Genomic DNA, 144179 nt, shown 5'->3' with positions numbered 1-144179 from the left:
TTGTGATTTGGTCTGAGACAGATTAGCTGTGAAATGGACCAGCACGAATGGTAAGGAAATCTGTCTGCTTCCACATGCAAAAGCAGAAGTAAGAAGGAGGAGCTTTTGTTTTCAGCAAAGAAGCTATATTTTCAAGAAACATAGGGTGTGATTCTCCCAAGAATGTTGAATTGATGGGGAAACTGGTCTAGATCACAACAGTTTTGTCAGTACAACTTCAGACCCGAATCTCCACACTCTGTGCAATGCAGAGGTCACAATTGTGAAAATCATTAAAAACCTGGGGTGGGATGGGGCCTATTCGCACCAAAGAGCCTGACATCAGCAGGATGAGCCTGAACTCATGCATTCGCACATCACTGGAAAATTTCTGAAAAGACCTCCCAGCATCCAGATCACAGGCATCCAAACCCTATACACATTACTGGCCTCACTGCTGGCCCCCGCAACACCCCCCTTTCCCACACAGACATCGCTAGCCTTATCGCTGGCCACCACACCCCCCCCCACAGAAATCACTGCCCCCGCCTCCCCCATACAGATATCATTGGCCTCCCTCCCCCATACAGACATTGTTACCGCCCCCCCATACTGACATCACTCGCCCCCTCCCCTACATAGACATCACTGGCCTCTCCCCTAATCAGACATTGCTGGCGCCCCCCCCACCTCAATACAGATATCGTTGTCCCCCCCACCCCCCCCGTCACTCCCTCACACACTGACATGGCTGCCCTCTCACCCCATGCCCCCATGGATCTGGATAATGCGAGTACCCAATCCCTCCATCTTTTGAATATACTGTCATCATCATTGGAGACTACAGGATCTGGGAACGTCCGAAATGTGGAGTTTTTTCAAGGAGCAGCTACTGCGAGTCCTTGATATGTATGTCCCTGTCAGGCAAGGAGGTAATGGTCGAGCTAGGGAACCGTGGTGCACTAAAAAAGTTGATTCGCTGGTTAAAAGGAAAAAGGAGGCTTATGTCAGGATGAGACTTGAGGGCTCAGGTAGTGCACTGGAAAGCTTTAGATTGGCTAGGAGGGAGTTAAAGAGTGAGTTAAGAAGGGCTAAAAGAGGACATGAGAAGATTTTGGCTGATAGGATTAAGGAGAATCCTAAGGCGTTCTATAGATATGTTAAGAACAAAAGATTGGTTAGGGCAAGATTAGGGCCAGTTAGAGACAGCAGTGGGAAGTTATGTGTGGAACTGGAAGAGATTGGAGAGGCATTGAACCAATATTTCTCTTCGGTATTCACACAGGGAGACATAAATGTAGCTGTGGAGAACACTGGGTTACAGGGTTGTAAACTGGATAGTATTGCAGTTGATAAGGAGGATGTGCTAGATATTCTTGAGGGTTTGAAAATAGATAAGTCCCCTGGGCCGGACGGGATTTACCCTAGGATTCTCTGGGAGGCAAGAGAGGCGATTGCAGAGCCTCTGGCTCTGATCTTCAGGTCGTCGTTGGTCACAGGTATAGTGCCAGAAGATTGGGGGACAGCGAATGTTGTCCCATTGTTTAAGAAGGGAAACAGAGACTTTCCTGGGAATTATAGACCGGTGAGTCTTACTTCTGTTGTGGGCAAGGTTTTAGAAAAAATTATTAGGGATAGGATTTATAGTTATTTAGAGAGTAATGTATTGATTGGAGATAGCCAGCATGGTTTTATGGAGGGTAGGTCGTGCCTTACTAACCTTATTGAGTTTTTCGAGAAAGTGACCAAAGAGGTGGATGGGGGTAAGGCAGTTGACGTGGTATATATGGATTTTAGTAAGGCGTTTGATAAGGTTCACCATGGAAGGCTTCTGCAGAAAATGCAGATGTATGGTATTGAGGGTGATTTAGCTAATTGGATCAGGAATTGGCTAGCAGATAGGAGACAGAGGGTGGTGGTTGATGGTAAGTATTCGTCATGGAGTTCGGTTACAAGTGTTGTGCCTCAGGGATCTGTTTTGGGGCCACTGCTGTTTGTAATTTTTATAAATGATCTGGATGAGGGTATAGTTGGGTGGATTAGTAAATTTGCTGGTGACACCAAAGTCAGAGGAGTGGTAGATAGTGAGGAGGGGTGTCATAGTTTACAGAGAGACTTGGACAAGTTGCAGAGCTGGGCCGAGAGGTGGCGGATGGAGTTTAATGCGGAAAAGTGTGAGGTAATTCACTTTGGCAGGAATAACAGATGTGTAGAGTATAGGGCTAACGGTAGGACTCTGAATAGTGTTGATGAACAGAGGGATCTAGGTGTATGTGTGCATAGATCCCTGAAAGTTGGGAATCAAGTAGATAAGGTAGTTAGGAAGGCATACGGTGTCTTGGCGTTTATTGGTAGGGGGATTGAATTTAGGAGCCGCAGCATCATGTTGCAACTGTACAGAACTCTGGTGCGGCCGCACTTGGAGTATTGTGTGCAGTTCTGGTCCCCACATTATAGGAAGGATGTGGAGGCTTTGGAGAGGGTGCAGAGGAGGTTTACCAGGATGTTGCCTGGTATGGAGGGGAGGTCCTATGAGGAGAGACTGAGGGATTTGAGGTTGTTTTCGTTAGAAAGAAGGCGGCTAAGAGGGGACCTTATTGAAACATATAAGATGATTAGAGGTTTAGATAGGGTGGACAGTGATAGCCTTTATCCTCGGATGGAGAAAGCTAGCACGAGGGGGCATAGCTTTAAATTAAGGGGTGGTAGTTATAGGACGGATGTCAGAGGTAGGTTCTTTACCCAGAGGGTAGTGAGGGATTGGAATGCCCTGCCTGCTGCAGTTGTAAATGCGCCTAGTTTGGGGGCGTTTAAGAGATCCGTGGATAGGTTTATGGATGGAAAGGGATTGGTTTAGGTTAGAGGGTCATTGCTTTTTAATTGGTCGGCGCAACATCGTGGGCCGAAGGGCCTGTTCTGCGCTGTAATGTTCTATGTTCTATGTTCTATCAACGTTGCCCTACAAAGAACTTGTGTGGTGCTGACATGCACAACTCCAGCTTATGATCATTCCCTCTCTTGAATGGGAGCCTTGAGTATTGCACCCCCTCCTCTGGACTCAGCAGCCTATTGAATGGCAGCCAATCAGCACCCTGTGGGATGTATGACACTCAACTGAATGCAGCCTTCAAAATCTCTCACAAGTATTTGTTGCCAACAGGCCCTTGACTGGCCACACTCACTGCACTGCACTCCTGATGCAGCTGGCCCACTGGGAGCACTCTGTATGTTCTGGTATTTTCCATTTGGAAAAATGCAGCTTAATCTGAGATAGTCAGCATGGATTCGTGAAGGGTAAGTCTTGCCTCACAAATTTGATTGCATTCTTTGAGGAGATAACTAAGTGTGTGGATGAAGGCAGAGCCATTGATGTTGTATACATGGATTTTAGTAAGGTGTTTGATAAGGCTCCCCATGGTAGGCTCATGAAGAAAGTAAGGAGGTGTGGAATAGAGGGAAATTTGGCCAATTGGATAAGTAACTGGCTACCTCATAGAAGACAGCGGGTGGTGGTGGATAGAAAACTTTCAGACTGGAGACCAGTTACCAGCAGTGTACCACAGGGATCTGTGCTGGGTCCTCTGCTTTTTATGATTTTTATCAATGACTTGGAGGAGGGAACTGAAGGATGGGTCAGTAAATTTGCTGATGACACCAAGATTGGTGGAGTAGTGGATGAGATGGAGGGCTATTGTAGGTTACAAAAGGCATTGATAGGATGCAGAGCTGGGCCGAAAAGTGGCAGATGGAGTTTAACCCTGATAAGTGTGAGGTGATTCATTTTGGTAGGACAAACTTGAATGTGGATTACAGGGTCAACGGCAGGGTTCTGAGGAATGGGGAGGAACAGAGAAATCTTGGGGTTCATATCCACAGATCTCTGAAGGCTGCCACTCAAGTGGATAGAGTGGTGAGGAAGGCCTATAGTGTGTTAGCGTTGATTAACAGGGGGTTTGAGTTTAAGAGCCATGGGGTTAAGCTGCAACTATACAGGACCTTGGTGAGACCACATTTGGGATATTGTGTGCAGTTCTGGTCACCTCACTATAAAAAGGATGTAGAAGCATTAGAGAGAGTGCAGAGGAGATTTACCAGGATGCTGCCTGGTTTGGAGGGTAGGTCTTATGAGGAAAGGTTGAGGGAGCTGGGGCTTTTCTTTTTAGAGCAGAGGAGGATGAGAGGTGACTTAATAGAGGTTTATAAGATGATGAGAGGCCTAGATAAGAGTGGACGTGCAGAGATTATTTCCTTGGGTGAATTTAGCTGTTCTTAGGTGGCATAACTATTAGGTTCATGGTGGGAGATATAGGAGGGATGTCTGAGGCAGGTTCTTTACTCAGGGAGTGGTTGGGATGTGGAATGCACTGTCTGCTGTGATGGTGGAGTCAGACACTTTAGGAACTTTCAAACGATTATTGTGTAGGCATATGGAGCACACCAGAATTATAAGGAGTGGGATAGCTTGATCTTGGTTTTGGACAAAGCTCAGCACAACATTGAGGGCTAAAGGGCCTGTACTGTTCTATGTTCTACAGTAAGATCTGGTGGGAGTTTGCTAGCACTCTGTATGCAGTTCCATTAGGGTCATCACTTTAGGGAAAAGGACTGCTGTGTCTTTCCAACAAGTAAGCAGGGTGTTGGTGCTAGGTGCTGTTGCTGCTGTTGCTGAAGCCTGAAGCCTGAAGCCTGGAGTCTGAAGTCTGGGGTCATGTTTCCAGCCCTGTCTCCATTGCTTTTTCTGCCTGCAGTGGTCCATAAAGCAGAGTTCAAGCCACCCCTAGGCCTCAGTAAAACCCCTCTCCTGAGCCTTCCTTTGATTTCTGTTTGAGGGACAAACTGTTTTCCATTTGCCTTTTTTTTGGGACTTTTGCCCCAGCTGGGACTTGTTGAAGCGATGTTCCAGCTGAGACACATGTGCTCTGAAAGGCATGGCCCAGGAAGGTGCAACCCTGGAAGACCCAAGAAAGGAGTGTCAAAATTCACAGGAAGAAGTGCATTGGAAACTTAGTTCAGGAAGGTTCAGCCCCAGAAGGTGTAACCCCAGATTGTGCAGTCCCAGCAGGTGCAACTTTGGAAGATCTGGCCCAGAGGAGTAGACCTTGGAAGAATGTCATTGAACTTTGTAAACTTCGGAAGATGTAACATTGACAGTGAAGCTCTGGAAGGTGAAGCCTCTAGAATGTCTGAAGATTTTATGGTTGTTAATGGACTGTCTGTTACTGTATCATGTGGTTTTTCATATTGTATTAATTGTTTGGTTATTCCATCCCCCTCCTTTTTTCCCTTGCATTATTTGTGGCCTGGGGGGCAACCCCCTTGGAAAGAGTAACTTTCAGGGGATGTAACATCCAGTTAGGGAGAGTTCTGAGTGGTGAAATCCTGGACATAGTAACAGCAGAGGGTCCCCATTCTCTGGGAGAAAAGCCGGAAGTGCAGCCTGGACTGCATACCCCCACTGCCCCGGTTGAAAATCTAGAAGGGAGGGTCTGGACAGAGTAGATCTGGGGTAACCTCCCCTCTTTCCCCCACCTCCAGCTGAACATCCGTAAGGTGTAACCCCTGGACATTAGTACCTCTGCAGGGTTGCACCCCCTAGCAGGAGAAAAAGCCCAGGAGGCAGCGTTCTGGAAGGCAACGGATATGCTTCAATGTTTACTTTTGTTGTATACAGTTTGCTGTGTTGTGGTAATGTTTGTAGATTTATAAATTGAGGTGTATTTAGAGGGCAATGTCCTGGTAAACTATAATCAAAAATGAACCCTTCCTAAATAGAAGGTAGTAATTGTAGGCTATTGATAAATTAGCCATTTAGTAATGTATCTTTCTTATTCATTCTTTGAATACTTGTAATTGTTTTGTAATAACGTATTTGCAATAAACAAAAGAAATCCCCTATAAGCCAGAGCTGTATATAAGCTGCGGAATGGACACACAGCCAGTCATGCCACAAAGATGTCTGTGTGCAAACCTGCACCCAGATTCACAGGGGCTGACCAGAAGCTCCTGCTAGATGCTGTGGAGGAGAAGCGTGAGCGGATCTTCCCTGGCCAGGGCCCTCATCCAAGGGGTGCATCCACCACAGCACTGTGGGAGGAGGTGGCAGAAGTGGTGAATGCCAGGATCCTGGCACCCAGAGGCGTAGCCAGGTTCCAAAGTTAGGGGGCGTGAGCACATAAAAAAGGCGCTGCAATGCCCACGCCACGACACAGATCAAATAATTTTAAATTCATTATACATTTTTATTTTGTATTGAAAATCAAAACATTAAATATTATAATTTTAAACATAAAATGAAGCAATATGGAAAAGGTATGAAGCAACTACAACAGCCTCTTTCGTCTAGGCTTCATTCTAGCAAAGTTATCTATTAGTTTATTATAATCTACCTCAGTAACCCACTGTCTTTCAATGGTGGTCAAAGCTAACCCAGACAATCTATCTTTGCCTATTGTAGAACGAAGGTAGGACTTTATGTGTTTGAGCCGGCTAAAGGATTGTTCTGCAACTGCGCTACTTATTGGTAAGGTCAGAAAAATCTGGTACAGTGTGGACAGATTAGGAAAAATGGAACACATGTCATTGGCGATCATGAATTTTAGTACATTGTTAATGGTCAGTTTCTCGACATCTGAATTTGCCTTACTGCTAGTGCTCATTATCTCTTTGAATGAAAGAAGCTCTTGTACGATTTCAGTTTGACTGTCGATGACGTCTGAGTATGTGTCTGCTAAAATTTCTAATTTGTTCACATTATCTGAGCTGTCAAAATGTTTTGGATCTAAACCATTAAATTTGAAAGCCACATTTTTAAAATGCTCAAATCATTTACTTATGCTATTTTTAACAGAATCTAAGGGCACTAAGTAGGATTCAACTGTGAAGTTCTTTCAGGCATCAAATAATCCTTCATCCTCTGCAATTTTTTAATGGAATCTCTTTCTTTTACGTTTTCTGTGCTACTTGGATTCTGTATTAATATCACATTTTCGAGCCAACTCGGCTGCTTCATTCTAAATCTGTTTGAATTGAGATTCATACTCAATTTGCATGTTTTTCATATATTTTTTAAAAAGCTGGATCAGATGAAGCCATTACCAGATCTAGACTACTTTTCTGTAAATGTGTGGATAAATTGAAAGCCTTGTCTAGCACTTTACTCCAGAACGTAAGAAAAACTAAGAATTTGTAAGTACTGAGTGTTTCCAGTTTACCGTTTGCCTCAGTGAGCTGTTTCGGAGTACAATTTTTTACTTCACCATCCAGAATTCTTTGCAGGGAAACTACTAGTGCTGGTAAATTCTGCGAGACTATCTCTACTGCTATCTTTCTGGATGCCCACCTAGTATCACAAAGTTTCTTTAGAGTCAGTGCAAAAGATTTGATATGATTGTGTTGTTCTTCTTTTAGTATTGAAAGACGAGGTAAGCTGCCAGGAAAAAAGGTATAGACACTTTATAGAGTACCAAAAAACAACTTGGATTGCATATTGCAGCTTACTGCATCAATTAGAACCAAATTTAAATTATGTGCACAGCAGTGCATGAAGAGTGCATTTGGGGCAACTTCCCTAATCTTTGTTTGGAGACTAGATATTTCACCGGACATGGTGCTTGCTCCATTGTAAGACTGACCGTAACACATAGTCATTGACAGCCCTAAGTTTTTGATTGTTGGAAAAAGAACTTTGAAAAAACCCTCAGCCCTTGCTCCAGGTAATTCGTTGAATTGTATAAATCATTCCACTTCATCACTGCTTACTGTTACATATCACAAGGATAAAGAAAATCGATCAGTTCTGCCAATATCAGTAGTAGAGTCAACAATTATTGCAAAGTACTTCGCCACCTTGATTTCAGCTATTATCTTTGATAGACTCTGGACTGATGAGGACTGCATCATTCATTTTGTATGTCAGGGCTGAGATATGTTGCATTTCGATCACTCAGTAATAAATGTTTCTCCAGTAACATATCATTTTTGGCAAACACCCTAATAAGTTCCAAAAAATGCCTTCATTTGTACTTGGGGAACCTAAACCTTGATACTCGCAATGACCACAGAATGCCAATCCCTGTTTTCCTTGTACCTGCTGAGCATGCATAGCAGGGCATGTGCACATGTACTCTCCAGAAACTGGAAATCATGGCAATAATGGCAATCATGTTGCTTCCGTAAACTCATTAATTCATTGGCTATGCTCGAGACACAGCTAACTCAAAATAACCAGTGCTTAAAATGGACAAATCAATCAAATGTTCATGCAAATGGAGAGATACAAGGTGCCAGTTTCAAGTTCAGCTTTGGAGTAGTTAATTCTAATGATACACAGCCGTGTAATTTATAGTTTTAGTCACCATTATTCAATACAAATATTTTCATTAAATCATTCCTAAATATTTTCACTAAACCGCTCACTAAACCATTCAGTAATTTGATTAATTAAACAAACTGAATCTTTGCAACGTATTTAAAGTTTAATGTACTCACCCAATCTCGGCTGGTGTTGTCTGTCGACGAGGGATGCTTGGTGTCGACTGCATCGTGGTGGTTGCTTTTCTCCTTCGTGCCTCTACAGGGGCCTGTAAGGAACGCCCTGTTAAAAAGGCGCCACTTCAGCAAAATGCACTCAGGGAGAACAGCCGCTCCCCCTGCACCCCCCCAGCTATGTTACTGCTGACACCACGCTCTGGCTGGCAATGCCACAACGTACGACCTTTGAGCAGCAAGAGTGAGTGAGCATCCCACTTGGAACACAGCACATGTTTGTCACGGATCTCAAACCCTGCTTAAACACCTGAAGGCCATGCAAGGGCATCCCCCAGGAAAAGAATCTAACCTCTTCCCCTCACCCCTCAACAAGCACCCTTCAGTGGTGACTGCTTTCCCGAAAACTGTCAACACAACGCCCGAAACACAGACACGCATAGCGCACCATGGACTGCAATATATTAATGCTTGCTATCCACCTTATGTTCCCACAGGAAAAGAAAATCCACAATGCACGGGAAAGGATACAAACTGATGGTGGTGTGCCTGACCTGTGGCAGCTGAGTAGCATGGAGGAGCGTGCCATGGAGCTGGCAGGGGGTGATGGGCCACACTGAATGGTCACCGACAGCCATGTCAGCAACCAGCATGCAAGTGAGCAGAAGTGCACCCTCAACCTAAGTCCTGCTCGAAGTAAGTGCGATGTTGCATAGAATATTTTCCCTCCCTTCCCTTAATGTGTTTTCTTTATTGCAGCTCTAGACCCAGGAGAACCTGGTTCTTTGGGTGTTGCAGCTACCCTGCTGCTGTGGGGCAAATGGCCATGACCACCTGATGACATCTCAGAGGGAGGCACTGAGGAATTCTCTGAGGGCAGCACCACATGTGCCACACAACCCACCAACACAGAGAAGATCACCACGGTGGGTACCTTTAGTGTTGAGGTTTCTGGGTCATGAACTAGTGAGCACATCACAGATATTAATGCACATTGAGTGGAGGCGGGCACATCCGAGGACTCGGGCACACAGAGACCTACCGGTGGCCAGGATCCAGCTGTCTCCAAGCCAGCTGCTGGGCCTCTGGTGTCAGGATCATTTTACAGAGACCCTTACATACTTGATGCAAGAGCAAGACACTGATCTGTGTAAAAAAAACTCAGTCCTTTATTTTCAAGCAAGTACAAGCTTTCTTGGAGAATCGCTTTACTAACTCAGAACAGTGTTCTGAGCTTAGCCGAGCGATACTACCTTGAATGGGGGGAATTCTCCCCCTTTATACTCTTTTTACAGTAATTAGTCACAGACACACAGTATAACTTCACCCAGATTACGTGCTTAGCAATAGCAAAAGTAAGTACAAATACTTGGATGTTTCAAGAGTAGCCTCGTGCTTCATGTCGTTAGTATACGATTAAACTGGACCAGCTGATGGGCAACACGACAGCTCAGTGACTATCACTGTTTGCTGTGCAGACACATGGATTTGGGCCAGTGTCTGTGGGAGTCTGTGCATTCTCCCCGTGCTTGCGTGGCTTTTCTCTGGGTGCTCCGGTTTCCTCCCACACCCCAAAGATGTGCTCTTAGGCTGATTGGTTCTAACAAATTGTCCCTAAATTAGTCTCCCCTCAATCTGGTTTCCAATCTGGAGTGCCATAAGCATAGACAAGGGTCATGGGTGGAAGAGGGAACTCACAATGTTAAAATGGCAGCGTGGGCTCATTGGGCCGAAGGGCCTGTTTCCCATGCTGTGTTGTTCTTTGTTCTTTGTACAGTACTTGAGTAAAAATATGTCAAAAACCCACACCCCAGTTGCCATCGAAACTGCACGTCCACCATTGCTCCAGTGTGAGATAGCAACCATTCTCATATATCTTGGGACGTTACTTTGCCCATAAAGTGAATGTTATTTCCTTCAAACAAGGACAGCATTTAGCCAAGTCCAGTCTAGACTGATTTAATAAAGCAAAAGTTTTGTTATATTTTGTTATTTACAAGACCAGGGTGACAATTCAGAATAGGGAGTATCAGCACAAGTTGTTTCAAACAAGATGCAGTTAATCACAGCTTTTAAGCTAATGGAAACTTTTCACTTTACCTTAAAGCAACCAGCTGTGTTTGCAATTTTGCAGGATCTCAGCTTGCAAAACCTTTTTACAAATGGCCATGATCATAGGAGATTCATGGGATGTTAACCCCCTAACATCTCACTGGGTTTGTTTCTCCCAACTCTGGTGGAGATGCATCAAGAAACCTGGGGTGCTGTGGATGGGCTGTCAGCAACCATGCTGTGACTGCAAGGCTGTTTAGTAGAGTCAAACAGATGCTGTTGCAGGACGTGGTGCGGACACAGCGTGCAAACCAGGCCAACACTGCAAGGGTGATGACTGCAGTGGAAAGTCTGGCTCAGGGGTCTGTCCTCATGGGTGACAGGGTCCAGGCCATCCTGAAGACCACAACGGTTCACAGGTGAGTGTGTTTCCAGCATACAAAGACACAGCATTCGATGGCCATGGGTACTGGGGGATGTGGGAGACACTGCTGGCCATGGCTGGGACTCTCGTTGGCATTCTGGAGACACAGCAGGCTGTGGCTGTGAGCCTCAACAACTTAGTCCAGGCTCAGAAGGCTCGGGCTAAGTGGCACCAGAGACTGGTTTGTTCACAGAATGCTGTGGTTCAGGGGCTCCAGAGTTTTGCCCAGTCTCAGAGGGCCAGGGCTGAGGGATCACAGATCAGGGGACAGACTCATCTAGGCCTCCAGGACTGAGCAGAGCCAGGTGACGCTGGAGTTTCTGGAGCTCAGTCCAGCTATCCTGCTGTCCCATGGAGTGTCCCTGGGGCCTGTGGGCACCCCCGGTGAGGAGGAAGGGCTTAAACCCATGCTGAGGATTTCCACCCAGGAGATCCCAGACATACCAAAAAATTCCGATTCCTCCCTTCCTCATGCCACAGCATCTCAGGGCCAACAATATGCTTAGGGTGGCACCGAAACAGTGCCATCAACAAGTCAGCCGAGGCCCTCCTGGTCCCGGCTACCCAGGGGACACCCACCAAGGGCATCACAGGCAGCACTGGATATCTCACCTCTGATGTGCATCCTGGGGTAGCACATAGAAGAAGCAGTAAACTGCACAAAGTGAGAAAGTTGTAGTTCACTCAGAGGGCACAGGTGAAGGTCACTAGTAGTCCAGGTTTATTAATCAATGATGTCAAGAACACAATGTTAACTCACAGCTATGACTAATGTGCCTCTGATCCCACCCCCCACAGAGCTGAGTGCTCCCCATTCCCATGCATTGAGGTGCTGTCTGTTGAGTCTTGCAGACTCAGCCACATGTTACAGAGTGCCTGTCCTGCCTTCCCCAACATCCATCAGACACTTGGTGCAAGTGCCTCTACCCGTTATTGGCCAAAAAACATGTGTCCCCAACCCTTACAGCTGGGTGGGCCAGGATAGCAGCATGCATTTGGATTACAGGTAGGAGTCAGACTTGATTGGCACCGTGGGCAGGATCCCAGTGCTCACAACAGCCAGCTTTCAACCATTGCTAGCCCAGGCACATTAATACAGTCGGATGTTTCTGGGGGAAAGGTTGTTGGGATGAGAGAGGCTGGGGAAAGGTGATGTGGTGATTTGAGGGGCCAGGTAGGTTTGGAGACAGAATAACAGCTGCATTTGCCCCTAGGATGTGGTGGTTGAGGCCCCCTCACTGCACAGCGCCAGCTGGGTGAAGCGGGCTGCAGTCAAGGCTTTCCTCACTGCCCTTCCTTGCTGGACATCTGCCATTGCCACTTGCCATCTTTCCGCCGGCTCTTTATATAGATTGGCACAATATTGAGGGCCGAAGGGCCTGTACTGTGCTGTACTGTTCTATGTTCTATGTTGTGGAACGTCCACCTCACTCCTTTGCTGCTACTCCTCCACCTCCTTTTCTTGTTCCAGCTGGTCTCCCCACTGCTGCAACGTTGCAGAGCGCAGCAAATGATGATGAAGCGTGAATCGCACACTGGGACATACTGGAGGGCCCCCACCTCCCCCCCCACCCCCCGAAACAGTCCAAGCAGGGGTTCCATATCTTCAGCAGGCTGCATGGGTCTCGGTGTAGCAGGTCTCCACCTCGGTCTCAGGCTTCTGCACAGGCATCATCAGCCATGATCTTAGCGGTTAACCCTTGTCACCCAGTAGCCATTCCAGGAGCCGAGGCTGGTCTTCAAAGACCCCAGAGATGTCCAACTGCTAGATCACATGGACACTCCCTGGATGGCGTGCATCAACCTGCATAATCTTCAGCTGATGGTTGCAGACAATTTGGATGTTCAGGGAGTGGAACCCTTTCCTGTTCACAAATTGCTGCGGTCCTACATGTGGGGCCTGCAAGGCGATATGTACACCATCCAGTGCTCCCTTGACATTGGGAATCCTAGCAATGGAAGCAAAGCAGAGCCTCCTGCTGTACATGGCCCACATCGAAATTAATGAACTCCCTGCCCGGACATGCAGGGCATCTGTGATCGGCCGCACACATCTCAACTAGACTGCCATGGGCGCCTGAAATGAGCCAGAAGCATAAAAATTCAGGGCAGCCATAACTTTCACGTCAACAGGGAGTGGGTAGCTGCTCTCCCTGAGGTGTCAGGTGTGCAACTGCCTCACAAAGGAGACACACCGTCGTCTTGGAGAGCCGCAGTCGACAATGGCGCATCTCCTCCGAGGGGGCCTTGATTGAATTACGGGGCCTGTACCTCCTTGGCCTCGGCACCCTCTGTCTTGTGTGTACCCTCTCGGGAGCCTGCTCACCTACCTCCTGGCTCTCAGTGGCAGCCCTCCTTCCTGAGGGCCTGATGGTAGTTGCTCTTGTGTAGTCTCTCCATGCCTCTCACCTCTTCCTCTTCCACCTCTGCCCCTGCTGCCACTACATGGCCTTCACAACACATGACAATGCAGAGTCACTGAGCAGAGACTGAGAGCCAAGTTTCGCTCACATGAAAACGGCCTCAACTGGGATCTTAGGTTCATGTCATACAATCTCTAACCCCCATGACTTGCCTGGGCTTGCAAAATCTCACTAACTGTCCTGGATGGAGACAATGCACATCTCTTTAACCTGTGCTTAACCCTCTCTCCACTCACATTGTCTGTACCTTTAAGACTTGATTATCTGTAAAGACTCACATCCCAACCATCATTTTGTGAATTGAGTTTGTGTCTTCATATGCCCTGTTTGTGAACAGAACTCCAACTTACCTGATGAAGGAGTAGCGCTCCGAAAGCTAGTGGCTTTTGCTACTAAATAAACCTGTTGGACTTTAACCTGGTGTTGTGAGACTTCTTACTGTGGCCACCTACATGGCCAGTTCCAGACCAAGCAAACCGAGATCCATCGGTTTGCTTGATCTGGCAGTGCAGATCCATCAGAGCAGTAGGGTTTGGAAAGAGATAGAATGATGGATTATTAGCATTGGCTACATTGACCCAGCACCAACCCAAACCCTCACTTGGGCCAGTGCTCCCACTTGTGGGCACTGGCGACCCCACAGTGCCATGCGTGCCCCGATTAGGGCTGTGTGAGATTCCCATCATGACAAATGCTGGCACAGATTATGCAGGTCGGTGTGCAGACGTGGGTAATGCACACCCTTGAGCCATTGCAATGTGTGCAACTCCATCACTCGTTGCAGGCATGTGTTGCTGGTCCATGCCACAGGGCAGGGACAGACTGCAAACCAGCATCAGATATGTGCCCAGTGACAGCAGATTCCATGCAGTCCATTCTGAACCTCTGCACCCCGGCCTGGAGCAGCAGCTGCTTCTTCTGGTTAGACTTCAGTCAGCACATGGTACAGTCCTCCCCCACCCTGGAACGAAACACTTAGTAGAATCCCTGACCACACCCGCCCCGGCAAGACAATGCCACTGTAAAGTGCCTAGGAGGGGAAGGGTGAGCAGGACTGCTTGACAGACTGAGTGCTGTGATATCACTGGTCCATGGGCCAGCACCTGAGAACAGCTGGAAGAAGCCCAGTAGGCATCTCCAGGGCCTGCCTGCAACATCCCCTGCACTCTGCTAGCAGCAGTTACCTCCCCATGCCAGTTCAAGGCTGCCACGCCAAGCTGAGACTTTTATATACCTATTCTGATTACTGGCAAAGTGACATCATGCCAAAGAGGTGGGAGATGAAAATGTGGGCAAGAGATTGCCATGTCGATTCCGATAATGGCATGCCAAGGTATGGAATGGAATGGCATGGAAAATAATGCAAATCATGCCGGCTTTCTGTGCAGTCCTGGCAACGCCATCTTTTTCTTGTTGGGAGGTGCATGCGCGTCATAACACTCACAGGGAACCCACAAAATGGCTGACACGTGCATCTCCCAGCTCCACCTGCCAGAAAATTTGCAGGTTGTGTTGCGAGAATCACCCCCAGAGTTTGAAGATAGGCTATTTCTGTTATTTGATTTATTATTGTCACATGTATTAACATACAGTGAAAAGTATCGTTTCTTGTGTTATACAAACAAAACATATTGTTCTTAGAGGAGGAAACGAGAGAGTACAGAATGTAGTAAGAACATAAGAAATAGGAGCAGGAGTAGGCCATCTAGCCCTTCGAGCCTGCCCCGCCATTCAATAAGATCATGGCTGATCTGTCGTGGCTCAGTTCCACATTCCCGTCCTCTCCCCATAACCCTTAATCCCCTCTCTTATCAAAAACCCATCAACCTGCGTCTTAAAAATATTTAGTGAGGCAGCCTCCACCACTTCAACGGGCAGAGAATTCCAGAGATTCACCACCCTTCGAGTGAAGAAGTTCCTCCTCAACTCCGTTCTAAACCGCCCCCCCTTTATCTTGAGGCTGTGCCCCCTAGTCCTACTATCCTTTCTGAGCGGGAAGAGTCTCTCCACCTCTATCCTATCCAGCAAGGAAGAAGCTGTTCTTGAGTCAGTTGGTATGTGACCTCAGATTTTTGTATCTTTTTCCTGATGGAATAAGGTGGAAGAGAGAATGTCCAGGGTACATGGGGTCCTTAATTATGCTGGCTGTTTTGCCTAGGCAGCGGGGAGTGTAGACAGAGCCAATGGATGGGAGGCTGGTTTGCATGATGGATTGGGCTACATTCATGACCTTTTGCAGTTCTCTGCAGTTTTGAGCAGAGTAGGAGCCATACCAAGCTGTGATATAACCAGAAAGAATGCTTTCTATGGTGCATCTGTAAAAGTTGGTGAGGATTGCAGCTGACGTGCCAAATTTCCTTAGTCTTCTGAGTAAGTAGAGGCGATGGTGGGCTTTATTAACTATAGTGTCAGCATGGGGGACCAGGACAGATTGTTGGTGATCTGGACACCTAAAAATTTGAAGCTCTCGACCCTTTCTACTTCATCTCAGTTGATATAGACAGGGGCATGTCCTCCTATATGCTTCCTGAAGTCAATGATGACATTGAGGGAGAAATTATTGTTACCGTACCAGTTCACCAGGTTCTCTATCTCATTTCTGTACTGTGACTCATCATTGTTTGAGATTTGACCCACTATGGTGGTGTCGTCAGCAAACTTGAAAATCAAATTAAAGGGGAATTTGGTGACAAAATCACAGGTGTATAAGGAGAATAGTAGGGGGTTGAGAACACAGTCTTGTGGGGCACTGGTGTTGAGGATGATTGTGGAGGAGGTGTTGTTGCCTATCCTTACTGATTGTGGTGTGGGTTAGGAAGTTCAGGATCCAGCCACACAAGGAGGTGCCGATGCCCAGACCACAGAGTTTGGTGATGAGTTTCATGGAAATAATAGTGTTGAAGGCTGAGCTGTGGTCAATAAAAGGGAGTCTTACATAGGTGCCCTTGTTATCTAGGTGTTCCAGGGTTGAGTGCACGGCCAGAGTGATGGCGTCGGCTGTGGACCTGTTGCAGCGATAGACAAACTGTAGTGAATCCAGGTAGTCTGGGAGGCTGAAATTGATTCGTGACATGACCAGCCTTTCGAAGCCCTTCATAATGATGGATGTCAGAGCCACTGGCCAATAGTCATTAAGGCACGCTGCTTGGTTTTTCTTAGGTACCTGAATGATGGTCGTCTTCTTGAAGCAGATAAGGACTTCAGATTATTGCTTCTAAGTTACACTTCCTGTGAACATGGCTTTGTGGTCAAACAATTGTGAAATCATATGTTCCCAAGAGGTTAAGTGCAATCTGATTAGCATTGTTCTCCTGTTGTAACATTTCACAACAGCAAACAGGATCCACTTCCTGGCCCACCCTGGTCAGAAAGCTGACTGAATGCCAAGCCATTTGTTTTTTATGAATTGACCAAAATGTAAAGAGTGCATTTCAATACCATTAATCATAATTTACTATAGTGGATGTCATGGCTACCAGATCAATAGTGATGAGTACTGATTTGTACTGGACACACTTGCAATAATGTTCCAGATTCAACTCACGCAACATTCCGTGTAAGATTGGCTTAGTCAAGGTAAACTATCAGTATCAGTAAGGTATTATGAGTTTAATTGCAAGAAGTGCAGCTTTTTCTTTGACTTAAGACAGCAGTAATGTTGCTGACCTGCACATTTGCAAAGTTGCAAGCGGCAGTTAAGTAACACAAATCAGTCATTGGAATAAAAAACAACTTTTCAGACCCATTAGTTGAAGAGTAAGTTGTATAAGTATTTTTGAATGAAACAATCCAAAAACAGATCTTTCATTGTTAATATAATCCTTAAAATTGTCACTACGAAGTTCAGCTCTGTAGCACTCCTTGTTTCAGTACTATGGAGTGTAGAGGTGAAGGAATGATGGGAGTCTGCTTCCAGCATCATCAAATATGTGTGTGAATTAATGTTAGGAAGGATATGTGGTAGGGGTGATGAAGCATGCTGAGTGAGCAGATCATTAGTCGGCCTGTTACACTGATCTGATGCCCGAACTGCTCTCTTGGAACCCAAAGGTCTTGGTAAGTACACACAGCTAAATGTGCTTCCAGCTGCACAAGGAACTCCCAAACTCGTGTTATTTCAGGCAATTTGCAAGATGCACTGTGGAAACTCACCAAGGCTCCTTTAACAGCATCTTCCAAACCAGCAGCTTCTACTACCTAGAAAGACAAGGGCAACAAATGCAAGGGAATACCAGCATCTGCAAATTCCTCTCCAAGCCACACACCATCCTGACTTGAAAATATATCACCGTTCTGTCACTTGTTGGGTGAAAATCCTGGAATACTCTTCCAAAGATATGGACTGTAAACAGTTCAAGAAGGTAGCTCACCACCACCTTCTCATGGGAAATTAGGATAAGGCAATAAATGCTGGTCTAGCCAGCAATGACCACTTCCTGTGAAATAATTGAATAAACGTTCAGGTCAGGTACATTCTGGATTCGATTCCCAGCTTGGGTCACTGTCTGTACGGAGTTTGCATGTTTTCCCTGTGCCTGCATGGGTTTCTGTTAGTTGCTCCAGTTTCTTCCCACAGTCTGAAAGACATGTTGGTTAGATGCATTGACCGTGCTAAATTCTCCCTTCGTGTATCTGAACAGGTGCCTGAGTGTGGCGATTAGGGGATTTTCACAGTAACTTCGTTGCTGTGTTAATGCAAGCTGACTTGTGACTAATAGATAAACTTATTTATTTGACATTCTTTTGTTGCTGCAGAGTTAATGGGAGTCTGGTGCTATGAGAGAAACTCACACAAATTTTTTTGAGTTGGAAGGGAGCGATGCTGGACCTTTGTAAATCTTATTTATGAGTCACAAGTAGGCTTACATGTAAGTAGTGTAAGCCTACTTGTAAGCCACTGCAATTAAGTTACTGTGAAATTCCCCTAGTCACCATATTCCAGCACCTCTGGAATGGATGTTAAAGGAATTTAAGCAGGAAATTTGCTCTTAGTTATGACGATTATAGTTGGTGCAGCATGATGGGGAGAGACGACTGAAGTAGCAGAGGGCAGTTGTATAAGAGACAGAGGAGGAAAAGGGACCTCAATAACATAGGGTATTCAGAGGTCATGTCTAACTCCATCTCCGCTGAAAGCAGTGTCTGAGATGACTATTCATCATTACAAGGTGACTCAACTGTACCACCTCCAGAAGCTGGATCTACAGCCTGATAGCAGGGAAAGGATGGCACTGCCAATGGCCATCAATGTCTGTTCTGAATGCTTTCAGGCTGGAGCCAAGAACATGGCCACGATGGACAACATCTCTCAGTTTGCCATACATCACTGCATTGGCAGAGGCAATAAGGTCCTGACCTTTGTTGTTACCTAAGGAGGCACTTGTTTTTTCCACCAGGGTAACTGGATTTCTAACAGTGCAGAGACTCATCAACAGCTCACATATGGCTCCGTTGGTGTCATGTATCAATGGAGAAATGAAATTCTAAGGAATTCCACTCCCTGACCAGCAGTTGGTGAAGACTATCAGAGCCCACCTTGTTGGTGAATATTCACTTTCCTAAAAACAATCACAATGCTTTTATCATTTGCCAGAAAGCCATTTCCACTATCTCCAAGTTATTATGCCTAAACGGGCAGCTGCTTGGCAACAGAGGCTATCCACTCCATGGAGCTGACGATGACCCTCTTTCACCCGATGACACAGCTCACTGCACCTGGACTGGGAGCTGTGGTGTGATGGGTGATGTCATGGAGCAGATTGTCAGGATCCTGAAACAACGATTCTGCTGCCTGGATCACTTGGAATTATGGATGGCACTTGGAGTTGGGGATGGATTGTGCAGATGAGCAGTGTGGTGGCTGCCAATACTCCAGATTCACAGTCAACTACTGCATCCTCCATAAACCAAGAAGGCATTGTCCTTGTCATCAGGGCTAAACAACAATCTCAGAAGGAGGATGAAATAGAGGAAAAAATTAAATGCCTGGGACATTACTGCTTTTGGGAACTGTCCACGAGTGATTCATTCCCCTGAAAAATCCCTTTTTCAAATTGCTCCACTACTTGCTTCATCTGTAATGGATTATTACAGAATAAAGCCAGGCATGTGACTTAACAACTATCGTGCACCATCGTTGTGGGTCGGATCTCAAACAGGAAAGAGATAGAGAATCTGGTAAACTGGTGTGACAACAATAACCTCTCCTCCAATGTCAACAAAACAAAGGAGATAGTCATCAATTTCAGGAAGCAACGTGGAGACATGCTGTTGTCTACGTCAAAGGGGACAAAGTAGAAATGGTTGAGAACTTCAAGTTTTTAGGTGTCCAGATCACCAACAATCTGTCCTAGTTCCTCCATGCCAACACAAAAGTTAAGAAAGCCCATCAACACCTCTACTTTCTCAAAGACTAAGGAAATTTGGCATGTATGTTACAACTGTCAATAACTTTTACAGATTTGCCTTAGAAAGCATTCTTTCTGGCTGTACGGTTTCTGCTCTGTCCAAGATCATAAAAAACTACAAAAGGTCATGAACGAAGCCCAGTCCATCACTCAAACCAGCCTCTCATTCATTGACACTATCTACACTTCCTTGGAAAAGCAGTCAGCATATTCAAGGACCCCACGTACTCCGGACATACTCTCTACCACCTTCTTCCATCAGGAAAAAGATACAAAAGTCTGAGGACACTGACCAACCGACTCAAGAATAGCTTCTTACCTGCTGCCATCAGACTTTTGAATGCATTAAGTTGATCTTTCTCTACACCCTAGCTATGACTGTAATGCTACATTCTGCACTACTCCTTTCCTTCCCTATGTATGGTGTGCTTTGTCTGCATAGTATGCAATAAACAACACTTTTCACTGTATCCCAACACATGTGACAATAATAAATCAAATCAAAAATCATACTCTTGGCCAAAATCCTGAAATAAAGACACAACAAAAATACCATTCCATAACAACTTTATTCAACAGCACATCAGATAATTGGGGATAGTGTTGGCAGACAGGAAACAAAAAGTAGGAATAAACGGCTCTTTTTCCACGTGTCAGGCAGTGACAGCTGGGGTATCGCAGGGATCAGTGCTAGGATCCCACTTTATATATATTAATAACTTAGACAAAGGAACTAAATTCTAATTGCTGAATGAGTGAGAAAATGGGAAAGAATCATGCTAAATCTTTGGACAAGCTCCCTGCCGCACTTGTTTGGTACTTAGTTATAAAAAGCCCAGATGTGATTCTTGCCAGTATGGGGGATGTGGCCTAATCCCAGCGGCAAAACCAGTTGCCTACCCCATATGGGTGCCATTGCATAAGTGCCTGTCACGCTGACTGCCTCCCCCAACCCCCCGCCTCCCCCCCCACCCCCACCACCCCCAGACATCAGGACCAGTCGCCCCCTGTGCCAGTCTCCTCCCTAACCCCTGGACATTGCTCCAACTCCCACCAATCAAACCCTGCCCTACAGACTTCCCCCTTCCCAGTCCTCCGCAGGGCACCCAGCCACCTCCCCCATCATGGCTCCAGCCCCTTCACACCCTGCCAGTGTGCCCAATGGGCAGTGCCAAGGTACCCACTGGGCACTGCAAGGCTGGCCCTGCCCAAGGGGCACTGCCTGATGCATCCACCTGGTGGGTTTCAATGGCCTCAGGTCCCACTGGAGAGGCTATCACGTCTGTTCTCCGCTGTAAGTACAAGTGAGCCTTGATGATAGCATCGGGACTCACTAATGACATGCATTTTTGGTGTGAAGCCAATTTCACCAGCCAATCAGTGCCAGTAAGATTGTGAGAGGCGAGAAGCATGGTTCTTATTTTTTGCCTCTTTTGATGTCTTACTGGCTTATCCCACCAGCGGGACAATCCAAGAAGATTCTGCCCTCTATGTTTTGAAGAAGTTACATGTAGCAAATGGAGTGAAAGGGAACAAAGGATATGGGGGAGAGGGAATCAGGCTGTTGAATTTGATGATTAGTCAAGAGCAAAATGAATGGCGGTGCAGGCCTGAAGGGCCAAATGGCCTCCTCCTGCTCCTATTTTGTATACTTCTGTAATTCAAAATTCAATTATTCTCCCTTGTGCTTTCACTTAGTTCCTGCCTTCAAAGTGCCTTTGCCTGTTGCCAAACTTCTTGCATTGAGCTCTGTAGTTATCTGCTCTCTTCAACTTCTCCATTTCTTACTCCATCCATGATTTGCCTTCCAAAAAGGTTGCAAACCTTCCTCTTTGCGACTGCTGAGAGCCCTCAGACTTGTCATTTTTCCATCTGTAGTAGCCCTTTGGAGCTACTTTTGTGTCTCTTCTGCAAAGAACACATCTTTAGATATGTTATTGATTCATTTCCAATAGGCAGGATTTTATGGTCCTGATTGTGTCTGTGTCATGCTGAGTGGAAGGGGAAATTCGGCTTCCTGACAATGTGAAAATAATTTGAAATTTTCCGCTCCTGACTTTCACGGTGGGTCAGGGGACCCAATGTGCCATGTCAGTAAACACATTTGCATGCATTTGAGTATCATGAATATCCATTAAAAACCCAGCACAACCCAACACTTCATTCAGGACCTTGAGGTTTGTTCATGTGGGGCTGGCTGACATCTCACTGTATTCTCATCGCTGTGCTGACTCCTTGTCAAGACTAATCCAGCAAGACTAGTGCGAAGGCAAGAGGGTTGGCTGGAGGGCAAAGGCTTGACTGGGGTGGGGTGAGACAAGATAGAGGCAAGGGAAGGAGCTGGAAGACTATGGGATCCCCTTGGGGATGATGAGGTAGTAAGTTGTGTGTGAAATGAAAAATCAGAAATCCACCCGTTTGCATGCCAGTTATCATCTTACCAGGTACTTTTTCCTATGTGAACAGCTTCAAGCCCGAAACAGGCGAAAAGTCAATTTGCATTTAGCTGACTGTGTTTGCATGTATTTCAATATCATTAACGAAGGCAGCATGCAATTGTCACTTACATCAACCACCTTGTCCATCAGATGTCACACTGGCGAGAATTTCAGCTGCTCGAAACAAGTGAGGTTTAGACACAGCAGTGGCGAGTGTGAGTGAGGAGGTGAGCAACACTGAGCACCAACTGTGAGACTGTGGGGGTGAAAGGGGGGGTCTCAGCCATGGCCATGATGTGGGGTGGGGTGAAGGATTTGCAGTAGTTTGTGGGGGCTTGTGCTGGTCTGGGGATCCAGTGGTAAGGCGTCACTGCTAGTTTGGACCCGGAGTTGCGTGCATTCCCCTGGCTGCGGAGTAAACCCCCGAGGTGTTGCATATGAGGTCGATCCTCGCGACCCCACTGATGTTGCCACGGTTACCCTGCCATCTGTCTGCTGCACAGGCTCTGTGGCTCACTGCTGACATTCCATCCCAGGCCCCAGTAACAGAAACACGCAGCAGCTGCTGCTCCAATCAAGGCAGCTCGGCAGGTGTTAACACGGATCGTCACACTGCGTGGACTCTGCAGTGCTGCCCTCGATAGGAACCCATCTCACGGTCATCGCGAGGATGCTCCATCACCATCTGCCTGAGCTATTCCTGAAAACCACTGCACCAGATGTCCAGGTGGGTGCACCCATGCCATTGCCTCAAGGGTTCCCAATGGGAATCCCCACACACCCACCCGCATGCTCTCCATGCCAAGGCGTATGGTCCCCGTGGCGAGAGTACAGTGACGCTCACCATCCTGTTAAAGTGGCGCATGGTACCAGAGATAGTTTCGGGATGCCAACTTCCAGACTCATGGGGACACAGGCTGCTGGGAGAATGGATAACCTCTTTCTGATTTCTGCTTTCCCCCCAAGAGAAATAATGAATTTCGGCATGAAGCCAATAGACCTAGCGGACATCCTTGTGGCTGCTGCAGAGGAGGAGGATGAAGAGGGAGACATCTGCCTGCTGCAAAGCCAGTCCAGGCCAGAGAACAGGGGGCAGCTGGTTGGGGTCAGGAGGCAGATGCTCATGGGCCGGAGTGGGGGCCAGGGCACAGAAAAGATGGTGACCTCGACAGTTCAGGACGCGTCTGTTCTTCAATGAGCTGACAGATATGATGTGATGCCGCCATAGGCTCTGGCTCAATAAGGAGATGGTGTGGCACCTGTGTCAGGTCCTTGTGGAGCTGGCACCTTGAGGGACAGGGGGGGCACCCACTCCCAGTGATTAAGGTCATGATGGCCCTAAATGTTTATGCCACCAGGTCCTTCCAGGCCGTCAGCGAGAACCTCTGTGGGATCTCCCAGTTCTCTGGCAACAAGTGTATCTAAGAGGTGACGGATGCCCTGTTTGCCCAGGATGGCCACTGCATCAACTTCATCTTGGGCCAGGCGTAGCAGGAATCCTGAGCTTGTAGGCTTTGCCACCATTACTGGGTTGCCAAATGTGGGGAGGGAAACCGATTGTATGCATGTCATCCTGCGGTTCCCAAAATGTTAGGCACCATGCTTTGTGAACAGGAAAGGACTCCACACCCTGGATTTTCAGATGCCTGTGACAAGAGAATGCACGTATGTGCATGACACCCAGGCAACATGCACTATAGCTACATCCTCAGGAGCTCTGACATCCCCGGGGTCTTCAAAGACCTCACCAGACTACAGGGATGATCCCTGGAGGACACTTTCCAACACATCAACGTCCTTCTGGTAGTGTGACAGCCACAATTGTACACAATACTTCAAATGCGGCCTAACCAAAGTCTTATATAGCTGCAAAAGGATTCTCCAATTCCTATACTCAACACCCTGACTGATGAAGGCCAACATGCCATATGCCTTCTTAACCACCTTGTCCTCCTGAGTTGCCAACTTCAAGAAACATAGGATCTGCATACCTAGATCCCCTAGTATTTTAATATCTCTAAGGGCTCTACCATTTACTGCATACTTTCTTCTGCAGTAGACATATCAAATCACGTCACCTTACATTTGTCCAGGTTAAATTCCATCTGCCATCTTTCGGCCCAGGTCTCCAGCCGATTTACAACCTGCTGTATCCTCTGACAATCCTCCCCATCATCAGCTACTCCCCCACTTTTTGTATCATCCACAAATTTACTAATCAGATGACCTACATTTTCCTCCAAATCGTTTTTATATATATTACAAATAACAGAGGCCCAATCCTTGTGGAACACAGCTTGTTATGGATCTCCAGTGAGGAAAGTACCCTGTGTCAATCAACAGGTCCTAAACTCAGAAGTTTCCCTGAGGACCTTTCTCCAAGGCTTCCTTCAAGTTGTCATGAGGCATCTCAGCGGCAGCAGCGGAGGTGTGTGGGGCAGGTGGGGGATGGGATGGGGAAGGGGCGAGGGGTTACATGTGGTGATGCCAGCTGGGCCAAGTGCATTGGGGTTGTTTCCTGCAACAAAGGGCAAAGGTTTAGAACAAGGGAGGGACAAGTATCTGGGCAGCATGTCATTTACTTGAGAGATGTCATATTAATCAATTATTGGCAGAAGCTTACTTCCTGGTTGCACGCTGATGTGGCTGTCACTCATGGTCCTATCCTCACCCACTTCTGGACCCAGGGCTGTCTCTTCAAAGGGAATGAGGATTCACTGCTTGGGTACCCTGACCGGGAGTGGGGGGGTGGGGTGGGAATTAAAAGCCTGTTGGCTGGAAGGTCACGGGATGCCAGCATGTCGAGAATGGAGCCAGTTGGTTGGGGGTCAGTCGGGGATGTGCCTCAGCAGGCAGGTGTTATCATGTGGGTAGGGGGTGTTGCCAGAAGGTTTGGAGGTTGGTGCGGCGGGGGGGGCATGTCAGATGCTGGAAGACTGCAGGGTATCAGGGAATGGATCGACATTGCAGATGTGACATATGGGGGAAGGGTACACAGTGTGCCAAGGACCAGATCAAAAGCTCCAAGCTATTTTATGAAGTTAGCCTCGATTCTAACACTTTCTTTTGACTTTGGCATTAGGGTGAGCATAAAAAATCTCACTCCAGGTATGATTCAATTCACCCACTTGGAAGCTTTTATCAAAACAGACTTTATTTGAGAACCCAATTAGAATGTAACAAAAATATTTAGCATAGCTTTTACCAATTAAACTATTTAAACATGACAAGGTATAATTCTGAACAACAAGCAATCTCTATTGTTCCAATATAGGCCGCAGGCCCCATAGACATTAGTCCCTTTTTCAGAAACAGTTGGCACCAAAACTGAAATGCTCATGCAGATACTCGATTTCCAGCCTTTTAACGCCACTGGACAGATATCCAGACAGACATCGATCTTCTAATTCTCATATAGCAACTTCCAGGGAAAGAATCATCCCCAAACAGCAGGATGTCAAAGAAATAAACTTATTTCCTGGTAGATTCCAGTCTCTAAATCCAGAGAGAGAAAGAGAGTCAGAGAAAGAGACATCTCTCGAAAGATCACAAACAGCAGGCCTGCCAGATACAGATTCAGGGGCTTCGGTTAGAACAGACTGTTTGATCAGAAATATGATCGAAGTACATTTCTTAAAGGCACAGCATCATCACATGGAGACAAATGACAAGAAGATAGAGGATAATTGGGGAAAGATGCATAGGGAGATATGACTCGGAGGTGGAGTGATTGGGGAAAGATGCACTGAGGGACTTGACTGGGGGAAAGGTTCACATAAGATATGACTGGGGGGGATGTGGGATAATTGGGGAATGGTGCACTGAGGGACATAACTGGGGAAGGGTTCACAGAGGGATATAGAACCATAGAACCATAGAAAATTACAGCTCAGAAACAGGCCTTTCGGCCCTTCTTGTCTGTGCCGAACCATTTTTTGCCCAGTCTCACTGACCTGCACTTGGACCATATCCCTCCACACCCCTCTCATCCATGAACCCACTCAAGTTTTTCTTAAATGTTAAAAGTGACTCCGCATTTACCACTTTATCCGGCAGCTCATTCCACACTCCCACCACTCTCTGTGTGAAGAAGTCCCCCCTAATAGCCGTGGGTAACTAGGGATATTGAGGACCTGGTCAGGAGGAAGAGGGAGGCGTACATTAGATCTAGGCATTTGAGGACAGAGATAGCGTTAGAAGAATACAGAGAATGTAGGAGAGAACTTAAAAGGGGCATCAGAAAGGCAAAAAGGGGCCACGAAATGGCTTTGGCGGGTAGGATTAAAGAAAATCCTAAGGCATTTTACTCCTGTGTTAGAAATAAAAGGATGGTTAGAGGGAAGATTGGTCCTCTCAGGGACAGAGGAGGGGAACTATGCTTGGAGCCTGGGGGAATGGGGGAGATCCTGAATGAATACTTTGCGTCAGTATTCACGCAGGAGAGGGGCCTGATGTCTGGTGCTGTGCTTGAGGAGTTTGAGGATCCGTTGAGGGATATAGTCATCACGAGGGAAGAGGTGTTGGGACTTTTAGACAGTATAAAGACGGATAAATCTCCGGGGCCTGATGGCATCTATCCCAGGCTGTTAAGGGAGGTGAGGGATGAAATTGCTGGGCCTCTGACGCAAATCTTTGTCTCTTCTTTGGACACAGGTGAGGTCCCAGAGGATTGGCGGATTGCAAATGTAGTACTGTTGTTTAAGAAGGGTCAGAGGGATAGCCCAGGGAATTATAGGCCGGTGAGCTTGACTTCAGTTATAGGCAAGCTAATGGAGAGGATCCTCAAGGATAGGATGTATGAACATCTGGAGCGCTGCAATCTGATCAGGGATACGCAGCATGGCTTCGTTACAGGGAGGTCGTGCCTTACGAATCTAGTGGAATTTTTTGAAGAGGTGACAAAAACGGTTGACGAAGGACAAGCCGTTGATGTCGTCTATATGGATTTCAGTAAGGCGTTTGACAAGGTCCCTCATGGTAGGCTGATAGAAAAGGTGAAGGCTCATGGGATACAAGGCCAGGTATGTAGATGGGTGGAGAACTGGCTTGGGAGGAGGAGACAGCGAGTAGTAGTGGAAGGCTCCTTTTCCAATTGGAGGCCTGTCACCAGTGGTGTGCCGCAGGGCTCGTTACTAGGACCTCTTCTGTTTGTGGTATATATTAATGACTTGGAAGAGGGGGTAGGTGGTGTGATCAGCAAATTTGCTGATGACACTAAGATGGTTGGATTGGCGGGTACTGAGGAGTAGTGCCTGGCAATGCAACAGGACATAGACAGGCTGGTAGATTGGACAGATAGATGGCAAATGGAATTTAATCCGGAGAAATGCGAGGTGATGCACTTTGGCTGGAATAATGTGGAAGGGAGTTATACGATAAAAGGTAGAACTATCCGGAGTATAGATACGCAGAGAGACCTGGGGGTGCAAGTGCACAAGTCCCTGAAGGTGTCGGTGCAGGTGCAGAATGTGATGAGGAAAGCGTATGGTATGTTAGCCTTCATAGGAAGAGGTATAGAATATAAGAGTAGGAGTCTGATGTTGCAGTTGTATAGAACGTTGGTTAGGCCTCACTTGGAGTACTGCGTCCAGTTCTGGTCGCCGTACTACCGGAAGGATGTAGAGATCCTGGAGAGAGTGCAGAGGAGATTTACCAGAATGTTGCCTGGTATGGAAGGGCTGTCTTACAAGGAAAGATTGAATGAACTTGGGCTGTTTTCCCTTGAGAGACGTCGGCTGAGGGGGGATCTAATAGAGGTTTATAAGATTATGAAGGGGATAGATAGAGTAAATGGTGGTAAGCTTTTTCAGCTATTAGAAATGGATAGAACAAGGGGTCACGGGCTTAGGGTGAGGGGGGCTAGGTATAAGACAAATATTAGAGGGCAGTTTTTCACGCAAAGGGTAGTGGGGGTGTGGAATGCACTGCCGAGTAAGGTGGTGGAAGCAGGCACGCTAGGGTTGTTTAAGAGTCACTTAGACAGCCACATGAGCGGGCTACATATAGGGGGATATAGTAGGCCTTACTAAACATTGTAGGCTTGGGAATACGTTTTGCCTCAGGGATGTTAGTCTTTGCCTGTTTAATAATGAATTTTTTTGTCTCCACAGGCATTTAAGTCCAGCAAGGGGCATGCATGCGGCAGGTTGTAGTGGGCTGCTCTTGGACGTTGCTTCGGGAGTTGCCTATTGCTTCGTGTCGTTAGTGTGCTTAAACTGGACCATCTCGAGGGCAACATGACAGCTCAGAGACTATCTCTGTTACTGTGCGGACACATGGATTTGGGCCTGTGTCTGTGGGAGTTTGCACGTTCTCCCCGTGGTTGCGTGGGTTTCCTCCGGGTGCTCCGGTTTCCTCCCACATCCCCAAAGATGTGCTTTTAGGCTGATTGATTGGGTACTAAATTGTCCCTAAATTGGACCTCCCTGATCCTCGCACATTAGGCGTAGACTAAAATCATGAATAGGTCACTGAGACAGTGGGATGGCGGCGCAGGCTCGTTGGGCCGAAGGGCCTGTTTCCCATGCTGTGTTGTTCTTTGTTCTTTGTTCTTTGTTCTTTGTTCTAATATTCCCTTTAAACTTATCTCCTTGGCGGTTGGTGACTAGTGGAGTGCCCCAGGGGTCGGTGCTGGGGCCTCAGCTATTTACTATTTATATAGATGATCTGGAGGAGGGAACCGAGTGTATGGTGTCGAAATTTGCTGATGACACCAAGATTGGTGGAACGGCAAATTGTGCGGAGGGTGTGGAAAGTCTGCAGAAGGATCTAGATAGGCTGGGCGAATGGGCCAGGAACTGGCAAATGGAATTTAATGTTGGCAAGTGCGAGGTGGTCCACTTTGGTAGGAATAATGGTAGGAAGGATTATTACTTACGTGGAGAAAAACTGCAGCATGCAACGGTGCAGAGGGATCTCGGGGTCCTTGTGCATGAGTCGCAAAAACCCAGCCTGCAGGTGCAGCAGGTGGTCAGGAAGGCGAATGGGATGCTGGCCTTCATAGCGAGGGGGATTGAATATAAAAGTAGGGAGGTCTTGCTGCAGCTGTATAGGGCACTGGTGAGGCCGCAGCTGGAGTACTGTGTGCAGTTTTGGTCACCGCACTTACGCAAGGATATTTTGGCCTTGGAGGGAGTGCAGAGGAGGTTTACTAGGCTGATACCGGAGTTGAGGGGGTTGAACTATGAGGAGAGGCTGAATAAACTAGGCTTGTACTCATTAGAGTTTAGAAGAATGAGGGGAGATCTCATTGAGACTTATAAGATGATGAATGGGATGGATAGGATAGAGGTGGAGAGGCTGTTCCCGCTCAGAAAGGACAGTAGGACTAGAGGGCACAGCCTCAAGATAAAGGGGGGACGGTTTAGAACGGAGTTGAGGCGGAACTTCTTCACTCAAAGGGTGGTGAATCTCTGGAATTCTCTGCCCGTTGAAGTGGTGGAGGCTGCCTCGCTAAATATCTTTAAGATGCGGGTTGATAGGTTTTTGATAGGCAAGGGGATTAAGGGTTCTAGGGAGAGGGCGGGAATGTGGAACTGAGACACGACAGATCAGCCATGATCTTATTGAATGGTGGGGCAGGCTCGAGGGGCTAGATGGCCTACTCCTGCTCCTATTTCTTATGTTCTTATGCTCACCCTTAACCCATGTCCTCTGGTTTTTTTCTCCCCTCGCCTCAGTGGAAAAAGCCTGCTTGCATTCACTCTATCTATACCCATCAAAACCTTATACACCTCTATCAGATCTCCCCTCATTCTTCTATGCTCCAGAGAATAAAGTCCTAACTTATTCAACCTCTCTCTGTAACTCAGCTTCTCAAGTCCCGGAAACATCCTTATGAACCTTCTCTGCACTCTTTCAACCTTATTTACATCCTTCTTGTAACTAGGTGACCAAAACTGTACACAATACTCTAAATTTGGCCGCACCAATGCCTTATATAACTGTACCATATCACTCCAACTTTTATACTCGATACTCCGATTTATAAAGGCCGATGTACCAAAAGCACTCTTTACGACCCTATCCACCTGTGACGTCACTTTTAGGGAATTATGTACCTGTATTCCCAGATCCCTCTGTTCAACTGCACTCTTCAGAGTCCTACCATTTAGCCTGTACGTTTTACTTTGGTTTGTCCTTCCAAAGTGCAATACCTCACACTTGTCTGTGGTAAATTCCATCTGCCATTTTTCAGCCCATTTTTCTAGTTGGTCCAAATCCCTCTGCAAGCTTTGAAAACCTTCCTCACTGTCCACTACATCTCCAATCTTTGTATCATCAGCAAATTTGCTGATCCAATTTACCACATTATCATCCAGATCATAGATATAGATATGACTGGGGGGATGGGGGATAATTGGGGAAAGATGCACAGGGAGACATGACTGGGGGGTGGAATGATTGGGGAAAGGTGCACTGAGGGACTTGACTGGGGGAAAGGTTCACATAAAACATGACTGGGGGATGGGGGACAATTGGGGAATGGTGCACAGAGGGACATGACTGGGGAAAGGTTCACAGAGGGATATGACTGAGAGGATGGGGGATAATTGGGGAAAGGTGCACAGAGGGACATGACTGGGAAAGTGTGCACAGAGGGACATGACTGGAAGGGGTGGGTTGCGAGATAAATGGGGAAAGGTGCACAGAGAAACATGACAGGGAAGTGTGCACAGAGGGACGTGACTGGGGGTGTTGGGGGATAACTGGGGAAAAGCGCACAGAGAAATATGACCGGGGAAGTGTACACAGAGCGACATGACTGGAGAGGATGGGGGATAATTGGGGAAAAGTGCACAGAGAAACATGACTGGGGAAGTGTGCACAGAGGGACATGACTGGGGTGTGAAGACCTGCAGTCAAAGTAGATGTGGGAGTTGGTGGGCTTGTAATAGATGCTAGTGGACAGTCTATCACCAGAAATGGAGGCAGAGAAGTCAAGAAAGGGAAGTGAAGTGTCAAAGATGGACCATGTGAAGGTGATAGAGGAGTGAAAATTGGAAGAAAAATTGATAAATTTTTCCAGGTCTGGACAAGGGTATGAAGTGGTACCAAAATAGTCATTGATGTACCGATAAAGGAGTTGTGGGAGGGGGCCAGAGTAGGACTGGAGCAGGGAAACATAACCCAGAAAGAGATAGGCATAGTTGGGACCCATGCGGGTCATAGTTGGACCGGGGTAAACACAGTAAGAAGTCTCACTGATCAGAACTCCCACCCACCTGACGAAGGAACAGCCAGTTCCGAAAGCTAGTGCTGTTTGCTACAAATAAACCTGACGGACTTTAACTTGTTGTTGTGAGGCTTTTTACTGTGCTTACCCATGCAGGTGCCCATTGCCACACCTTTTATTTAGACGAAGTGAGACGAGTTAAAGGAGAAATTGTTGAATGAGAGAACCAGTTCAACCAGATGGAGGAGAGTGGTGGTGGATGGGGATTGTTCAGACCTCTTTTCGAGGATGAAACAAAAAGCTCTCAGGACATTCTTGGGGGGAATGGTCCAAAGGGAGCTAGGAGGAGGAGTTTGAGGGTTGGCACTCAGCCTCTGTGAAGTAGAATTCCGTACACCAGAGAATGAGAGCACCACCCTTGTTGGCAGATTTGATGACAAAGTCAGAGTTGGAAATGGCAATAAACAGGATATTAGGGATGCATACAATAAAGGAACATGTGTAATTATAGGCTACTTTAATCTGAATACATGACTGGGCAAATCAAATTAGTCACAATACCATAGAGGAGGAATTCCTGGAATATATATGGACTGGTTTGTTTTCGGGACCAATACATTGAGGAACCAATTAGAGAGCAAGCCATTGTAGATGGATATTGTGTAATGAAAATAATGGGGAAAAAAATGGAAAAGGTGGCCTTACAAGAGAAATAAGAGCTAGTATTAGATTCTAGAAAAAAACAAACCTGAGGATTGGAAACAATTTAGAATTCAGCAAAGGCAGACAATGGGATTGATTAAGAGGGGGAAAATAAAGTACAAGGGGAACATAAAAGCTGACTACAAAAGTTTCTATAGGTATGTGAAAAGAAAAAGATTGGTGAAGATAGGTCCCTTATGGTCAGAAACAGGAAAATTTATAATGAGGAACAAATAAATGGCTGAATGACTAAATACATACTATGGTTCTGTCTTCACAAAGGAGGACACAAGTAATGTACCAGAGATATTGGGGGACAGAAGGTTTAATCAGAGGGAGAAACTGAAGGAAATCAGCAGTAGTAGGGAAATGTAGTTTGGCAAATTGATGGTATTGAAGCCAGATAAATCCCTAGGGACTAATAATCTACTTCTGAGAGTACTTAAGGAAGTGGACCAGCAAATATTAGATGCATTGGTGGACATTTTCCAAAATTTGATAGACGCTGGAATGGTGCCTACAGTTTGGAGGATAATTAATGCAGTCCTACTATTTAAAAATAGAGGGAGAGAGAAAACAATGAATTATAGACTAGCCAGCCCAACATCATTCATGGGGAAAATTCTAGAGTTCATTGTCAAATATTTTATAGCAGAACATTTGAAAAAATGGTGGCAGGATTGGACAGAGTCAGCGTGGATTTATGAAAGGGAAATCATGCCTGACAAATCTATGAGCATTCTTCAAAGATGCAACTAATAAAGTTGATGAGGCGGACCCAGTGGACATTGTTTATTTGGGTTTTGAGAGGGCTTTTGATAAAGTCCCAAGTAAGGGATTAATGTGTAAAATGAAAGCACATGGGATTAGGGGTAGTGTACTGAGATGGATAGAAAACTGGTTAGTAGGCAAGAAACAAAGAGTAGGAATAAACAGGTCATTTTCCAAGTGGCAGGTTGTGACTAGTGGGGTAGTGCAGGGATTAATGGTATGTTGGCCTTCATAGCAATAGGATTGAGTACAGGAGCAGGGATGGCTTGCTGCAGTTAAGCAGGGCCTTAGTGAGGCCACACCTGGAATATTGTGCGCAGATTTGCTTCAAAAACCATCAACCTTGTCTGAGACGGGGATTCTCTGGTGTCACCTCAATAAATGGAGCTCTGGCTGAGTGCCAAGTTCTCTATTGTCACTGGCAGAGGAGCAGGATGAACAAGATCGGAGAATCCCACCCTTGGTCTACTTATCTAAGGAAGGATGTTCTTGCTGTAGAGGGAGCCAACAAAGTTTTATCAGATTCCTGGGATGGTGGGACTGATGTCTGAAGAAAGATTGAATGGGTTAGGATTGTATTTGCTGGGGTTCAGAAGAATGAGGGAGGATCTCGTAGAAATCTATAAAATTCTTACAGGAGTAGACAGACAGAAAATCAGGAAGAATGTTTCCAATGGTTGGGTGTCACCTGGGATCACAGTTGAGGATATGGGGAAACCTATTTAGGATTGAGATACCAAGAAATTTCTTAACCCAGAAGTGTTCGGCCGATGGAATTTTCTACCACAGAAAGCAGTTGAATCAAAGAACTCTTCAATCTCTAACCATTTAGATAATATGCTTCTTTTCCACTCTTCCTGCCAAAATAATCTACTTTACATTTGGCCACATTATACACCATTTGCCAAATCTTTGCCCACTCACTGAATGTATGGTCATTTCTGTAGCCTCCTTAAGCCCTCTTCATAAATTACTTTCCCGTCTACTTCTTTGTCATCAGCAAACTTACCAATCACATCTTCTGTTCCTTCATTCAAGTCATGACAAAAAGCTAGCCTGTTTACAACTTGGTATCACATTTGATCCTGAGATGAGCTTCTGACCCCATATTCACGTTGTATCTAAAACTACCTTCATCCATCTCTTTAACATCATTCAACTTTATCCCTGCCTTAGCTGATCAGCTGCTGAAATTCTCATCCATGATTTTGTCACCACTCAACTTGACAATTCCAATGCACTTCTGGGTGATCTTCCACATTCTACCATCTGTAACCTTGGCATCATCAAAAACTTTCCTGTTTATGTCTTAACTTGCAACAAGATATGATTCCCTAACAGCGCTGTGCTCGCTGACCTCCAGTGCCTTCCAGGCAAACAATGTCTTGATTTTAAAATTCTTATCCTTGTTTTTCAAGTTCTCCATAAGCTTGACCCTTCCCATCTCTATAATGGTCTTAAGCCCCTCAGAGATATCTGCTTTTCTCTTAATTCTGACATCTTGTGTATTACCAATTATAATTACTCATCTATTGGTGATCATGTCTCAGTTGCCCAGGCTCTGGAATTTCCTCCCTAAGCTTTTCCACCCTTACACCTCACTTTTCTCCTTTAAGAATCTTCTTGAACCCAACTTTTGACAAAGCTTTCGTTGTCTGACCTAAAGGCCAGAATTTTCCCGTAACGCCTGCCACAGGAATTGGAGTAGGTGAGGGGCAGTTGTGGAAAGATCTGTTGACCTTGGGTGAGATTTTACAGTTTTGGGAAGAGCATGGCCATAAAATCCCACCCGGTATCTCCATGTGGCTTGGCATCATACTTTGTCTTATAACATTGTTATGAAGTGCTTTGGGACATCAATGGTGTCAAAGGAACTATACAAATATAAGTACTTGCATTGAAATATTGAAATAGGATGGTAGAATTCCCAAAATTATAAGAAAATTGAATAGATCTCTTTTTTTTGGAAACCTAATGGGTGATAACAGAAGGAGAATTATATTGGACTCTAAGCATTAATTCTGTTTCTCTCTCAAAGATGCTGCTAGACCTGCTGGGCTTTTCAAGCATTTCCTGTTTCTTTTTCACTTCCATATTAACATAGATTTCATACACGGTAATCTATATGCTGTCTAAATTCAGAGAAGGATCTTTATTAAACCATTATGGCATATCTATTTTATACACCATGCATCTTGTGCCATAGCTGAACTGCATTCTTCACTCAACTGTTTATTTGTGACTAATTCTGATCAGGTTGTGTTGTGGAATTAGATTGAAGGTTGCCCAAGCTCAAATCAGTTGTGACCTTTTGAGTAGCAGAAGCAGATTTTTCAACTATTGGACTTTGTAAGATATAAATTCAGACTCCTTCACAACTAAAGTACATCTCATTGGTAAAGTCAATATATTAATATATTTACTGAGTATAGATTCTGAGTGTGTTTCTCAGACTGCTTTATAAGGAGCTTCAAGTTAGGAAAAGCCTGTCAGTCAGATTCTGATTCTTGTGACCTTTATTTGTTGCTTGTTGAATAACACTTTTTAATTACTTGATGAATCAATTGTACTAGCTTACAAAGGGACTAATAGCATTTTTGTTCATCATAAAATTACGTACTTACTTTCATAAAAATTGAACAGATTTGAGAATATTCAAAATTTAAGTATGATGCTTTTTGCTGCCCCTACAGAAATCATAGTCAAATATGGAAATTGGACCCAAATTGCCTTCTACTGCATTTATCTCATTTAATATGCCTATGAAATTTAAAATCCACTTGCCATTGCATCCAGATTTTTCTTTTGTAAGCTTGTACATGATTTTTTTCTTACACAGTAAATAAGCCACAAAGATTGAACTCCCATTCAGCAAACAATCTCTGCTACATGTTCCATAAGCCAGATCTCAATGTTGTTTTGTGGTTTACACTTGAATAAAAGAAATGTTATCTCTCTGAGTTCCACCCAATAGACATTTGTAACCTGGAGACTGTGCCAATTTTTCTGATATAAAACACTGAGCTACAGGTGATCGATACCTAACACCAGGGACCTCAGCAGCTCATACGGAGCTGTAAGATGGAGATAAGAAGGGATGTATCAGTATGGATCCGAATACTGATAATTGCAATTTCCTATGGTTCTGTCACATCAGGATGTAAGAATGTTCTACTTTTAATTTTTTAGTCACTTTAATTTTTGTAAATAAGTTACATGTTTTTACAAGTATTGAACTAATACTGTGTGTAATGGTTGGGCACAGAGTAAAGAGGATTCATTCTAATACTGTGTGCAATGGTTGGATATAGAAAAAATGGAATGTATGTGATTAGTGTGTTGCTGAGATTAATGCTTGAAATGCATCAAAATGGCAATCTGAATATGTGCTTCTTCTTGGAAGTCTATTAGATGTGAATGCCATTGTAGATATGTCAGTCCAATTTGGGAGGAATATCTTCAGTGTGCATCAAACCCATGTTCAGTTAAAAATTGGTTGCTGAGTATTGTATAAAATGGTTAACTTGTGTGTTTTCAATGAGTGTCTAATTCAGTTTTAACTGCATTGATAATTGTTAATGTTCACATATTTGTTTTACAATTAGTATTATCTTGCAGGATACCTGAGAATTTTCACTGTTTACATATCTAGTTAAAAATAACAATATTCTTTGTCACTCAACATTTTTACTAAATCTGGTCCAGGTATGTTGATTTTTATATTTAGAAAAATACGTGACTATAAACATCCCCCCACCCCCCTCGCTCCCGCCACCACCCCCCACCCCAAACAAACTATAGCAAGCCGTGAACATCTGTGTGGACTGAGAAACAGAGTTGATATTTCAGGTTAACATCCATCTCACAGCTGCAAGATGTAAGAACTGAAACGTTCTAAGCAAATAATGAAAAGAAAATGCTGGAAATACTCAGCAAGTCTAATGTTGTTGAGAGAGAGGAAAGAGTCAATGTTGTAGGTCTGTGGCCTTTGATCAGGACTGGGAGAAGCCAGAAATGGAATAGGTTTTGAACAAGTGGAAAAGGGTGGGAGAGCAAAAGGAACACTGTGTCATGGAGCGGAGGGCAGAAAAGGTTAAGTTTGTAGAATGTGTGGTGCAAAGCAAAGGGAGTGGTAATGAGAGAAGTGAAAAAAAACTAGAGAAGGTGTGAATAACATGATCATTAATAGCTGCTTTCCAGAAACAAAGGGAAAAGAGCAAGAAGCAAGAGAGAAAAATACAAACCCACAAACAAACAGCCAACAAATTGGGAGTAGAGGTTACTATCTAACATTTTGGATTCAGTGTAAGGCTATAAAGTGCTAAATTATAAAAATTAGCTTGTGTTGAACTTTACTCGAATGCTGCAGGAGTTTTTCATCACATGCAGAGTGAAGGGATAGGCCAGGGGCGAGGGAAAAGCGGAGGTCTGTAATGGAGTATGACAGCAATGAATAAATGATAGAAATCCAGCAGTGTTGAAGAGCAGAAGGGCCTTGGGGTCCGAGTCCATAGGACTCTTAAATCGACCTCGCAGGTGGAGGATGTGGTCAAGAAGGCGTATGGTGTGCTAGCCTTCATTAGTCGAGGGATTGAGTTTAGGAGTAGGGAAGTAATGCTACAACTTTATAAGACCCTTGTCAGACCCCACCTGGAGTACTGTGTGCAGTTCTGGTCGCCTCACTACAGGAAGGATGTGGAAGCTATTGAGACAGTGCAGAGGAGATTTACAAGGATGTTGCCTGGATTGGGAGGCATGCCTTATGAAGATAGGTTGAGGGAGCTAGGTATCTTCTCCCTGGAGAGACGAAGGATGAGAGGCGGCCTGATAGAGGTTTATAAAATGTTGAGGGGTATAGATAGGGTGGATTCTCGGAGGCTATTTCCCAGGGCTGAAATGGTCGCTACGAGAGGACACAGATTTAAAGTGCTGGGGAGCAGGTACAGAGGAGATGTGAGGGGTAAGTTTTTCACTCAGAGGGTGGTGAGTGAGTGGAATCGGCTGCCGTCGGTGATGGTAGAGGCGAACTCGCTGGGGTCTTTTAAAAGACTTCTGGATGAGTACATGGGATTTAATGGGATTGGGAGTTACAGATAGTTCTATGGCCTGGTAGGTACGGATATGATTGGCACAACTTGTGGGCCGAAGGGCCTGTTTGTGCTGTAGTGTTCTATGTTCTAAATCATGATGGCTTAAAGCAAAAGAAAGTAATAAGACACATGAGAAACTAAACTAAAAGTAAAATACTGTGGATGCTGGAAATCCAAAATAAAACAAGAGAAAGCTGGATAAATTCAGCAGGTCTGGCAGCATCTGTGAAGAGAGAAACAGAGTTAATGTTTCCGATCTGAATGATCTAAAAAAGAATTCTGTCAAAGAATCATTTATCATTAACTTTGTTTTTCTGCACTGATGCTGCCAGACCTGCTGAGCTTATCCAGCAACTTCAGTTCTTATTTAAAAACTAAAGATGGGTCCAAAGAAGGCTTATTTGCATCATTTTTTATAAATAATGGTGAAAGTAGAATGTATGAGGAAAACATGGAATTATTGATAGGAACAACTATAAAAGTTGTTTATATATAGCTATAAACATCTCTGACAAAGGGTCTTCTCGACTTGAAACATTGGCTCTATTCTTTCTCCAAAGATGCTGTCAGACCTGCCGAGATTTTCCAGCATTTTCTGATTTTGTTTCAGATTCCAGCATCCGCGGTATTTTGCTTTTAACTGTAAGAGTGATTGGTTCAAAAGTCACTCCACCATTCCCTCATCATTTAAATCCTCCTTAAATCATAGTTCATTGATTCTAAGCCAGTCTCTCTTTGGGCAGTTAAAATCACTTATACCATTACCCTGTTATTCTTACATATTTCTCTGAACTCATGTATCTCATTGTACATACTGCACACCAGGAGTTGTATTATTTCTCTTTCAATGCTTTGCATTTTAATACAATGCTTACAAACAAAAGAAAATGTATAATGCATAATGGAGAATGCCTGGAAGATATCACCAGTATCAATGTACCAGGGCACAGAAAGACAGAAAATACCAACAACAGTACACAAGCAAGCCAGAAACTTCCACTGTCAGTGTGTGGCAGATCTGTTAGCAAGATAAAGAAGATCCAGGGCTGGATTTAATGTTCCCGACAGGAAAGCCAGCCAATTGTTGGAGAATTGGTGTGAAACCCATTTCTATGGGGGAAACGTAACCAAATCGAAGTGCCAGACAAGCATTTAACTGGTGATTTAGGACCTCAGCGACAGAATTCTACCTGCTGAGCGCTGATGGCCAGCTCTCTTTTCCACAGTGCCCTTTGGAGTTTTGGCCACTGCCCGGTATTACTGCAACAATAGGATCATCCTTGGATCCTGAGGTTCAGGTGACTGGACATTGCAGGAGGGGATCAGAGGAGAGGAGGCATGGACTGGGGAGCTAGCTTTCAGCAGTCCCCTGCCTGACAATGAGGGACTTCCCAATCCCCTTCCCATCACCTTAAAATTTGCTGGACAAGCTTTGGGAGACACGGCAAAGTCCTGCCACATTTAATCCTTGAGCCACCACTATATTCTGGTAGGTGTGTGGTTAATTAGTATCAATAGGCTTATGAATAAGTCTAATTAACATCCCACTATGCGCAGACAAGTTTCACGCATTGGCCCTTTCCTGCCTCCAACTTAACCGCGGGAGGTTTTTCAGCTTGTGGGAGAGTGACTAGCCCATGATTAAGTGGACTCAGTGCCAAATTTCCCACCACAACAGGCTGGATTAAATTCTGCCAGAGGAAAATAGAAACTAATAACAATGCGAAATGGCAGAAACATACCTGTCACTGTTGGGCCCTTTTCTTATCGCTGGCAAATTTCACCGGGGCAACAGGAGGATGAGAAACTGTCCGATTCACAAAGAGTGCTATTTGAGTTGGAAAGATAAAATTGAGTTGATGTACCACCAAAGCCAGAGCCAACTGGACCTGTGGGAGAATGAGTGATGCGGGATTCTCCTGGCAGATTGCCACAGAGATTTGTGCCCTCATGATGGAAGTCCTCACACTTCATCGCGTTGCTCTTCATGGCTGTTAATAGATGTAAAATTCACTCCCTAGGGGCCTTGAACCTCTTGGCTTCTGGCTCCTTCCGAGGAATGGTAATGAATCAGTAGCATCACACAAACAGTTACATTTCATAAGTCACTCATGTTTTTGTGACAGTTGGACAGGATGGGATTTTCCTGAGAGATGGGGCTAATGCAAAAGGAAGTAGATTTTGCCTGCTGGTTCTGGGCTTCATTGATTGCATCCAAATGGCCAAGACACTAAGTGACTGTCTAGTGAGACTTGTCAAAGGAAAGGCTTCCACTTCCTCAATGTTCAATGCTATGTGTGTTAAACAAGAGCTTCCTGCATATGTGCATTCACTTCCATGCCAATTGGCATAACTCTCTCATCCTCCATTGGTCCAGGTTTTTTGCAGCTCTTCATTTCACCGTCCTCCAAATTTTGTGGTTGGATTCAAAGAGGCAGTGGTTACCTCTTGAAGAGATGAATACTCACTCTTGTAGGTTATCCTAAAATGGAACTGAAGCTATCTGTTCACAAATGACCACCACAGGAGGTGCAGTTTCAGTGCCTAAATTGCTTGAGTGGTACATTGTTGCAAGGACCTTGTGCATTGTGGTGTTACTCCTGAGAAGAGGACCATGCGGAGTGAAGTGCTAGATCAACACAGCTCACCAGATGAAGAGGACAAACAGGGGTGACACAGCAGCACAGTGGTTATCACTGCTGCCTCACAGCTCCATGCACCTAGGTTTGATTCCCAGCATAGGTCACTGTCTGTGTGGAGTTTGCACATTCTCCCCATGTCTGTGTGAGTTTCCTTCGGGTGCTCCAGTTTCCTCCCACAGTCTAAAAATGTGTGGGTTAGGTGCATTTACCATGCTAAATTGCCCTTTAGTGTCCTGGGATGTGTAGGTTAGAGGGAAATGTGGCGTTACTGGGATAAGCCCTAGGTGGGATTGTTGTTGGTGTGGATCCAATGAACCAAATGGCCTCCTTCTGCACTGTATGGTGTCTATGATTTCTATGAGGGAAGGTGCAGGAGGAAGATGTAGAACATAGAGGTGCTCTGCTACACAGGGAGGTGGCTAAGTCCAGCTCAGGACTTGAACCTCTCATCAGAATGTAGTCAATATTAGGGATTAGCTGATCTTGATACATTTAAGCAGATCCCTTCTAACCCAGGAACACCTCACAGTTTAGAACATCCTTTGAGCTGCTTGTGAGAACATTGTCACTGAAGACACAGCCTGTGAATAGATCCAGTACTACCACCATTAAAAGATGCCCAGAGGTTTCATTATCCCATTTCAAGAATCTTCCACTTTCTTCACCACTTTATCCCTCTTTTTTTGTCTCACAATTAAAAAAGGAGGCTGACATATCTAGAATCATGGGTCAACACTTATGTGACATTGAAATATAGCAGAAATATTAATTTATCAGTTAAACAAGCCCTTGTAATCTAGTCAATGCTTTACCTCCGATCTTAGCCACTTCAATATGACAACCTCTTACCCTTGTGACCATAGTCGAAGTGTTGACAGTCTGTTCATTGTCTCTGCTTGTGACTGAGATACACAGTGTGGTTGCCCTCATAAAGGTGTCCATGGAGGCATCTCCAGAGGCTGTTGTACCAGTATCATTATAGGGAGCAATTTCTGTTATAGGACCTTGCTGTACATGTGGTTCCTCAGTCAGAGGGGTCATAGAGACTGATGATGGAGATGACCCCATGAGGGGTAGTGCCATTATCCTTCTCGATGACTGGCTCAACCCTTGACTGGCATCACTGATGGTTGGGACTACCAGTTGGGGTGCATCAGACATCCCTTCCAAATAACTCTGTGCCACCAGCACCACAGACCAGTCCATTCCTCAGAGTGTGGCATTCATTCTGTGAATGTCAGTGTTCCTGCATGCACTCGAGTGATGCTTCATATGGCTTTCCATCAAGATGCTCACTCTCTGGAGTAGCTCATGCTTTGAAAGCCCTGAGCCATGGTAATGGACTCTTCCATTCTCAGCCCATGACCATGCACTTCCTCAGTGACCTCTGACATGCAGGAGAACTTCTCTTTCTGCTGGTATGTGTACAGACTGCATTTTCTGTGAGTCCTGAGGCCCTACATCTGTTCCCATCTGTGATAAAGGAGCAGCACTCTGAAAGCTCACGTTACCAAATAAACCTGTTAGACATTAATCTGGTGTTGTGAGACTTCTTACTGTACCCAGCTGAGCAGGATTGTGTTTGTCCTCTATTGTTTGATGGGAATTTCCATAGGCGCTTCTGTCTTTCCCATCTCTTCCTGCTCACTTGTGACATGTTGATTTTCCAGTACCACTCTCACTGTGCAGTTACAGGTTCAGCTTTTAAGATGTGATGGTGATTTCTCTGAGCTCTCTGCTGACAGCACTTATCCTGGTACAGGCACAGGAATCCATCCTTCCTATCGACATCTGGACCTGGGGGAAACACAAGAAGAGGGAATGAGAACTAGTCTTGGAAAGGCTGCAATTGAAGGACTAAAATGGCAGCTGTAATATAAATCAGGCGCACATTTTCTCAGCTCCACTTTCATTTCTGTGGCCGTTAACTGGCCCCCTAACCTACTCTCAAGTCAGAAAAAAATAGTATCTGTGACTGCTACCCCCCAGAGCGGAATCAGAAACTCTAGAAAGTGCTGTGATCCTTTTGCCAACCCTTAAAGGGAAATTAGGCTCTATAACTTAGAATTAAGGTTAAAGATAATTAAGTGCAAAGGTGTAAAGCATTCTTTTGGCATTGGTCTACCTATTATTCTGATGGAGCATTGCCAGTTTAAAATAAAATTCTATGTTAAATTAGTAGAAAGACAAATGTCCTAGATAAACAATTGCTCTGATCATAGAACATTAATTTTCAGAATTTAAACAGAACTTTAATAGAGTCCTGTATTATTTATTGGATGCATACACATACATTATTGGTAAGAAGACAGCAAATAACAAAATTTAATTGCATTTAGCCTTTGCTTAATCGACGACTGTTCTAACGGTATAATATGGTGGCATGGTGGCACTGTTGCCTCACAGCGCCAGGGACCCAGGTTAGATTCCCAGCTTGAGCCACTGTCATTGCAGAGTCTACATGTTTTCCCCATGTCTCAGTGGGTTTCCTCCAAGTGTTCCAGTTTCCTCCCACAGCCTGAAAGACGTGCTGGTTAGATGCATTGGCCATGTTAAATTCTCCCTCAATATACCCAATCAGGCACTGAATTGTGGCAACTAGGAGATTTTTACAATAAATTTCTTGTAATGTTGATGTAACCCGACTTGTAACGCTAATAAAATTAATTTAATTTCATGTATAAGCATCTAGTTAGTGCATCGTAATGTTAAATATTCATACTACTATACTGTTCAATAGTTATTTGATCATTCTATAGTAATATGGCGGTGTTTTTTTTTAGATGAATCGAGAAAACCTGCTTTGTCTCACAAGACAGTGGTGCTGTTTCCAGAACTACCATCTGCTCAAGTTTTTACAAGTAATTAAACAATAAAATAAGTACATTTACCTTTTAATTGTAAAACTTCATTCCTTTTTAAAATTGAGAAGCCTAATTAATGGGCTAATGCCCATAGTCAGGACACTGTCAAGTTTCTGAAGTATAGAATGGCTGGCAGGATAACTCCAGTAATACAACAGCAAAGTGCATCAGATGCTGAGAATTTGAAATTAGAAACAGGAAATGTTGGAATTATGCTGCAGGTCAGGCAGCATCTGTGGAGAGAGAAACAAAACTGATGTTTCATTTAGCGCTAAGATGAGGAATAATTTCTTCACTCAAACGGTTCTGAATCTTCAGAATTGTTTAACCCAGAGGGTGTGGATTCTCCATCATTGGATATATATATATATATATAGGCCAGGATTGATTTCTCATGGAATCAATGGGGAACAGATGGAAGAATGGAGTTGAGATGGCAGATTAATAATGATCATATTGACTGCCAGATCAGGCACGAGGGACCATGTGGTTTACTCCTGTTCCTGTTTCTTACGTTCCAATAACTCTTTGTCTTCCAGAGTGCTTAGAGATGTAGCATTGTTTCAGTCCAATGAAAATGTGAAGGGCAAAAAGAATAAATATGAAGTTCTGTGATAAATTGGAAGGCAGAAGAGATTGATGACAAAAGGGATGACGTGGAAGCAAACAGTGATAGCAATGAGCCAATTAAAGAAACAAAAGCTATGACCAGATGAGATTTTAATGGGAAAGCAGAATCACCACCAACAACTTGCTATCTAAAAAAAGGAGGCAGAGGTGATGTCTTGAAATTGATCAGTTGAAAAAGCTATTAAGCTTGAAAGTCTGTAAGGTCCTTCATTAGAAAATGAGCTTCTGTTCCACAAGTTCAGCTGTGCTTTATTGAAACAGCTCGGGAACATAAGAACATAAGAAATAGGAGCAGGAGTAGGCCATCTAGCCCTTCGAGCCTGCCCCGCCATTCAATAAGATCATGGCTGATCTGTCGTGGCTCAGTTCCACCTTCCCGCCCTCTCCCCATAACCCTTAATCCCCTCTCTTATCAAAAACCCATCAACCCGCGTCTTAAAAATATTTAGCGAGGCAGCCTCCACCACTTCAACGGGCAGAGAATTCCAGAGATTCACCACCCTTTGAGTGAAGAAGTTCCTCCTCAACTCCGTTCTAAACCGCCCCCCCTTTATCTTGAGGTTGTGCCCCCTAGTCCTACTGTCTTTTTTGAGCGGGAGAGTCTCTCCACCTCTATCCTATCCATCCCATTCATCATCTTATACGTCTCAATGAGATCTCCCCTCATTCTTCTAAACTCCAACGAGTACAAGCCTAGTTTATTCAGCCTCTCCTCATAGCTCAACCCCCTCAACTCCGGCATCAGCCTAGTAAACCTCCTCTGCACTCCCTCCAAGGCCAAAATATCTTTGCGCAGGTGCGGCGCCCAAAACTGCACACAGTACTCCAGCTGTGGCCTCACCAATGCCCTATACAGCTGCAGCAAGACCTCCCTACTTTTATATTCAATCCCCCTCGCTATGAAGGCCAGCATCCCATTCGCCTTCCTGACCACCTGCTGCACCTGCAAGCTGGGTTTTTGCGACTCATGCACAAGGACCCCGAGGTCCCTCTGCACCGTCGCCTGCTGCAGTTTTTCTCCACGTAAGTAATAGTCCTTCCTACCATTATTCCTACCAAAGTGGACCACCTCACACTTGCCAACATTAAATTCCATTTGCCATTTCCTGGCCCATTCGCCCAGCCTATCTAGATCCTTCTGCAGACTCTCCACACCCTCCGCACAATTTGCCGTTCCCCCAATCTTGGTGCCATCAGCAAATTTCGACACCCTACACTCGGTTCCCTCCTCCAGATCATCTATATAAATGGTAAAAAGCTGAGGCCCCAGCACCGACCCCTGGGGCACTCCACTAGTTACCATCCGCCAATCCGAATAGCACCCGTTGACCCCCACTCTCTGCCTCCTATTTGACAACCAATCCTCTATCCACGCTAACACCCTACCCCCAACTCCATGTCCCCTGACCTTCTGCAATAACCTCTTGTGAGGTACCTTGTCAAACGCCTTCTGAAAATCCAGAAAGACCACATCCACCGGCTCTCCTCTATCCACCGCCCTAGACACATCCTCATAGAACTCCAGTAAATTTGTCAGACACGACTTCCCTTTAATGAATCCATGCTGCGTCCGCTCTATCAAGCAATTGCCTTCAAGATGCCTCGCAATTTCCTCTTTAATGACGGATTCTAACATTTTACCTACCACAGACGTTAAACTAACCGGCCTATAATTCCCCGCCTTTTGCCTGGCACCCTTCTTAAACAACGGCGTAACATTAGCTGTTTTCCAATCTTCCGGCACTTCCCCGGAATCCAGCGACGTCTGGAAAATAACCACCAAGGCATCCACTATCACCTCCGCCATTTCTTTCAGAACCCTCGGATGCATTCCATCCGGTCCTGGGGACTTGTCCACAATCAGCCCCTCCAGTCTGTCGAGCACCGCCTCTCTAGTAACAGTAATGTCATTAAGACCCTCCAGTCCTACCACCTTTCCATCACTAACACCCGGCAAATTATTCACGTCCTCCTCCGTGAAGACAGAAACAAAAAAGTTATTCAATACCTGAGCCATATCCCCATCCCCTACCACTAGGTCCCCTTTCTCATCCTCTAAAGGACCAACGTTCACCCTAGCCAGCCTCTTCCTTTTTATATATTTATAAAAACTCTTGCTATCCTTTTTTATATTAAGCGCTAGCCCAGCTTCATAGTTTCTCCTACCCTTCTTTATCAACTTCTTTGTCAATCTTTGTTGACATTTAAACCTCTCCCAATCCTCTTCTCGCCCACTACTCTTAGCTACTCTAAATTCCTCCGCTTTTAATTTAACACTTTCCTTCACCTCCTTCGTTATCCACGGCTTATTACCTCTCCTCCTACTGTCCTTTTTGACCATCAGAATAAATTTCCGCTGAGCACCAAGAAAGATCTCCTTAAAGATCCTCCACTGCTCCTCAGCAGACCCTCCCTCCAATGCGCTCCCCCAGTCCACATTCGCCAATTCTTGTCTCATCCTACCGTACTCCCCTCTATTCAAACAAAGTACACGTGTCCGGGAACCCACTTTCTCCTCCTCCATCTGCACCAGAAACTCCACCATACAATGATCACTCTCCCCAAGAGGATCCTTCACCACAAGGTCCCTAATTCTACCCACCTCATTACATAACACCAGATCCAAGATAGCTCGCTCCCTCGTCGGCTCCAACACACACTGTTCCAGGAAACTATCCCGGCAGCATTCCAAGAACTCCTCCTCGAGCCCACCGCGTCCAACATAGGTCGACCAATCAATATGCAGATTGAAATCCCCCATAACTACGGCCGTCCCATTCCTGCACGCCACACTTATTTGCGCGTTAACAGCCCGCCCCACCTCCAGATCATTATTCGGGGGCCTATAGACGACACCCACCAGCGTCTTCCTCCCTTTGCTGTTCCTAATCTCCACCCACAACGGTTCCACTTTCTGCTCCTTGGCTCCAATATCATCCCTTGCTACCACCTTGATGCTATCCTTAATCAGCAGAGCTACGCCCCCCCCTTTTCCCTCCTGCCTATCCTTCCTAAACACTTGATAGCCCTGTACATTCATCTCCCAGTCCCTGTCACCTTGCAGCCACGTCTCTGTAATGGCCACCAGATCGTATCCATTTGTGTCAATCAGCGCCACCAGCTCATCCACTTTATTCCGAATGCTTTGTGCATTCAGATAAAGCGCTTTCATCCCAGCCTTCACCTGGACCCTATTTGCCGTAACGCCACCAACCATACTCACGCCCCCTACTCCCTCTATTATTGGGACATCCTCGGCCTCTTCCCTTACCTGTACCCTATCCTTAACTTTAGACCTCGTAACATCACCTACCCTCGCACCTTTCCCCCCCCAATTAGTTTAAAGCCCTGTCTACAGTCCTCTTTACTCGATTCGCCAGCACTCTGGTCCCAGCACGGTTCAGACCAACCCCATCCTGCCCGAACAGGTCCCACCTACCCCAATACTGGTGCCAATGCCCCATAAATTCAAACCCATTCCTCCCACACCAATCCCTGAGCCACCCATTCACTTCCTTAATCCTGTCCACCCTACGCCCGTCTGCACTCGGTTCAGGCAGTAGCCCAGAGATAACCACCTTGTCGGTTCTACTTTTTAATTCCATTCCCAGCTTTTCATACTCCCTCCCCAGATCCTCAGTCTGCATTTTGCCTACGTCGCCGGCACCCACATGAACCACAACGACCGGATTCTCACCCTCCCACTCCAGGTTCCTCTGCAGCCCAGCTGCAACATCCCGGACCCGAGCACCAGGCAGACAACACACCCTTCTGTGGACTTTGTCATTGCGACAAAGGACAGTGTCAATACCCTTCACCCCACTATCCCCAATCACTACTACGTTCCTTTTCCCCTTCTCTTTGCCTATGTCCTGCTGCATCACTGTACCATGTGCAGTTTGCTCACCAACCTCTCCTGCCTCGTCCTCTTCCAGACTGGAAGCAAGAACCTCAAACCTGTTATGCAGATTAAGAGGCTGAGGCCTCCGCTCCCCACCCTCCTTCCTCCTCTCCCCACTCTCCTTCCTCCGCTCCTCACCCCCCTTCCTCCTCCCAGCAGCCCCCTCTTGTTCCTGACCCTTAGAGTTAGCCAGTCTAGGGGGGGGGTGGATGTCACTTGCACCCCATTGACAATGGCACCCTCTCTCCCCCTGATGAGCCTCAGTGTCTGTAGCTCAGAGGCCAGCTCATCTACCTTGAGCTGGAGCTCCTCCAGCAACCTGCACTTACTGCAGACATGGTCACTGGGAAGGACCCTGGAGTCCACCAGTTCCCACATCATACAGAAACCACACATCACATGCCCGTCCATTATTCACTGTAGTAGTTTTGAAAAAAAAATTCTTTTTTCCTTGTTTTTTCAAACGAACTCACCTGGCCTTTTTTCCTTCAAGCCCTTTTTGATATTAAGCCCTATTAGCTCACTCTGCTTCCCTCTCACTCCACTGCCCGCTCCGATGCTGCCCGCTGTCTACACCAGGCCTCCTTTTAAACCTGGCGCTGATTTAAAGCTGATGTCCCACAACTGCCTGCTAACCACTCCCTCAGAATTCTTAAAGCAGTAAATACAATAAATAAATGCTTTAAACAGTTCTACAAAGAACAAAGTGCTTTAAACTTATTTTAAACAGGTTTTTAACAGGTAAAATCTTAGCTCTCTCTCTGCTCCTTCACTCGTCTGCTCCAGCAAACAATAAATCCGAGGAAGAAAATGTCAGAGTGGGAATGGAGCAGAAAATTACAATGGCAGGAGACGATAAGCTCAAGGATATACTTGCAGACTGAACAGAAATGTTTTGGAAAGAGGTCGCCCGTCCTTCATTTGCCCTGACATGGTCTATCTCTGACTCTTTGCTTCTTTTCCTTGACTTATCTGTCTCAGTGGCTGGCTGTAGGCTATCAACAAATGTTCACTTTAAAACCATTAATTCTCAAATGTTTTGACTGTATTTCCTCATGCCTAATTTATTGGATGACTCTGTTCCATTCTCTGTTCCCATTGCATTGGTTCTGATGATGCAACCTTCCACACCATTTTCAGGTTTGTTTTTGTTCTTCCTGAACAGAGAGTAACCTCCCCGCCCTCTCCACTGCCACTTTGATTGTCCTTGACAGTGTCCACTCCACTGCCTGAACTTCTGCTCTCATCTGTTTCTACCACTCTCAGAACCATGTCACTTTGTGTCTCTCCATTGTGCATTCAATAGATCATTCTCTGCCATTTTTATTGTCCTCAGCTGATGCCACCATCAAACATATCTTCCTCCCTCTTTTCCTTTCAGAATTTCATAAGGTTTATTTCATCTTTGATACCCTGGTCCACTTCTCAGTCACCCCAATACACTCTCTTTATACATATGCTGGAGATCCAGCACCTTCCCTGCTATCTTCTCTCTTTCTGCTGTCCAAAGTAGTAAAACTCCTGATCAGATATTGATTGGGTGATTACTTTGTGAAAGACCTCCATTAACCTGTAAGCATGACCTTAAGTTTCTTGTTACCTGTCATTTTAATTCCCGTCTCCTTTTCCATTCTGACTTCTGTGTTCTTAGTCTCTCACAGTGTTCTAATAAAGCTCAACATAATTTCTCAACTAGACAATTTGCAGCCTTCCAGACCCAATATTAAATTCAACAATTTCAGATTATAACTCTGCCCCTTTTTAATTGGATGGCAGCTGTTACAAGTGATGCTATTCTCCCTTTTACATTTCTCAAGACACATCTTTTGTTACTTTAACTGGCCTATTATCGACTCTTTCTGCCTTGCATCCGCATCTCTTGTGTCATTGAATCTCCTCTGCCTTCTACCCTATCACCTCCTGTTTGTTCTTTCTTTCCTTTTTCTTCTTTCCAACTCTAGTTTAAAATCTGTTACATCTCTGAGCATCCCAGTTCTAACGCTGCATTACTGACCTGAAGGTTTGGGCTGGATTTCCATGCTTTAGGCAGGTAGCAGGGTTTGGAAAAATCCTGGCTTGTCCTGTCTGTCTCAGGAGAAAGGGCTAGGAGATATAGGATTATAGGGCAGCACAGTGGTTAGCACTGCTGCCGCACAGCACCATTCAATTCCAGCCTCGGGTAACCATGTGGAGTTTGCATGTTCACCCTGGTTTTCTCTGGGTTCTCCAGCTTCCTCCCACAGCCCAAAGATCATTTTTTTTATTCAACCATGGGATGTAGCATCACTGGCTGGGCCAGCATTTATTGCCTATCCCTAACTGCCCTCCATGTCAGAGGGCATTTGAGGGTTAGCTACATTGCTGTACGTCAGGAGTCACCTGTAAGCTAGACTGGTAAGGATGATAGATTACCTTCCCTAAAGGAAATTAGTGAACGAGATGGGTGATTATGACAATCAACAACAGTTTCATGGTCATCATTAGACTTTTAATTCCAGATTTTTATTGAATTCAAATTTCACCATCTGCTGTGATGGGATTTGAACCTGGATCCCTAGAGCTTTACCCTGGGTCTCTGGATTACTTTTTAGTGACAATACCACTACACCTCTGCAATGTGCTTGTTAGGTGGATTGGCCATGCTAAATTGCCCCATAGTATCCCAAGATGTGTAAATTAAGTAGATCAGTCATGGTAAATGCACAGGGTTATGGCCAAAGGGCACTGACGCTGGGCCTGGATGGGATGCTCTTTTGGAGAGTCAGTATAGACACAATGCAGCAAATGGCCTCCTCCTGCACTGCAGGGTTTCTATGGTTCTATGATTTTAATCCTGGAGCAGTAGAGGTCAGAGGGATGGAGGTGAACTGCAATCAGGCTACTGACTTGGGAAAGGGTTTGGAACAGCCACAGGGGCTACCAGATGCCAAGGTGGACCATTTTAAAAGCTTGCTTCAGTGCTGTGGGCTTTTGTATCAGTTTCAATAAAAATAGAAAGGCCCTCTAACTCCCACTCCTCACAGCCCCTCATCCTTGCCATATCACTTATCCTCATCACCCTTCACACACCCTCCCATGCCAAGGTATGCCCCCTAACTGCAAAGGTCCTTCATATCCCTCATGCCAAGGTATGTTCATCACTCCTCCCCTTATGGCCATTCATGGCCCCCATGTTAAGCTATTCCATACTCATTCACCCAGTATATACAGTGTAGAACCAATGAACACTATGATGACAAGAAAGTATAATAAAAATGGTTTAAAAAGTCATTCATTGGTAACCTTATACTATCTTGAAACAAATCTCCTGTTAACTGCAAGCCTATAAACGTGTCAATTGTCCAGACACTTCAAAGTATCAAAAGCAGAAATTGCAAGCACCTCTTTATTTTGTGTAAACAAATATTGTGCAATTGACAGAAGAGGACAGAAAGTCAGAACTATCAATGAAGCAACATTTCACTGAGTCTCAGCTGTTTCAACACTCTAATGGATTACTGGGCTCTCAACCAAACCTTATTATATATTCCTGCCAGAGCTGAGAGTTCAGAAATCGATTAGTGTATGGAAACATGATACCTTTGAGATGCTGTGAACCATGGCTCTTTGTCATGCTGGCCCAACTCCATGAAACCTGTGGAAGGCTAGGACATACTTATCCCAACAATGGATCTATCTATTTGCGAGGGAGCTCATGACCTGAATCAGCCTGCACCTTACAAGGCTCTGATAAAAAACAGAAATCGCAGAATGGGGTTGAGAAACCCAGAATCAGGTCCGGATTACCACTTTCACTTCTTCACAGGGATTCTCCCACTTCACGAAAATCTAGCCTACTGCATCATTTTAAACTCCACAAATGATACCCAATTAGTTGAAAAAACCTTTTCTTGTTCCTCCTCATTTTGAGTGTGGGAGAAAGGAGCAGCACGTTTCCAAAATAGTGAATGGAATATGCTTTATGGAGAATAAAAGCTATTGAGATGAAGAACAGTATTTGTTAGAAAAGAGAAATCAGTTTCCTGGAGATAGTATCGCAATGGGAGTTCAGTGTGAGATCATAAGAAATAGTGATCCATTTATAGGAGGAGCTGGTAGCTGCTCTTTGGATTTAGGAACTTGAAAAATGATCAAACTAGGAAACACATTCTTATTGATCAGCCTGTGTCAACTTTATCTTATGAAGTGAGCAGTATTCTCTATGCCTCACAAAACAATTTGGCAGGTTAGTAAACAGAAGAATGACTAGAAGAATGTGATTGGGGCAATAACTTAATTTCTTTGCTGATTACATTTTGTTTATTGTCTATTCTCAATTTATAGGTCACAATCCAGACCACAATTTCCGTGTTTGCAGTACATGGGGAAATCACCACTTTAAAACCTTTGATGGTGATTTTTATTATTTCCCTGGAACCTGCAATTATGTCTTCGCTTCCCAATGTTTGAGTGCTTATGAGGAATTCAACATCCAGATGAGACGTTCCACTGTTAATGGTCTTCCAAGGATCACTCATATTGTCTTGAAAATTGATGGATCAGTTATTGAAATACTGAATTCAATTATTTCAGTCGATGATAAAGTGTAAGTGTTTCATAACTTAAAGCTTTCATTTTGCTGTTTTCAGTTTATAAGGATGAATTAGCAGACTGTAGTGTAGTGAGAAAAGAGGCAAGCTATCAAAGAATAAGGCTGGGATTCCAACACCTGGATGAATTCTGTGGCTCAACTGTGTCACTCACCTGACACCATTTTAAACACCCTAATTGGGAAGGAGGTGCACTGGGTGCACAATTATTGAAGTGAAACGGTGAGGTGAGACCATGCAAAACGTACCGTGCTTTCAGGCACAGGGTGCTTGAGGGCCCGATGGTTTTAAACATAAAACCAAAACCTTTCCTCGCTGTGGATCCAACTAACTTGCACCAGACAGTAAAGGTTCGCTGAAATAACCACTAACAATTTCAGTGCTCATCTCATAAAGGAGCTCAATGAGCTATTAACTGGAGATGAGTGAGTTCCCATTTCCTAATGGGAACTCACCACCTCCACCACCATCCCTTTGAAAAAGCCTCTGGGGCATCAGAACCTAGAGAAAACTTTCAGAGAAAGCAATTGTTTACTGCACCCTCACTAGGATCTGACCCCTGAAACATTTGAAAACTTGCCTGTGGAATGTTCCGGCTCAAAAATGGCATGTAGCATATCAAATATACAGCAATCTTTTACTCCCAATGAATCACCAACCAATCATCCTGCTCATTCTACCTACTCTTTAATATTTCTCTTTTGCAAACATCAAAGGATAAAATTATTTATGGAATCTACATCAACAATGTTCTAATCATGCTCATGTAATGATTTTTTTCCTCTATCTTATCTCAGAATTCCTTTTGCGATTATCTTAAATACGTGCTCTCCAATTGCCATCCTAGTGATCAATAGAATTGTGAATCAACCATCATGACCTTGAATATTGCAATTAGATCATCTGATAACCATCTCATTATCAGTGAACAAAGCTCAAACTTTTCAAGTCTCACTTTCTAACCATAGATCTTCATTATTGGAACGATCCTAGTGAGTCTAGTTTCCTTTAGATTCCGAGAATGGGTTCTCAAAGTGTGCAACTCACTTGAACTTTATCTGAATGTGATTTCCTCCTTCTTTCGTATAGATCTCCAGCGAAAAATAAAAGGCTTAGAATTTTATGACCCCCCCCCCCCACCCATCCAACCCACCACCCCAGGAATATGGTGGTAGTGGGTTGGGGTGATGATAGGTGGAAGTATGCAAAATTGGGTGCCATGTAGAGATATGCCCCTTACCTGTCTGTATGCTCCCTGTCCTGCATGTATTTTATGCATGACATTGGGTAATGTCAGACACCCACTTGCCTGTGAACCAATTACGGTCTTTAAAGAGGGTACTTCCCACCATCGTTGAGATTTTTCCCATGGTGTGAGAGACCCACATTAGGTTTCCAAGCTATCCATAAAGAGCTGTCGTCCAGGTGGATGAGCATATAGGGGGAGGGGCTGCCTCCTTGTGGGCACCCCTATGTATTTCAGAAGTCCTTTCTTCTCCCTTCCATGCTCCTTCCTTTTCACCTGTCACCCCCTGTTCTCTACCTCTCGCTCCTCCTCATTGGACTTGCCAATCTGGCCTCAGCAAGGCACTGGACTCAGCTCAGTGCTGATTGCCTTTCTTGGGCACTAAAATTGGCAACAATATTGGCACAAAATGATAAGGAGCAGCGGTGGAAAACATTTAAAATGCTGTTCAACAGAGCCTGGAAAAATATATTCTGCTTAAAAAAAACAACCAATAAATCATCACTATTGAAGAATAAATGCATGAAGGAAAAATAAAGAATAAGAAAACAAGCATACACTAAATAGAACACAGGAGAGAATATAACAATGATGATTGCAACATGCTTGTGAGAGATCTCAGAGAAAAAAGAACAATCAGGAAGGCAAAGAAAAACTATGAAATTAAATTACCAAGGACAACACAATAAAACAGGAACATTAAACAGTTAAGGAAACTTGATGGGCAAATAGAGCCACTAAGGGGTAATAAGATAATGTCACAGAAGCTATAGCCAAATGGCAGAATATTACATAATTACCTTGCTTCAGTGTTTAATAGGCAGACAGATCAGACGGGCATGGTAGCAAAAGATGAGAATATAAATGATTTAATCACATTTAAAATAAAAAAGAGGAGAAATATTAAGTAACTTAATCAAATGCAAAGAGGATAAAAGAGGATAGATTGCATCTGTAAATTTTGTAATGATTTAGAGAAGGGATAGCCGGAGCATTATTATGTTATTACAATATTATTATATTTAATAATTCATTAGAATAAAGGTGTAGTGCCAGAGGACTGATGAATAATAATTTGATGAACAATGGGAACTTTCCTGTACCATCTGCCATGGGAATCGCCACAGGCGGGGGGCAGACCTGTTGACCTCGGGCAGGATTTTCCGACTCTGGGGCGATTGGAAAGTCCCACCCTATGTTTAAGAAGGGAGATAGAACAGATCTATGGAAATTATAGCCTGGTTAACTCAACAACTGTGGTAAGAGAAGAATGGAAAAATAGAAAAGTATTCAGGAAGGAGAAAAAGTGATAATGAATAGTCTGTGTGGATTTGAAAGAGAAGTATTGCATTACCAACCTCATTGTCTTCTTTGAAGAAGTAGCAGAGAGAATAAATAACAGTAATGTGGTTGATGAAATTCATCTGCATTTTCAGAAGATTTTCAAGAAGGTGTCACATAATAGAATAATGAATAAAGTCAGGAGATAATGCAAAATGGATATCTATCTGACTGCAAGATAAAAGCAGAAAGAAAGGGTCAAAGGCAGCAATTCATTCTGGCTGAAGGTGGAAAGTGGAATCCCATAAGGATCAGGGCTGAGACTATTATTGTTGACAATTTATAGTAACAATTAGACTTTGGAATCTAAAACACAATTCCTATGTTTGTGGATGATGCCAAGTTTAGGGAGGGAGAAAACAGACAATATTGATCAGGACTGCAAAAAAATTCAGGAAGACATCTTTACAGAATAGACATAGAATTATCAAATGAATTTCAACACAGATCAGCATGATGTGTTACATTTTGGTAAAAAAAAGGCCTGAGATTTTTTAGGCCCATCTGCCGTGACTGAGGCCTCTTAACGTCCGTTTATGGGGACACCCTTTAAAGATGGCATCTGATATCTGTGGAGCTGGCTTGTCAGCTCTGACAGGCCCCGGCCCACCACCGTGATGGTCCACCCACTGATTATCTATTGCTCTCAGAGGCATAAAATCTGGAGAGAAAATTCGGTTGTGCAGCTGGAGAGGTACACACTGATTCTAAGTCAGTGAATCATAGAATCCTATGGCAGCATTTTTCAAACAGTCAATCTCTACCATCTTGTAGAACAAGGGCAGCAAATGCAAGAGAACATCACCACATGGAAATTGCTCTCTAACTCCCTCACCATCCTGACTTGGAATTAAATCAACTTTCTTTCACTGTCATTAAGTCAAAATCCTGGAATTCCCTCCGTAGCCATATCATTACAGCAGTTCAAGAAGCTAGCTCACCATTATTTTCTCATGGGCATATTAAAAATAGCTCTGTAAGAGGAAGTGCAGAGTTGGTTTGCAAAATGTGGGATAATGGGTGAGGAGGATAGAATATAAGTTAAGAGTTTTGGAAAAGTTGAACTTTACTGGAGTAGGGTGCAGCCAAGTGTATTGAACAGAATTGTAAATGGATTTAGAAAGAAACAATCTGTTTTGTAAATGCTCACAATATTATGCAGTGATCAAATTATCAAATTAAAAAACATGCTGAAAATTGGAATAACTGTTTGCTTATTTTATTATAGGGTGACACTACCTCACACCCATTCTGGGATCATGATTGAGAAAGTCAGCAATTACACCCGTATCACAGCAAAGATTGGTCTGACTCTTAACTGGAATGGAGATGATGCCCTCACGGTATGAGAATCATAGCATTCCCAACTACTTGAACAGTGTACTAAACATGCTTTATCATTATATTTTATCAAAGCTATTGGTTTGTTTCAAAATCTTTTCCATATGTACATGGTTGATGTTGTGTCTTTTTTTCTCCTCTTCCATTGTGTTATTTCCTTCCTCATCAGTTCTATAATAACCTTATTGGGGCCAATATTTCGTCACCAATCATCCTTGATTCACAGTGAGTTCTGAATGCCATTCAGTAGCTACAAAGTACAGATCAGTCCCAAGACTATTGACTGCTGGTCTGAATGGAGCTAGCTGGTTTTAAACCCCCCAACTACCCTTTCTCTAGTGCACCCCCACTCCCCTAATAGGGAGTTCATTGTCAACGAAGTCCATGGGAAGATCTATTGACAATCCTCCATGTGGCCAACATAAGAAGTTATTTTCTGAGAAACATTTTTTTTCCCTTAACTAAGAGACTAGGGAGGTGATGTTGAAACTGTTTGACTCTTCTGTTCATTTTCATTTGATCTTTTTTCTATTACAAACTGATTGATCAAACCCCTTCCAAAATACCAAACATAACGGGTCTGTGGATATCTTTGTGATTGAGATTGAAGCAACATTATATCCGTTCCTTACCTTCATACACAGCCTGCTGCAGATTTCCACCAACTATTGTTTGAACCCCAACTTCAAAGTATTTTCTCTCCCATCTCTGTTCTTGCCATCTCCAAATTCATATTGTAAGAAGTCTCACAACATCAGGTTAAAGTCCAACAGGTTTATTTGGTAGCACAAGTTTTTGGAGCACTGCTCCTTCATCAGGTGCAATGCTCCAAAAGTTTGTGCTACTAAATAAACCTGTTGGACTTTAACCTGGGCTGTGAGACTTCTTACTGTGCCCACCCAGTACAACACCGGCAAATTTGAATTGGCTATGAGGCCCACCTCCATCCCTTTAAATCCCCTATCCATTCAATCTCAGACCCATCCAACAACTTTCTAATCCCTCCAGGCCAGTTTACATTCAATTATTTCAGCACTCTCCTTATCTTCAAATGTGCTCTTACCCCACCCCTATCAGTTAAAAAAACTTTTCCATCCTCACCAATCTTTACCCTTTTTCTAAAGTCTCTTTCCTCTTAGCACAACAAATATTTCATCACTTCCCAACCCAGTGCCCATCTTTCTCCTAGCTATCCATCGAAATCCCTTCCAATCCAGTTTCTGACTACCAAACTGCACTATAGCATAACCAAAGTCATGAGCAACATCCTCTGTGACTGTGAGCAGGCTGCATTTTACATTCTACACTTGAGATTTCTCTGGAGGTTTGACATGATGTCAATGAATTTCTGAATTTATAAGGCTTATTTTACACATTCTACTGTCACTATCGGGTCCATTTGTTCTACACTGTGTACAGTGGGTGAACAAACATGGAAATGTAGCTTGACATGGAGTAATGAAGTGTCATAGAGAGTGGGTGACGGGCAGGGTTGGGGCAAGATAAGTGCATGGACTTCTCTTAATTATTTTTTCATGAGGTGTGCATGTCACTGGCTGAACCACAATTTATTGAACATCCCTCTTTGCCCTTAAGAAAGTAATGGTGAGCTGCCTGCTTGAACCAGTGCAGTCCACATTGTGTAGGTAACCACACTGGTGGGGGTAGGTTAGCTCAGTTGGCTGGACAGCTGGTGAGTGATGGCAACAGCATGGGTTCAATTCTCATACTGGCTGAGGTTATTCATGAAGATCTATCTTCTCACCCTTGCCTGAGGTGTAAAATCACCACCAGTCAGCCTATGGCCACTGTTTAGGCACACCTACAGTGCTGTTAGGAAAGGAGCTCCAGGAGTTTGACCCAGCAACAGTGAAGGAGTTACGGCTGAGAGATTGTGAGGGTGAGGGCTGGAGGATGTTCAATTTTTATTTTAACTGGGAAGAAATCCCAGAATACCGAGGTGCCCACCTCCACATCCAACTGCCTCTTTAGCTATCTGTAAATGTTCTAGTTAGTCTGACTGCAGCCTCCACCTGACCGTCCTTATTGAAAACCCTGTCCTTGTGGGCACATTTTCCTGATGATGGCACACTGAGCTGAAAATTTCCCCAACTTCTGCTACCTGCCTCGGGAAAAAATCCAGCTCAAACTCTTAACTAGAGTGTTGAGTTTGAAAAATCTGGGAGAGTCAATTTAGTGTTACATGCTGAGTGATGTCTTCATCTGCCTGCTCTGCATTGTACTGCCACATGCTTCAGGTGCTGCACTACCTAGCTACTCATGACAACATTGGGGACACTCCATGCAACAGTGTGGAGGCCATTATGAACACAAAGTGGTTCCTGGAGCTGGACCTTGTAGCCTCAGTTTCCTTAAAAGGTTCTCATTCGCAGCAAAAAGTGTATATTTTTCACAAGTTATTTGAACTATATCTCAAAATATTGTAATTATTGATTTTCTCTTTCTTTTGCATTAGCTTGAACTGGGCCAGCAGTTTGTCAATACAACATGCGGGCTGTGTGGTGATTTCAATGGCATTCGTGATAATGAATTTTTCTCAAATGGTATGTGTAATGGGCACTAGCCGTCACATTTGATTGCATTGGTGCAATATTCGACCTACTTAGTTTATTTATTGCTTATCATTGATCACAGGATATCACCTGACTCCTATCCAGCATGGAAACTTACAGAAACTAAATGGTCCCGAGGAACATTGCAAAGATGTACCTTCGTTTGATAATGACAAAAATTGTTCAAGATTTGTAAGTGAATGTTTCTCATTAATTTAACCTCCTCCCAGTTGAAGCAGCTTTAGCTCACAGTTTTTTTGACTTTAGCTTTTAATGTATCTGTTGACTTTCACAGATAATTAAGCACAACTACAGTGAATGGGTAAACTCTGATTAACATAATCAATACTTTTCTTCATCAGATGTTTATCTATATCCCCCTCTGTTTTGAAAATATTTGTTAATGGAATATGGACATCACCAGAAAGGCCAACATTTGTTATGCATCGCCCCTGGGAGTAGTTAAAAGTCAACTACATTGCTGTAGGTCTGGAGTCACATGTAGACCTGATATGGACACCAGATTTCCTTCCCTAAAGGGTACTAAAGAACTAAATGGGTTTTTACGACAATTGATGATAGTTTTATGGTTGCCATTGCTGAGCCTAGCATCCAATTCCACTTTATCTTAATTGAATTCCACCAACTGCCATGGAATTTGAACCCATGACCCCAGAGCATTAGTCTGGCCTTTGACTTATCTCCGCATTCAACTATTCCTTCTAGTAATACTCCAAAAAGAAATTTCTCTTGAATCCCTGTTTAGCCTATTAATAATTATCTTGATTTCCCTCAGTAAGTGGAAACATCTTCTCTGTATCTACCCAATCAGATTCTTTCATAATCTAAAAACTTTGATCATGGGATAGCTCTATCCTCTCTTTTGTAGAAATGGGAGACCCACCTTACATCCTCTTTCTTAATATATATAGCCTGTAATAGATAGTCCAGACTACTGAAGGGTTAAAGCCCCTTATCTGCAGGATAACACTGATAAAAGTCGACAACACTGAGAGAAACTCAGCACAAATTGGCAGTAAATTGATGTTCATACTAAGAAAAGCATTATGTGTATATTTAAATTGAAACAAATGAGCCAATTCAACTCCTTGAGACTGCTCCTTGCAATAAGATAATGGATGATTTGTCTGTGGCCTTAACTCTGAATTCTGCCTACCCCTAATAACCTTTGACCTCTTGTCAATCAAGAATCTTCCACCTCTGCCTTAAAAATATTTATTGAGCTTCCCTCACCACCCTCAGGGGAAGAGAGCTCCAAAGAGAAATAATTTCTTCTTGTCCTCACTTTGAATAGCAGATCCCTTATTTTCAGACTGTGTCCCCTAGTCTTGGTCTCTCCCAGAAGGGGAAATATCCTTTCAGCAGACCAATGGAGATACTCACAAACAACTCCATAATGCTTAGTTCAAATGGCATGTAGCTCACATAGCCTTACCCTATATTTGGGTATGCCTCCATCGTGTCTAGCTTGGTCCAAACAATCCTTATTTGATCAGTACAGGAAGTGTCAGGTTACAGCTCACGGGCCAGGTTGCAGCAACTTTATGACCTGCAACTGTTTTTGATTATAACTTAACCAAAAACCCCAGCATGCTTGACTGTCATTGCCACGTTTGCTCTTACAGATAATATTGTTGTTATTTCTGCTACAATCATTGTTGTAGTTGGCCCTCTGACCACAACACTTTCCACATTACTCTATTTGCAAATATTTGTGCATTCACTTATCATACCTATGTTGCTTTGCAGACCTCTTTATGTCCTCTTCACAACTTACTTTCCTACCTTTCTAGAAACGATACGTTTTGCCCCTTCATCTAGGTCATTGATATTAATTGCGAATAGCTGATGCCCCAAAGCTGACTCCTAAGGCACTCCATCTTGCTAAACCAAAAACACCCAGTCTCTGCATGCTGTAACCCATCCTCTATCCATGCTAATATGTTATCCCCCAGATCATGAACTCTTATTTTGTGTAGTAACCTTGGTGTGCCTTCTGGTTCCCTTTTATCTATGATGCATGTTACTTCCTCAAAGAACTCCAATAAATTGGTCAAACAAGGTTTCCCTTTCACAAAACCATATTGACTCTGCCTGTCAATTTTCTAAATGGCTAGCTATGATTTCCTTAATAGATTCCAGTAGTTTTCCTATGACAGACATTAATTTAACTGACCTGTAGTTTGCTTTCTGTCTCCCTCATGTCTTGAACACAGGAGCCACATTTGCTATTTTCCAATCTGATGGGATATTTCCCGAATCAAGAAAATTTTGGAAAATTAAAACAAATGCATCCATTATCTCAGTTATTTTTTTTTTCACATGCATGGATGAAATCCATCAGGCCCTGAGGACTTGTCAGCTTTAAATTCTAATAATACTTTTAGTTTCCTTTCTCTAGTGATTGTAATTGTTTTAAGTTTCTCCCTCCCTCTCAACTCCTGATTCACAATTATTTCTGGGATTGTTATATATTTAAATGGTTGTATGATTGCTTTAAGAGCTGATCACATGATTTGATGGTGATGAAAGTAGGATGTTGTACAGGCTGCTATTTTGGTTTAATTTGTACTCTGTATAGGCAAGAGCACCTGGAATAAACCGGTTATTGTTAATTTGAATCTAGACTTGCAAACCACACCTTTGCTTTATGTTTAAAACTCACAAACCCTAACATAGTGAGGACATTACAAAAAGAAAATTGGCATCAGTTAATGCAAGAATTGTAGCAAAATGGGTCACATTGCAAAAGCTTGTTGGGCTTGATCAGCTTCCCCCGAGAACAATATTCAGAGGAAGGATCTGGGTATCTTCAAGAAAAAGAGTAAGTCATATTCTACAAAAAGAATTTACAACATGGAAATAAAGAACTATGAATATGAAGACGAGAATGTTCAGAAATGTGATGAAGAGCTCCAACTGAACATCTTATCCATATACATGAAGTATATGAAGCATGATGAAGCATATACATTCTGGGTGATTCTGAAGTCAGGTGGACCAACCTCTTAGGATGGGGGTTAAGACTGGTGCTGCTTGTATCTTTACTTCCTGAGACTACATACCAACAAAAGGTGAAGCATCTTCCTTTAAAACCAGCTGATATGATTTTAAGGATATACATAGAAGAGATTAAGCAATGTCAGAATATACCTACAGCATCTTCTGGATAAATACAAGAGTGTATTCAAAAAGACACTTGGCTCAATGAAGGGAGTTCAAGTGAAACTCAAGAGAAAGCATAACAGTCAAACAAACAGTCTCAAAGCAAGAGTGGTGTCATTTGCAATTCATCCCAAAGTCGAAGAAGAATTATTATGACTTGTTAAAGCTGATGTATTAGAGCTGGATAAAATGAGTGTGGGCTATCCGTATCTTACCTGTCATGAAACCAAGTTTCCCAGTGTTTGTGTGGGTTTTCTCTGGGTGCTCCGATTTTCTCCCACTCTCTAAAGATTTGAAGGTTGAGTGGATTGGCCATGCTAAATTGCTCCTTAGTGCCCCAAAATAAATAAGTTAGCAGGATTAGTGGGGTAAAATATGTGTGGTTATAGGAATGGGTTATGGGGATAGGGCCTGGGTAAAAGTCAATGCAGACTTGATGGGCCGATTGACCTCCTTCTACACTATAGGGGTTCTATGACTATTGATGTCACCAGCTAATTGTGGTAATTATTCATTATTTTTTGCAAGTAAATCATTTGCCTGTTATGGCTTCTCAAGTTCAGCAACATACTTAAAAATGATCCTGTGATGAGGAAGGTGTTGGATATGGTATTGAAATGAACAATAGCCAAAATGCGTCATCCGCATCCTGATTTGAAACCACGTGTGTTAAGAAAGTTTGAGTTGGACACCCAAGATGGGTGTATATTGTGGGGAATTGGAATGATCATCCCTCCTAGTCTGCCCGGTGAGCTCTTGAACAACTACATGAAGGACATCCTGGTGTAGTCCGGATGAAGGAATTAGCACGTAGGTCTTTTTGGTGGCTGGGTCTGGATGCTCAGAGTGAAGAAAAAGTGTGCACAAATAAGAAATACACCACCATTGTCTCCTTTATATTTTTAAGAATGGCCTAACATGCTGGTCTGTTTGAAGGTTACATGTTCTTAATCATTATTGATGCACAGTCAATGTGGCCAGAAGTTATTAGGAGATCTACTACAACTGAACAAACCATTGAAAAACTTGACGAAAATTTTGCAAGATTTGGTAAACTGGAATAGATTGCTAGCAATAACAATTCACAGTTTACTTCACAAGAGTTTGAGGATTATCTCAAAGTAGATGGTATTCAGCATATAAATTCCACACCTTTTCATCTACCTACCAATGGATTAGCTAAAAAAATTGTCTAATCCTTAAAAACAATCTGTGAAAACTTCAAAAGAACAAGGTTCATTATCACATTGTGTGAATAGCTTTCTTGGCATCTCATGAAACACTAGAAAACTACTCATGGGACTACCCAAAATTCTCTTCATTACTATTCTTAAAGAGAAAGTTGAGAACGACGATAAAAGTAAATTATTGCAGGTGCTGGAATCTGACACAAAAGCAGAAAATGCTGGAAAATCTCAGCACATCTCATCTGTGGAGAGAGAACAGACCTAACATTTCAAGTCTGGGCTATCCAGCACTGAGTTGAACATTTTGTCATTATGTGTGCCATGGTGTATTTGAGTCACCACAGTCACACAGGAAAGTTTTTAATTCTCCATTTGTGCGTCTGGTATCCAAATCTGCCATAGTTTGTACTGCTGTGGTTTTTGGATGCCCATGAGCTCCATGGAGGTCAAAACTAGTCACCTCTGTGTCAGATCTTTTACAAGGTGCTCGTGATTTCTTGTAATGACCATTAATTTGTTCAAACTTCTTCAGGGTTAAAATTGCGTTGCTTCAGGTCGTATGCATGGTTCCAAAAGGGCTTAGGTGACTGCAAGCAGAGGTGAAGGACATTAGAGAGGTCCTGGTGAATGGGGAAACACTTTTTTCTTGATTTGTTGATCTTTATGGAGAGTCAGATTGCTGGGGAGTGGGGACTGTGTGCCAGCATTGATAGCCAGGATGTTCGAGTCAACTTGGGGGAACTATTGATGCATCTTATTGCAGTGTTCAGCTGAAAATCAACCAGCCCAGTGTAGCTACTTCTGCTCTATACTGATGCACAATACTGGTTACTGTGTGTTTACTGTTAAGGGCCCTATCAACCATTCCCACAAGTGACTTCTCTTTACCATATCTCATCTTTACCTAAACTGATTCTACATTTTGAATTCCAGATCAAAATCCATCTGTTTTGTTTGACAGAAGGTATTAATTAATTCTTAACTAACAGAACTATTGCTCCATTTTTTTTGATCTTCATAGCCTTCCAAAATGCCCTGCATTTTTGAATATTCAGGACCCAGCCTTTGTCATGCTCCAGCCATGTCTCTATAATGGTTATTAGATCATACATTTCTTTCTATTTGTGCTTTGAATTCATCTGTTTTGTTCTGAATGTGCATTCAGATGCAGAGCTTTTACTTCTGTCTTTTTAGGTTTTTGTAACCTCTTGTCTTATCTGCTGCTGCACTCTTGGGTTTGTCCCTTCCTGTCACACTCTGCTCATCATTTTCTTTCTTCCTACCTTGCTCTTTTGCCTTGTCTTCTCTATTCAATTTATCCCATCTTCCAAAACGTGATCCCTTGTTCCCCCCTCCCCCACCGTACCATCACCGCCCCCCCCCCCCCCCCCCCCCCCCCGCCCCCCACCTCCAACACCGCTATTTAATTTAAAGCCCTCTTTACTGCCTTAGTTATACAACTCACCAGAAAACTTATCCCGGCATGCGAGCACAGGGATGTGCATTCACAAATCATATTAATAACATATTAATAAGGTCATTTTAAAAGTAGCAAACTATGCACTGGTGTTTAGCGCTAGATAAGTAGAAGTGAAAAGCAGAGAAGTTCTGTTAAATATGTATCTTATATTTTATTTTGTCCTTTCCCTGAGAGTTTAAAAATGTGGAACTGACTACTACAAAGAGTATTTGAGGTAAATAGCATAGATGCATTTAGTCAGCAGCTAAATATGCATATGGAGGAGATCAGAAAAAAATGCTCTCCTACTAATGTTAGGTGAAGAGTGAAAGGATTTGTGTGGATATTGCACATAGCTAGGCCATAGGTTATCTGGTGAACTGAATGCTGATTTATGAGCTGCAGGTTCAATGGAACTCAATGTAAATGATAATTTTGTCATTTAAAACTTCCTGATATTCAGAATAGCTGGTGTTTAGAATTATAAATATATACCATACATGTGCTTTGCTGAGGTCATGATAGAGAGATCCTTCTTTAACTCAACATAGTTGGGAATACTTAATTCAGACACTGATAGCAAAGGTACAAGTACTTTCTGCACTGACAATCCATACCTTTGTGGCGGAAAATATTTCTATATGCATTGAACGCTAATGTACAAATAAATGTATTTGTCATTCACTAAGTAACTGCTTTTTCTCCTCAGGAATCCATGTGTGAAAGGATACTCACAGAACCAGGCTTTTCCAACTGCTATGATATCTTAGATTTAGCACCTTTTATCAAGAGCTGCATACTGGACATGTGCTTGTGTAAGGATTCAGAAAAGCCATCATCGTGTATCTGTAATACCTTATCAGAATTTTCTAGACAGTGTGCTCATGCTGGAGGTAAACCCAGCAACTGGAGGAGCAAAGAAATGTGCGGCAAGTAACTTTAAAACTGATCACCCACAGTCACAAATACATTTTTTTCTTATGGAAATGACAGATATTAAATGTTAACACTGTATATCTATTACAGAAGAGACATGCCAGTTTAATATGACCTATGAAGAGTGTGGTATTCCATGCGCAGATACATGCTCAAACCCTGATAGGAGTCAGATGTGTGAAGACCACTGCATTGATGGCTGCTTCTGTCCCCCTAGTAAGATACAATATTTAAGAAAATATAATTCAATTAAATAATAAGCGTGTATCTGCTTACTGTGTGTTGTCTGATGAGGTGAGGAGGATTTTTCATGTGTCTATAAATATATTTGGTTAAACGTGAAGTAAAAATATGTCTTAGCACATATGTCACAATCTAAGGGCAAATACCATTATCAGAGTCCAAAATCTTAATCTCTCTTTAGTCTTGACCAAAACCAGCTGATTATTACTAGTATTTGCTGTTCTTGTTTCAGATTTTCATCTTCTGTAATATTTCTCTTTTTACCTTAAAGTTTACCTGTGTTGCTGTGTCCGCTTATGTATGATGTGTTGGCCATTTTGGCTGTACCCCTAATTTTATCACTGAGACAGGAGCTCAATTATGGTTACATTTTAATAAAGCAACTGTTACACTTCTGAAATCAATTCTTTCTGATTTACCTCATCTGAAATAAAGCTATGGTTAAGGTTAAGGAAACTATAATTTTTAATTAGAACATAAGAACATAAGAAATAGGAGCAGGAGTCGGCCATCAAGCCCTCCAAGCCTGCCCCGCCATTCAATAAGATCATGGCTGATCTGAAGTGGCTCAGTTCCACTTTCCCGCTTTCTCCCCATAACCCTTAATTCCCCTGTCTGTCAAAAACCTATCTAACCGTGACTTAAATATATTCAATGAGGTAGCCTCCACCACTTCAATGGGCAGAGAATTCCAGAGATTCACCACCCTTTGAGTGTAGAAGTACCTCCTCAACTCTGTTCTAAACTGCTCCCCACCCCCCCTTATTTTGAGGCTGTGCCCTCTAGTCCTGTTATCCTTTCTAAATGGGAAGAATCTCTCTACCTCTACCCTACCTAGCCCCTTTATTATCTTGAAAGTCTCTATAAGATCCCCCCTCAGCCTTCTAAGATCTAACGAATACAGACCCAGTCTATTCAATCTCTCCTCATAAGTTAACCCCCTCATCTCCGGTAGCAGCCTAGTGAACCTTCTCTGTACTCCCTCCAGTATATCCTTTCGCAAATACGGGGACCAAAACTGCACACAGTACTCCAGCTGTGGCCTCACCAGTGCCCTGTGCAGTTGCAGCAAGACCTCCCTGCTTTTATATTCTATCCCCCTCGCTATAAAGGCCAACATCCCATTCGCTTTCTTGATAACCTGCTGCACCTGCAGACTGGGTTTTTGCGATTCGTGCACAAGGACCCCCAGGTCCCTACGCACTGTAGCATGCTGCAGCTTTTCACCCTTTAAATAATAATCCCTCCTACTATTATTTCTACCAAAGTGGATAACCTCACATTTGCTAACATTATACTCCATCTGCCAGGTCCTCGCCCACTCACTCAGCCTATCCAAATCTCTCTGCAGACTTTCTGCGCCTTCCACGCAATTTGCTTTTCCACTCATCTTCGTGTCATCAGCAAATTTTGTTACGCTACACTCAGCCCCCCTCCTCCAGATCGTCTATGTAAATAGTAAACAGTTGAGGCCCCAGTACCGATCCCTGCGGCACTCCACTAATCACCAACTGCCAAATAGAAAAGCATCCATTGGTTCCAACTCTCTGCTTCCTGTTAGATAACCAATCCTCAATCCACACTAACACCTTACCCCCAACTCCGTGCACCCTAACCTTCTGCAGCAACCTTTTGTGAGGCACCTTATCGAACGCCTTCTGGAAATCTAAAACCATCACATCCACTGGTTCCCCTCTAATTAGAGGAAGTGATACATCAGAAGGATTATAACACAGGGAATGGTGTATAAGCCCTGTGCCTGAAAAACAGTCATGATGTGGAGATGCCAGTGTTGGACTGGGGTAAACACAGTAAGAAGTCTCACAACACCAGGTTAAAGTCCAACAGGTTTGTTTGGTAGCAAATGCCACTAGCTTTTGGGTCTTTGCCCCTTCATCAGGTGAGTGGGGGGTTCCAATCACAAACAGGGCATATTTCAGTTTACAGAATACTGATGTAAAGACTCACATTCTAATCAGTATTCTATAAACTGAGGGTGGGCCTTTTTGTGGTTAGAACTCCCCACTCACCTGACAAAGGGTCAAAGCCCCAAAAGCTAGTGGCATTTGCTACCAAATAAACCTGTTGGACTTTAGCCTGGTGTTGTGAGACTTCTTACTGAAAAACAGTAGTCAGACATTGTAAAGCATGGGTGATAGGGAGATGCTTCTGTCACCTCACTGATGATAGAGGGCCACCTGAAATTATATTCAAGCAGACAGGGCTTGTCAATGTCCATTCATGCTTGCCCATCTAAAAGCGTTTAAGATTGCTTTACTATGCAGATCAAAACCAAATGCTGATGCTAGTACCCTAAAGAAAAGAATCAGGTACAAATAGGAAAAGCTTGTGCCACGTTAGCTCTACCAAGTTGTGCCAAATCTTGAGCAACCTAACAGTAATCTTGAAATGGAAGCCACTCAATAAATAACAATATTTTTTGTCAGTCTTATTTCTGTAGTCAGATGGAGGAGCTCCTCAGAATTGTTGTGTCAGATTTAGCTGCCACCCTTGCCCAAATTTGCCTCCCCCACCTCACTTCCCCTCACAAGAACATGTCTGCATATCTGTTCAGCATTGCAGTCAGTGGGCATTCATTGGACTTGGACAATCAAACGGTATTAGAATACCTATTTAGCACCTACAATTCTCCAATTCCATTTATAGTCACACTGAACAATCACCCCCTCTGATCTCTGAGCCGTTTTGGTCATGGCTTGTGTCTCTCCCCAGAATATTACACAAGTATTTTATAATGTGTGTTATATTACTTAATAACAGGTGGGACATGATGTTAATTTCATTAGAGATGTTATATTTCATTAGTCATTTTTGTGTTTTATTACTTTTCTAGATTGACAATAATTTTATAGAGAACTGCATGTGCCCTACTAGTATCATGGAGCTGTATGTGTTATATTACTGTAATCAAGTGGATTTGATAGTAATATTGTGGGGTAATATTATGGAGGGGTATTATGCTAAGGATATTGAATGTTCCATTACTATAGTGTTAAAGAATGTAAATGTTCTATTAGTGGTATGAAGGGGGTATTATATTCCTGTTACAGAGACAGCGATTTAGAGTGAGGTTTGTGCTATAATAAATAATTAAAGACAAAACAATTGTAGCATAGGGCTGCCATGTTATGTGAGAGTGTAATGAAGTGAGGTTACAACATCAAAGAATTATCCTGAGGTAGCCTGGCTACAACATTTGCATTATAATTAACTGAAACATAAGTCAACTGAGGAAAATCTGCAAAGTTAGGAATTTGTGTATACCTAACTTATATTTTTTCAATTGTAGATACTGTTCTTGATGACATTTCCCACTCTGGATGCATTCCAAAAGAACAGTGTCCCTGTACCTACAATGGGATATCTTATGCATCTGGGGAGTCCTATTCGACCAAATGCAGTAAATGGTAATTCGTATGATTCTGAGAAATTAGCTGTTTTCTTTTAATAGAGATCATCATTTGTTATTTATTGTTTCTTAATCTTCAACTAAGAAAATAGCTGATATCAAATTTTTTTTAATCTGGCAGCATTTGTAATGGAGGGCAGTGGTCTTGCACTGATCTTTCCTGCCCTGGGATCTGTTCCATTGAAGGAGGATCTCACATCAATACATTTGATCAAAGCTATTACACATTCCATGGAAGGTGTCATTATGTTCTTACTAAGGTAAGGATCACCTGAGTTTTAGGAAACTGGAAATTATTCACACCAACAAGTTTAATTTGCTCATAATTTTCCTGTGTTTTTGGCAGGAAACTGGTCTTGGTCTGTTTGCATCACATTTCTATCTTCAATGCAGTTTAGAAATTTTTCCAGAACATTTCAAAGACTAAAACATTTCAAAGACTAATAGAAGACTGAAAATAAGAATCACTTATGCATGAAATTCATTGCATACATTTCTATAAATGAAACAAAAAAATTGTTTTTTGCTGGGAATACTGGAGAACGTGTTGTTGCATTGATGCACATTGGCACAGAGTGAAAAAAGATAGGTTTGTTCTCTTGATTAAATCCCTGATTTCACCAGTTCTATGGATGCCCATCTTCATGGGTGAAAGAAGGGCGAGTGTCTTCCTACTGTCCAGCTTATTAATGAGAGCCTGTGAATTGTTGTCTAGCCCGTCCTTCATACTGTATAATGTGTGTGAAACTTATGAACATATGTCGATGCATTACATAAGAAAAAACTAAAAATACCTCAAATTTCTGTGGAAAGCAATTAGTTAGAAGTGGCATAAAAGTTAAGTATTTTTGGCTTCTTTCCCATTGACCAGGTTGCTATTTGGTCTAATTCTCCTCATCCTTTACTCTAGGACTGCAAAAATACTTTTTTCACTGTCCTAGGGGAACTGCAGCAATGTGGCATTACTGATTCCGAAACATGCTTAAAGTCAGTATCACTGACTATCTATGGATCTCGTACTGTAAGTTATTCTCAATTAGCTTTCTGATGGCTTAAACAATTTTGATATATATAGAGGGAAAAGAAAGTTTAATAATGATTGTATTTTCTAAGTATTGGCGCTGTTTTTTACAGGTCATCACAATTAACCCCAGTGGCAGCATCTCTGTTAATGGAATCTTTACGCAGTTGCCTGTAACCATCTGTAAGTTTATTTATTTTTTCACAGTCTAGAATCATTCATTTTTTTCTGTAATAAACACAACATTTACCCAACTCCTTGACCTTGAGAAAAATCTCAAGATTGTAGATTCCTGACTGGACACAGCATGAGCAAAAATGCAGTGCAGAGGACCTTAAATCTGGGATGGATTTCTGATAACCAACCTTCGTTAAGTCCCTGGGTCAGCTGAGTTGTATAACATTGAACAAGCTAGGAGTGCAGCTCCCATACTCACATGTTTGGTTACACCAAGGGAGGAGGGCAAAAGTCTAGCAGAAGCAGACCATTTAAAGAACCAACTTCAATCAAGGGCAATAATTTGACTGGAATGCTTCCAAAAAATCAACACGGTTGAGCTTAGGGTCATCAACAATGCAGGAAAGGACAATTAGATGTGATTGGTGGCAGAATGTGCATTAAAGTGGCATGATTGCCACAACTTCCAATCTCCAGGTACTTGGAGTTTTATCCTAAGCTGCACATGGAGACCTGTTGTAAGTCCCAGCGAACTGACTATATGGGAATTGCCCAGGAAGTCTGGACTTCCAATGGGAAATTCCCAGGTATCTGGAACTTCTCCAAACTTTGCCTTACCGTACGAGACTTTGGGTGGTTCTGGATTACTTTTAAGAACTGTTACCCAGGAAATGTTAGTCATAACTCCTGCGTAACCACACTACTGATCCTTGACTCCCCACTGGACCTCTTCTGACTAACCTTCCCAGGACCTCTTCGACCCAAACTCCCCCAACTACTTCTCCACCATGACCACTCTCACCCTTCCATCAACAACGCCCCCCCCACCAACCCTCCCAAGCTCCTGACTCTCCCAATCCTCCAGCCAACCACCAAAATACCCACTGATCCTTTGACTACTATCCACCTACCCTCCCCAACACGACTATTCCCCTGATCACCTGACTACCCCCTCCCCAGAGCCTCAACTACCACTCTGATCCCAGGCTAACCCCGCCACCCCCCCCCAACCTGACTTCCCTCCCAGCCTCCTGACTATCCCCAACCACCCGACCTACCCTACCTCTTGCACACTGCCCTGCTGCTCCTCAGCACGTTTGGCCCAATAGGTTTTCCATTCATAGTGATTTTAACATAGGTGTGAGACTTCCCCGGGATTCTTTGCTGATTATAGTATTTAGAATATACATATATTACATGTTAAAGGCCAGCTAATGTTATTCCTATTGTCAAAAATGGAAATAGAACAAATCAAGAGAATTATATTGTAATATTAATGACAGAAAAAATACTGAATTCATTACTTAAAAATGTAACAGAAGAACATCTGAAGCTGGAATTCCATTTTGAAGTGGGAATCCTGAGTTGGGTCATTTCCCATTGTTTGATTTTACACCTGCCCAGCAGGGGAGGTAGCAGGATGGTGTTAATGTCACTGAATTAGTAATCTGGACACCAAGGGTATGCTCTGGGAGCAATGATCAAATTGTACCGTGGCAGATGGTGGAGTTTGAATTCAGTGAAATAAATCTGGATGACAATGAAACCATCGTCGATTGCTTCTGATTCACTAATGTCCTTTAGGGAAGAAATTCTGCCATTCTTATGTGTGACTCCAGACACAGTAATGCAGTTGACTCTCAAATGCCCTCTGAAATGGCTTAACAAGCCTTTCAGTTCCAAGATAATTAGAGGTGGGCAGTAAATGCTGGCCCAGCCAGCAATGCCCACGTCTTCTAAATGTATACAAATAAGAAGTTGCCCACACTATCTTCCTTCATGATGGTGTGGCAGGGATCGGGTGGGATGGGGCCAGGGCCACCACCTCCAGAAGCAGTCCTAAGGTGGAGACGGAGGTGGATGGATGTTAAAAGACCCAGCATTGTTCACTAGGACATTTGTCCATTTCATTAGCTGAATGTGATGTCCTTTAAGTTTCATCCCTCAACTGCTCCATGCTCCCATATACCCCTTCATATCCTCACCATGCTCAATCTCCAGTATTTGTCAGGTATAGAATTTATAAGCCCTAAAATAACATTGGGATTCTTTTGAGATGCTCTTAAAACTGTCAAAATAAACAAACAAGTCATTCAAAAACCATTTAAAAAAACAATTATACTATAAAGAAACCCTAAAGCTCTCAAAATAATTTATGAACTGGGATGAAAGGTCCAGAATCAATGCGAATTGATGATGTGACTGAACCAATTTAGCAATTTCACTGGTCATCAGTTTAACTACTGCAGTGTAATTTTTCTTTCTGAACAATGTGACTGAGTCACCCATAGTGTCAATAGCTTTATTATGGTCAAAGGGGGTGAAGGCTTGAGAACTGAATGTAATTGCAAGAGTTCTAGAAACATCTACATTCACACTGGGTGAATGAGTATGATTGGGATCACTAGGACAGAAAATGGGTATTCCTTATGTTAGTATAGGAGTCACTAAACTGGCCCAAGCTAGGTAAGAAACATCAAGGGACAATGAAATGCTGCACAAACAGATACTTGTGCATTGAGTCACAAATATGTTAAAAGTCTATAATCCATTCCAGTTTGGAAAATGGGTAATGGAAAAAGATGTAGAGAAAAGAAATCAAATTGAATGCCCAAAAATGAAGAAAGGACCAGTTAACAGGTTAGTGGTTACCAGAACATACAAATAACTAGAAAGGGTGCGGAGGAAATTCACCAGGATGTTGCCTGGGATGGAATGTTTCAGCTATGGGAGAGACTGGATAGGCTGAGTTTGATTTCCCTGGAACAGAGGAGACTCAGAGATCTGATAGAGGTATACAAAATTATGAGAGGCACAGATAGGATAGATCATAAGAATCTTTTTCCCATGGCAGAGGTGCCTAAGAGCAGAGGGCACAACTTTAAGACGAGGAGTAAGTTGTTTAAAGGGGATCTGAGAAAACATTTTTTTCACCCAGAGGGTTGTGGAAATATGGAACCTGCTGCCTGAGAGTGTGATAGAGGCAGCTATTCTTTAAGAAGCATCTGGATGAGCACTTTAATTGCCAAGACATAGTAGGTTATGGTCCAAGTGCTAGTAAATAGGATTAGCATAGATTGACATTTTATGGTTGACATAGACATGATGGGCTGAATGGTCTGTTTACGTGCTGAATGACTCCATGACTCTAACTGTCCCATACCATAGCTTATGAAATGGTGCCTATCCTCTCACAATTCCAAGGCATTCCAGAAAACCCTTATTCCAAATAACATCAGGAAGTTTAGGATCAGCTCATAATGAAGATGATACAAAACTTCCCTGAAGAAGAATTCAGGCTTGGAAGAATTACTTTAGAAGAAGAAGATAATGAGAGGAGAGAGAAGTGAATTAGGGAACTTAGAAGTGAGAAAACCCACTGGTGACGAATTATTGTCAATGCATATGAAAACCCTGGTTAATAATTATTTCCACCGCCTTTGTGTTTGTACAAATTATAACCAAAATTGTCGTCCTTTTCATTCTTTGTTAGTAGAGAGCCTTCATTTGGAGGCTGCAAATTTGTGCTTCTGATTTGGGTTGTGGGTTAATTCTGATGCCCAATAGAAACCATGAGATACATTGATTAGTGACGGATTAAATATATTGACACTATGGGTAAAGTTTTACCATAATGTGTCAAATAATTCAGGCTCTAACTGAAAACCGCAGTGTATCACTCCAGCTGCATAGCTGCGTTTTCTTTACGGATTTTCTGGCACTCTGAGCACAGAGCATCTGGGAGTGAGATTTGCTCCGGCGGGGCAGTGTCTGATGGTTGGCTTCACAGATATCGAAATATCATCTTTAAAGAGCACCTTGATCTATGCTGGAATGAAACTCTACCCTCGTCCTCCACAACGTTGAAGACCTGCGCTACAGCATTGGGGTGAATTCCACCCCCACCACTATGGAAATATGATGCTCTCCTCCCGGGGGCTATACTTATCTTGGTGCCTCTTAACTGATTTCCGCTTTGATATAGCCCCCATTGAAAATCTTGCCGACGTGACGAGTTATGAATATTCAATGAGGGGGAAATCATGTGGCTGGAAAACCCTTTAAGAATATTCAAATATATTGAGATAAATTGAAATGAGCTTTGAATCTCGTTACATCAGTGGTGCGGGGTAGGGAATAATCTCGCCAACGAGAATCTTTCTCACAACTCTCATGGGATTTTTGGCCGTGTCCCACTTATGCTGAAAGTGAACAAGGCCAAAAATTGTCCCCTATACATTTCACCCTCAACATGGGGACTATTGGTAATTTCAAAATCAATAGTTTTACTGTAACCCAACCGTTTTCAGGTTAATTCAAGTTATATTTATTGTAATGAAAAGTTAAAACACCATTTGTGTTAACACTGAGATTAGAAGCCATTTTGAACTAATCTAGAGAACATTTTAAAAGAAAAACAGTTACTGCATTGGAAACCAGCCAGATTAGTCAAAAAAGAGCCAAATAAAGAATAAACAATTAATCAATAGAAGATTGGTAATTTAACCTATAACACAAAGTTGTAATGTTTTATAACTACACATAATTAAGACTTGATTTTAAGTACACTAGTCACAAATCATGGGAGCTGTAAAATAGTGTCTTTCCAGCAGTCTGGAACTCTCGAAGCTTTAATGTCTTTGACCAATTACAGTCAATTGGGGAATTAATGGGTTTTATTTACACTGTCTCAATTAGAAACTGGCAGACAGTTAACCAATTACTGATCAACACTTAGGCAAATTCAAGAAAAGTGGCATAGTTTGAAAGAAAGCATTATTTTAAGATTAAGACAATTTGAGCAATTAGCTAAATCCAATGGAGTTAGCTTTTATCTCATTATTGACAAACTATAGACCAACTAGCTATTAGCTAAAGGTGAGTTTACAACATCTTTTCAGTATAAAATCAGGATTTTGAGAAGCTATTTTATTAACGTGTTTTCCACATTTTAGGATTATCACTTCTCCTTGTTGGTCTGATCAACTGAGGGAGTTATAAATATTCTGTTCAATTGTTAGGTTTAGCTTGCTCCTTGTGCCGTTAATCATTGCTAATTACTATTAATTGCCACTTTGCTTTGTATCTTCCTCAGTTGTCACCTTTCTACATTTTAATGGTTAATAAACATTTTGAATGCACCACTTAAAGTGTTCATCCTTGCTAGATGGTTAACTCTTGTAAACCATGATTTGATTTATCACTGGCAACTTATTAGCGGATTTTCTCAGTGACTTCATTGCAGTGTTAATTTAAGCCTACTTGTGACATTAATAAATAAACTTAAACTGAAGCAAACAACCTACAACCCATGAAGTGACTCAGAAGTTTCTCCACTTGCCTGGCTGAGTGTGATTCCAATAATACTCAAGATGCTTGGCAGCTTCCAGGACAAAATAGCCCTCTTGATTGGCATCCCATTCCACAACTTTAAACATTCACTCCTCCACTGGCCCAGCAGTACCTACCATCTGTAAGATGCACTGCAACAACTCACCAATGCTCCTTTCACAGCATCATCCTAACTACAAATCTACCACCTGGAAGGACCAGAACAGCAGACATGTGGGAACACCACCACCAACAAGTTCCCCTCCAAGCCATTCATCATCATGACTGAAATATATTGTTGTTCCTTCATTGTCGCTGGGTCAAAATCATGGAACTCCCTCCCTAAAAGCACATAAAGTGTCCCTGCAACAGCTGGACTGCAGTGGTTCAGGAAGATGATTCACCACCACCTTCTCAAAGTCAACAATTAAGGACGGGCAACAATTGCTTGTCTTGCTAACTATGTCCACATCCCATGAAAAATATTTTAAAATAATTAAAAATAATGAATGTGTAAAGACACAAGAATTCAATGGTTAAACATAAGCATGCCTTTTCAAAATATATAACTTAGAGAGTTTTTATGTTTAATCTTTAGTTTAGACATTCAAAATTTCAATTAATAAGAACCAAATTTCTGCCCAAATTTCTAAAAGCAAATTACAACTTTATTTCACCATCATGTGATGACAGTAAATTGACATGTTGAGATATCATTATAAATGTCACCATGGCTATTGTTCTTCTTCTCAATATTTATGTATTAGTCTTAATTCAAAACTGAGAGACTACATGAGCTTTATTCACTTAATGTATGCATTATACAAAAGAATTTTAAAAACTCATGGACAAATATACATTAACGGCAGAATATGTTCCTTTCATTATTCTTTTCAGTGAGTTTTAAAGCAAATATGGAAAATTTCAAAATGATTAACATTTACTTCTGACACCAAATTTATCAGTCTGATGAGATCCCTGGTATATGTTCTTAAATGTCCAATTTTCCTATTTTCACAGCGAATGTCACTATATTCAAGCCCTCAGATTTCCATGTTATCTTCCACACTACTTTTGGGCTGCAGCTCCAGGTACAGTTAGTGCCCTTAATGCAACTCTACATAACACTGGATTCTGCCTTCAAAAGCCTGATGTGCGGTGAGTTACAACATAGTTGTTCCTTTACCATCAGCCACAACTGCTTTATTGTTATCAGTGTTGTTATTACATGCTGCACAATTTGCTTGTGTTTATTTAGGTCTGTGTGGAAACTTCAACAATGTACTTAATGATGAATTCAAAATAGTCAGTGGTCTGGTGGAAGGAACGCCTGCTGCCTTTGCAAATACCTGGAAGACCAAAGCTAGATGCCCAGATAGGAAAGATATTCATGAAAATCCTTGCTCCCTCAGTGTTGAAAATGGTTAGTCTATAACGTACTGTTTTTCATTGATGAGCCTAAAGGTTGAAATTGTAACTTAATGAGGTTGAGGAAGTATTACATGATGATTTAATAGAATTTTATCAGATTCAGTAATGCATAGCATTTTATAATGTAATACATGAATGACTTTCTTCAATATCATATTTTTATTTTCCTAAAGCCCCATGCCTATTAACTAGATGTAATGGAGAATTATGGAGGGAAACTTGGGGTGGAATTCTCTGAATTTGAGAGCGATGCCGGGAACCTCTAACCACGTCCATTGCTGGGATTCTCTGGGAAATCCCATTGACTTCAGTGGGACCAGAAGATCCTGCTGCTGGCCAATGGTGGGCCGTATCTCACCGTGACAAGCAACCCACAGCTGGGACAGAAAATCTCGTCTGTTGCCTTTGCAGCAAATTAATCACTTGGAAATGTTTTATTTTTAATTTCTTTATTTTTCTAGAAAAGTATGCAAAGCATTGGTGCGGCCTACTAATAGCTGACAACTCTACATTTGCTCAATGCCATTCGCATATCAATCCCAATCAATACTATGAGGTAGATAAAGTTATTATGTCATTGTATGTAATAATTATCACTATAAAAACTGTTATAGTGCTCAAAGCAATATAAAGGTCACTTCTTTTATTTAGTTTATTAATTTCTCAACATGGTATTGATGCATAAAAATGATTAACAACTGAAGGAATTTGTGACTTAAAAGCTTTGGTTTGAAGAATATGTTCTGTGTTGAGTGTTTCTATTCATTTAAGAATATTAATTTATTATACCTTCACTTAAATCATTTTGCCTTGTGTGAGATAACACAAAAGCTTTATTTTGCAGCAATGTAAATATGACAGCTGTAATTGTGAAAAGAGTGAGGACTGCATGTGTGCTGCCCTCTCATCGTATGTTCAAGCTTGTGCATTCAAAGGCATCATCATTTCAAACTGGAGAGCTAATGTATGCTGTAAGTATGACAATAAAAGAACACAAGAAATAGGAGAAGGAGAAGACCATTAAGCTCTTCGAGCCAACTTCACCACTCAATGTTATCATAGCTGATCTTCAATCTCAACATCATTGTCCTACACTATCCCCTTATCTCTCAATGTTTCTCACGTGTAACATCAGAACTCTACTACCCCGCCTGCCATGGAAACGAATGGGTGAGGGGCAGACAACAGAAATGTTCATTGACCTCGGGCAGGAATTTCCAGTCTTGCTTAAGCGAGGCCATAAAATCCCACCCAGAAGTCTATCGATTTTTGCCTTGAACATGCTCAGTGGTGGAATGTCAACGTCCGTCCCATGGAGGGGTTTCTGGGCCAACAAATGGGCTTATTTTCCAGCCATGCCCCTGCCGGATTATAAAATTCCTCCAGCAACTGAGTCTTGACAGCCCTCTGGGAAAATTCCAAAGATTCATCACCCTCATCTCAGCCCTAAATGGTCAACCCCCTTATTCTGAGACTTTTGGCTAGACGTCTTCCCACCACTTTTGTTCTAGACCCCTCCCTAGCACCGCCCAGCGAAGGGAAACTTTCTTCCTGTATTTACCCTGTCAGGCCCTGTTAGAATTTGTATGTTTGAGTGAGTTCACCTCTCATCCTTCTAAACTTCAGAGAATAAAGACCTAGTTCATTTATCATTTCATCATTGGAAAATCCCATTTAGTGAACCTTCGTTTGCACTCCCTTCAGTTCATCTCTTGGATGAGTTTTCGAAGAACAAAGAACGGTACAGCACAGGAACAGACCCTTTAGCCCTCCAAGCCTGTGCCGATCATGTTGTCCCATCAAGACCAACAGCTTGTATCACTCTATTCTCCGTTTGTTCATACGTCTATCCAGATAAGTCTTAAATGTTGCTAAAGTGTCTACCTCAACCACTTCACTTGGCAGTGCGTTCCAAGCCCTCACCACTCTCTGTGTTAAAAAACTTCGCCTGCACACCTTCGTCTTTCAACCAAGGCCCCTTCTGTTCTCTCAGGTGGATGTACCACAAACTGACCAGATTATCTGGTCATTTTCACGTTAGTGTTTGTGGGAGCTTGTTGTGCACAAATTGGGTGCTGCACTTACAGCAGTGTCTACATTTCAAAAGTATTTAATTGGCTTTAAAGGGTTTGATGCTCACAGGAAACTTGAAAGGTGCTATAGAAGTGCAAGTCTACATTATCTTTCTTTATCTCTGAACATACAAAGATCAGGAGTAAGCCATTCAGCCCCTCAAACCTGCTCCACCATTTAATAAAATCACATCTGATCTGATAGCAAACTTAAATCTGCATCCCGTTCACCCCAATAACCTATCACCTCTTGCTTGCCCAGAATCAATCAGTTTCTGCCTTGAAATATTCAAAGACTCTCTTTCCATCACCTTCTCCAGAAGACAATTCCAAAGACTCATGAACCTCTGAAAGAAAGAATTTCGTCTCATCTCTGTTTAAAATGCATCAAACTCAACTCTCAAATTCAAACTCAAGATTTGTAGCAATAACTGTGAAACATTTGCCCATACCCATTTACTTCAGTCTCATATCATATACTGGGAAAAATCCACCATGGGCAAGACTAACATAACGTAATGAGCATTGCATTGATACTCCCTATCGAACTGCTGTCTGAGCTTAAATCAAACTGTCCTCAACCTTGTCATCCTGTCAACCCTGAGCAGAAGTTCCTATCTTATCAATAAGCAAAATACATTCTTCCGACTCTAAAAACTGTCCATTGCCACCTGCCTTAGTCCCTTATTCCTTCAGGTACCTTGAATGTTCTTCTGATGGGCCTACCAGCCTCCACTCCATGAACTCATCTTTGACCAAAATGAATTTTCACATCATGTCCTACTTGCTCACCTTGATCCTTCGTCCCTGACTAACATTGGCACTCCATCTCCAAAAATATTACTTTCAAATTTTGATCCTTATTTGTAAACCCCTCCATAGTTTTGCTCCACCTTATCGTATCTGTGCAACTAGGAATATTAAGGCCATAATCAGATCTTATCAAATAGCAGGGCAGATTTGAGGGCTGATTGTCCTACTCCTGCTTATATGAGTGTAAAAATTTGGTCATATATATGTATCTGTCCAAATTTTTACACTCTTCCTAAACTTACAATATCTGCATTGTCTTTCTCTTGTATGAAGATAAAAGTATTTATTTAGAACCATGCCCATGTCTATCTTTCCACCACACAAATAACCTTTTGGCCTCTAATCAACCCTACTCTTTCCTTCATTATCTTCTTGCTCTTTATTATTTATAAAATATCTTTGGGTTTTCCTTGATTTTCCATGCCAACATTTTCTCATGCCCTCTCTTTGCTTTACTATTTTTTTGTTACACCCTGCACTTTCTACATTCCGTTAGGCATTCTTCAATATGAAGCTATCACATCTGATATAAGCGTACTTTTTTATCTTAGTGTACTCCATATGGTGTTGGAATTACAGGGGGCCTGGATTTACAGGTCCCACTCTTTTCCTTTGTAGAAACATGTTTGATCTGAACTTTCATTATTTCTTCCCAGAAAGTTTCCTCATGCTCTGACACAGATTTACCTTCAAGTAGCCGTTTCCAGTTCACTTTTGTTAAAATTACATTTTAAATTATTAATATTAGCCTTTCCTCAATTTAAAACTTTTACTCTTGGTCTATGTCCTTTTCCATAACTACATTGTATCTAACTGCTTTCCCACTGATACCCCTTCCATCTTCCCAGCTTCATTTTCCAAAACTAAGACTAGAATTGCCTTTCCCCACTCTTGTTGAACTTGCTTGTTGCAGTTTTCCCACGTGCATTTTAAGAATTCTCCTCCTATATCCTTTACACTGATTTTAACCCAATTAATATTAACACAGTTGAAATTGCCCCCTATTACTACTTTATTGTTTCTGCAATTTTTTTGACATCTTTGCTCTTCTGTCCCCCTCTATTTTGGGGCCCATCGTATATCTTTAGCAATGTAATTGTTTTTTTTTGTTTTCCAATTCAATCCTCACTTGATGATCCTTACAGCATATTATTCCCTTTCACAGCTGTGATTGTTTTTTTAACCAATATTGCACCCCATACTTTTTTATTCCATCCTTTGTTCCATGGCAGTGCTGTGATCAGGGATGTTGAGCTGCTGTTCCTGCCTTTCTTCAATTCATATTTCAGCCATAACTGTGATATCATATGTTAGGGAACTTTACAATCCCATTCTTCACTCCCCACCCCACCCACCTCACCGAGACAAGTGGTGAAGATTTTCAAAGTTTAAATCAGCCTTTGTTCAAGCTATAGTCGGGAATCCTGTTCCCACACACTTGGTGTATAGACTCCCCGATCAAATGAATGCAACGGCAATTATACCTTATGTTCACTTACAAGTGTTTGTTACGTGTACCAGTCGAATTGTACACCTATTCAAGGTAATCAATATCTAATCACAACTAATATTCCTGATTAATTCATTTATTTCCCACACTAATATTGAACCAGTTATATCAATTTGCTTATCTGTTACAATATCCAATCATCAATGAGGCATGTTCACTTAACTATGCTATCAACAAACACTTGTCCATCATCCTTGACTGTCTGACATCCTGAACTGTGACTTATGGTTTTATTAAAACATATTTGCAATCCAAGGCTGTTATCTGGAAAACAGGGATGTTTGTAGATACAATCATCTTGTGGTCTATCAAAGCTCCCCCTTGTCTATTATTTTTGCAGCTGTACCTTGCAGCCCTAGCATCTCCCAGGAACTCTACTGCACTCAATGATTTTTAACCTTTTCATCATATGAACAAGTGTCTATCGGTGCCCTTAACTCTTATATGCTAGACTCCTTGCATTGAAGTATATACCAGTAATTGGTGAACAGCTCTTTGCTGTTTATTTTCTAGCCTTTGTTTTCTCAGCCTGCCATACTTACCTGTCAGTGACTGACACATTGTGATAAAAGCTGCTATTCTGAAACAATAGTTTCCAAAAGGTATTGGCTAGAATTCTGAGACCTTGTCTGTGACAGGGATTCTCCCATCCCACTGCAGTGAATTAGATTTTGGCTGAGTGCTAAATTCTCCATTCTCACTGGCAGTAGTGGTGGGGCTTACAAGATCAGAGAATTCAAGCCATTACCTTTCTTTATTTTAGATTAGTTTGAAATGAAGTTTGGAAATTTCTCAAGTTGCTTGTATTTATTAATTTCAGCCAAATACCTAAATTGCTCCGAGACTCTGGTCTACGGCTACAACATGACAAGCTGCCAGCGTACTTGCCAGTCCCTAGGAGCACCAGATAAAATATGTGAGATTGACATTGTGCCAGTGGACGGATGTGGTTGTGCCGATGGAACCTACATGGCGGACACTGGTAAATGTGTACCAGCCTCCAATTGTCCATGCTACTATAGGGGGTTGGCAGTGCCAGCAGGAGAGGTCTTTGTTGAGGAAGATGCCTTGTGGTGAGCTTGTGAAGCTAATTAATGATTTAATTCTGGAGAGAATATCTGAATTCAGTGATTGATGATACCCTGTCTTTTTTCTTTGTAGCACCTGCAATCAAGGGAAGTTAGATTGTATTGGAAAAGAGTCAATTTTTCAAGGTAATATATTGATAAAATGTAATTGTTCAGATCAGAAAGTATTTCTTTTGTGTGTCTAAATCTATTTTTGGTGTTGCTTTTCAGCCTGTGATGCTCCCATGGTTTACATTGACTGCAGTAATGTGTCTGCTGACAATTTTGGTATAGAATGTCAGAAGAGCTGCCAAACTCTTGACATGGAATGTGTAAGTGCCGCTAACAAGTGAGACTATTTGTGCAAATCTGTAAAAGCCAGATAAACTTGTGTGATTCTTAGATATTTTTATTCTTGACTTAGAGATTCCGTGTTTTGTGTGCTCAGAGCTACATCTTTCCTTGCCCTGCCAGTTTCCCTACTAAAAGTAGCATGTTTAGCAAAGGCATTGTAGTAGCGCATGGATCTTAGGGACATAAGGAGGGGCGATCCTCCCAAAAATGTTGAATTGGTGGGAAAACTGTTCTAAATTTGGACTGTTCTGACAGATTGGCTTCTCACCTGAATCTCGGCACTCTGTGCTCTGCAGAGGTCCCAGTCAGGAATCTCAGTAAAAACCCAGGGGGGAGGAGACTATTTACACCGGAGTTTGACAGATCTGGAGCATGCACAGTGGCCTCAAACTGTCAAACTTCCATTTCCTGAACAGCCCGATCACTGGTCAGCCCAGGATCCCTTCAGTGCTGCTCCTCCAGCCCTCCCCCCAGCCCGATCACAGCCCCTACAGCAATTCCTGGGCAAGCCCCGACTGCACCCCCCCCTCCACATCCCAGATCACCCTGATGCCCAACCCAACCCCCAGCAGTGGTGATCCCCCCATCCACCTCACCTCGGCAAACCCCGCACCCCCCCCACCACTGACACCCTACCCAGGGTCACACCTTCTCAAAGTCAGCCCCCCCAGCCCACTCTAATCGCTGTCCTCCCTCCATCCCAGACCAATCCAATGCAGAGTGGCAGCGGGACCCCTCACCCCCATCAATAGCACCTAAGCCCTGTCCACAATAGGCCCCGCCTCCTTGGCACTTCCCGATGCCCAATGGGCAGTGCCAAAGTGCCCCCGGGCCTGGGCACTTTGTCCTTTGGGTAGTGTGGGGGGCACAGGTTGGCACTGCCTGGGTGCCAATGCCTAGGGGGCACCATCCCCTCACTGTGTGGCCCCCTAGGAGGCCTGAATTGCTCCCCCCTTTCATTCCGGCAGGATCTCCTGGTAGCTCCCCACATGGGGAGCTACCAGGAAATGTGGGGAGCCAGCCTGAACCCTGCTGGACTGAAGCACTCCTTTAAGGGTGGGAGATTTGATTGGGACCTGAAAGGTCCTGATAATTAACAAAAATACATATTTAAAACAGATTAAAAACAGGTTTAAATTACTTACCTGCTTTCTGCCGGTTTCCAGTGTGGTCTGGCCAGCGAGTGTTCGCCGGCTCTGGGAGATGTACATGTGTTCCTGATGCACACGCAAGTCCCCATTCAAGGCCGCAAATGCATGTCTCCTGGCTGGACCTACCAAAAAAGTAACAGGCTGCAATAGAAGAATTTTGGCCAAGAAGTAAGCCATTCAGTGTCCTGAGCCCACTCTACCATCATTTGGAATGATTATACCTTAACTCCATCTGCTTGCCTTGTTTCCACATCTCTTACTACCCTTCCTAACTAAACTCAATCGATCTCAGCTTTGTAATTTTTAATTGGCCTAATTTAAACAGCTTTGTGGGGAGAAAGCTCCAGATTTTCACAGCCTTTCATGTGAAGTAATGCTTCCTGACATCATTCATGAATGACTTAGTTTTTTAAGGCTATGCCTCCTTATTCTATCTCCCTACCATAAAAATGTTCTTCGCTCCAACATAAAGTCAGAAGTGAGGATGTTCACTGATCATTGCAAAGTGTTCAGTACTATCCGCGACTTTTCAGATACTAAAACAATCCATGCCACGTGCAGCAAGGCCTGGACGACATTCAGGTTGAACTGATGAGTGACAAGTGCCAGGCAAAGAACAAAGCACGTTACAGCTCAGGAATAGGCCCTTGATGGTGTCACCATCACTGAATCCTCCACTACCAACAACCTAGGGGGTGGGGGAGGAGGGTGGGAGGGGCTACATTGAACTAGACTAGCCATATAACTATTGTGGCTAAAAGAGCAGGTCAGAGTCTAGGAACCCTGCAGTGAGTAACTTACCTCCTGACTCCCCAAAGCCTGTCCACCATCTACAAGGCACAAGTCAGGAGTGCGATGGAATATTCCCCACTTGCAGCTCCAACAACACTCAAGAAACTCAACATCATCCAAGACAAAGCAGCGGCTTGATTGATACTCCATCCACCATTCACTCTCTCCATCACAAAAGGTATACAATGGCAAGTGTATTCCATTACAAGATGCACTACCACAAGTCACCAAGGCTCATTCAACAGCATCTTCTAAAGCCTCAACCTCTATCACCCAACAGGACAAAGGCAACAGATACCTTGGGACACCACCACCTGCAAGTTCCCTCCAAATCACTCTAACGTGAGTTGGAAATATATCACTGCTCCTTCATTGTCACTGGGTCAAAATTCTGGAATTCCTTCCTAATAGCACTGTGGAGGTACCTACACCACCGGGACTGCGGAAGTTCGAGAAAGGAGCTCAACGCCATCTTCTGAAGGGCAATTAGGATTGAAAATAAATAATGGCCTTTGACAGCAATGCTCACATCCTAAGAATGAACAAAAAATCTTTAGCTGGGATATTATGACCCTGTCATGATAGGAAAAGTGGCATGACAACCGAAGGCCGATTGACTTTCAGCAAGAATGGACAATCCCAGCAGTGCACAGAACAGGAAAATCCTGCCCTTTTTCTCTTTCTACTCAGTCACATCCTGTAATCAATGTAAACATTTCAATTGGAACACACTTCATCTTTTGTGCAGGCCTACTCTCTGAATCTGTCCCCATTATTTAATCCTTTTAGTCTCATTCTTGGTGAATCTGCAGTGCATCCCTTCCAAGTCCAATATATTCTTCCTGATTGCAGTACCTGGAAGTGATCTAACATTTGTATTCCTGTCCTATTTTCCATTGTACTTAATTTTTGTACCTGCCCACCAGTTTTCAATGATATCTGTACATTGAACCCCACAAACCTCTCTGCTCCTCCACAGTTCCATAAATCTTTCCATTATTTTTCTCTGCAGTATGCCACAGGTTGTACTTCTGGATGTGTGTGCCCTGAAGGTTTAGTTTCTGATGAAAACGGTGGCTGTATCCCCATAAGTCAGTGCCCATGTACACACAATGGCATCCAATATCACTCTGGGGACATTGTACAGGTGGACTGTAACACATGGTACGTAGCAAACATTCACTCTTTTTTCTATTAAGCTGAACTGCAAGATGCAACTGTTGTATTTCACTACTAATTTAATCTGCTCAATATACATCTTATTTGACTTTTTAAAGTGAATGCAAGAACAGATTGTGGACCTGCACAGAACAACAGTGCCATGGAACATGTATGATCTATGGAGATGGGAATTACATCACCTTTGATGGGAAACGTTATAATTTTAATGGAGACTGTGAATATATTATTGCCCAGGTATTGTGGGACAAATATGCCTTTTCGTTGTTAATCACAATTATTATCTTATTTTAAAATGGCTCAAAAAGAATAACAATAAACAATAAAATCTGATTCTTAAATCAGTGATAAAAGTTAATGATGTAATGATGCTAAATCAATCAGTTTACAATTGCTTCTACATTTCAAACGTTAAACCTTTTACAGTAAGTTTATTTTGTGTATCTTTGACTTAAAATATCTGTTGTGTGAAACTGTTAGTCTTGAATTCTGTCTTCAATTGTTTCAGGATTATTGTGGAAATAACACTTCCAATGGCACCTTCAGAATAATCACTGAAAATATTCCTTGCGGGACCACGGGTACAACCTGCTCTAAATCAATCAAAATCTTCTTGGGAGTAAGTGAACTAATCATTCTGTATTCTCCTGGACTATCCAAGAATTTGGCTTTCTGTCCTGCATCCTGGGTTTGAAATGCCCAGAACGCCATTAGTCTTGGATTTTCATGTGTCTTCACGCTCAGGCATGCTGTGCTGCTGTACGTGAACAGGCCCGAGCCTGCACAGCCACAGGGGGATAGAGGGGGTGAGATGGTAGCACAGTGGTTAGCACTACTGCCTCACACTGCCAGAGACCCAGGATTGATTCCCGGCTTAGGTCACTGTCTGTACGGAGTTTGCAAATTCTTCCTGTGTCTGCATGGGTTTCCTCCAGGTGCTCTGATTTCCTCCCAAGGTCTTAAAGATGTGCTGGTTAGGTACATTGACCTAAACAGGCGCTGGTATGTAGTGACTAAGGGAATTTCACAATAACTTAATTGCAGTGTTAATGTAAGCCTTACTTGTGACTAATAATAAATAAACTTTAACTTTACTTCAGGGAACACTGACCGCCACTCTTCCCAAGAATTGTTCAGTTGAAAATAGGTAAATAGGTATTATAGGTTAGGGGCCAAAATATAATAATTGTAGATATAGAGAAATTATTTCTGCAGGTTGGGGAGTCCAGGGCTAGGGAACATAACTTGAACATTAGTACCAGATCCTTTAGGAGTGAAGTTAGGAAATACTTCCACATGGAAAAGATGCAAAGTGCTTGGAACAAACAGCAATTGATAAGAGATGAATTAATAATTTGAAATAAGAGATTGAAGTATTTTTGTCAACTAAGAACTTTAAAGAATATGTAACAAAGATGGGCTTACAGAGTTAGGCCACATATCAGTCATGATCTCGTTGAATGGAGGAAAGGCATGGAGAACTGAATAACCAATTCCTGTTCCTATATATGAACATTTTGCATTCTGTGGATCTCTTGCACTGGGAATTAATGTGTGGAATTTAATGCTCCCCTTGAAGTAGATATGGGGACAGTATAATGAGGTAGGAAGGTACAGTATGGAGACCACTTTCATTTTGACTTCCCATCCAATTTCGCTGGAGAAGGAAAGCTTAGGATGGATTTTCTCCCACGAGGCCAATTGAGGCCTGAAAGGGACCTATGTCATGTGGGTAAATTGCCAGGTAACCCCAAAATGTATGCCTGGGGTATTCTTGTGTATCAAGTGCTCAACAGAGGTACCTGCTGGTAGCAACAGAGGAACTTTTAGGAAGACATGCCCTACCCTTCACAACAGTCCCACTACACTCCCTGACCCACCCCTCCACTGGCACCTCCCTGATGGGTCTGGCAATTCTGCCCACATACTGAGGATTCCTGTGATGATTTTCATTCTTTGGGTATCCTGCAGTAGAGGCAATGGCAACAGCTTACGGTGGCGCTTTGCAGTAGTAAAGAACAGCCGGCTCTACAGCTGGTGAATAGGCCCACCGCCATGACCATTATATTTTGCCCAATTTTTTTGTTAGATATTTGCCAGTTTTTAAAAAATAGTTGCATTTCAATTTTGTAAGTAATGTGGCAGTAGAATGATCATACAAATGTATTCTGTAAAGCCCTTGGCTCACTGTCTGCTGATGCTTCACCCTGAACCATTTTTGTTGTAGTTTTTGTCAGTGGTTGTTAACCATTGCCTTCCACTCTTGCGGCAGGGTGAGGAGACAGTTCCAAATCTGTCTCAGTCAGTACAGGAAGCTGACCCACACTGTTGGTGTTATTCTGAACCACATGCTAGCCATCTAGCCAATTGAGCTAACCAGCCACCTATTGGAAAGGTATCAGCAGTCAAATTTCAGCAAAGAGCATACTCTTTGAGCTGGATCTTATTCAAGCCAAGCATCTCATGGTGTGCCCTATCAGTTAGATATTTTTCTGCACCCTTCAGTTAAAAACCTTTTTGCACCGTAACATGTTGTCTGTGCAAGCTGGCAGAGAAAGTGGAAAAGGAAGTTTGGATTAAGAGACTGGATAGAGGCAAAAGTAAGAACAAAAACAAAAATATATGAAACTTGCATTATTAACTATCTAAAGTAGAGAGACGCCACAATTGTTGATTAGCATTGACAATTCACAATAATTAAAAAGGTATGAACGCTGTTACTATTAGACTGAATTTTCTGTGATGAACTTAATAAGCAATGCATTAAGCTCATCACTTAATGATGAAATGTCTGAAACATTATACTGAGAGGGTGCAATGTCTTTTGTACAAAGCTAGCAATGAAACAGCAAAAGTTGATCAGCAAATTCTGGAGATTAGCAAGTCATCTCTTCATCCCCTTAACTTGCTGAATAATATGTACATTAATATTTCCATGTGTTCTTATAATGCACTCTATAATTTTTCCAGTAAGGCCCAGCTCAGTAAATACAAATACATTCTGGTGCAATTTATATGTGACTGCTTTATGTGATATTTATCTAACATCATTATTTAAAACTTTTCAGAACTTTGAAATAAAGCTCACTGATGGAAAGTATGATGTGGTGAAGTTCGGTAGCAGTAAACATATTCCTTATACTGTGCGTTATCTTGGGATTTACCTTGTAATAGAAGCCAAAAGTGGACTGGTACTGATCTGGGACAAAAAAACAAGCTTGACTATTAAACTCAGTCATTACTTTAAGGTAAATGCTTATTCTTGTGCTATGATGATATTAGAAAAGATGCTTTTGACATTAACAGCAATTTTAAATCTTTTGAACAAGTAAATTTTACATTGAAAACACCCCTTATTATTGTTCATAGTATGAGTATCCCGATCCCTTTCATTTGTATCTAATTACTCTGAGGTGGAGTGACAGTTGATGGTTGGATAATACACTCTGCCACTTTGTGTTAGCATGTGGTTTATCATTACAATTCTCATTGCCTGAGCTTAACTATCACAGTTTACCATCCAGGGAGGCACTTTGGGACCTTCTCTAACTGAAGCTAAAAAAAACTCTACATGAAACACACGTTGAAACAAACCTAATTGTGGTCAAAATATACCAGTAGTAAGTACTGCAGGAAATAACCTACCTGTCAATTTGACACCTTAAATTAAAATGCACTGGAAATAAATAACCAACTAAATTTGAAATTCATATCTTTGAATGATATAATTTTGATCTAATCATCACGACTGAGCATTATTAATCAACTGTACTAAATTTGACGTCTTATTTCATGAGATTTAAAGTAGCGAGTATGATCACAAGAGTGATTATTATTGATTCTCTGTTCACTAAACCATCATTGCAGCAATTCATTTGAATTGCAACAATTTTGAGGCTTATTTTTAATATAATTTCCAATTTATAACTCCTCATGTGCACCTATCTTTGATGGGTAGGAAATTCTGCTCCTGTTTTTGGGGGGCATTGGTGCTGGACTGGGAAATCATGAGGGAATCTCAACATGTGTTTTACATTGGTGGGATTTCCCATACTGATTGTTGCCTCCCCCTACCAATGATGTAACAGGAATCCCAATGTTGAATGTTAATCAGAGCCCATCCTACCAGTATGACATTGTGGGATCCACCCTTCATTTTTTCTGGCTATCTGCCAAACAGTATGGTGGGGAAGGCCTCCTTTGGGGTTGGCAGCTTCCTTACTGTTTTCCCCACCTGCTGCACCACTCTGCCTATTTTTTGAAAATTCCACCCTTTGTCTTTTCTTGGTCATTAGCCACTTTGGGTTTATAGTGGCAAGTAACATCTGTATAACACAAATACCAAATAATGACCTATCCAATAAGAGGAAGCCAGACCATCTCCCATTCAATGCAATACCTTTACTGGGTTTCTTATCATTAACATCCTCAGGGTTACCATTACCCAGACAAAAGCAGTAAGCGGATGAAAGGACCATCACTTTCAAGTTCTCCTCAAAGTCATACTCTACCATGACTTGATGATATTGTATATTTCCTTCCTGGGTTAAACTCGGGTAACTCCTTACCTAACAGCATTGTAGGAGTACTTTTATTACAAAAATTTCAACACCAACTTTCTGAATTCACCTTGTGATGGGCAATAATTGCTGGCTTTAGCAGCAACATTCATATCCTGACATTGAATACATTTGAAAAACTTAAAACAAATATAGCAGTTGCTAAAACGAATACAGAGATTAAAAGACTAATCACTGGTCAAACAATGCAATAGTTTATTACTGAAAAATCTTTAGCAGTACCAAAGTGTAACAATGTAATGGTCTGCTAAAGAGGCAGGAAAGTTTTTTAAAATCTGTTTGCAAATGAATACTGTCTGACATAAACCACAATGATGTCTTTGAAATGATACGGTATGTTGTCCTATTCTCTCCCACCGCCAAGTATAATGTTTTTAAAATCACCTCTTAAATGAAACATCAGAAAAAGAGGAAAAAAGCAAGTCTAATCATTATCACCTTTATTGGGCATTACAGCATACTACCTGTGGATTGTGTGGAAATTATGATGGCAACGTACACAATGACTTCACCACTAGAAACCAGTTGGTGGTTGTAAACATGGAGGAGTTTGGAAACAGCTGGAAGGTGTCACCTGCCTGCATGAATGTAAAGAAAAACAAAGACCCTTGTTCAGTTAATGTCCATCGAGATGCATGGGCTCAGAAACAGTGCAGTATCCTCAAGGATAAACCTTTCAAAGCTTGTAATTCTCAGGTACAGCATTTCTTCACCACCTTATATGATTAATCTTCAATAACCTTTAATATTCAAACTTAATAATCAAAGGCACAGTGGCACAGTGGTTAGTACTGCTGCCTCACAGCACCCAGATTCAATTCCAGCCTCAAGTCTGTATGGAGTTTGCATGTTCTGCCTGTGTCTGCATCGTTTTCTCTGGGTGCTCTGGTTTCCTTCCACAGTCAGCATACACAGGTTAGGTGGATTGACCATGCTAAGTTCCCCCTTAGTGTCCAAAGATGTAGATTAAGTGGATTAGCTATGGTAAATGTGCAGGGTTACGGCGACAGGGTGGGGTGGTGGGCTTGGGTAAGGTGCTCTTTCAGAGAGTCAGTGCAAACCTGATGGGCTGAATGACCTCTTTCTGCACTCTAGGGATTCTATGGTTCTGGTACAGTAAATTTTCCTTCAGAAATTTAATTTATCCATAATTAGAATATATAAGCCTGACAGTGGAGGATACAACTCAAGTCTTCATACACTTACAAGCCTTTATTTATTGAGATATACATTGCACATCATGCATAAGCATAGAAATAGAGAGAGAGAGAGAATCGATTACATAGCTAGGTGGACATAGCTCTGGGTTGGCAGCTTCCTACCTGGGGGCAGGTAAGGAGGTAGATTCCAAGTTTACTCAACCAGAATGGGAAATGAACCCTTACAATTGGTGCTATCTTGGCAACAGTCATGACACATACATTCTGAGGCAGTCAATTGTTGATTCTGTCCCTGGAGCCTCACAAAGAATCAGAGGATAGATGTTCTGGGACAAAATGTTGATATCCAGTTTGTGACCTGACCATATGAGTATAACACATGTACATTGAGGGCATTAGAACCACCAGGAACACCATAGGCCAAATAATGGTGCTCACACAACAGCTACCATGCCTGGATTGCTGGGGAATACCCTGTGGTACATAGCAGACACACACTTGTGTCCATGTTTGCAGTGGTCTTCTGTATGCTCCATAATATAGCCATTATAAGTTGGTTCCAGGAACCGTTAGCCACATTGGCAGGAGGAGGAAGAAGAGGAAAAGGAAAGAGAGAATGCATCTTGGACCTTTATACTATGGGCAGGCTGTCAGAGAGTAACTGTATAGATTTAATTTCAATGAAACTACTTGCCTTGATAACCATGGATCCATCATTCCTTACAGTTACATGTGTGCTATATGCTCTATCACAGCATCCATCTGGCTACTAATCAACAATAAAAGCCAACCACAAAAGCTATCTTATTAACATCTTTATCCAAAAATACATCAAATTACTCCCAAATACAGCATTACCCCCAAGTGACTGCTGAATTTCACTGGGGGAGTCTGCAAATGGCATCACAGAGCACTGTTGTGCAGCGTTGAGCATTGAGGGGCCGGGTTCACACTACGTACCTCAGCAGGAATGATAGCAAATTATCTGATAGTCACCAGCAAGTGCTCTGGTGGGAGCAGGAATGCTATCATCCCTGAGAGAGGACAGCAGGTTCCTGCTTTACAATGCCACTGGAACTTAAATGGAGTAGCAATCCTAGTAATTGAAAACTGCTGGATTGCAACAAGAGCTTGCATATCCCTTTGAGCTCTGAAACCTGCAACCATGATAGCAGTCTGAGTCTGCATGGCAGCAAGTATGGATTCCATGACACCTGAATAAAATTTCACTGCAGCATTGAGATACTGGTGGTCTCCACTTGTGCTGCAATGGAAGTTGCATTAAAGATTTAAAATAGAGGAACATAAAGGATCAGAGGGAATTGGGTTGCAGGAGAGATGCAGGCACTGGGGGCTAAATGGCCTTGTGCTATAATTTTCATACAAATCTATGAAAATGCTCCTTTGAGTCTGAGCCCCGGAAGTAATCAAAATGTTGAGCTGAGTTTGGGATTTGTTCTGTGAAAAGTTGCCCAAACAGTGAACCCACTGCTTTTAATGCAACCTGTCAGCTTGTTTGGAGCTGTAACAATTTCATTCCTTCTGTTCAAAGCTACTATTGTATGCTATGTGGGTGCATCTATATGAATATGTACCACGGTAAATAAAAATTATGATAGCCATCTATGTACTTTTTTTCACGAATGTAAAACTTCCTTGTTTATTTTCAGATCAATCCAACTCCATATTATGAAGCTTGTGTACGTGATGCATGCGCTTGTGACACTGGTGGAGATTGTGAATGTTTGTGTACAGCTATAGCTGCTTACTCATTGGCCTGCAGTATGGCAGGCATATGCATTTCCTGGAGAACCCCTGAGTTCTGCCGTGAGTAATATTCTGCTTACATTCAATTTTGGGCTTGGAAGGATATCTAATGCCATTTCTTTCTATTTCTACAGACAGAAGAGGGGGTTAATTTAAACAATATTAATTTCTCCTCTCACCATCTGTCCATAAACAGAAAAGTGTTTTTGATTTGTTTCCCTTTTTATAAGTAGTGGCCTATTTCCCAATCCCTTTATTTTGGTATGGTCCAATTTCCCATAAATAACCCCACAGCAAACTTGGGAAGTGATGAACTCAAAAATACACACTCAAAATACAAAGAGAGTTTACAACGTCTCCCTCACCTTCAGATAGCAAAGTGAGGGATAGTGAAAAGATAAAAACTTACAGAATACAGAGACCACAGAGGAAGGAAATCATATTTAATGTGTGTTCTTAAGTCCAGAATCAAAGTCCAATGTTGGTGGGTTGAAAACTGATGCTGCATAATTCAATTTTCTAGTGGTGTTAACTTCACAAGGTGAGAAAGGCATGCAGAGATGAATCAGTGTTGTAGACGATGGTACAGAATTTCCAGCAGAAGCAGTGTTGATAGGGCCAGGTGTTCAACCTGGGCAGAGCTCATTTTCTGTGAGGCTGCCAGTTAGTCAACAGCAGACTTAGCTTTACAGTTCAGCAAGACAATATTATTGGTACCATTGAGACCAATATCACATGTCTCTCACCCCTCCTCACTGTCTTTGACAAAGGATGTGTATCCCTGATCTGGACCCCCGTTATTGTTAAATGTCTCAATCATTAAGAATTGAACAGAAAGTTGTGGAGGCCTTTGTCTTGACAGACAAGCAAACTCCTGCTGGTCAGACTGGGTTATGAAATGCAGGTGGCCTTTGCGTAGTTCTCTTTGCCTTAAGGGTCATTAGTGGCTCGCCAGAAACAACGCTGTGTGAGTTTCTCCACTACTGCCAGGCAGCTCTGCTTGTTTGGAGGTCACAGCCAGATATAGGCCACAATTCCCCAGTCCTGCATGCCCCACCACAGTTGTCAGTGAGAACAGAGAATTTGGCACTCAGCCAAACCTCCATTCACTGCAACGGGACCAGAGAACTTCAGTTGTGGGCGAGGTTGGAGAATCTGGTCCATAGATTCAGCCAGTTCAAGGATCTTTGTTCAGTTTTTAAAATTTTAGAAAAAGCCGTGGCAATATTGATATATATGATACAAAAATATGCAGTTTGAGATCTTAATCCATTACACTATCAAGCACCCAATCACCCATAACTGAGAGGCCAGTCATCTCAAGATTCTACAGTCCATAAATAATGTAAACCCTGAGTCAGAGAGGGTGTGCAAAAGGATGGCATCTCCCTGAGTTTTCCATCCATTTTCTTGGGAAAATAACAAACCAGTCTGTGGCTTCCTGACAAGAACCTGAGATTGAGAACATTGCAATGATTTGAACTTGTAGCCTGCCATGTCCTCCATTGGCTTGCACATGTTGGTGCTCTTAATACCTTGTGTGGTACCATCTATTTGTTCACATTCATTATTTTTTATCGCTTAATATTAATCTTAACAACACACTTTGAAAAGTATAGTATCATTAAACAAGTCAAGATGGTTTTACAAAAGGAAAACTCGGTTTGACAAATATATAGAGTTTTTTAATGATATAATTAGTAAGGTAGATACATGGGAACCAGTGGCTGTAGTATACTTTCATTTTCAAATAGCATTTGATAAGGTGCCTCAAGAAAAGTTAATAAGCATATTAAGGGCTCAAAGAGTTGTGGCAATATATACAGCATGGATAGAGAATTAATTAACTGACAGGAAACAGAGAATGCGCATAAATATGGCTTGTGGTCACAGCAGCGGGCATTTTCAAAGCAACTAAGTGTTTTTTAGTTCTTCTTTTGTGTAAACATTGCAGTTAGGTACAAAGGGGATACTTGAGATGCATTCAAGTGTGAAGAGAAAGGTGAATATATACAACCAACTGAATGCTGAGTAAAAATGTTAAGTTGTCGATCAAAGGAGACTTAAAACGACTGGACTGAAATTAATTGGAAACAAAGGTTTTCAAGAGTTTGAAAGTATTTCAAAGGCTCTTAGCTTTCTATGAAAGCTCAGAGATTTGAAATAAATGCTGAGTTAAAAGAATGGGGCTGAGTGAACAACTGTGAAGGGAATTCTGCTCCTCCCATCACCCTCCTGTGAAAGTGACTGAGTTATTTCAGTCAAAGGACTTGAAAGGGATCTTCTCAAACCTGCAATTTCCTCTTGCTGAATGGAATGCTGCAATAATTTTAAAATCTCCCAGCTGTCCAGTGGTCATGATGATGAAAGTGACCAGAGAACATGGGCGGCATGGTGACACAGTGGTTAGCACTGCTGCCTCATAGCACCAGGGACTCAGGTTCAATTCTGCCTCAGGTTATTGTCTGTGTGGAGTCTGCATATTCTCCCTGTGTCTGTGTGGGTTTCCTCCAGCTGCTCTGGTTTCTTCCCACAGTCCATGGAGAGCCCCCCTCCCAGATGAGAGTGCCGAGGTCATTCCTTGCTCTCAGCCTGAGCCCATTCAATCCGCAGGACCTTTGTGGGACTCTCCTTCTGCAAGCAGCAAGCGGCACATGGGCACTGGACACGTTTCTTGATTTTCAGAAGGCGTTTGATAAGGTGCCCCACAAGAGGTTATTACAGAAGGTCAGGGGGCATGGAGTTGGGGGTAGGGTGTTAGCGTGGATAGGGGATTGGCTGTCAAATAGGAGGCAGAGAGTGGGGGTCAATGGGTGCTATTCGGATTGGTGGTTGGTGACTAGTGGAGTGCCCCAGGGGTCGGTGCTGGGGCCTCAGCTATTTACCATTTATATAGATGATCTGGAGGAGGGAACCGAGTGTATGGTGTCAAAATTTGCTGATGACACCAAGATTGCTGGAACGGCAAATTGCGCGGAGGGTGTGGAAAGTCTGCAGAAGGATCTAGATAGGCTGGGCGAATGGGCCAGGAACTGGCAAATGGAATTTAATGTTGGCAAGTGTGAGGTGGTCCACTTTGGTAGGAATAATGGTAGGAAGGACTATTACTTACATGGCGAAAAACTGCAGCATGCGACGGTGCAGAGGGACCTCGGGGTCCTTGTGCATGAGTCGCAAAAACCCAGCCTGCAGATGCAGCAGGTGGTCAGGAAGGCGAATGGGATGCTGGCCTTCATAGCGAGGGGGATTGAATATAAAAGTAGGGAGGTCTTGCTGCAAGTGTACAGGGCACTGGTGAGGCCGCAGCTGGAGTACTGTGTGCAGTTTTGGTCACCGCACTTACGCAAGGATATTTTGGCCTTGGAGGGAGTGCAGAGGAGGTTTACTAGGCTGATACCGGAGTTGAGGGGGTTGAACTAAGAGGAGAGGCTGAATAAACTAGGCTTGTACTCGTTAGAGTTTAGAAGAATGAGGGGAGATCTCATTGAGACATATAAGATGATGAATGGGATGGATAGGATAGAGGTGGAGAGGCTCTTCCCGCTCAGAAAGGACAGTAGGACAAGAGGGCACAGCCTCAAGATAAAGGGGGGGCGGTTTAGAACAGAGTTGAGGAGGAACTTCTTCACTCAAAGGGTGGTGAATCTCTGGAATTCTCTGCCCGTTGAAGTGGTGGAGGCTGCCTCGCTAAATATATTTAAGATGCGGGTTGATAGGTTTTTGATAGGCAAGAGGATCAAGGGTTATGGGGAGAGGGCGGGAATGTGGAACTGGGACACGACAGATCAGCCATGATCTTATTGAATGGCGGGGCAGGCTCGAAGGGCTAGATGGCCTACTCCTGCTCCTATTTCTTATGTTCTTATGTAGATCTCATTGATACCATTGGGATCCAACATGCCAGGTCCATGCTGGTTATGACCAGCACCAAAGCCTACCTGGTGTAATTCTCGCTGGGAAGGTGGGTGGATAGCAGGAATGGGTCATCTAGCCCACGAATGATATATAATCAATAGGTTTTACATCACCTGCTCTGGGCTAGCAGAGCAGGCCAGGTAAATTCCAAATATGTTCACACCTGGTGAAAATCCCATCTTAGGTTCCATTCAGCGGACAATCAAAATTCCCACCAGCAGTCGGGACTGGTCGAAAATCCAATAGTATAGTCTCAGGATAAGGGGACAATCATTTAGAGCTGAGATGAGGAGCAATTTCTTCACTGAAAGTGTTGTGAACCTGTGGAATTCTCTGCCCCAGAGGGTTGTGGATGCTTCATCCTTGAATATACTTAAGGCTGGAGTGGATAGATTGTTGGTCTCTCAGAGCAGCAAGGGATATGGGGAATGGGCAGGAAGGTGTAGTTGGAGCCCGAGCTCATCCATGATTATATTGAATGGTGGCACAGACTTGATGGCCAAATGATCTTCTCCTATTTCTTGCTCTCCGCTTTAAGTAAGGTTCAGCACAGTGTTCAACAGCAATGCTTTTATAAACATAAAAATAAAATTAAATAATATTTCAGAACATTATTATACTTTTTAATTTTGAATCCCCTTCCCAGAATTACTTACTTTTCAATTTTGCTGGAAGTTTCCAATGAAATAACTGAACTCCTGTGGGCTTCACAACAATGTAACTCCATCCATGATACTAGCAGACATTTATGGGTGGATTTTGAATAAAATTAAAATTAGGCATGATTGATAAAGAGCAGGCAAACAACTCAGATTATCATTTGATTGCGAGAGAGAATTGACCCCATAATGTTTGAATAATAGGAGGCAAATAATCAATAGATACATTCTGTCTTTCCAGCTCTGTTTTGTGATTACTACAACCCTAATGATGAGTGTGAATGGCACTATGCTCCATGTGGGATCCCCTGTTTGAAAACATGTCAAAATCCTGGTGGAGCATGCTCCAAGGTTATCCCCAAACTGGAAGGTATTTTTTCTTTCATAAATATGCTAATGTAATTTTATAAATGTTCGTTTACAAGCAAAAATTACAAAGCTCTAGTCAAACAAAATCTACTTTACAAAGAAGCTTTCTTATTCTCATTAAAATATTGTTAAACCAACTGTTAACAGAAACTACACAACAGGTTAAACAGGGTGGCACAGTGGTTAGCACTGCTGCCTTACAATGCTGGGGACCTGGATTCAATTCCTGGCTTGGGTCACTATCAATGTGGGAGTTTGCTCATTCTCCCTGTGTCTTCATGGGTTTCCTCTGGGTGCTCCGGTTTCCTCCCACAGTCCAAAATTGTACAGGTTAGGTTGATTGACCGTGATAGGTATTAATTACATGGCAGGTTAAACCGACTGTTAACAAAAACTACACACCATGGCCTCTTCTGCACTGTAGGGATTCTGTGATTCTTTAAACCGAGTATGAACAAAAGTCATACAGCAGATTAAACCTGCCATTAATGTAAATTACACAGCAGGTTACATTAACCAATAATGAAAACTACACAGCAGATTACACAACTAAAAATGTAAACAACACAGCTGGTTACACTGATTATTAACAAGATAAATGTACAGAATCCACTGAAACGTAAGCTGCAGCTGAATAAGTGAATAAATCTGTTGGGAGAAAATGAATTTTAGCTGTTCACTGCTTAGGATTTCACTGAGGTGGACTGACTGCTGTTAGTGGATGAGCAATAATATAATACTATGTCACTTCACATAGGTTGCTATCCAGATTGTCCTGATGATAAACCTATTTTGGATGAAGAAAAAATGAAATGTGTTAAATCAGATGAATGCCCTTGTTATATTAATGGGAATCATTATGAGCCAGGCCATGTTGTGCCAAGCACTCAGAACTGTGAATCATGGTAAGTTTTACCTTAAACATTTCTATATTTATTATTAAGATGACGTTTATTGTAGTAATAAGCATTCTTTTCATCTTTTAAGGAGCTGAGGAATGAGTTTATTTTGCTCCAAACTTGTTTTGTTCCAGCATCTGTTGTGTAAGAAATCTGGATAATCAGGGAGTTCTGCTTGTGTGAAGTGAGCAAGGAAAAGGAAGGGTGGGAGAGAGCATAAAGCAGAAATAGTTGGAAATTTGACTGGGTGGAGAAAACGCACTACAGTTACATCAATATATATAACTGTAACACTGGCATCACTGAGATTTCCTTCATAACCAAGAGTAATGCAATAACTTATTGATTATAACTGATTTGTAGTACACAAGTTAGGGTTACATTCCCAAGAATTTTGAAGATTTAGTAATGATTTGATTGAAGTTTTAAGACTTTAAGGGAAACAGATGAGGGAGATAGAGAAACGATTTCCATTGAATGGGGAGTATAAGAGCAGGGGCATAGTCAACAAATAGGAACTTGAACTTTTAGGAATTAAATTAGGAAACGGTTCTGCACATAAAAGATGGTGGAAGTTTGGAACTCTCTTTTACAGGTCAATTGTTAATTTTACATCTGAAATTGATATTCTTCTTAACCAGAATTATTATATGATGTCAGTTTGTTCCCAGTTTGATCTTATTGAATAGTAGAACAGATTTGCTGAGTGAAATGGTGTACTCATATTCCTATGTAACTGGAAGTAGCAGGTGTGATGGCTCTGCATTTAACCTATAACTAATAACATTCATATCAACCATTAATGGTGATAATATTATAGTTCACTCAAGAAGTCCAAGTTATTGTGGAAACATGCATGCTGGAGCTGTGGATAGTGATGGCAGAGTTCTTTCATCACATGACTGATCAGGAATCTCTCCCTCTCTTACTGCCTGTCATTATGATGTGTTGGAAAAGTTCACAGGTTGATACTCAGCCAATTGGGTTACATTATTCCAGGGCCATTAAGTTCTGGGGCCTTACTTGATCCTGGAACATCTGGCTTAGAGGCAGGGATGTTACCAACTGCACCACAAGACTTCCTAAAGCATTGATAGTCACCCCGAAACTACGGCTTGTGTGCTCAATCAAGCTTCTTTTATTGGCCTGTTACCACTTTATCATTTTGGATGTTGGTTAGTACCTAGGTTCACCACATTGCTGCTGCCGCTAGAAGTTCGGCAGAAAATGGTGAACTCCAAACCTTCTATATTCACCAATCTCTCTCCCACTGGCGTTTTGAATCATGTTCCTCCCCAGTCTACAGTGTGGGAGGTCTACTCCAACCTCCCCATCTCCTAAACCCCATTTTGCAATCTCCATCTCTCCCTGATGTTCCCTGCTCTCCTCCCCTCTAGCATGTCCAAACACAATCTGCCAGTTTCTCCCTTTCTTGGGAGCCCCTATCCAGGACTTCCATTCTCCAGTTCCTGCTTTCTCCTGACCTTTCACCATATATCCTCTCTCCTGGTCCCCAACTCTAATCCAAATTCTAAACCCCATTTCTTCTTTTCCCAGAACTACTATCCTTATTCTACCTCCCAACTGCTACTCCTTGTTTATTTCTGAGTCTTCCTCTTTTTTCTTGGGTCTTCTCCTCTTGTTCCTGACAGTGTGCACAATCCCCCTTTTTCTCCTGAGCCCCCAGTCAGCAGTTTCTTCCTCTTTTGACTTTTTCTCTCCCATGACTGTCAACTGTTAATTTTCCCTGATGCATAATCGAATCTTCATTCTTTGCGGTATTGGGACATGGATTCAGAAGCTTTTCGGCTGTGAAAGTAACAGTATGGAGCAATGGGATATTACTATTGTAGTGGGAAATTTAAATACAAAGTTTAATCCATGCACCCGTTCTAGGAGAATTGCAAACCTACTGTATTCTGAAGAGTAATGATTATTACGTTTTGTAAGGGGTGGAGGATTACACTAACATCTGTGGCCAAATCCTCAGATATCAGAAAAAGTCTGATATAGAACATTCCAATAAAAAGAAATGGATTCAGAATTTTAATGGTTACTATATATCATATGGTAATCTTACAGCCCATTGCAAAATCGCAGACATCTCCACTTGGCTGTACTGTTTCTTTAGCACCATATGTCACATATTAGCCAAACCACCAAAAAGGCCCCAGAATTTTACCTATAAATCTAGTTTCTGCCATCCTTTGTGCTAGTTTTTGAAGACATAATTACTGGAAACTGGTCCCACCCACAAACCTGGCCCCTCTCACATCAAATAAATCAAAATTATATTTTTTGTCTTATTGTGCGGATTTGGAGCTTTCAAAGAGGCTCTTAGCATTAAGCTGGTTCCTTTTTGCATAAGATTTCTACTCTACAGATTATAAAAACATCTGAGTATTATTTTAAATTTACCAAGAAACTTACTACTGTCCATCAGTATAACTTGCAAATGGTTCGAGATAACATTTCTAAGTCAGTTAGAGTAACATGAAGTTACTCACAGCTGCTGAAATGGACATTTGAATAAAATGTTCTTTTTGGGATAGACATATTTTTAGCTGTATTAAACAAGTTACCACTCTTAAATATATCAAGGAATATTTTATAAAGCAACATTTTTAAAAATGTTCAAAAATGCTTCACAATCGTGGCTGGTTTGTGGCAGATTTTACATTTGTGGTATTTTACATTTATTGCATATAGGTGAGCTCACAGAACTAGCAGAGAATAGTTCAAAATAGTACCTGGATCACCAATTGTGTTCAAAGCCAGTAAAAGATGAATTAATGGGCTTAGTAAAAGGGGAAATAAGTCTAATGTTTCTGCATGAGAGTAAAAACGCATGGTAATCAAATGCTCTACCTCAAGGTCTTAATATCAGCAGAACTTGCCAGCAACGTTGTTTACTTGTTAAAAAAACAAACAGTTCCTATTTAGATTACAGACAAGCTTTGAGTGAATGTTTAGTAATAAACCTACATAGGCGAGATCAGAATTGTAAAAAATGCTCTGTGTACGGAATAAGCAGTCTGCATCTATGAATTGGAGCTGAGAGTTGTATTAGAATACTCTCCTTGTGATTGCTTTGTTACAGCTGTGAGAACTGTATCAGAAGAGATTTCTCTAGGGTAGTTCCATCCATGCTTGAAGCATGAATAAATTATTGTAACCTGTCCCTGATCCTCCTGTAGTTAATTGGAAGATGTCCACCACAATGCTCTCATACAATTGTGTATGAAAGGTCAAACATATAGTGGGTGACCGCTTTTGTACCATCCGTAAGCAGGACTCAGACCTTCCTGTTGCTTGCCACTTCAACATACCACCCTGCTCTCCTGTCCACATGTCTATCCTTGGCCTTTTGCAACGTTCTAGTGAACCCCAAAACAAACTGGAGGAACAGCACCTCCATCTTCCAATTGGGTATTTTACAGCCTTCTGGACTAAACATTGAGTTCAACAACTTCAAAAGATGAACTCTATCCTCCATCTTCACCCCATTTCCATTTATTTTGTTCCATTTCATTTCATCTCATTCATCCATTTTATCATCCTTCTTTCTCACTTCTATTTTTCCACTTTTCCAATCCAGCTTCCTTCTTTCCATACTGCCCTGCCCCACTCCATCTTCCAGGGCAATGCCACAATCCTCAGGCAGTTCTTTAACAATCTGTACCTCTGTTCTGCCATTCACACATTCTGATCACTTAATTGGCACACTTTGCACCTTCTCAGCCTTCTGTACCTTACTTACATTCTCTTTGTCCCATTCCGTACCTCCTCCCACCCTCATATTATAAATTTCTGCTTATTTTCTTTGCTCTCAGCTCTGACGAGGGGTCATGCGTTGCTCGTCCAGCGTCATCGGTGAGGACCTCGACACCATTAGTCATTTTGAGGCTGGTTGCGGTGTGTCTGAAGATGACTGATCAGGCCAATTCGGGCATGGAATGTCCTGGCACATATTGGACAGACTTGTGTAGACACTGTAGTTGTTGCGCTGGTGGCTCTGGACTTGCGCAGCTCGCGCTTAAGTTGTGCTTCAGCAAATACCTTGCTTCGTGAGCTTGACAGCCTTTGTGGATGAGGCAGTGCCAGGTAGGGCAGTTTTGAGCCAGCGTTTCCCAGGTGATCGTGTCAATGTCAAGCGACTTCAGGGAGGCCTTGAGTGTATCTTTGAAACATTTCTTCTGCCCTCCATGTGAGCGTCTTCCAGCAGAGAGTTCCCCAAAAAGGAGCTGCTTGGGTATGCGCTGGTCTGACATACGGATGACATGACCTGTCCACCGGGTCTCTGCTGTCATCAGCAGTGTGTGGACTGATAGTAGACTTGCTCTAGAGAGAACTTCAGTGTTTGGTACTTTGTCTTGCCAACGGATGCGTAATATTCTGTGAAGACAAGTCATGTGGAAATGATGTGGAAATGATGGAAATGATGTGGAAATGCTGTCTTGCATGCCTTCGATACAAGTCCACGTTTCACAGGCATACAGGAGGGTGGTGAGTACTGCGGCTCTGTAGACCATCAGTTTTGTTGCTGGGCTGATTCCTCGACATTCCCATACAGTGGAGCGCAGTCTACCAAAAGCAGAACTTGCCTTTGCTATTCTGCAGTTAACTCCTGCATCAATAGTCACTGCTTGGGAGAGGGTGCTGCCAAGATAAGTGAACTGGCCCACTGCCTGTAGTTTCTGCCCTTTGATTGTGATTATGCGTTCTGTGTACGGTGCATGAGGAGCAGGCTGGTGCATGACTTTGGTCTTTTTAATGTTGATGGTGGGTCCAAAGTTGTCACAAGCTGTGGAAAATTTGTCCATACTGACTTGCGTCTCTGGCTGTGAGCCAGTATACAGGGCGCAGTCATCAGCAAAGAGGAAATCTCTCAGAACAGTCTCTTTCACTTTGGTAATAGCTTGAAGTCTCCTCAGGTTGAAGAGCTTCCATCCACTCTGTAATTGAGGCTGATTCCAGCAACACTGTCCTGGAAGGCATCATTCAGCATGGCAGTAAACATCATGCTGAACAGTGTGGGTGTGAGCACACAGCCCTGTTTGACACCATTGGTAACTGGGAATGCCTCAGAGGATTCTTCGCCATCCAGTACTCTGGCCATCATGCCATCATGATTACCCCTCCCTGACACCCCATACACGCCCCAAGGGGTCATCTAGATTCGAATGAAGGCTCTATTTTCTCACTACAGCTGCTGTCAGACCAGCTCAGATTTTCCAACATTTTCTGTTTTTGTTTCAAATTCCAGCATCCGCAATATTTTGCTTTTATCTTAATTGTGTATCAATCTGTGCAGCTGATTTTTTCTATTATAACAGACATTGGAATTATTTCCTTTACATTAAATATTAATTTTGATACACTATATGGTTGAATTGGTCAGTGTTCCAGGTTTTCAACTAAATGTTTAACAGTTCAAGGTCACCAATGATGTGCTTTTAATATGCCTGATGGGGCAGTATCTAGTTTTATTCCATGCTTTCTGATATATATGGTCACAATTTTAAACGATGATGAGAACTAAAGACAATATTCAAAAGAAACTGGATTGATTTTGCTGTATTTTATTAAATTGAAGTTCTCCAAGAAATGTGAAGATAAGTAACCAATATATTGTGTTTATTATTTTAGCAAGTGTGTAGACAGTGAAGTACAATGCACCTATAACAAATCAGGTAGGTTCATTCTATATATTATACTCTTCTCAGATATTTTATTATCTTATGAAAAAATTATAAATTTTGCAGTTGATTTCTTCTGAAGATCAAAGTTTTCAAGATGTTATAGGGATGTTCAAAATGTTATGGAGAAAAGGCTAGACGACTCAAAATTAAATTTAGAGCTTTCAGATGGAAGTTAGGAAACTTTTGTACACCCAGAGGATGCTGGTAGAATTTTGGATATCTCACTCACAAATAGTTTTAATGCAAGGCCAATTCTAAATTTAAAAGCTTACTTTAATAGATGTATGATATCAGAAGGTATTAATGAATATAGGATAAAGGTAGGTGCATAACTTTGGCCACAGATCAACTATGATTTCCCAAAATGGTGGAATGTTCTTAAGAAGCTAAATAATCTCTTTTTCTAATGTCACTATTTTTCCTTGTCAGAGTGCATTTGCGTTTATGATGGAAAAATCTTCCATGAAGGTGATATTATCTACCATACAACAGACGGCATTGGGGAATGCATCAAAGCAACATGCGGTGTGAATGGAACAATAATAAGAAAAGTCTACCCATGTACTCCTGGCACCTCCACGATTCCCAGTACAACTTTAGCCTTCGAAACAATACCTCCAACCACAACATCCAGAAGTTATACCACAATGGAAAGTATATCAGAAACAACACCAACTACCTCTTTAACAACAATCATCATTCCCACATTAACTACATCAATGAAGACAATGCCTGTCAATGTTACATCCACTGTTGAGACAGTGCTAACAAGCAAGACAGCAACAACCCCAACTACATCATTGAATACAACAACAGCTAAAACCAAGGAAACTACATCAGAACAAAAACAATCTACGTCGACTGCTACCTCACCAACACCATCAACAACACTCATCCCTACAACAACATCAACACCAACTGCTTCCTCAGCAACAAAAACAACAGTCATCCCCACAACAACATCAACTGCTTCCTCACCAACAACAACAACCATCCCTACAACATCAACAACTTCCTCACCAACAATGATAGTCATCCCTACATTAACATCAAATGCCTCCTCACCAACAACTGCCATCCCTACAACATCAACAACTTCCTCACCAGCAACAACAGCCATCCATACAACATCAACTGCTTCCTCACCAACAACAACAACCATCCCTACAACAACAACTGCTTCCTCACCAACAACAACAACCATCCCTACAACAACATCAACTGCTTCCTCACCAACAACAACAACCATCCCTACAACATCATCAGCTGCTTCCTCACCTACAACAACTGCCATCCATACAACAACATCAACTGCTTCCTCACCAACAACAACAACCATCCCTACAATATCATCAACTGCTTCCTCACCAACAACAACAACCATCCCTACAATATCATCAACTGCTTCCTCACCAACAACAACCATCCCTACAACATCAACTGCTTCCTCACCAACAACAGCCATCCCTACAACATCAACTGCTTCTTCACCAACAACAGCCATCCATACAACAACAACTGCTTCTTCACCAACAACAACAGCCATCCATACAACAACAACTGCTTCTTCACCAACAACAACTGCCATCCATACAACAACATCAACTGCTTCCTCACCAACAACAACAACCATCCCTACAATATCATCAACTGCTTCCTCACCAACAACAACCATCCCTACAACATCAACTGCTTCTTCACCAACAACAGCCATCCATACAACAACAACTGCTTCTTCACCAACAACAACAGCCATCCATACAACAACAACTGCTTCTTCACCAACAACAACTGCCATCCATACAACAACATCAACTGCTTCCTCAGTAACAACAACTGCCATCCCTACAACAACATCAACTGCTTCCTCACCAACAACAACTGCCATCCCTACAACAACATCAACTGCTTCCTCACCAACAACAACAACCATCCCTACAACATCATCAGCTGCTTCCTCACCTACAACAACTGCCATCCCTACAACAACATCAACTGCTTCCTCACCAACAACAACAGCCATCCCTACAACAACATCAACTGCTTCCTCACCAACAACAACCATCCCTACAATATCATCAACTGCTTCCTCACCAACAACAACCATCCCTACAACATCAACTGCTTCCTCACCAACAACAGCCATCCCTACAACATCAACTGCTTCTTCACCAACAACAGCCATCCATACAACAACAACTGCTTCTTCACCAACAACAACAGCCATCCATACAACAACAACTGCTTCTTCACCAACAACAACTGCCATCCATACAACAACATCAACTGCTTCCTCACCAACAACAACAACCATCCCTACAATATCATCAACTGCTTCCTCACCAACAACAACCATCCCTACAACATCAACTGCTTCTTCACCAACAACAGCCATCCATACAACAACAACTGCTTCTTCACCAACAACAACAGCCATCCATACAACAACAACTGCTTCTTCACCAACAACAACTGCCATCCATACAACAACATCAACTGCTTCCTCAGTAACAACAACTGCCATCCCTACAACAACATCAACTGCTTCCTCACCAACAACAACTGCCATCCCTACAACAACATCAACAACTTCCTCACCAGCAACAACAACCATCCCTACAACATCAACAACTTCCTCACCAGCAACAGCTGCCATCCATACTACATCAACTGCTTCCTCACCAACAACAACTGCCATCCCTACAACAACAACAACCATCCCTACAACATCATCAACTGCTTCCTCACCAACAACAACTGCCATCCCTACAACAACATCAACAACTTCCTCACCAGCAACAGCTGCCATCCATACAACAACATCAACTGCTTCCTCACCAACAACAACTGCCATTCCTACAACATCAACAACCTCTTCCTCACCAACAACAACTGCCATCCCTACAACAACATCAACAACTTCCTCACCAGCAACAACAACCATCCCTACAACATCAACAACTTCCTCACCAGCAACAGCTGCCATCCATACTACATCAACTGCTTCCTCGCCAACAACAACTGCCATCCCTACAACAACAACAACCATCCCTACAACATCATCAACTGCTTCCTCACCAACAACAACTGCCATCCCTACAACAACATCAACAACTTCCTCACCAGCAACAGCTGCCATCCATACAACAACATCAACTGCTTCCTCACCAACAACAACTGCCATTCCTACAACATCAACAACTTCTTCCTCACCAACAACTGCCATCCCTACAACAACATCAACAACTTCCTCACCAGCAACAGCTGCCATCCATACTACATCAACTGCTTCCTCACCAACAACAACTGCCATCCCTACAACAACAACCATCCCTACAACATCATCAACTGCTTCCTCACCAACAACAACTGCCATCCTTACAACAACAACCATCCCTACAACATCATCAACTGCTTCCTCACCAACAACAACTGCCATCCCTACAACAACATCAACTGCTTCCTCACCAACAACAGCCATCCCTACAACAACATCAATTGCTTCCTCACCAACAACAGCCATCCCTACAACAACATCAACTGCTTCCTCACCAACAACAGCTATCCCTACAACAACATCAACTGCTTCCTCACCAACAACAACCATCCCTACAACAACATCAACTGCTTCCTCCCCAACAACAACCATCCCTACAACAACATCAACTGCTTCCTCACCAACAACAACAACCATCCCTACAACAACATCAACTGCTTCCTCACCAACAACAACAGTCATCTCTACAATAACATCAACTACTTCCTCACCAACAACAGCCATCCCTACAACAACAACGACTTCCTCACCAACAACAGCCATCCCTACAACAACAACAACTACTTTCTCACCAACAACAACAGTCATTTCTACCTCCTTACCATCAACAATTTGCTCGTGTACAGTTAAAGGGCAAATGTTATCACCTGGTAAGTGTTTTTGTTACTAAAAACACTAATCATCTTAACAATAATCATCTTATTTAGAAAGTTACTTGCTGACCCTTCCAAATGACTGAAGCAATTTATTTCTCCTGTTTTCCATTTTCAATGTTTCTTTCTCTGTTGTACAGCAGTCCTTTGCTAAAATAACCATTGAAGCTTTTTTCCATGCTATGTTCCTGCTAAGCACTGGAATGTAGGAATTCATTATCTAGAACAGGATTTGACTTTTGTGTGACAAGTACGAGTATCTTGCTGAGTGTGTAGCCCTCTACGGAAGTCTGCTTCCTTTTTATTTGCCCTCTGTTGAATTTGTCCACAGAAACATAATTCATTGTCATTGAGCAATAGTTAGTGAGCTTATAATACATATTTCTGTTACTCTGTGTCCACCATATACTGGAGCTGAGTTGTACTGGTTGTACGAGACGAGAAACCTGAGGTTGCCCTGTTCCCATGGCCATGGCACCCCGAAACCCACATTGGCACCCCCATGTGTAAATGTGTCACATTTCAAATTCTCTTTTCCCTGTTTGAATTATTTGATGACCTAACTCCCACCTTATCTTTGTAATGTTTTCTGGCTCTGTGACCTCCCAAAAACAAAAGATTTCTCCAATTCTGGTCCTGAGTATTCCCAACTCTTTTTATCTGCCTGAATCTGCTTTGGAACTATTTCCTTGAACCTGGCCAGTTCTCTGTTTTCATAACGCCCTCCTCCAAGTCCATCTCTGACAAAATTTTTAGTCATGTTTCCTTAATATTTCACATCCAGTTTGATGCAGGCCAGGCCCAAAAGGAATTCTGGACTGCAGGCTCATCTTTTGAGAATTAAGAGCACAACCTCTTGGTCCCTCTCCTCATCGTGCTGCTCTGTCGCACCCCTCCCCCAACCCCCATCCGCTCCCCTACTGCCTCAATCCCTCCCCTCTCCAGGATGTCTCCCCCACTAGTGCACCAGGATGATGTGGGAGACCCTGACAGGGCTGTACCCCAGAGCAGTCCATGTATACCCCATGTGCAGGGTGTTGTAGATGGCGTCGCTCTGTTGGTTCCCAATGGTCTTCAAGAATAGGAGGGGTTTCCACCCCCTGAGTGTGCTGATTGTCTGTGACCACAAGCTGAACATCATGCAAATGTGTGCACACCACCCAGGGACTATGCATAACAGCTTCATCCTCCAGAGTTCGGACATCCCCAGGCTGTTAATGGACCACCCTAGGCTGCTGGGATGGCATATGGGGGACAAGAGATATCCACTGAGGACTTGGCTGATGTTGCTAGTGCGGAGGTCAGACACCAGTTATAATGAAGCACATGCTGCCACTTGGTCCATCATCTAGTGGTGCATTGAGCTCCTGAAGATGTGGTTCCACTGCCTGGACTGCTCTGGGGTTATTTTACAGTGCAGCCCTATCGGGGTCTCCCACATCATCCTGGTGCACTAGTGGGGGAGACATCCTGGAGAGGGTAGGGATTGATGCTGGGGGTGGGGTGAGGGGGAGGTGGACAACAGAGTGCGATGATGAGGAGAGGGACCAAGAGGGTGTGATCTTAATTCTCAAAAGATAAGGTGCTGTAACCTCTGTACTTAAGTGTGGATAAATATATTAGCTTCATGACCAATTCCAAAGAGATACCTACAATGTTTTAATGTCTTTTGTCTTACAGGGCAGGCTGTAGTCACTTCAAGTAAATCAGGCCTCTGTAATTTCACTCTATGTACTAAGAGTTGTGACATTTTGAAGTACACGGGAAAATGTCAAACCACTACAGCTCCCACCACTCCACTCGAAACGACAACAACAGTAACAGTAACTCCCAGCACTCCAGTGACAACAAGTTGCACCTGCACAGCCAACGGAGAAATATTATCACCTGGTAAGTATATTAGATACTGACAATCTGCTACAATCATTAGTCATGCTGGAATTCTGACATTATAGTGCGGTCTGACATTTATCACAATTGGCTGCAGTAATCCAGATTATTTAGGCAAAACTCCAGTCCTCCCCATTACATTGTTTTAACCAACTGGATGCTCGTCTTAAACATTCTGTATAAGTTTGGGGAATGACTTGTCATGAATCTTCTCATCTCTCCACTAACCTCAGTGATCTGTTTAAGTTTAGAAATAGTAAAAAGTCTGACAACACCAGGTTTTAGCCCAACCTATTTATTTGATAATATACTCACTAGCTTTTGGGGTTACCCCCTTCGTCAGGTGAATGGAGAGTTCTGGCCTCAGACAGAGCATATAAAGCACAGACAGTTTAGAGATTACTGATTAAAATGCGAATCCTTACACCTAACCTGCTGTTCAAGACCTGAAGTGGCTGATAATGTGAGTGGAAGGAGCACTGATCACAGTTTAAAGAGATGTGTATTGTCTCCAGACAGTACAGTAAGTGAGGTTTTGCAAACCCAGGCAAGTCATGGGGGTTACAGATAGTGCGACATGAACCCAAGATCCCTGTTGAGACCGTCCTCATGTGTGCGGAACTTGGCTATCAGTCTCTGCTCAGCGACTCTGCGCTGTCGTGTGTCGTGAAGGCCGCCTTGGAGAATGCTTACCCGAAGGTCAGAGGCTGAATGCCCGTGACCACTGAAGTGTTCGCCAACAGGAAGGGAACAGTCTTGCCTGGTGACTGTCGAGCGATGTTCATTCATCCGTTGTCGTAGCGTCTGCATGGTCTCCCCAATGTACCATGCTTCGGGACATCCTTTCTTGCAACGTATCAGGTAGACAATGTTGGCCGAGTTGCAAGAGTATTTACCATGTACCTGGTGGATGGTATTCTCACGTGTGATGATGGTATCCATGTCGATGATCCGGCATGTCTTGCAGAGGTTGCTGTGACAGGGTTGTGTGGTATTGTGGTCACTGTTCTCCTGAAGGCTGGGTAGTTTGCTGCGAACAATGGTCTGTTTGAGGTTGTGTGGTTGTCTGAAAGCAAGAAGTGGGGGTGTGGGGATAGCCCTGGCGAGATGTTCGTCTTCATCAATGATATGTTGAAGACTCTTCAACATATCATTGATGAAGACGAACATCTCGCCAGGGCTATCCCCACACCCCCACTTCTTGCTTTCAGACAACCACACAACCTCAAACAGACCATTGTTCGCAGCAAACTACCCAGCCTTCAGGAGAACAGTGACCACAATACCACACAACCCTGTCACAGCAACCTCTGCAAGACATGCCGGATCATCGACATGGATACCATCATCACACGTGAGAATACCATCCACCAGGTACATGGTAAATACTCTTGCAACTCGGCCAACATTGTCTACCTGATACGTTGCAAGAAAGGATGTCCCGAAGCATGGTACATTGGGGAGACCATGCAGACGCTACGACAACGGATGAATGAACATCGCTCGACAGTCACCAGGCAAGACTGTTCCCTTCCTGTTGGCGAACACTTCAGTGGTCACGGGCATTCAGCCTCTGACCTTCGGGTAAGCATTCTCCAAGGCGGCCTTCACGACACACGACAGCGCAGAGTCGCTGAGCAGAGACTGATAGCCAAGTTCCGCACACATGAGGACGGTCTCAACAGGGATCTTGGGTTCATGTCGCACTATCTGTAACCCCCATGACTTGCCTGGGTTTGCAAAACCTCACTTACTGTACTGTCTGGAGACAATACACATCTCTTTAAACTGTGATCAGTGCTCCTTCCACTCACATTATCAGCCACTTCAGGTCTTGAACAGCAGGTTAGGTGTAAGGATTCGCATTTTAATCAGTAATCTCTAAACTGTCTGTGCTTTATATGCTCTGTCTGAGGCCAGAACAATCCATTCACCTGACGAAGGGGGTAACCCCGAAAGCTAGTGAGTATATTATCAAATAAATAGGTTGGACTAAAACCTGGTGTTGTCAGACTTTTTACTGTGTTTACGCCAGTCCAACGCCGGCATACCCACATCATAAGTTTAGAAATGACAGGTTTTGAACTTGAAGAAATTGATACCTTCCTGCTCTGCAATTATCTGAAATTTTGGCAGTGATTCTCCCAAAAGTGCTGAATTGGCAGGAAATCTGTTCTAGATCCCAAATGTTTTTTCAGTGCAGCTTCTCACCTGAATCTCCGCATTCCGCATTCTATGCACTGCAGAAGTCCCAGTTGTAAACCTCATTAAAAACTCAGGGCCTATTCACACTGGAGATTGATAGTTCTGGAACTCTGCGCATGCGCAATCGCTCCGATCTGTCAGACTCCCCAATTGCTGTCCAGCCCCAGGCCCCTGCAGTGCTGCCCCTCCAACCAGCCCTAATACCCCTGCACTGGAGTGCCCCAATGTCCAGCCCAACCCCCAGCAGTGGTGATTCACCCCACCTCCTCACCCCAGCAGACTCCAGCCCACCCACTGTCTACACCCTCCCTGGGAGGCAGGACCCCAGCCCTCCAGCAGACCCCACCCCCCTCCCAGCCTTCCCCAATCACTGTCTTCCCTCATCCTAGACTCATCACCATGCAGGATGGTAGCAGGACTCCACCAATCACCCCTTGGCTCCACCCACAATAGGTCCCGCCCTCTTGGCAATGCCCAATGCCCGATGGGCAGTGCCAAGGTACCCCCTGATCATGGGTACTTTGCCTCTTGGGCAATGCAGGGGGGGACAGGCTGGCAGTGCCAGGGTGTCCATGACTATGGGGCACCACCTCCCCACCACCTAATCCCCTGAGAAGCCCCAGTTGCCCTCCTTTCATTCTGCTAGGGCCTCCCGCTGCTTTCCCAAATGTGAGGTGCTGTTCTCAACCCTGCCGGAATGAAGTACTTCTGGCGGGGTGGGAGATTCAATCAGGACCAGTAAGTTCCCAAGAATGAAACGTGAAAGACATTTAAAACGTATTAAAAACAGATTCAAATTACTTACCTGTCTTCCCATTGGGTTTCACACCATGGACTGGCCTGCAACTGTTCTCCAGCTCCGGGAGATGTGCATGCGTTCCTGGTGCATGCGCAAATCCCTGAACAAGGCCAGCGACACATAACTCCCACCAAGACCCGCCAGAATAGTTGCAGGTCGGAATGGGAGAATTGCAGCCTATAATTCGAGATATTGCATTCACATACCAAAATTAAAAATGCTAAATGTTTCCACACAACGTTCTTACCTCAGTGTGAAGTCCTGTTTTCCACAGATGCATAGGAAAACAACACACTTTCATAGACTCATAGAGTTTTACAGCATGGAAACAGACCCTTTGGCCCAACTGGTCCATGCCACCCATTTCTTAACCACTAAGCTAGTCCCAATTTCCCACATTTGGCACATATCTCTCTATACCCATTTTACCCATGTAACTGTCTAAATGCTTTTTAAATGACAAAACTGTACCCACCTCCACCACTGCATCTGGCAGCTCATTCCAAACACTCACCACCCTCTGTGTGAAACAAGTGCCCTTCTAGACCCTTTTGTGACTCACCCCTCTCAACTTAAGCCTATGCCCTCTAGATTTAGACTCCCCTACATGCAGGAAAAGATGTTGACTATTTGCCTCATCTATGCCCCTCATTATTTTATAGACCTCTATAAAATCACCGCTAAGCCTCTTATGCTCCAGGGAAAAAAGTCCCAGTCTGTCCAGCCTCTCCTGGTAGCATCCCAGTAAACCTTTTCTGTACTCTTTCTAGTTTAATAATATCCTTTCCATAATAGGATGACCAGAACTGTACACAGTATTCTAGGTGTGGCCTTATCAATGTCTTGTAAAACTTCAACAATGTTCTGACCAATGAAACCAAGCATGCAAAATGCCTTCTTCACCACCCTGTCCACCTGTGTTTTCTCAGTTTTGGAAAGAGATGATATCAGGGGACCCTTGCAATGCCTTTCTCCTCTGCCTCCATCCAATGGTCACCCATTCTATATCTCCCTCAGTAATTTTTATCTGCAGTGTGACCAACTCACTGAACGTGTTTTCCACAACTTGCTGAGCATCATAAATGCTCCAAAGTGAATCCATCTGCAGCATCAGAACCATTAAGCGTCGTAACAGGAGTTGCAGTTTGGTACACTTCTTGCATGTGAAGGAGCCAGGGACGCTGGAGCAGTCCCTGAATTCCCACATCAGACAAGAGGAGCATGACATGAACCTGAGATCCCCTGCCATGACTTAACCCCTTAGGTTGATTTACAACAACAACTACAAAGCCAAGAGAAAAGAAGGAGAAGAAAAAGTACTTAACAGTCAACAGCCAATCTTTTATCTGCTGGCTGAAATGACACAATTCAATTCAGTGCTAGTAGAGCGATGCAAATATGGTCCCAATTATATTGGTTGAAATAATAATTGAGATTGCAGCGCAAATTATTTCCTGATCAAAGTCCACCAGATGAATATAATTAATAAAACAACAAGGAATCCTCAACTTACAGTTCTTTGCACTATGCAATTCTTCACTTATTGGTGTTTGATGGCTGCATCAATCATTTCAATATGTTTGTCGATTTGCACAGAGAAATAATATTAGTTGCAATATTGAAATAACTTTGAACTTGTCCACAGGTTTCTCTGTTATTCTCACGATTGTATTTTGTTTCAGTGAACCGAATTGACAGCATCCATTCCGCCCTTTCCCCCTCACATTAAACTTGTTTGCATTGTTCTGTCTGCATTTACAAATCAAACAGAAATACTAGCATCAAGGATTCAGAGCATAACTCAAATAAAAGAATCATAAATGAGATAAGAAACAATGAAACATTGAGTTTCCAATATTGGCAGTTGTATTTCACATAGCCATGACTATGAACTTGAATAGTAATCTTTTTGCATTGTTCACATTCAATCTGTTCTAGGCACACAACTCTTAAAGTATGTGCACTAAAGTGAGGAAAAATATATTACCTTAATGAAAAAGACCAGAAATAGCAAAAATGATCGAATGCCATTTGTCTGACAGGGCAGGCGAGAGTCAGTTCAAGTACATCAGGTCTCTGTAACTTCACCCTGTGTACTAAGAGTTGTGAAATTTTGAAGTACACGGGAAAATGTCAAACCACTACAGCTCCCACCACTCCACTCGAAACGACAACAACAGTAACAGTAACTCCCAGCACTCCAGTGACAACAAGTTGCACCTGCACAGCCAATGGAGAAATATTATCACCTGGTAAGTGTATTAGATACTGACAATCTGCTGCAATCACTAGTCACGCTGTTAAATTGATCACAATTGGCTGCAATGATCCAGACAGTTTATGAAGGCAAATCACTTCTCCTCTCCATTAGGTTGTCTTATGCAATCTAGATGCTCATCTTAAGCATTCTGTAGATATTTGGAGAATGACGAGTAATAACATCTCTCATCCCTCCATTTCCAAAATTGATCTGTCTGCTGTTTAAGTTTCGAAAAGACATATTTGGAACTTTAGGAAGTTGACATCTTCCTGCTCTGCTTGTCTGAATTCATAATTCCAGATTTTGCATTCACATGCCAAAATTAAACAATGCCAAGTCTTGACACACAACATTCTTACACTGTTTTTGTCTCCTGTGCCCATTGATGCAAAGAAAAGGAACACGCTGTCAGTGACTGATGCCAGGCAAGGTCAAAGTTATTGTGGTTGAACTCAGATTTGTAATTGTTTCATAGACTACTTCCTGGTCACAATTCATGACACAAATTAAAATAAGACAATAGGGTTTCCCCAAATGTATTTTTTTAGCCGTCTCTTTTGCTTCATTTATTTAAATAAATATCAGTCCTTTATGGCTGCTCCAACACTTCCATGTGTTTTTTTGGGCAGAGAAGTAATATTAGTTGTAATATTGGTAGAATGTTTCCTCGGTCCACAAGTTTTTCTGTTTTGCTCACTTTTGTGTTCTGCAAGAATGGGTCAACACTGCAGCATCCATTTAGCTCTTCACCTCTTCCCTTAAACCTGTTTGCATTGTTCTGTCTGCATTTGTAAATCAAACACAAACACCAGCACGAAGAGTTCACAACATAACTCAAATGCAAGAATCATGAATGCGAGAAGAACAAATGAAATATTGAGATTCTCATATTACCAGTTATATTTCAATTTCCATGACCATGAATTTGCAATGTAGTCTCCTTTCATTGTTCACATCCAGCCCTGGTCTCAGAACCTTACTCTCAAAATATGAGATGCTGCCACTTTTGTACTTAATAGTGGATAAATATATCACCTTCATGAAGATTTCCAAAGTGACAACTACATTGTTCAAATGCCTTTTGTCTTCCAGGGCAGGCTACAGTAACTTCAAGTAAATCAGGCCTCTGTAATTTCACTCTATGTACTAAGAGTTGTGACATTTTGAAGTACACGGGAAAATGTCAAACCACTACAGCTCCCACCACTCCACTCGAAACGACAACAACAGTAACAGTAACTCCCAGCACTCCAGTGACAACAAGTTGCACCTGCACAGCCAATGGAGAAATATTATCACCTGGTAAGTGTATTAGATACTGACAATCTGCTACAATCACGCGTCACGCTGCAAAACTGATCACAATTGGCTGCAATGATCCAGACAGATAATGAAGGCAAAGCACCGCTCCTCCCCATTAGGTTGTTTTACGCAATCTGGATGCTCGTCTTATGCTTTCTGTAGATGATTGGAGAATGACTTGTCATGAATTTTCTCATCCCTCCTTTTGCAAAATTGATCTCTCTGCTGTCTAAGTTTCCAAAAGGCATACTGAGAACTTTAGGAAGTTGACATCTTCCTGCTCTGCCCGTCTGAATTCAAAATTCCAGATTTTGCATTCACGTGCCAAAATTAGACAATGCCAAGTCATTACACACAATGTTCTTACATTGTTTTTGTTTCCTGTGCCCCATTAATTAAAAGGAAAGCAACAAACTGTCAGTGACTGACGCTGAGCGAGGTCAAACATACCGTGGTCGAACTCAGATTTGTCATTGTTTCATAGGTTACTGCCTGGTCACAATTCATGACACAAATATAAATAAGATAATAGGATTTCCTCAAATGTATTTTTTCAGCCATATGCTTTGCTTCATTTATTTGAATAAATATCGCTCCTTGATGGCCGCATCCAACATTTCCATTTGTTTTTTTGGACAGAGACGTAATACTAGTTGTAAAATTGGTCGAACATTTCCTCTGTTACAGGTTTTTCTGTTTTGCTCCCTTTGGTGTTCTGCAAGAATGGGTCAACATGCAGCACCTGTTTAGCTCTTCACCTCTTCCCTTAAGCCTGTTTGCATTCTTCTGTCTGCATTTGTAAACCAAACACAAAGACCAGCATGAAGAGTTCACAACATAACTCAAATACAAGAATAGTGAATGCGATAAGAACAAATTAACTATTGAGATTCTCATATTCCCAGTATATTTCACATATCCATGACCATGAATTTGAATTGGAGTCTTCTTTCATTGTTCACATCCAACACTGTTCTCAGCACCTTACGCTCAAAATATGAGGTGCTGTCATCTTTGCACTTAACTGTGGATAAATATATCATCCTCATGAAGATTTCCAGACTGACAACTAAACTGTTCAAATGCATTTTTTCTTACAGGGCAGGCTGTAGTCACTTCAAGTAAATCAGGCCTCTGTAATTTCACTCTCTGTACTAAGAGTTGTGACGTTTTGAAGTACACGGGAAAATGTCAAACCACTACAGCTCCCACCACTACACTCGAAACGACAACAACAGTCACAGTAACTCCCAGCACTCCAGTGACAACAAGTTGCACCTGCACAGCCAATGGAGAAATATTATCACCTGGTAAGTGTATCAGATTTTGACAATCTGATACAATCGCTAGTCACGCTGGAATTCTGACATTTTAGTGCAGTCTGACATTTATCACAATTGGCTGCAGTAATCCAGATTATTCAGGCAAAATTCCACTCCTCCCCATTACATTGTTTTAAGCAACTGGATGCTCGTCTTAAGCATTCAGGATAAGTTTGGAGAATGACTTGTTATGAATCTTCTCATCTCTCCACTAACCTCAGTGATCTGTCTGCTGTCTTCGTGTTCAAAAGAGAGATTTGGAACTTTCAGAAATTGACAATTTCGGGCTGTGCCGTTTTAAAATTATCATTCCAGATTTTGCATTCACATGACAAATTAAACAATGCCAAAATTTTCCATACAATGTTCCAAGGCAGTTAAAATTCTCATTTCCATGACGATTCACTTGAATTGGAATCATTTATTAATTGTTCAGACCCAGCCATCTTCTCCACTCTTAAGTCTCAAAATAAATTTGCATCATAAGTGAGATACCTAAAATGTTTCATTGCCTTTTCTCTTCCAGGGCAGGCTGTAGTCACTTCAAGTAAATCAGGCCTCTGTAATTTCACTCTCTGTACTAAGAGTTGTGACGTTTTGAAGTACACGGGAAAATGTCAAACCACTACAGCTCCCACCACTCCACTCGAAACGACAACAACAGTCACAGTAACTCCCAGCACTCCAGTGACAACAAGTTGCACCTGCACAGCCAATGGAGAAATATTATCACCTGGTAAGTGTATTAGATACTGACAATCTGCTACAATCACGCGTCACGCTGCAAAACTGATCACAATTGGCTGCAATGATCCAGACAGATCATGAAGGCAAAGCACCGCTCCTCCCCATTAGGTTGTTCTACGCAATCTGGATGCTCGTCTTATGCTTTCTGTAGATGATTGGAGAATGACTTGTCATGAATTTTCTCATCCCTCCATTTGCAAAATTGATCTCTCTGCTGTCTAAGTTTCCAAAAGGCATACTGAGAACTATAGGAAGTTGACATCTTCCTGCTCTGCCCGTCTGAATTCAAAATTCCAGATTTTGCATTCACGTGCCAAAATTAGACAATGCCAAGCCATTACACACAATGTTCTTACATTGATTTTGTTTCCTGTGCCCCATTAATTAAAAGGAAAGCAACAAACTGTCAGTGACTGACGCTGAGCGAGGTCAAACATACCGTGGTCGAACTCAGATTTGTCATTGTTTCATAGGTTACTGCCTGGTCACAATTCATGACACAAATATAAATAAGATAATAGGATTTCCTCAAATGTATTTTTTCAGCCATATGCTTTGCTTCATTTATTTGAATAAATATCGCTCCTTGATGGCCGCATCCAACATTTCCATTTGTTTTTTTGGACAGAGACGTAATACTAGTTGTAAAATTGGTCGAACATTTCCTCTGTTACAGGTTTTTCTGTTTTGCTCCCTTTGGTGTTCTGCAAGAATGGGTCAACATGCAGCACCTGTTTAGCTCTTCACCTCTTCCCTTAAGCCTGTTTGCATTCTTCTGTCTGCATTTGTAAACCAAACACAAAGACCAGCATGAAGAGTTCACAACATAACTCAAATACAAGAATAGTGAATGCGATAAGAACAAATTAACTATTGAGATTCTCATATTCCCAGTATATTTCACATATCCATGACCATGAATTTGAATTGGAGTCTACTTTCATTGTTCACATCCAACACTGTTCTCAGCACCTTACTCTCAAAATATGAGGTGCTGTCATCTTTGCACTTAACTGTGGATAAATATATCATCCTCATGAAGATTTCCAGACTGACAACTAAACTGTTCAAATGCATTTTTTCTTACAGGGCAGGCTGTAGTCACTTCAAGTAGATCAGGCCTCTGTAATTTCACTCTCTGTACTAAGAGTTGTGACGTTTTGAAGTACACGGGAAAATGTCAAACCACTACAGCTCCCACCACTACACTCGAAACGACAACAACAGTCACAGTAACTCCCAGCACTCCAGTGACAACAAGTTGCACCTGCACAGCCAATGGAGAAATATTATCACCTGGTAAGTGTATCAGATTTTGACAATCTGATACAATCGCTAGTCACGCTGGAATTCTGACATTTTAGTGCAGTCTGACATTTATCACAATTGGCTGCAGTAATCCAGATTATTCAGGCAAAATTCCAGTCCTCCCCATTACATTGTTTTAACCAACTGGATGCTCGTCTTAAGCATTCGGGATAAGTTTGGAGAATGACTTGTCATGAATCTTCTCATCTCTCCACTAACCTCAGTGATCTGTCTGCTGTCTTCGTGTTCAAAAGAGAGATTTGGAACTTTCAGAAATTGACAATTTCCGGCTGTGCCGTTTTAAAATTATCATTCCAGATTTTGCATTCACATGACAAATTAAACAATGCCAAAATTTTCCATACAATGTTCCAAGGCAGTTAAAATTCTCATTTCCATGACGATTCACTTGAATTGGAATCATTTATTAATTGTTCAGAACCAGCCATCTTCTCCACTCTTAAGTCTCAAAATAAATTTGCATCATAAGTGAGATACCTAAAATGTTTCATTGCCTTTTGTCTTCCAGGGCAGGCTGTAGTCACTTCAAGTAAATCAGGCCTCTGTAATTTCACTCTCTGTACTAAGAGTTGTGACGTTTTGAAGTACACGGGAAAATGTCAAACCACTACAGCTCCCACCACTCCACTCGAAACGACAACAACAGTCACAGTAACTCCCAGCACTCCAGTGACAACAAGTTGCACCTGCACAGCCAATGGAGAAATATTATCACCTGGTAAGTGTATTAGATACTGACAATCTGCTACAATCACGCGTCACGCTGCAAAACTGATCACAATTGGCTGCAATGATCCAGACAGATAATGAAGGCAAAGCACCGCTCCTCCCCATTAGGTTGTTCTACGCAATCTGGATGCTCGTCTTATGCTTTCTGTAGATGATTGGAGAATGACTTGTCATGAATTTTCTCATCCCTCCATTTGCAAAATTGATCTCTCTGCTGTCTAAGTTTCCAAAAGGCATACTGAGAACTATAGGAAGTTGACATCTTCCTGCTCTGCCCGTCTGAATTCAAAATTCCAGATTTTGCATTCACGTGCCAAAATTAGACAATGCCAAGCCATTACACACAATGTTCTTACATTGATTTTGTTTCCTGTGCCCCATTAATTAAAAGGAAAGCAACAAACTGTCAGTGACTGACGCTGAGCGAGGTCAAACATACCGTGGTCGAACTCAGATTTGTCATTGTTTCATAGGTTACTGCCTGGTCACAATTCATGACACAAATATAAATAAGATAATAGGATTTCCTCAAATGTATTTTTTCAGCCATATGCTTTGCTTCATTTATTTGAATAAATATCGCTCCTTGATGGCCGCATCCAACATTTCCATTTGTTTTTTTGGACAGAGACGTAATACTAGTTGTAAAATTGGTCGAACATTTCCTCTGTTACAGGTTTTTCTGTTTTGCTCCCTTTGGTGTTCTGCAAGAATGGGTCAACATGCAGCACCTGTTTAGCTCTTCACCTCTTCCCTTAAGCCTGTTTGCATTCTTCTGTCTGCATTTGTAAACCAAACACAAAGACCAGCACGAAGAGTTCACAACATAACTCAAATACAAGAATAGTGAATGCGATAAGAACAAATTAACTATTGAGATTCTCATATTCCCAGTATATTTCACATATCCATGACCATGAATTTGAATTGGAGTCTTCTTTCATTGTTCACATCCAACACTGTTCTCAGCACCTTACTCTCAAAATATGAGGTGCTGTCATCTTTGCACTTAACTGTGGATAAATATATCATCCTCATGAAGATTTCCAGACTGACAACTAAACTGTTCAAATGCATTTTTTCTAACAGGGCAGTCTGTAGTCACTTCAAGTAAATCAGGCCTCTGTAATTTCACTCTCTGTACTAAGAGTTGTGACGTTTTGAAGTACACGGGAAAATGTCAAACCACTACAGCTCCCACCACTACACTCGAAACGACAACAACAGTCACAATAACTCCCAGCACTCCAGTGACAACAAGTTGCACCTGCACAGCCAATGGAGAAATATTATCACCTGGTAAGTGTATCAAACTTTGACAAACTGATACAATCACTAGTCACGCTGGAATTCTGACATTTTAGTGCGGCCTGACATTTATCACAATTGGCTGCAGTAATCCAGATTATTCAGGCAAAATTCCAGTCCTCCCATTACATTGTTTTAACCAACTGGATGCTCGTCTTAAGCATTCGGGATAAGTTTGGAGAATGACTTGTCATGAAACTTCTCATCTCTCCACTAACCTCAGTGATCTGTCTGCTGTCTTCGTGTACAAAAGAGAGATTTGGAACTATCAGAAATTGACAATTTCCGGCTGTGCCGTTTTAAAATTATCATTCCAGATTTTGCATTCACATGACAAATTAAACAATGCCAAAATTTTCCATACAATGTTCCAAGGCAGTTAAAATTCTCATATCCATGACGATTCACTTGAATTGGAATCATTTATTAATTGTTCAGAACCAGCCATCTTCTCCACTCTTAAGTCTCAAAATAAATTTGCATCATAAGTGAGATACCTAAAATGTTTCATTGCCTTTTGTCTTCCAGGGCAGGCTGTAGTCACTTCAAGTAAATCAGGCCTCTGTAATTTCACTCTCTGTACTAAGAGTTGTGACGTTTTGAAGTACACGGGAAAATGTCAAACCACTACAGCTCCCACCACTCCACTCGAAACGACAACAACAGTAACAGTAACTCCCAGCACTCCAGTGACAACAAGTTGCACCTGCACAGCCAATGGAGAAATATTATCACCTGGTAAGTGTATTAGATACTGACAATCTGCTACAATCACGCGTCACGCTGTTAAATTGATCACAATTGGCTGCAATGATCCAGACAGATAATGAAGGCAAAGCACCGCTCCTCCCCATTAGGTTGTTTTACGCAATCTGGATGCTCGTCTTATGCTTTCTGTAGATGATTGGAGAATGACTTGTCATGAATTTTCTCATCCCTCCATTTGCAAAATTGATCTCTCTGCTGTCTAAGTTTCCAAAAGGCATACTGAGAGCTTTAGGAAGTTGACATCTTCCTGCTCTGCCCGTCTGAATTCAAAATTCCAGATTTTGCATTCACGTGCCAAAATTAGACAATGCGAAGCCGTTACACACAATGTTCTTACATTGATTTTGTTTCCCGTGCCCCATTAATTAAAAGGAAAGCAACAAACTGTCAGTGACTGACGCTGAGCGAGGTCAAACATACCGTGGTCGAACTCAGATTTGTCATTGTTTCATAGGTTACTGCCTGGTCACAATTCATGACACAAATATAAATAAGATAATAGGATTTCCTCAAATGTATTTTTTCAGCCATATGCTTTGCTTCATTTATTTGAATAAATATCGCTCCTTGATGGCCGCATCCAACATTTCCATTTGTTTTTTTGGACAGAGACGTAATACTAGTTGTAAAATTGGTCGAACATTTCCTCTGTTACAGGTTTTTCTGTTTTGCTCCCTTTGGTGTTCTGCAAGAATGGGTCAACATGCAGCACCTGTTTAGCTCTTCACCTCTTCCCTTAAGCCTGTTTGCATTCTTCTGTCTGCATTTGTAAACCAAACACAAAGACCAGCATGAAGAGTTCACAACATAACTCAAATACAAGAATAGTGAATGCGATAAGAACAAATTAACTATTGAGATTCTCATATTCCCAGTATATTTCACATATCCATGACCATGAATTTGAATTGGAGTCTTCTTTCATTGTTCACATCCAACACTGTTCTCAGCACCTTACTCTCAAAATATGAGGTGCTGTCATCTTTGCACTTAACTGTGGATAAATATATCATCCTCATGAAGATTTCCAGACTGACAACTAAACTGTTCAAATGCATTTTTTCTTACAGGGCAGGCTGTAGTCACTTCAAGTAAATCAGGCCTCTGTAATTTCACTCTCTGTACTAAGAGTTGTGACGTTTTGAAGTACACGGGAAAATGTCAAACCACTACAGCTCCCACCACTACACTCGAAACGACAACAACAGTCACAGTAACTCCCAGCACTCCAGTGACAACAAGTTGCACCTGCACAGCCAATGGAGAAATATTATCACCTGGTAAGTGTATCAGATTGTGACAATCTGATACAATCACTAGTCACGCTGGAATTCTGACATTTTAGTGCGGTCTGACATTTATCACAATTGGCTGCAGTAACCCAGATTATTCAGGCAAAATTCCAGTCCTCCCATTACATTGTTTTAACCAACTGGATGCTCGTCTTAAGCACTCGGGATAAGTTTGGAGAATGACTTGTCATGAATCTTCTCATCTCTCCACTAACCTCAGTGATCTGTCTGCTGTCTTCGTGTACAAAAGAGAGATTTGGAACTTTCAGAAATTGACAATTTTGGGCTGTGCCGTTTTAAAATTATCATTCCAGATTTTGCATTCACATGACAAATTAAACAATGCCAAAATTTTCCATACAATGTTCCAAGGCAGTTAAAATTCTCATATCCATGACGATTCACTTGAATTGGAATCATTTATTAATTGTTCAGACCCAGCCATCTTCTCCACTCTTAAGTCTCAAAATAAATTTGCATCATAAGTGAGATACCTAAAATGTTTCATTGCCTTTTGTCTTCCAGGGCAGGCTGTAGTCACTTCAAGTAAATCAGGCCTCTGTAATTTCACTCTCTGTACTAAAAGTTGTGACGTTTTGAAGTACACGGGAAAATGTCAAACCACTACAGCTCCCACCACTCCACTCGAAACGACAACAACAGTCACAGTAACTCCCAGCACACCAGTGACAACAAGTTGCACCTGCACAGCCAATGGAGAAATATTATCACCTGGTAAGTGTATCAGATTTTGACAATCTGATACAATCGCTAGTCACGCTGGAATTCTGACATTTTCGTGCGGTCTGACATTTATCAGAATTGGCTGCAGTAACCCAGATTATTCAGGCAAAATTCCAGTCCTCCCCATTACATTGTTTTAACCAACTGGATGCTCGTCTTAAGCATTCGGGATAAGTTTGGAGAATGACTTGTCATGAATCTTCTCATCTCTCCACTAACCTCAGTGATCTGTCTGCTGTCTTCGTGTACAAAAGAGAGATTTGGAACTTTCAGAAATTGACAATTTCCGGCTGTGCCGTTTTAAAATTATCATTCCAGATTTTGAATTCACATGACAAATTAAACAATGCCAAAATTTTCCATACAATGTTCCAAGGCAGTTAAAATTCTCATATCCATGACGATTCACTTGAATTGGAATCATTTATTAATTGTTCAGACCCAGCCATCTTCTCCACTCTTAAGTCTCGAAATAAATTTGCATCATAAGTGAGATACCTAAAATGTTTCATTGCCTTTTGTCTTCCAGGGCAGGCTGTAGTCACTTCAAGTAAATCAGGCCTCTGTAATTTCACTCTCTGTACTAAGAGTTGTGACGTTTTGAAGTACACGGGAAAATGTCAAACCACTACAGCTCCCACCACTCCACTCGAAACGACAACAACAGTCACAGTAACTCCCAGCACTCCAGTGACAACAAGTTGCACCTGCACAGCCAATGGAGAAATATTATCACCTGGTAAGTGTATTAGATACTGACAATCTGCTACAATCACGCGTCACGCTGCAAAACTGATCACAATTGGCTGCAATGATCCAGACAGATAATGAAGGCAAAGCACCGCTCCTCCCCATTAGGTTGTTCTACGCAATCTGGATGCTCATCTTATGCTTTCTGTAGATGATTGGAGAATGACTTGTCATGAATTTTCTCATCCCTCCATTTGTAAAATTGATCTCTCTGCTGTCTAAGTTTCCAAAAGGCATACTGAGAACTTTAGGAAGTTGACATCTTCCTGCTCTGCCCGTCTGAATTCAAAATTCCAGATTTTGCATTCACATGCCAAAATTAGACAATGCCAAGTCATTACACACTATGTTCTTACATTGTTTATGTTTCCTGTGCCCCATTAATTAAAAGGAAAGCAACAAACTGTCAGTGACTGACGCTGAGCGAGGTCAAACATACCGTGGTCGAACTCAGATTTGTCATTGTTTCATAGGTTACTGCCTCCTTGATGGCCGCATCCAACATTTCCATTTGTTTTTTTGGACAGAGACATAATACTAGTTGTAAAATTGGTCGAACATTTCCTCTGTTACAGGTTTTTTTGTTTTGCTCCCTTTGGTGTTCTGCAAGAATGGGTCAACATGCAGCACCTGTTTAGCTCTTCACCTCTTCCCTTAAGCCTGTTTGCATTCTTCTGTCTGCTTTTGTAAACCAAACACAAAGACCAGCATGAAGAGTTCACAACATAACTCAAATACAAGAATAGTGAATGCGATAAGAACAAATTAACTATTGAGATTCTCATATTCCCAGTATATTTCACATATCCATGACCATGAATTTGAATTGGAGTCTTCTTTCATTGTTCACATCCAACACTGTTCTCAGCACCTTACTCTCAAAATATGAGGTGCTGTCATCTTTGCACTTAACTGTGGATAAATATATCATCCTCATGAAGATTTCCAGACTGACAACTAAACTGTTCAAATGCATTTTTTCTTACAGGGCAGGCTGTAGTCACTTCAAGTAAATCAGGCCTCTGTAATTTCACTCTCTGTACTAAGAGTTGTGACGTTTTGAAGTACACGGGAAAATGTCAAACCACTACAGCTCCCACCACTACACTCGAAACGACAACAACAGTCACAGTAACTCCCAGCACTCCAGTGACAACAAGTTGCACCTGCACAGCCAATGGAGAAATATTATCACCTGGTAAGTGTATCAGATTGTGACAATCTGATACAATCACTAGTCACGCTGGAATTCTGACATTTTAGTGCGGTCTGACATTTATCACAATTGGCTGCAGTAACCCAGATTATTCAGGCAAAATTCCAGTCCTCCCATTACATTGTTTTAACCAACTGGATGCTCGTCTTAAGCACTCGGGATAAGTTTGGAGAATGACTTGTCATGAATCTTCTCATCTCTCCACTAACCTCAGTGATCTGTCTGCTGTCTTCGTGTACAAAAGAGAGATTTGGAACTTTCAGAAATTGACAATTTTGGGCTGTGCCGTTTTAAAATTATCATTCCAGATTTTGCATTCACATGACAAATTAAACAATGCCAAAATTTTCCATACAATGTTCCAAGGCAGTTAAAATTCTCATATCCATGACGATTCACTTGAATTGGAATCATTTATTAATTGTTCAGACCCAGCCATCTTCTCCACTCTTAAGTCTCAAAATAAATTTGCATCATAAGTGAGATACCTAAAATGTTTCATTGCCTTTTGTCTTCCAGGGCAGGCTGTAGTCACTTCAAGTAAATCAGGCCTCTGTAATTTCACTCTCTGTACTAAGAGTTGTGACGTTTTGAAGTACACGGGAAAATGTCAAACCACTACAGCTCCCACCACTACACTCGAAACGACAACAACAGTCACAGTAACTCCCAGCACACCAGTGACAACAAGTTGCACCTGCACAGCCAATGGAGAAATATTATCACCTGGTAAGTGTATCAGATTTTGACAATCTGATACAATCGCTAGTCACGCTGGAATTCTGACATTTTCGTGCGGTCTGACATTTATCAGAATTGGCTGCAGTAACCCAGATTATTCAGGCAAAATTCCAGTCCTCCCCATTACATTGTTTTAACCAACTGGATGCTCGTCTTAAGCATTCGGGATAAGTTTGGAGAATGACTTGTCATGAATCTTCTCATCTCTCCACTAACCTCAGTGATCTGTCTGCTGTCTTCGTGTACAAAAGAGAGATTTGGAACTTTCAGAAATTGACAATTTCCGGCTGTGCCGTTTTAAAATTATCATTCCAGATTTTGAATTCACATGACAAATTAAACAATGCCAAAATTTTCCATACAATGTTCCAAGGCAGTTAAAATTCTCATATCCATGACGATTCACTTGAATTGGAATCATTTATTAATTGTTCAGACCCAGCCATCTTCTCCACTCTTAAGTCTCGAAATAAATTTGCATCATAAGTGAGATACCTAAAATGTTTCATTGCCTTTTGTCTTCCAGGGCAGGCTGTAGTCACTTCAAGTAAATCAGGCCTCTGTAATTTCACTCTCTGTACTAAGAGTTGTGACGTTTTGAAGTACACGGGAAAATGTCAAACCACTACAGCTCCCACCACTCCACTCGAAACGACAACAACAGTAACAGTAACTCCCAGCACTCCAGTGACAACAAGTTGCACCTGCACAGCCAATGGAGAAATATTATCACCTGGTAAGTGTATTAGATACTGACAATCTGCTACAATCACGCGTCACGCTGCAAAACTGATCACGATTGGCTGCAATGATCCAGACAGATAATGAAGGCAAAGCACCGCTCACCCCCTTTAGGTTGTTTTACGCAATCTGGATGCTCGTCTTATGCTTTCTGTAGATGATTGGAGAATGACTTGTCATGAATTTTCTCATCCCTCCTTTTGCAAAATTGATCTCTCTGCTGTCTAAGTTTCCAAAAGGCATACTCAGAACTTTAGGAAGTTGACATCTTCCTGCTCTGCCCGTCTGAATTCAAAATTCCAGATTTTGCATTCACGTGCCAAAATTAGACAATGCCAAGTCATTACACACAATGTTCTTACATTGATTTTGTTTCCCGTGCCCCATTAATTAAAAGGAAAGCAACAAACTGTCAGTGACTGACGCTGAGCGAGGTCAAACATACCGTGGTCGAACTCAGATTTGTCATTGTTTCATAGGTTACTGCCTGGTCACAATTCATGACACAAATATAAATAAGATAATAGGATTTCCTCAAATGTATTTTTTCAGCCATATGCTTTGCTTCATTTATTTGAATAAATATCGCTCCTTGATGGCCGCATCCAACATTTCCATTTGTTTTTTTGGACAGAGACGTAATACTAGTTGTAAAATTGGTCGAACATTTCCTCTGTTACAGGTTTTTCTGTTTTGCTCCCTTTGGTGTTCTGCAAGAATGGGTCAACATGCAGCACCTGTTTAGCTCTTCACCTCTTCCCTTAAGCCTGTTTGCATTCTTCTGTCTGCATTTGTAAACCAAACACAAAGACCAGCATGAAGAGTTCACAACATAACTCAAATACAAGAATAGTGAATGCGATAAGAACAAATTAACTATTGAGATTCTCATATTCCCAGTATATTTCACATATCCATGACCATGAATTTGAATTGGAGTCTTCTTTCATTGTTCACATCCAACACTGTTCTCAGCACCTTACTCTCAAAATATGAGGTGCTGTCATCTTTGCACTTAACTGTGGATAAATATATCATCCTCATGAAGATTTCCAGACTGACAACTAAACTGTTCAAATGCATTTTTTCTTACAGGGCAGGCTGTAGTCACTTCAAGTAAATCAGGCCTCTGTAATTTCACTCTCTGTACTAAGAGTTGTGACGTTTTGAAGTACACGGGAAAATGTCAAACCACTACAGCTCCCACCACTACACTCGAAACGACAACAACAGTCACAGTAACTCCCAGCACTCCAGTGACAACAAGTTGCACCTGCACAGCCAATGGAGAAATATTATCACCTGGTAAGTGTATCAGATTGTGACAATCTGATACAATCACTAGTCACGCTGGAATTCTGACATTTTAGTGCGGTCTGACATTTATCACAATTGGCTGCAGTAACCCAGATTATTCAGGCAAAATTCCAGTCCTCCCATTACATTGTTTTAACCAACTGGATGCTCGTCTTAAGCACTCGGGATAAGTTTGGAGAATGACTTGTCATGAATCTTCTCATCTCTCCACTAACCTCAGTGATCTGTCTGCTGTCTTCGTGTACAAAAGAGAGATTTGGAACTTTCAGAAATTGACAATTTTGGGCTGTGCCGTTTTAAAATTATCATTCCAGATTTTGCATTCACATGACAAATTAAACAATGCCAAAATTTTCCATACAATGTTCCAAGGCAGTTAAAATTCTCATATCCATGACGATTCACTTGAATTGGAATCATTTATTAATTGTTCAGACCCAGCCATCTTCTCCACTCTTAAGTCTCAAAATAAATTTGCATCATAAGTGAGATACCTAAAATGTTTCATTGCCTTTTGTCTTCCAGGGCAGGCTGTAGTCACTTCAAGTAAATCAGGCCTCTGTAATTTCACTCTCTGTACTAAGAGTTGTGACGTTTTGAAGTACACGGGAAAATGTCAAACCACTACAGCTCCCACCACTACACTCGAAACGACAACAACAGTCACAGTAACTCCCAGCACACCAGTGACAACAAGTTGCACCTGCACAGCCAATGGAGAAATATTATCACCTGGTAAGTGTATCAGATTTTGACAATCTGATACAATCGCTAGTCACGCTGGAATTCTGACATTTTCGTGCGGTCTGACATTTATCAGAATTGGCTGCAGTAACCCAGATTATTCAGGCAAAATTCCAGTCCTCCCCATTACATTGTTTTAACCAACTGGATGCTCGTCTTAAGCATTCGGGATAAGTTTGGAGAATGACTTGTCATGAATCTTCTCATCTCTCCACTAACCTCAGTGATCTGTCTGCTGTCTTCGTGTACAAAAGAGAGATTTGGAACTTTCAGAAATTGACAATTTCCGGCTGTGCCATTTTAAAATTATCATTCCAGATTTTGAATTCACATGACAAATTAAACAATGCCAAAATTTTCCATACAATGTTCCAAGGCAGTTAAAATTCTCATATCCATGACGATTCACTTGAATTGGAATCATTTATTAATTGTTCAGACCCAGCCATCTTCTCCACTCTTAAGTCTCGAAATAAATTTGCATCATAAGTGAGATACCTAAAATGTTTCATTGCCTTTTGTCTTCCAGGGCAGGCTGTAGTCACTTCAAGTAAATCAGGCCTCTGTAATTTCACTCTCTGTACTAAAAGTTGTGACGTTTTGAAGTACACGGGAAAATGTCAAACCACTACAGCTCCCACCACTCCACTCGAAACGACAACAACAGTCACAGTAACTCCCAGCACACCAGTGACAACAAGTTGCACCTGCACAGCCAATGGAGAAATATTATCACCTGGTAAGTGTATCAGATTTTGACAATCTGATACAATCGCTAGTCACGCTGGAATTCTGACATTTTCGTGCGGTCTGACATTTATCAGAATTGGCTGCAGTAACCCAGATTATTCAGGCAAAATTCCAGTCCTCCCCATTACATTGTTTTAACCAACTGGATGCTCGTCTTAAGCATTCGGGATAAGTTTGGAGAATGACTTGTCATGAATCTTCTCATCTCTCCACTAACCTCAGTGATCTGTCTGCTGTCTTCGTGTACAAAAGAGAGATTTGGAACTTTCAGAAATTGACAATTTCCGGCTGTGCCGTTTTAAAATTATCATTCCAGATTTTGAATTCACATGACAAATTAAACAATGCCAAAATTTTCCATACAATGTTCCAAGGCAGTTAAAATTCTCATATCCATGACGATTCACTTGAATTGGAATCATTTATTAATTGTTCAGACCCAGCCATCTTCTCCACTCTTAAGTCTCGAAATAAATTTGCATCATAAGTGAGATACCTAAAATGTTTCATTGCCTTTTGTCTTCCAGGGCAGGCTGTAGTCACTTCAAGTAAATCAGGCCTCTGTAATTTCACTCTCTGTACTAAGAGTTGTGACGTTTTGAAGTACACGGGAAAATGTCAAACCACTACAGCTCCCACCACTCCACTCGAAACGACAACAACAGTCACAGTAACTCCCAGCACTCCAGTGACAACAAGTTGCACCTGCACAGCCAATGGAGAAATATTATCACCTGGTAAGTGTATTAGATACTGACAATCTGCTACAATCACGCGTCACGCTGCAAAACTGATCACAATTGGCTGCAATGATCCAGACAGATAATGAAGGCAAAGCACCGCTCCTCCCCATTAGGTTGTTCTACGCAATCTGGATGCTCATCTTATGCTTTCTGTAGATGATTGGAGAATGACTTGTCATGAATTTTCTCATCCCTCCATTTGTAAAATTGATCTCTCTGCTGTCTAAGTTTCCAAAAGGCATACTCAGAACTTTAGGAAGTTGACATCTTCCTGCTCTGCCCGTCTGAATTCAAAATTCCAGATTTTGCATTCACATGCCAAAATTAGACAATGCCAAGTCATTACACACTATGTTCTTACATTGTTTATGTTTCCTGTGCCCCATTAATTAAAAGGAAAGCAACAAACTGTCAGTGACTGACGCTGAGCGAGGTCAAACATACCGTGGTCGAACTCAGATTTGTCATTGTTTCATAGGTTACTGCCTCCTTGATGGCCGCATCCAACATTTCCATTTGTTTTTTTGGACAGAGACATAATACTAGTTGTAAAATTGGTCGAACATTTCCTCTGTTACAGGTTTTTTTGTTTTGCTCCCTTTGGTGTTCTGCAAGAATGGGTCAACATGCAGCACCTGTTTAGCTCTTCACCTCTTCCCTTAAGCCTGTTTGCATTCTTCTGTCTGCTTTTGTAAACCAAACACAAAGACCAGCATGAAGAGTTCACAACATAACTCAAATACAAGAATAGTGAATGCGATAAGAACAAATTAACTATTGAGATTCTCATATTCCCAGTATATTTCACATATCCATGACCATGAATTTGAATTGGAGTCTTCTTTCATTGTTCACATCCAACACTGTTCTCAGCACCTTACTCTCAAAATATGAGGTGCTGTCATCTTTGCACTTAACTGTGGATAAATATATCATCCTCATGAAGATTTCCAGACTGACAACTAAACTGTTCAAATGCATTTTTTCTTACAGGGCAGGCTGTAGTCACTTCAAGTAAATCAGGCCTCTGTAATTTCACTCTCTGTACTAAGAGTTGTGACGTTTTGAAGTACACGGGAAAATGTCAAACCACTACAGCTCCCACCACTACACTCGAAACGACAACAACAGTCACAGTAACTCCCAGCACTCCAGTGACAACAAGTTGCACCTGCACAGCCAATGGAGAAATATTATCACCTGGTAAGTGTATCAGATTGTGACAATCTGATACAATCACTAGTCACGCTGGAATTCTGACATTTTAGTGCGGTCTGACATTTATCACAATTGGCTGCAGTAACCCAGATTATTCAGGCAAAATTCCAGTCCTCCCATTACATTGTTTTAACCAACTGGATGCTCGTCTTAAGCACTCGGGATAAGTTTGGAGAATGACTTGTCATGAATCTTCTCATCTCTCCACTAACCTCAGTGATCTGTCTGCTGTCTTCGTGTACAAAAGAGAGATTTGGAACTTTCAGAAATTGACAATTTTGGGCTGTGCCGTTTTAAAATTATCATTCCAGATTTTGCATTCACATGACAAATTAAACAATGCCAAAATTTTCCATACAATGTTCCAAGGCAGTTAAAATTCTCATATCCATGACGATTCACTTGAATTGGAATCATTTATTAATTGTTCAGACCCAGCCATCTTCTCCACTCTTAAGTCTCAAAATAAATTTGCATCATAAGTGAGATACCTAAAATGTTTCATTGCCTTTTGTCTTCCAGGGCAGGCTGTAGTCACTTCAAGTAAATCAGGCCTCTGTAATTTCACTCTCTGTACTAAGAGTTGTGACGTTTTGAAGTACACGGGAAAATGTCAAACCACTACAGCTCCCACCACTACACTCGAAACGACAACAACAGTCACAGTAACTCCCAGCACTCCAGTGACAACAAGTTGCACCTGCACAGCCAATGGAGAAATATTATCACCTGGTAAGTGTATCAGATTGTGACAATCTGATACAATCACTAGTCACGCTGGAATTCTGACATTTTAGTGCGGTCTGACATTTATCACAATTGGCTGCAGTAACCCAGATTATTCAGGCAAAATTCCAGTCCTCCCATTACATTGTTTTAACCAACTGGATGCTCGTCTTAAGCACTCGGGATAAGTTTGGAGAATGACTTGTCATGAATCTTCTCATCTCTCCACTAACCTCAGTGATCTGTCTGCTGTCTTCGTGTACAAAAGAGAGATTTGGAACTTTCAGAAATTGACAATTTTGGGCTGTGCCGTTTTAAAATTATCATTCCAGATTTTGCATTCACATGACAAATTAAACAATGCCAAAATTTTCCATACAATGTTCCAAGGCAGTTAAAATTCTCATATCCATGACGATTCACTTGAATTGGAATCATTTATTAATTGTTCAGACCCAGCCATCTTCTCCACTCTTAAGTCTCAAAATAAATTTGCATCATAAGTGAGATACCTAAAATGTTTCATTGCCTTTTGTCTTCCAGGGCAGGCTGTAGTCACTTCAAGTAAATCAGGCCTCTGTAATTTCACTCTCTGTACTAAGAGTTGTGACGTTTTGAAGTACACGGGAAAATGTCAAACCACTACAGCTCCCACCACTACACTCGAAACGACAACAACAGTCACAGTAACTCCCAGCACACCAGTGACAACAAGTTGCACCTGCACAGCCAATGGAGAAATATTATCACCTGGTAAGTGTATCAGATTTTGACAATCTGATACAATCGCTAGTCACGCTGGAATTCTGACATTTTCGTGCGGTCTGACATTTATCAGAATTGGCTGCAGTAACCCAGATTATTCAGGCAAAATTCCAGTCCTCCCCATTACATTGTTTTAACCAACTGGATGCTCGTCTTAAGCATTCGGGATAAGTTTGGAGAATGACTTGTCATGAATCTTCTCATCTCTCCACTAACCTCAGTGATCTGTCTGCTGTCTTCGTGTACAAAAGAGAGATTTGGAACTTTCAGAAATTGACAATTTCCGGCTGTGCCGTTTTAAAATTATCATTCCAGATTTTGAATTCACATGACAAATTAAACAATGCCAAAATTTTCCATACAATGTTCCAAGGCAGTTAAAATTCTCATATCCATGACGATTCACTTGAATTGGAATCATTTATTAATTGTTCAGACCCAGCCATCTTCTCCACTCTTAAGTCTCGAAATAAATTTGCATCATAAGTGAGATACCTAAAATGTTTCATTGCCTTTTGTCTTCCAGGGCAGGCTGTAGTCACTTCAAGTAAATCAGGCCTCTGTAATTTCACTCTCTGTACTAAGAGTTGTGACGTTTTGAAGTACACGGGAAAATGTCAAACCACTACAGCTCCCACCACTCCACTCGAAACGACAACAACAGTAACAGTAACTCCCAGCACTCCAGTGACAACAAGTTGCACCTGCACAGCCAATGGAGAAATATTATCACCTGGTAAGTGTATTAGATACTGACAATCTGCTACAATCACGCGTCACGCTGCAAAACTGATCACGATTGGCTGCAATGATCCAGACAGATAATGAAGGCAAAGCACCGCTCACCCCCTTTAGGTTGTTTTACGCAATCTGGATGCTCGTCTTATGCTTTCTGTAGATGATTGGAGAATGACTTGTCATGAATTTTCTCATCCCTCCTTTTGCAAAATTGATCTCTCTGCTGTCTAAGTTTCCAAAAGGCATACTCAGAACTTTAGGAAGTTGACATCTTCCTGCTCTGCCCGTCTGAATTCAAAATTCCAGATTTTGCATTCACGTGCCAAAATTAGACAATGCCAAGTCATTACACACAATGTTCTTACATTGATTTTGTTTCCCGTGCCCCATTAATTAAAAGGAAAGCAACAAACTGTCAGTGACTGACGCTGAGCGAGGTCAAACATACCGTGGTCGAACTCAGATTTGTCATTGTTTCATAGGTTACTGCCTGGTCACAATTCATGACACAAATATAAATAAGATAATAGGATTTCCTCAAATGTATTTTTTCAGCCATATGCTTTGCTTCATTTATTTGAATAAATATCGCTCCTTGATGGCCGCATCCAACATTTCCATTTGTTTTTTTGGACAGAGACGTAATACTAGTTGTAAAATTGGTCGAACATTTCCTCTGTTACAGGTTTTTCTGTTTTGCTCCCTTTGGTGTTCTGCAAGAATGGGTCAACATGCAGCACCTGTTTAGCTCTTCACCTCTTCCCTTAAGCCTGTTTGCATTCTTCTGTCTGCATTTGTAAACCAAACACAAAGACCAGCATGAAGAGTTCACAACATAACTCAAATACAAGAATAGTGAATGCGATAAGAACAAATTAACTATTGAGATTCTCATATTCCCAGTATATTTCACATATCCATGACCATGAATTTGAATTGGAGTCTTCTTTCATTGTTCACATCCAACACTGTTCTCAGCACCTTACTCTCAAAATATGAGGTGCTGTCATCTTTGCACTTAACTGTGGATAAATATATCATCCTCATGAAGATTTCCAGACTGACAACTAAACTGTTCAAATGCATTTTTTCTTACAGGGCAGGCTGTAGTCACTTCAAGTAAATCAGGCCTCTGTAATTTCACTCTCTGTACTAAGAGTTGTGACGTTTTGAAGTACACGGGAAAATGTCAAACCACTACAGCTCCCACCACTACACTCGAAACGACAACAACAGTCACAGTAACTCCCAGCACTCCAGTGACAACAAGTTGCACCTGCACAGCCAATGGAGAAATATTATCACCTGGTAAGTGTATCAGATTGTGACAATCTGATACAATCACTAGTCACGCTGGAATTCTGACATTTTAGTGCGGTCTGACATTTATCACAATTGGCTGCAGTAACCCAGATTATTCAGGCAAAATTCCAGTCCTCCCATTACATTGTTTTAACCAACTGGATGCTCGTCTTAAGCACTCGGGATAAGTTTGGAGAATGACTTGTCATGAATCTTCTCATCTCTCCACTAACCTCAGTGATCTGTCTGCTGTCTTCGTGTACAAAAGAGAGATTTGGAACTTTCAGAAATTGACAATTTTGGGCTGTGCCGTTTTAAAATTATCATTCCAGATTTTGCATTCACATGACAAATTAAACAATGCCAAAATTTTCCATACAATGTTCCAAGGCAGTTAAAACTCTCATATCCATGACGATTCACTTGAATTGGAATCATTTATTAATTGTTCAGACCCAGCCATCTTCTCCACTCTTAAGTCTCAAAATAAATTTGCATCATAAGTGAGATACCTAAAATGTTTCATTGCCTTTTGTCTTCCAGGGCAGGCTGTAGTCACTTCAAGTAAATCAGGCCTCTGTAATTTCACTCTCTGTACTAAGAGTTGTGACGTTTTGAAGTACACGGGAAAATGTCAAACCACTACAGCTCCCACCACTACACTCGAAACGACAACAACAGTCACAGTAACTCCCAGCACACCAGTGACAACAAGTTGCACCTGCACAGCCAATGGAGAAATATTATCACCTGGTAAGTGTATCAGATTTTGACAATCTGATACAATCGCTAGTCACGCTGGAATTCTGACATTTTCGTGCGGTCTGACATTTATCACAATTGGCTGCAGTAACCCAGATTATTCAGGCAAAATTCCAGTCCTCCCCATTACATTGTTTTAACCAACTGGATGCTCGTCTTAAGCATTCGGGATAAGTTTGGAGAATGACTTGTCATGAATCTTCTCATCTCTCCACTAACCTCAGTGATCTGTCTGCTGTCTTCGTGTACAAAAGAGAGATTTGGAACTTTCAGAAATTGACAATTTCCGGCTGTGCCATTTTAAAATTATCATTCCAGATTTTGAATTCACATGACAAATTAAACAATGCCAAAATTTTCCATACAATGTTCCAAGGCAGTTAAAATTCTCATATCCATGACGATTCACTTGAATTGGAATCATTTATTAATTGTTCAGACCCAGCCATCTTCTCCACTCTTAAGTCTCGAAATAAATTTGCATCATAAGTGAGATACCTAAAATGTTTCATTGCCTTTTGTCTTCCAGGGCAGGCTGTAGTCACTTCAAGTAAATCAGGCCTCTGTAATTTCACTCTCTGTACTAAGAGTTGTGACGTTTTGAAGTACACGGGAAAATGTCAAACCACTACAGCTCCCACCACTCCACTCGAAACGACAACAACAGTAACAGTAACTCCCAGCACTCCAGTGACAACAAGTTGCACCTGCACAGCCAATGGAGAAATATTATCACCTGGTAAGTGTATTAGATACTGACAATCTGCTACAATCACGCGTCACGCTGCAAAACTGATCACGATTGGCTGCAATGATCCAGACAGATCATGAAGGCAAAGCACCGCTCCTCCCCATTATGTTGTTTTACGCAATCTGGATGCTCGTCTTATGCTTTCTGTAGATGATTGGAGAATGACTTGTCATGAATTTTCTCATCCCTCCTTTTGCAAAATTGATCTCTCTGCTGTCTAAGTTTCCAAAAGGCATACTGAGAACTTTAGGAAGTTGACATCTTCCTGCTCTGCCCGTCTGAATTCAAAATTCCAGATTTTGCATTCACGTGCCAAAATTAGACAATGCCAAGTCATTACACACAATGTTCTTACATTGTTTTTGTTTCCTGTGCCCCATTAATTAAAAGGAAAGCAACAAACTGTCAGTGACTGACGCTGAGCGAGGTCAAACATACTGTGGTCGAACTCAGATTTGTCATTGTTTCATAGGTTACTGCCTGGTCACAATTCATGACACAAATATAAATAAGATAATAGGATTTCCTCAAATGTATTTTTTCAGCCATATGCTTTGCTTCATTTATTTGAATAAATATCGCTCCTTGATGGCCGCATCCAACATTTCCATTTGTTTTTTTGGACAGAGACGTAATACTAGTTGTAAAATTGGTCGAACATTTCCTCTGTTACAGGTTTTTCTGTTTTGCTCCCTTTGGTGTTCTGCAAGAATGGGTCAACATGCAGCACCTGTTTAGCTCTTCACCTCTTCCCTTAAGCCTGTTTGCATTCTTCTGTCTGCATTTGTAAACCAAACACAAAGACCAGCATGAAGTGTTCACAACATAACTCAAATACAAGAATAGTGAATGCGATAAGAACAAATTAACTATTGAGATTCTCATATTCCCAGTATATTTCACATGTCCATGACCATGAATTTGAATTGGAGTCTTCTTTCATTGTTCACATCCAACACTGTTCTCAGCACCTTACTCTCAAAATATGAGGTGCTGTCATCTTTGCACTTAACTGTGGATAAATATATCATCCTCATGAAGATTTCCAGACTGACAACTAAACTGTTCAAATGCATTTTTTCTTACAGGGCAGGCTGTAGTCACTTCAAGTAAATCAGGCCTCTGTAATTTCACTCTCTGTACTAAGAGTTGTGACGTTTTGAAGTACACGGGAAAATGTCAAACCACTACAGCTCCCACCACTACACTCGAAACGACAACAACAGTCACAGTAACTCCCAGCACTCCAGTGACAACAAGTTGCACCTGCACAGCCAATGGAGAAATATTATCACCTGGTAAGTGTATCAGATTGTGACAATCTGATACAATCACTAGTCACGCTGGAATTCTGACATTTTAGTGCGGTCTGACATTTATCACAATTGGCTGCAGTAACCCAGATTATTCAGGCAAAATTCCAGTCCTCCCATTACATTGTTTTAACCAACTGGATGCTCGTCTTAAGCACTCGGGATAAGTTTGGAGAATGACTTGTCATGAATCTTCTCATCTCTCCACTAACCTCAGTGATCTGTCTGCTGTCTTCGTGTACAAAAGAGAGATTTGGAACTTTCAGAAATTGACAATTTTGGGCTGTGCCGTTTTAAAATTATCATTCCAGATTTTGCATTCACATGACAAATTAAACAATGCCAAAATTTTCCATACAATGTTCCAAGGCAGTTAAAATTCTCATATCCATGACGATTCACTTGAATTGGAATCATTTATTAATTGTTCAGACCCAGCCATCTTCTCCACTCTTAAGTCTCAAAATAAATTTGCATCATAAGTGAGATACCTAAAATGTTTCATTGCCTTTTGTCTTCCAGGGCAGGCTGTAGTCACTTCAAGTAAATCAGGCCTCTGTAATTTCACTCTCTGTACTAAGAGTTGTGACGTTTTGAAGTACACGGGAAAATGTCAAACCACTACAGCTCCCACCACTCCACTTGAAACGACAACAACAGTAACAGTAACTCCCAGCACTCCAGTGACAACAAGTTGCACCTGCACAGCCAATGGAGAAATATTATCACCTGGTAAGTGTATTAGATACTGACAATCTGCTACAATCACGCGTCACGCTGCAAAACTGATCACAATTGGCTGCAATGATCCAGACAGATAATGAAGGCAAAGCACCGCTCCTCCCCATTAGGTTGTTTTACGCAATCTGGATGCTCGTCTTATGCTTTCTGTAGATGATTGGAGAATGACTTGTCATGAATTTTCTCATCCCTCCATTTGCAAAATTGATCTCTCTGCTGTCTAAGTTTCCAAAATACAGTAAAAAGTCTGACAACACCAGGTTTTAGTCCAACCTATTTATTTGATAATATACTCGCAAGCTTTCGAGGGGTTACCCTCTTCGTCAACGCCGGCATACCCACATCATAAGTTTCCAAAAGGCATACTGAGAACTTTAGGAAGTTGACATCTTCCTGCTCTGCCCGTCTGAATTCAAAATTCCAGATTTTGCATTCACGTGCCAAAATTAGACAATGCCAAGTCATTACACACAATGTTCTTACATTGATTTTCTTTCCAGTGCCCCATTAATTAAAAGGAAAGCAACAAACTGTCAGTGACTGACGCTGAGCGAGGTCAAACATATCGTGGTCGAACTCAGATTTGTCATTGTTTCATAGGTTACTGCCTGGTCACAATTCATGACACAAATATAAATAAGATAATAGGATTTCCTCAAATGTATTTTTTCAGCCATATGCTTTGCTTCATTTATTTGAATAAATATCGCTCCTTGATGGCCGCATCCAACATTTCCATTTGTTTTTTTGGACAGAGACGTAATACTAGTTGTAAAATTGGTCGAACATTTCCTCTGTTACAGGTTTTTCTGTTTTGCTCCCTTTGGTGTTCTGCAAGAATGGGTCAACATGCAGCACCTGTTTAGCTCTTCACCTCTTCCCTTAAGCCTGTTTGCATTCTTCTGTCTGCATTTGTAAACCAAACACAAAGACCAGCATGAAGAGTTCACAACATAACTCAAATACAAGAATAGTGAATGCGATAAGAACAAATTAACTATTGAGATTCTCATATTCCCAGTATATTTCACATATCCATGACCATGAATTTGAATTGGAGTCTTCTTTCATTGTTCACATCCAACACTGTTCTCAGCACCTTACTCTCAAAATATGAGGTGCTGTCATCTTTGCACTTAACTGTGGATAAATATATCATCCTCATGAAGATTTCCAGACTGACAACTAAACTGTTCAAATGCATTTTTTCTTACAGGGCAGGCTGTAGTCACTTCAAGTAAATCAGGCCTCTGTAATTTCACTCTCTGTACTAAGAGTTGTGACGTTTTGAAGTACACGGGAAAATGTCAAACCACTACAGCTCCCACCACTACACTCGAAACGACAACAACAGTCACAGTAACTCCCAGCACTCCAGTGACAACAAGTTGCACCTGCACAGCCAATGGAGAAATATTATCACCTGGTAAGTGTATCAGATTGTGACAATCTGATACAATCACTAGTCACGCTGGAATTCTGACATTTTAGTGCGGTCTGACATTTATCACAATTGGCTGCAGTAACCCAGATTATTCAGGCAAAATTCCAGTCCTCCCATTACATTGTTTTAACCAACTGGATGCTCGTCTTAAGCACTCGGGATAAGTTTGGAGAATGACTTGTCATGAATCTTCTCATCTCTCCACTAACCTCAGTGATCTGTCTGCTGTCTTCGTGTACAAAAGAGAGATTTGGAACTTTCAGAAATTGACAATTTTGGGCTGTGCCGTTTTAAAATTATCATTCCAGATTTTGCATTCACATGACAAATTAAACAATGCCAAAATTTTCCATACAATGTTCCAAGGCAGTTAAAATTCTCATATCCATGACGATTCACTTGAATTGGAATCATTTATTAATTGTTCAGACCCAGCCATCTTCTCCACTCTTAAGTCTCAAAATAAATTTGCATCATAAGTGAGATACCTAAAATGTTTCATTGCCTTTTGTCTTCCAGGGCAGGCTGTAGTCACTTCAAGTAAATCAGGCCTCTGTAATTTCACTCTCTGTACTAAGAGTTGTGACGTTTTGAAGTACACGGGAAAATGTCAAACCACTACAGCTCCCACCACTACACTCGAAACGACAACAACAGTCACAGTAACTCCCAGCACACCAGTGACAACAAGTTGCACCTGCACAGCCAATGGAGAAATATTATCACCTGGTAAGTGTATCAGATTTTGACAATCTGATACAATCGCTAGTCACGCTGGAATTCTGACATTTTCGTGCGGTCTGACATTTATCAGAATTGGCTGCAGTAACCCAGATTATTCAGGCAAAATTCCAGTCCTCCCCATTACATTGTTTTAACCAACTGGATGCTCGTCTTAAGCATTCGGGATAAGTTTGGAGAATGACTTGTCATGAATCTTCTCATCTCTCCACTAACCTCAGTGATCTGTCTGCTGTCTTCGTGTACAAAAGAGAGATTTGGAACTTTCAGAAATTGACAATTTCCGGCTGTGCCGTTTTAAAATTATCATTCCAGATTTTGAATTCACATGACAAATTAAACAATGCCAAAATTTTCCATACAATGTTCCAAGGCAGTTAAAATTCTCATATCCATGACGATTCACTTGAATTGGAATCATTTATTAATTGTTCAGACCCAGCCATCTTCTCCACTCTTAAGTCTCGAAATAAATTTGCATCATAAGTGAGATACCTAAAATGTTTCATTGCCTTTTGTCTTCCAGGGCAGGCTGTAGTCACTTCAAGTAAATCAGGCCTCTGTAATTTCACTCTCTGTACTAAGAGTT

At 42.3% G+C, this 144179-nt stretch overlaps 1 protein-coding gene across 1 annotated transcript; it reads left to right on the top strand.

The window, feature by feature from the left end:
- The first annotated feature begins 49037 nt into the window (after window positions 1-49037).
- Window positions 49038-109409, top strand: LOC145344346 (mucin-2-like). The gene is made up of 29 exons (XM_080191475.1): window positions 49038-49122; window positions 52306-52567; window positions 56387-56501; window positions 58976-59063; window positions 59155-59264; window positions 65614-65833; window positions 65931-66056; window positions 69394-69511; window positions 69635-69773; window positions 70424-70534; window positions 70648-70717; window positions 77063-77200; window positions 77301-77465; window positions 77935-78029; window positions 78318-78444; window positions 82689-82941; window positions 83030-83082; window positions 83167-83267; window positions 86245-86396; window positions 86510-86648; window positions 86920-87030; window positions 89480-89659; window positions 91448-91687; window positions 93822-93978; window positions 98734-98862; window positions 99619-99766; window positions 105410-105453; window positions 105892-106116; window positions 106729-109409. Exons 1-29 carry the CDS (start codon window positions 49038-49040, stop codon window positions 109407-109409), a joined length of 6582 nt encoding a protein of 2193 aa, XP_080047601.1.
- The last annotated feature ends 34770 nt before the right edge of the window (window positions 109410-144179 follow it).

Source organism: Carcharhinus amblyrhynchos, chromosome 6 (genome assembly GCF_965287045.1).
Source record: "Carcharhinus amblyrhynchos chromosome 6, sCarAmb.v2.hapA, whole genome shotgun sequence".
Classification (NCBI taxonomy): Eukaryota; Metazoa; Chordata; class Chondrichthyes; order Carcharhiniformes; family Carcharhinidae; genus Carcharhinus; species Carcharhinus amblyrhynchos.
The sequence above is the reverse complement of the archived record's forward strand: the minus strand, read 5'-3'. Positions and strand labels throughout refer to the sequence as shown.

Excerpts from the sequence above, each read along its gene's own strand:
- LOC145344346 (XM_080191475.1), top strand. The coding sequence starts at position 49,038 with ATGCCTAATTTATTGGATGACTCTGTTCCATTCTCTGTTCCCATTGCA. Across the intron at positions 70,718-77,062 it reads GCAGTTGCCTGTAACCATCT|CGAATGTCACTATATTCAAG; the intron begins GTAAGTTTATTT and ends CTATTTTCACAG. Across the intron at positions 86,649-86,919 it reads GTGAATATATTATTGCCCAG|GATTATTGTGGAAATAACAC; the intron begins GTATTGTGGGAC and ends CAATTGTTTCAG.